The sequence below is a fragment of the Rhinopithecus roxellana genome, chromosome 4, assembly GCF_007565055.1.
Source record: "Rhinopithecus roxellana isolate Shanxi Qingling chromosome 4, ASM756505v1, whole genome shotgun sequence".
Classification (NCBI taxonomy): domain Eukaryota; kingdom Metazoa; phylum Chordata; class Mammalia; order Primates; family Cercopithecidae; genus Rhinopithecus; species Rhinopithecus roxellana.
Window position 1 is genome coordinate 139,383,359 of NC_044552.1, and position 144,179 is coordinate 139,527,537.

At 37.6% G+C, this 144,179-nt stretch overlaps 2 protein-coding genes across 4 annotated transcripts; both read left to right on the forward strand.

Annotated features, from left to right (window-relative positions):
• Positions 1-6,438: 6,438 nt before the first annotated feature.
• RIPPLY2 (ripply transcriptional repressor 2) lies at positions 6,439-10,702 on the forward strand. Its single transcript, XM_010383959.1, has 4 exons — positions 6,439-6,685; positions 6,867-6,945; positions 7,268-7,332; positions 10,433-10,702. Exons 1-4 carry the CDS (start codon positions 6,591-6,593, stop codon positions 10,578-10,580), a joined length of 387 nt encoding a protein of 128 aa, XP_010382261.1. The 5' UTR covers positions 6,439-6,590; the 3' UTR covers positions 10,581-10,702.
• Positions 10,703-12,831: 2,129 nt separating this feature from the next.
• LOC104678634 (cytochrome b5 reductase 4) lies at positions 12,832-120,184 on the forward strand. 3 transcript variants are annotated; one of them, XM_010383960.2, is made up of 16 exons: positions 12,832-13,036; positions 17,270-17,423; positions 53,620-53,720; positions 64,290-64,371; positions 72,796-72,828; positions 76,303-76,363; positions 77,722-77,779; positions 79,393-79,486; positions 80,783-80,815; positions 82,821-82,943; positions 94,082-94,222; positions 95,718-95,870; positions 99,572-99,722; positions 100,026-100,112; positions 115,089-115,253; positions 119,581-120,181. In XM_010383960.2, the coding sequence occupies exons 1-16, from the start codon at positions 12,962-12,964 to the stop codon at positions 119,633-119,635; spliced, it is 1,566 nt and encodes a 521-aa protein (XP_010382262.1). In that variant the 5' UTR covers positions 12,832-12,961; the 3' UTR covers positions 119,636-120,181. The 3 variants fall into 3 exon arrangements, with proteins under 3 accessions (XP_010382262.1, XP_010382263.1, XP_030785055.1); XM_010383961.2 differs by lacking the exon at positions 100,026-100,112 and having other exon boundaries at positions 12,835-13,036; positions 119,581-120,184; XM_030929195.1 differs by lacking the exon at positions 94,082-94,222 and having other exon boundaries at positions 12,835-13,036; positions 119,581-120,184.
• Positions 120,185-144,179: the final 23,995 nt, after the last annotated feature.

Below are 144,179 nucleotides of genomic sequence, written 5' to 3' on the forward strand. Positions count from 1 at the left end.
AATTTTAGAAGATTTCCATCACCCCAAAAAGATCCCCCATATGCATTATGTTTAGGGTTTTCTATTTATTTTTTCCACAGCTTTTCTGTGTGAAAACATAATACCATAATTGAAATAGAATACCACAAATGTTAATAAATTTGACAGCTGGCATTCAGACACAACTGAATAATTTGCCTGGAAAATAGCAAATTTTGTATGTACAACTTTTTAAAAAGGAGTCTAGCTAATTAAGCAGATACTAGTTTTCCTTAAATAATATTCATAAGATCATGAATAAGAGGAGATGTGTATGAACTGAGACTAGCTCTGCTCTTGTTATAAGCAAATCTGATATTACTTAGGAGGCACATGGTGGCAACAGCAGCTGTGAGTCATTATATTCCTCTCATTCCTTCACACTTCTGTTTTTCACCTTACTTTCTAAGTGGAGAATCAGTCATATTCAGGCTGAGGTCATCAAAATGCGTGAGGTCATCAAAATGCGTGGGGCAACACCAGGTTACATTCAAAGTGGGAGCCTAGTTCAAGCTCCAATTTTTCTTTTAATTGATTACTGTTTTCTGGATTATATAGAAGCTCATATGAATTTTTTTTTTTTTTTTTTTTTTTTTTTTTTTTTTTGAGACGGAGTCTCACTCTGTCGCCCGGGCTGGAGTGCAGTGGCCGGTTCTCAGCTCACTGCAAGCTCCGCCTCCAGGGTTTTCGCCATTCTCCTGCCTCAGCCTCCGGAGTAGCTGGGACTACAGGCGCCCGCCACCTCGCCCGGGTAGTTTTTGCATATGAATGTTTTAAATGTGGTCCTGACTTCTTATCTTTTTCCTCCTCAGGGACCATCATTTAGTACCCTTTTGCCAGAGTATACTTCCTTTCTCACATATTATAGTCATGCAAAGAGCCAAATATTAATAAATAATAATAAATAAATAAAAATTAAAAAGCATGTTAGGCCCACAAGCACCATGTATAAGGTAAATTTATAATACTTTCTCTTAGTAAAATATAAAGTTTGGTGGCACAGATGTCTGTTAGAAGGCAGCTCCATAAAAATATAAGAATTTTGTCAGTTTTGTGCATTTAACATATCCCAAGATCCTAAAATCGTGCCTGGCACATAGTAGGTGTTCAATAATACTTGTTAAATAAATGAAGTTTTAAAAATGCTTGTCCTAATGGACTATTAAGTTTGATCCACCTCATTGGTGTGTTATGAAAAGTGTGTTGATACGTTACATAAAATACATTTTAAAAATGTACTAGTGGAACTCAGTATACAATTCTAAAGTAAATTTAAACTGTAAAATGAGTAAGTTATACCTCAGATTATGTTATTTTATGATGCTGTATTTCTTTATATTTATCTTACAGAGCTTTACATCCTCATATTGCACACAGTTTGGATAAGAATTACATATCTACGTTCTAAAATAAATATAATGTCACTGAAAATTGTACTGATTTTCTCTTCTTTAGGTACAGCTTATAGTTAATATCCTCCTTAATGATTTAGCTAAGAAATTCCATCTTTGATGGAAATGATAAACAATGCAAAAAAAAATCTAAAAGAAAAATAGCATATTGATCTCGGCCTCATGAAAATCAGCTTCAAGATCTCTATAAATAGGTAGCATACATTAAATTAACATATAAACGGTAAGTTTAGGATCTTTCTAATAATTCATATTTCTATTTCTCAGTTTACTTAAATTTGATCAAGTAAAACTCTGGCCATATTTTTATTAATTGGCTCTCCTTTTTTCCAGTAATGCATTATTTTTTCACAATTTTAAGAAAACTGATATTCTCTCAGATTCATGTCTCATCATTACAGTAGATCCCTCCTTCTCCACGCCAGAACTAGTCACCTTGATTAAACTTGTTTCCTGGGAGTTCCCAGACCTGGATTATGGTCATCACTGATTCAAACACTCCATTCTTACGAGGATTCTCTTCAGGGCTATTGCTCTCATTTTTTCCTTCCTCTTTGGAGACCATGAACCATCATCCAGCCCCTGTCTCTCCAGAAGCATCTCCTCTCCTGACTGCTCTCCTCATTTTATAAGCATACTTTTGTCTTTGCACCCTAAAAACAAGATCCCTTAATGGACCCAGCATTCTCTAATTTTCCTCTCAAAATAGTTGCTCAACTCACTATTTTGACTTCTTCTTCACCTCTAATCTACAACTCAATTTACTGTAAAAAAAAAAAAAAAAAAAAAAAAAGGTTCTGTCCCTATACAGTCAAACGATACTGTTCTAAAGTCATTTATAACCCCTTATAAGGAGTTATATTGCCAAATCCAATTAACACTTGTCCTTATCTATGTGACCTCTTGGTAGCCCTGACTGCGTTGGACCTCTCCTGCCTTATTGGAGTTCTTTCATCCCATGTTTCCACCACACCTGCTTTAATGAAACACTTTCGCACCTTGCTTTACTGAAACACTCTCTCTTCTCTTCTCTCCTCCTCCTCCTCTTCTTCTTCTCCTTCTCCTTCTTCTTTCCTCTCTTTCTCCTCTCTTTCTCTCCTTTTTCCTTCCTTCCTTCCTTCCTTCCTTCCTTCCTTCCTTCCTTCCTTCCTTCCTTCCTTCCTTCTCTCTCTTGCTCTCTCTCTTTCCTTCCAGAGTCGTGCTTTGTCACCCCACTGCAGCCCCAACTTCCTGTGCTCAAGTGATCCTCTGCCCTCAGCTCCCTGTGTAGCTTGAACTACAGGCATGAACCACCATGCTTGACTGATTTTTTACATTTTGTTTTATAGAGATGGGCTCTCATTATGTTGCCCAGGCTGGTCTTGAACTCCTGAGCTCAAGCAATCCTTCCATCTTGGTCTCCTAAAGTGCCAGGATTACAGGAGTGAGCCACTGTGACTGGCCTACTGAGGCACTTTCTACCAGCTTCACCACTCCTTTTCAATGAGATGGGTTTTTTTGTTTGTTTGTTTGTTTTATTTTGCATATCCTCTCACCTTACAATCAAATGTTGATCTCTAGGCTACTGTCCTTGGTCCTGGACTCAACCTACACAATTTCCCTGGGAAAACAAATCAATTCCTATTGTTTTAATGGCCATTTTTTTGCTGATGACTCTCACATTTAAATCTTTAGCCTTCAATTCTCTACTAAACTCCAGACCTCATGTCTCCAGTTGTCCTCTGAATATCTTCTCCACCTACATGTTACTGAGCCTTCCAAAGTCTTAGATTTATTCTCAGTTCTTCTCCTTGGGATGACTGTATTTTACATGTAGGAAGGAAGATGAACTGAATATTTAGTAGCCAGAAGGGCAGATGATGGCACTCCTATATGTTGTTTATTTCTGTTTCTCCTCTTTCTGAACACATGGAAGAATTGCACTTCCTTGCTTTTTGAAACTGGTGTGTCATGTGACTTGTTTTAGCCAGTGAAATGTGTGTCCCTTCTAGGCAGAAACCTCTGAAACCTTTTACTCAAATAATTGTATTCTTTTCTCCTTGTACATTCCAGAGGAAAGAGGCTCCATCAGCTTACATCCTTAAGTGAAGACGATGTAGAGCCGACCTCACACCAACCAAAAATGGATATAGGGCATGAGTGAAAAATAAGCCTTTGCTATTTCAAGCCTGTGAGATTTTGGAGTTATTTGTTACCAACAAATAGCCCAGCACATCTGACTGATTTAAGATCAAAACCAAACTCATTATTTTTTTCCTGCACATCATGAACAGAATAAAACAACATAAGAGGGCCTCACCTGCTCTTTATCCTATGCTCCCTGTTTTCTGTGTCTGTAGTTGAACCATCACCATTTACTCACTTAACCGGGCTAGAAACCTGGGAATATATCCAGACTCCACCATCAAGTCCACCTACATCTTATGACTCAAGTAATTCTTCAGGTTCTATTTCCTAAGTATCCTTCAAATCCATCCCTTCATCTCCATTCTTAGTGCACATCTTACTATCTCTTGCCCAGACTATTACAGTGACCATTTAAATGGACTCCCTGTCTCTAGCCTTTCCTAAATCCATTTTCCATATGGCTGCCAGAGTGATTTTTATAAAATGCCATTCCACTTTCCTGCTTAAAATCTTTCATCAGTGCTTACAGAATAAAGTCAAAATGACTTAGCATAGCATTTTAGGCTCTTGATAGTCCAAACCCTTTCTATCTCTTCAGCATCTCTGCTCCAGAGATATCCAGTTTCTTTTCCTCCCACTCCTGAACAACCCAGACAATACCATTCTTTGATTAATCCTTCCAAAAATATCAACTTAGATTTGATTTACTCTAAGAAGGCTTTCCTGGTTATCCCAAATAGACTTAATTTCCTCCCATCTATCCGCCTAAAATGTGCTTTTACTATTGAATGTGTCACTTTAATTTTTTTTTTTTTTTTTTTTTTTTTTTTTGCTTATGTGTTTATTGTACTGGCCAGAGTTTGTAATAATTGTAGTCTTCTCAAGGTTAGGAAGAATACCTTACTGTCCTTATCTGGAAAGCACAGTAGTTAGCACATTACAGCCACCTCAAAAAGATTTTTTTTATTTTTTATTTTCATTTTAAGTTCGGTGGTACATGTGCAAGATGTGCAGGTTTGTTACATAGGTAAACATGTGCCATGGTGATTTGCTGCATCTATCAACCCATCACCTAGGTATTAAGTCCAGCATGCATTAGTTATTTTTCCTAATCCTCTCTCTCCTCCCACCCCAACCACTGACAGGCCCACTGTGTGTTTTTCCCCTGCCTGTGTCCAGGTGTTCTCATTACTCAGCTCCCACTTACAAGTGAGAACGTGCAGTAGTTTGGTTTTATGCTCCTGCATTAGTTTGCTGAGGATAACGGCTTCCAGCTTCATCCATGTCCTTGAAAAGGACATGATCTTTTTCCTTTTTATGGCTGCATAGTATTTCGTGTTGTGTATGTACCACATTTTGTTTATCCAGTCTATTACTGATGGGCATTTGGGTTGATTCCCTATCTTTGCTATTGCAAATAGTGCTGCAATGAACATATGCATACAAACATTATGCATGCATCTTCGTAAAATAATGATTGATATTCCTTTGGGTATATACCTAGCAATGGGATTGCTAGGTGAAATGGTATTTCTGGTTCCAGGTCTTTGAGGAATCACCACACCATCTTCCACAAAGATTGAACTAATTTACATTATGGAACGGAAATAATAAGACATTTTATCAGAAAGGTTAACATCTGTTACGGTCTTATATTTTTTACAGAGCGTAAAATCCGTTGAAGTCTTACTATATGTCAGGCACTGCAAAACGCATTCCATAAGCTTTATTGTATTTAGCCTAACAATAACTGTACGGGATGGAGACATGCATTAGGTGTCTATCCTTACTGATTTTCTTATCAGAAGCAACCCAAATCTCACCTTCCTGGCAGATAGATCATTATAGGCTCTTAGCTACTATTATAATTAAATTATTTTCCTATGCAGTAGCTGAATGAAGAGCAGAGACAACTATAGTTTACAATCAAGATTTTTGTCTAAACTTTTAAGAGAAAGTCCAGTTTCATTATTTAAAACATTTTGAAAAAAATTATAACATTTATATATCATCTTTCCCTCGATGCATAACACTTTTTACACAGTTTAGTGGTAGATAAGTGAGGGGTAACTCAAATCAGAGAAACGGGTGCAGACATTTGATTAACTTGTCTCACATCATAACTTTTCAAGATTTCATTATCATTCCACAACACCTGCCTTCAAAAAAGAACTTTGTAATTACCATTGAGTGACAAAATACCAAGTAGTGATAGAGGTGTATAGACGAACTCAAAAGTTATTGTAGGAGGATACTGATAAAATATTGGGAAAAATCACAAAAGACACGAGAAGATAATTTAGAGTTATATGAGCAAATCACATGACTCCAGTCTCTGGCTCTCTTAGCCAGAACACTGAATCTTTTACAATTTACCTCTTGTTGCCAATAATTTTCTATTATCGTCAGATAATAATAGACTGGCATATGAACCTAGTTTATCAACACATTTTTTTAAAAAACTGACATTCCTTTCTTAAGGAGTCCATCCATTCACCCAATTTTTAAAAAATTGTTCCAGGAAGAGGACTTAAGTTCATTCCTTTGAATTCTAGTCTGCATCCCAGCTTTTAGAACAGGGGATGCAGAACCAGTTGATTTGCCACAGGCCAAGCAAGTCCTGAGTTTCCAGCGAATCAAGCAATTAACCAGTTACTTGGCTTTTTGCAGAAATACACAAAACGTGTAGACTCGCTTAATTCCTTCTCCTCTTCACACGGAAATTGGCTCCTCGGGCGAATGTTGTTTTTCACCGCAGCCATGTGTCAAAGGGCGATTAACATTCGCTCGACAAAACCCCATCCCGGGCCATTTGGAAGTTGCACGCGTTCACACCCGGGGCTCAGCCTGGTGCGCCTTCACGCGCAGCCTTTTTGTTTATGCGGTTAGCAAGGGAGAGGGGCGGAGAAGGAGCGAACCTCTCAATGTGCAGCAGGCCGCGAGGGCTATATAAAGCTCGGGTCTCGGACCTACTGGAACTAGCCAAGATTGCCCGCGAGCTGGCAGCGGCCTTACGCCAGTCTCCGCGGCGCCATGGAGACCGCAGGAGGCGCAGAGGGCGCAGAGAGTGGAGCCGCTGCGTGCACGGCCATCGACCGCACTACGCGGCGCGCGGCCGCAGACTCCGGGTAGGCTTCTCCGCGCTGCTCTGTGCCTCCCAGCTTCCCCCGTCCCTCCCGCCTGCGCCTCCCCAGCTCCTCCCCTCCACTCTCCATCCCCCACTCCCCGGTGCCAGCGCTTGGCTTCGGTGGATTCTCCCGGGTCTGGGCTCACGTCTCCTCTGCGCGCCTTGTGCTATCCATCCGGCAGATACGCGGGCTTCTGGAGACCCTGGGTGGACGCTGGAGGCAAGAAAGAAGAGGAGACGCCGAACCACGCCACGGAGGTGGTGAGTGAGCCACGCGTCTCAGGCCGCGCCTCCCACGGGTGCAGAAGATTGACCAGGGCTCTCGGGACGCAGTGCCCGAGAGAGACATGCGAGACACCGCTCCTGCCTCACGCTTAACATCCTGCCTGCCAGTGGCCATAACGGTGCCGACGCGGCGGATGCGTCCTCTGGAGCGATGGGCCACAGGCACCCAGCCGGGAGCGAGGCTGCTGAGAGCCCTGGGGTTACATTCCCAGCGGGCACGAGGAACACTGGGTCGTGCACGTTTCCACTTTCTAGAAGGAGGTGGGTGATAACTGGATTCACTTCCTTTCCTCTTCAGATGCCCGATGGCCCTGGAATGACCGCAGCCCCAGGAAAGCTTTCGCAATTCAGGCACCCAGTCAGGTGAGTGACAGGCCTCCCCAAAGGTCTCCTGCTTCTCCAGCCCCAGGGAGGAGCCAGGGGCATCGCACAGCCCAGCTCCGCAGCTGGTCCTGCAGCCTCTCTCTCTCTGAAAATCTGGCTTCAAGGTTACTTATCTTCTCACTCGCAGAGACCCGTTACTCATCAAATTGAAAAAGGTAGGGGCTCACGGTCTCACGTAAAGGGACCATGATCAATACATACTCAATGAACTTGATGAATATATTACGAAGAGGGAAAGGGGATGCTATGGTAAAAGAGCGCAGTCCTCTTGTGGTGGCAAAACAGTTTTTGTTTTTAAATCCTAAAGGGTTCGAATGAAATTGACTTGGCATCAGGCAGTGTGTATGCTGCTTTTGTCTTGCAATCTGGAAGGAAGAATGGGATTAGCAGTTACAGTCTTACAGCAAATCAAGTTTGCCGTGTAGGAGAAAATAGAAATGTAATGAAAATCCTAAAGATTACTGAGGGTGGTTATAGAAAGGGTCAAAAATTATTTAACGTGAGGAGCTAGTTTACTGTTCCTAGCCACTTCAGGAAGTCAGCCTTTATCTAAGATTCTTTGTCTTTTATTACTATTACTTTTATTCAGGTGAAATGTTAATAATTCTGCAGTTTTCCTGCCTCCCAGAGCTGTTAAATGAAGAGCTGAATGATGTTTGTAAAGTGTCCGTGGTGATAAATAGCACATAGAAGTCATTACATCTAATTTCCTACCATGTACTAGCACTAGTGAAGGATACAGAAAAAAGTAGTCAAAGCACATGGCAAGTGTTGTAATGAAGTTTAGTTTGGTTAGTTTTACAAGTATGGGCATGGCACGAAGTGCCTAAATCTGTGAGTGGTAGGGGGAAGGGTCAGGGAAGTGTATATTATAAGTAGTGATTACCTGGCTGAGTCTTGGAGAAGTTAATCAGATGAATGGGAAGTGGGAGCAAAAGAAATAGCATTGGAAAAGAGAAGCAGGATCATGAAACAGTGTGGCTCCTTGTGGGAACTCCAAGGAGTTTAGGTGTGTGAAGTTGTGGTCATTTCAGCAGGGTAATCAGATGCCAGATCTTGCACACTCTTGTACAGAGTTTTGTCTTGATCCTGTTTGTAGTGTTGGGAACCCGTGGGCTTTATTCCGAAGGTAGTCTTGGGGGTTATACGTTAAATAGGCTTAGGACATCAAAAGTAAAACTGGAAGTTCTGCAATTTTTCAGGTAAGAAATGATGACGAACCATTGTAAGACACGGGAAGTGAGGATGGGACTGGATGAATCTAGGAAATACTTAGATGACAAAATAGATTAGGCTTTATAATGTATTGGATATGGTAGATGAAGAAGAGGTAAAAGACCAGAATGGCTCCTAAGTTTGTGGCTGATGATCAGGTGAATGCTGTACTAAAAGAATGGAAATTAGGGCCGAAAACAGATTTGGGAGGTGAGACCATGAGTCAAGTTTTCCACTTATCATATTTAATGTGCCTATGGGGCATCCGAAGAGTGATATCCAGTAGAGTGCTGCATATGTAAGTTAGGGTCCCAGAGTCAAGATCTTAAGTGGAAATACCGACTTGGGAGTCCATGGTAAATGTAGGGTGGGGAAATCATGACAGTGGGCCAGGTCATCCTAGTTTGTTTAGAGAGAGGGCTGATGTTCTCAATGAAAACCTGAGGGAAGGCCAGCATCTAACCAGTACACAAATAAAAGGAGGTCCGCAAAGGAGACTGAGAAGAATCAGAACAGAAAGAAACTCAGAAAAGTATGTGGGCCCTGGGAGAAAAATGGCCCACAGTGAGAAATTCTGGAGAGAGTATCATAATTACTAAACAGCATTCTTTGGGTTTGCCAGTTCCAGTTACCCATTAGAAAATAAATTGTTTCTTATATAAGAAATTCCCTTCTTTTCTGAAGTATGGATACAATTTAATTGTGCTTCTCTTACATTTTATTTTTATTCATTTATATTTTGACTAATGTGATGTGTTTTTTTATTCAGCTGTCAACTTTTTGAGGGTAGGGACCATGATTTATTCATCTTTAAATTGTGAATTATGTTGGCACAAGGGATCACTGAAATATTTATTGAATGACTGAATAATTGATAGTTACTTGTTTAAGCATCAAAAATATAAACTTTTTATGATTTTTGCTGGAAACATTTATAAACTACATTGTTTTTCTGCCTTTTAAAGTGGAGCATACTGAACATAATGCAATCTTTCATTTATTGGAATGACTCTGTTGTATGAATATATGGGCTGTTTATCCTACACAAAAATGACTGCACTGTACTTGGTGATTCAGCCTTATCTCTCCTCATTCTTTTCCTTGATGAAGACCAGAAGGCAAGATTAGTATTTGTCAGATTTTTGAAATTCTGAGGTAATATACTTACATGCCAGTTATTTGTATAAAACATATATAATCTCTCAATATTTCATATGGTATTCACAAATTTAGTTGAATGAGGAGAAGACAGGCAGACAGAATCAAAGTTGAGGCCAGAAGTAGTCTTTCTATGCCTCAAGTTGTGAGTGTATAGACAAAATTTTTAAAATACTGTTTTTTATACATTTCTAAACTTACATTGTCTACTTCTATAAGAGTTAAATCTGTGAGTTTTAAGTAAGATAATAGGTAATTTCCACCTTTTTGTAAGGTGCATAATATTTCGTCATCTTTATAAAGCTGGCTATCATCAGAGTTTTTAATGTACTGGTAGAACTAAATTCATTTTTTCCAAAGAAATTTAGAAACTGTAAGACAAATCTTCTATGTATTATAAGAATAAATATATCCATAAGACACAAAGTAAGATAAACATTGATCTTATGCTTATCCAGGGTTTAGTGTGAATTTGATCCAATTTACAGCTTGAATAAAGACTTAAAATAATCAAACAGTTATTGATACTTGGGCAAGTAGATTCCATGAAAACTGTGATAGTAGCATATTTTAACTCTATATCTTAAGGCTATATCCAAATGTCTAAGTCAATTGTTAAATATATGGAGCTCTTGAAAATTTGACCATTTCATGAGTTTAAAGATTCTGAATGTGAAAAATAAAACATGTTGTCTGCTTCTTTCAGACTATTTTGGCCAAAATCAAAGTGTTATGATTACTTATATCAAGAAGCAGAAGCTCTTCTGAAAAATTTTCCAATTCAAGCCACAATTTCATTTTACGAAGATTCTGATAGTGGAGATGAAATTGAGGAGCTGACCTGTGAAAATTAATCTGATTAGCTACTTTTGATTATATCCAGAGCTTTTAGGGTTTAAATTTAGTGTACAAATGTATCATAATTATTTTAAGCTAATTTATTTGTATATAAATTATTAATAAAGTGAAATATTTTATAATTAATCTGGTATTTGGCCTTTTTTTATCCCTACACTAGAATTGAATGTTGGAATCTAAAATAGGTGCCATCTACAAATGTCTTGATTGCATTATAAATATTTGCGGCTTACAAAGAATAAATTTTTCTCTTCATTAAATTGCAAATTTATATTTAGTTATAATTTTGCAAAGAATGACAGTATTTAATTCTCAAGACTAAATCTTTTAACATCTGCTATTTCCTACTGATGCCAGTTGGATATTGTAGTTACAGATTAGTATTATCTTATTAGATAATGAAGAAAATAGCCTTATGTTAGAAATCACTCATTTATTAGTAAATATTTCTTAGCAGGTGGAAAAAACACATTAAATCATTATCTGTAATTGAAAAAGGGAATCAATCTTAGGGCTCTTAAATTATAGATATTTTACATAAATGATGAGCAAAGTAACTCTTATGTTAATACTCCTTTTCAGTCCTTAAATCCCGTAGTAAAATAGTATGGATATTTAATACTTAATGTACTACATCGAGGGATCCCTAGAATTAAAACAAAATGTTTAAATTTGAGTGATTGATATGGAGTCTAAAAAAGTGGAGTCTAAAGGCCAGAAGTTGATAGTATCTTCCATTTCTGTAGGGGAGCTAAGAAATTTGGAAAGTATGGAACATTCTTCAACAATATTAACTTATCCTTGTTCTGGTTCTCTGCTTTTGTTATTCTTATGTAAAAGTTTTCTCATGAGAAGTGAAATAAGTCTCAGTGGTTAGTTTTTCTTATGTAGACTCTAGAAGAATATGTCATCATTTAATGAGAGAGAGAGAACACTGCAGCAGTTTGCAAGGTCAAAGTAATACAGTTATTTATAGTCATGAGGTTCTTTTAGCTCAAATTCAGTCTTCTTGTAATAAGCATTTCAATTGCAAATAAAAATGGATAGAAGTGAATGTCATAGGTGGCTACCAAGCTAAGAAATGCCTCTTATTTGAATGGCCACATATAGTCACACACTTTTTCTTCTGATTTAAAAGATTCTACAAACCTAACCTTGATTTTTAGGCACTTTAAGAACTAAGTAGTTAAACAGAGAAAGTTTAAAGCATGACAATATGTTCAGAGTTAGGAAAAGTTAGTAATTAAAGGAGGATGGGGAGGATTATTTAGAACTATGTTTCTTCTGAAAACTTTCTCTCTTGTTGAATTCTACTCTGAAGATCTATGTGCTCCCCAAGGGACACACAAAACAAACATTAACAGTAAAATCAGATTTTGAGCATTAGAGCCTGGTGTTTACCTTGTCCTTTTCCCATTCATATGTTGGAATAGTACGAACAGCCACTGCCACTTATTCAGTACCTAATATTAACGAGGCACCGCAGTATGTAGTTTACATATGACCCTTTAATCTTTAATAAACCCATTATGCAGATGGAGAAAATGAGACTTTGAGATACTAAAGTAACTTGCATAAGACAGCTCAGTCATTAAGTGCAGAGATGGCATCCAAACCAAATCTGACTTTTAAACGTTACTTCATCACCACAGCTGGAGGTGAGCTGCATCAGTACACAATTCCCAGGGAAGACAGGAAGTTACATAAGGACGGAGAATTTGTGAGTGGGTGAATACAGCAGAAGGAGACTTTACTAACGTCTTACCCGCATTCATTAGTCCTCAGCATGCTTAAAGTTGAGGTTTAAGGATGCTTAAAGATGAGGTTTTCTTCTTACCCCACAGTAGTGGCTGTTGACATTTGATATTTTTGCTCTTAAAGGTGTGAGGTGCTTTTTCCAGTACAGTCTAGTGCCTTACAGGAAAGAATTTCAGAGAAACTAAAATGCGTTTTTGTCCATATTTCAAGTAGTGTATTTTATTCCATATTTCAAGTAGTGCGATGGTACTGCTTAACAATGAACACACATTGCTGTTCCGGGTTAGCAGGATTAAGAATTTGTTCCCAGATTCGGTCAGCACCAAGGCTAAGGAACAGCTTCACTCTCTAATCTTTCAACGAAATAGCTGTCACCTTGCTCCGGTGCTGAAGTGCGGGACGCGGAACTAACTGAGCATGCGTACTTCCTCCCTACCGGCCCTCCCTCCGCCCCATTGGCTCCGCCCTCCGCGGACGTGCTGCGTCAGAGCGCGTCTCACCCCTGGCGACCCCGGAAGTGGGTCGGGGGTTGGCCACTGCCCGGCCACAGAGCCGGAGGTGGAGGTACTATCCCGTCCGGCGGCGAACCCCGGGCAGGGCCGGGGGCTGGGGTTTCAAGATGCTGAACGTCCCTTCCCAGTCTTTCCCGGCCCCCAGGTCGCAGCAGCGTGTAGCCTTCGGGGGGCGTAGCAAGGTAAGCGGGTGGCTCCGTGAGTCTCTCCCCTCGCTGCGTTTCGCGCACCGGCAGTCTGTTCTCTTTTTCCGCCCCAGCTCCCAGCTCCTGTACACCTCTCTAAGCTGTCGTTCGCTGCTGTCCTTGCCTGCAACCTCTTTCTGATCCCACTCTGTCTACAGTCCCTAAACTCTGCTTATCTCCCTCCCTTTCCCCTAGTAGCCCCTCTTCTTTCTGGTCCTTTATCCCGCTCTATCTGCTCCCTTCCTTCAAGTCCTTTCCCGCGATTTAAATTTATATGACAGAGCCAGGCACTGTGCTTGCGGTATTATAGGCGCTCGGTATTAGCCTCCTTCCCTCAACCTCATCTCCTCGCTGGTCTTTTGTTCTTCACTGCCTGAAGGAGTTGTACCACATCACTCGATGTGGGTTCCCTTGCAGGAGGGAAAGGCTTGGCAGTGGCGACAGTGACCGTCTGTGCAAGGATGGGGACTTGAGCTGGGGAGCTAAGTCAGGTTTACAGACACTATCCAAGTCATACTGCCTTTCTTTCTTCCCCGGGTACCTGATAGTTTTATCACTGCCTTTTCTACTATTATCACTTGCTAACTTTGAAGTAAATACAATACTCTTGAGTTTTTGTTGAGCACAGTTACTGTTAGCAACAGGTGGAATACTGTGCAGATATATTCTGTATTTGCAAAATTCAATAAAAATTGTGTTCTTTGTTCTTTTGCGAATGTTGTTTGTTCCTGTTTATGTGTTAGTTCCTCATTCTGTAACCATATCTTTATCTTTTGTTTGTGACACTTCCACCTACTTGGGCCACTCGGTTAACTCTTGAGTCTTAGCATCATTTGGAACCCTTATCGATTTTCTTATTTTTCTCCACTTAGACTTGGCGTTCTGATTCTAGTTCAGAATGAATATAGGTTCAGGGATCTGTAGTTTTCATTAGCTTTCCAGAGATTTCTTAAGTACTTATAGGAGGCCATGTATATTTTTAGTGGTTTACATGTATTAACTTTAATCTTCACAATTATCCTGTGAAGTGAAAGCTTTTATTGTCTCTATTTCACAGAAAAGGAAACTGGCTAAGAAATGTTGCCTTAAATTGCTTAGACTTGTGTTGTGGTTCTGCTGTGAAATTTCATTTACTGATTCATATATCAATCATCTAGCCATCCAGTCAAGTATATTTTTCTCACTGGTTTTTGACCTATTTCTTGAAGCTAAATACTTGACTGAATAACATAGTCTTTCCAGAGAGAATCTCTGAATTAGAATATGAGTGGCTGCTGTTCTTCGTTAAAAATACCAACTATGTTCTTAGCATCCATTTAAAGGAGAACACTTAGACGCAAAGACGAAAAGTCACACAGATGGCGATGGCAAAGGTGAGTCTTTGGTCCAAAAAGAAAACACAATAAGATTTTTGTGCAATTCTAAGGAAAACTCAGACTCCACTCTTTTTCCTCTTTTCTTTGTGAAACAAGATGATGCTGAGAGTGTAAAAACTGAGTCAGGTTTGGATGAAATGGGTAGAAGTTGAGAAAATAGAACCTAGTTGGGAAGGTTGTGTATGGTGCAGCAGGTTCTCAAATAATGTTGTTTCATTCAACAGCATTAAGTTATAATATTGATGAGAAAAAAAATTCGTTTCAGCCGGGGCCACTGTCTTTGGCACCCTCTAACTGTGTCTGCGTGGGTTTTCTCTGGGTACTCTAGTTTCCTGCTACAACCCACAGATATGCAAGTTAGGTTAATTGGTGTGTCTAAACGGTCCCAGTCTGCATGAATGTTGGGTGTCTATGAGTGTGCCTTGCCGTAGGATGGCATCCTGTCCAGGGTCGATTCCTGCCTTGCGCCCTGAGCTACTGGGATAGGCTCTGACTACCTGTGACATTGAACTGAAATAGTTGGGCAAATAATTATCTTACTGTTTTTTAATTAATCTTCCTTAAATGTATGTATAGCTAACATTTCTTTCAGTGTTTAATATTAGAAGTATTTTGGTCTTTATTTAGAAGTCTGGTGATGTTTTTGTGACCAGAAATATGCTGCAGGAACTTTTGTTTATGTCAGTTAGCCCACGGTAAAATTAGTTTCATTGTACATAGTTTAGTTTCCAAGCACCTATTGACCAGCTTAAGTGAGGACTTACTGTAATTTTTTAAAGGCACAGATTTTGAAGTGAGAAAGACCTAGATTCTTCCACCATATCTACCAGTTAATCTCTTTGAGTGTGTTTCCTCAGATGTAAATGAGAATAACAGTACCCATATTATAGGATTGTTCATAGGATTCAGTGAGATAATGTTTCTCTTAACACGGCATTGGTAAGCACCCAGTAAATGCTACTTGTCCTGAGGCTTTTATTTAGATCTCACAGACTTGAGTGTAACACAGAATATGCACTCAACATATGATAGTTATTATTTCTATTAATACCAGTGAACAAATACTTATTGAGAACCTACTATATGCTGGAGTTTGTGGTCTTTGATTTCAAGGTGTTTAGTCTCATAGGTTGCACGAAGTAGTAAACATTCAGTTATAATGTCATAAGTACTACAATAGGGTGTTACGACCACGAAGGAGTTGAGGATCAGAGAAGCCTTCCAGAGGAATTAATGGGAGTTGGGGTGAGGTTGATCCCTGCAGAGGAAGCAGCACTGCTATAAGCCAGTATTTGACAGCAATCAAGGAATCAAATAATCAGTTCCCATTTGGCCAAGTATATAATGGAGAAGAGCAAAAGTTAGAACATGGAGCTAGTGCAGTCAACTGTGACCAGATTGTGAAGATCTGGTAAATCCCTAGGGAATTAAGGTAACCTGAGGAGCCACTGAGGGAGGGAGAGCCTATGATTAGATTTGCATTTCAGAAAGCTTGCTTTAACTATCCTGTGGATTATGAATAGAGAGAGGTGAGTGATTTTAGTTTGGGATGGGAAAGGTCATTTTCTCACACTTCATTTATCAAAAGACCTAGAGTTTCAGTGATAGCCAGAATGGAATGAGGTAGATTGATAGGATGGAATGTGAAAGGCACCACAGACCTATTAACTTGGTTAGTTTGGGAGTAAATGGATATCTAAAATAGGTATGATTCAGGTACGTGAAATATGTAAACGTCCTTGAATGTGTCTGCTTTTACATTAAACATTCTTTTGTTACTACATTACAAATTAGTCAGACAAGCTTAGTTCCATAGAGATATCTTGAAAATGTTCTGGTCAAAGTACTAATAATATGTCTCAGCTGAAAACGTTGAAAATGTGTTTTATAAAACAAAATAAAAACCCAAACCTTCCTGTTATTAAGTTCCCTGGGCAAGGGGCCTTATAAGATTTCAGGCTCTTTACCACCACATGTGAAGACAATTCTTTGCTCAAGGGCTGTATAGAAACAGGTGCAGGCCATAGTTTGCCACCCCTTCCCTACAGTGTTACAGTTTTATTTTCCATTATTTGATAAACTTTGTTACTCAATGGATTCTTAGATAAGATTGCTATCTAATGATTTCTAAGTCTGTTTATATTGACAGTTCAGAAAATCAACTATAGTTAATTGTTTCTTTATCTTTTCTTCTGTCAAATCTCTTGATTTTTAAGGTGAAGAAATTTTGGTCCAAACTGGTGACTGTAACATATTAATGTCAGAGCCAGGACCAGAACCTGTTTTCTGGTTTCTGGTTCAATATCATTCTTGTTGTATGATCAGCCCTGTGTAGCCCTGTTTTCCGACTCCAAGGATTGAACCAACTGTGGATCAAAAATATTTGGGGAAAAAAAGTTAAAAAGAGCGATACAACAATTAAAAAAAAGACATAAAATAATATAATACAATGGCCATTTACATAGCATTTACCTTGCTTTAGGTATTATTAGTAATCTAGAGATTATTTAAAGTATATGGGAGGATGTTCATAGTTATATGTCAGTACTTTGACATTTTATATGAGACACTTGAGCATCCTGGATTTTGATATAGGGTAGGGGGAAGTCCTGGGACCAGTCCCCTGTGGATACTGATGGACTACTGTACTGTGACATCAATATGGTGAAAATTTGTGTGATAGAATTTCTAAGCCCTACCTTTTATAATTCAAATACAGCATAAACAATATTGACAGCCTCTTAAAGCTGTAAAAGGATTTATAGAATTGTTAGATTTGAGTTTTATTATCTTTTAAAATGGAATTAAAAGTAATGAAGAAGCTAGATTTAATTCTTTCTTTTTCCATTTTTAGGTACCTTTAAAACAGGGCAGAAGCCTTATGGATTGGATTCGACTGACCAAAAGTGGAAAGGATCTAACAGGATTAAAAGGCAGGTTAATTGAAGTAACTGAAGAAGAACTTAAGAAACACAACAAAAAAGATGATTGTTGGATATGCATAAGAGGTAGGTGGTATTTATTAAGTCCTTCAAAAAATGTTGACTGAACTTTCCAATTATGATGCTATATAACCTCATAGTCATGTCATTTTAAACAACTGACAATTATTTAACAAAAATATGCCCTGTGCTTGACAATAATTTATATAATTCTGACTTTGGAAAGTATTTCTTCCTTAAGTAACCATTATATTCTGATACAGAAAACAGTGAACTTCTGATATGAAAAAGTTTTTCTTGCTTCCTTGTGCTGCATTTATTTCCTTTGAAAGGAAACAAGCATTTGCCAGGCAACATAGTACAAAATCATTTGATAAAATCCAGTTTATGTAGCAATAACTTTCTGTCTCAGAGCCTTATAATAGAATTCTGTTGGAAAAAAAAAATCTCTGAGAATCTAAAGTAAACCTGAAAGTCCTGCATTAAAGTCAAATCTTCAGTTTTCACTTGCAGCAAGTTTTGTTACATGGTATATGTTTCTTAGCAATATTAGTTACTTGATTTTGTTTAGCTCAGAGAGCATTAGAAACTCCAAATTTGATATAAATGTATTGGAGGAGGTGAGCAGACAGACAAGAGGGTAGCTGATAAAAGCTGACTTTGTAGTAGCCAACTACCTGACATCTAGTAGGGGAACAAAAATAAAAATGAAGGGCATCCAACTATACCATGAGGCTCCATACATGGTTAACTGTGTTTACCATCTGTTTAGAGAGGAAGAGAAATATATCATTTTTGTTCTTAATGCAATTGTAATTTTATCACTGTGTAGTTTTGGTTTGTTGTCAGTTATCCTGACTACACTATAACCTGTATGAGGGCAGGGACATTGTCGGTCTTACTGCTCTGTCACTAGTGGCTGGCACATAGAGGCCATTGACTTGTATTTATTCAACGAGAGTAACACTTACTTTTAAGAAGTATGGTTACTTAAAGAGGTGTCTGGTGGTTTTCACAGTGGATTGGTGATATCAACAGATACCAACACCAGTAAATGCTGTATTAATTTTCTATGGATCCTGTAACAAAGGACCACAAACTAGGTCGCTTAAACAACAGAAATTTGTCTCATAGTTGTTGATGGCTAGAAGTCTGTGATCAAGGTGTCAGCAGGGTTGGTTCCTTCTGAGGACTGAGTAACAATTTGTTCCATGCCTCTCACCTAGCTTCTGGTGGTTTGCTGACAATCTTTGGAGTTTCTTGACTTATAGAGCATTACCCTAATATCTGACTTCATCTTCACATGACATATTCCCTATGTGCTTGTCTGTGGTCAGATTTTCTGTTTTTATATGGGCGCTAGTCATACTCGATTAGGGACCTCCCCTACTCCAGTGTGACCTCATATAATTTTGCATCTGCAACAACCCTATATCCAAATAAGGTCATATTCTGAGCTACTGATGGTTAGGACTTCAACCTATGAATTTACGGGGACACAGTTCAACCCATAACAGACACAATTAGAGTGTGAAATTTTCAGTGGCAAAGGGTATGGAAACTTCCAGCAGGTGATGACATAGTTTGTATTGAGACATAATAGGTGTTCAGCTACCCAAAGTTCCTCAGAGACATACAAATGTGAATGGTCCCAACAATCTGGAATGAGGATTCTGGCAGGTGCAAAAAGATCCTTTTGACATTTTATAGGGTTTTTGCCACCCTCTTTATCCTTCCTTCATGCTCCCTACCTGTTTATCAGCTGCAAGTAACTGGTACAAAATGACTTCCCCGTTGTGCCTGAGTGTCTTCCACTAGATAGGGTGAAGTCAAGCTTAGTTTCCCAAGAACACCTTTCAGCTGGCCTAGGCTGCAGGCATGCCTGAGTTCTGTTTCTGCACTAAGAAATGACTTATTCAAAAATTCGATTATGTGAACCTCTCATGTCCTAATGATATTAGATAATTGAGGCATTATTAGAATATAGTTAGACTTTATTATTCATATGATGTATTGATGGGGACAAGGGACTGGATTGCTGTGTTTGAAAAGTAATACAGTTTGAATATCCCTTATCCAAAATGCTTGGGATCAGAAGTATTTTGAATTTGAGATTTTTTCAAATTTTGGAATATTTGCATTATATACTTACTGGTTGAGCATCCCAAATCCAAAGACTGGAAATCTAAAAGGCTCTATTGAGTGTTTCTATTAAATATGTTGGAACTCAAAAAGTTTCAGATTTTGGAACATTTCAGATTTATGAATTTGGGATGCTCAACCTCTACACTGCTCCCAGTTCCATATCCTCTGTAATGATTTGAACGTATAGCACTTCGTCTGATAAGGCTGTTGATTTAATCATGTTTTTTTTTTTTTTTTTTTTTTTTTTTAAGGAGATAGGATCTCGCTTTCTCCCCTAGGCTGGAGTGCAGTGGCTCCATCTTGGCTCACTGCATCCTTGACCTCCTGGGCTCAAGTAATCCTCCTGTCTCACCCTTCTAAGTAGCTAGGATGACAAGTGTGCACCACCATGCCCAGCTATTTATTTTTTATATTTTTCTAGAGATAGGGTCTTGCTCTGTTGCCCAGGCTGGTCTTGAACTCCAGGTCTCAAGCAGTCCTTCTGCCTCAGCCTCACAAAGTGCTGGGATTGCAGGCATGAGCTGCCATACCTGGCCATGAATTTTTTAGAAGTTGCTTCTGGGGAACATGTTCTACTCTATCAACAGTAAGACATTTTCCCCTCTTGGTAGAAAAAAGATGTGTCTTTTTTATCTTTTTGACAGTTTGGTCTTTTATTTTATCAAGAAACACTCAGTTTAGACCTTGCTGATGGAAGAAGGATAAATGACTATTAGCAGGCAGAGTGAAGCTCCTTACGAGGGCTACAAAGTATAAGTGATACCAGACTGTTGAAAGGGAGACACATGAGTTAGGAAAATCAGGGATGCTTTTGTGGTAGAGATAAGCCTTGAAGCAGTAGGCAGGATTTCAACAGGAAATGAGGAAGTGCACTCAGATGGAAGGAAAGGCCTGAACAAAGGAACAAAAACAGGAAAGTTTGAGATGTTCTGGAGCTTAGGTTAATTGTTGGAGAATTATAAGAAAGAAGGCTGGAAAGGTATGTTAGGTCAGATTGTGGACAACCTTGAAAGCCAGACTGGGAAATGTGTTCCTCGTATAGATGGCAGTGTGTACTCTTGAAGGGATTTGAATGTGGGGGCAGTGTTATAAGAGTATGCCTTGGAAAGATTAATCTGGTGGTAGGTGTGGTGAATTGAAATGGGATAAGGAAAGCATTTATCTTCTTACAGAAGTTCAGATGATAACAGGAGGTGAACCAGGATATTGACAAAGGTCATGGAATAACAGGGTGAATGTGAGACAGACAGATTACTGGTAACTTCTAACATGATCCCAAATGAAACTAAAAATACTTGTATAGGGGAAATGGCTCTGCTTTAGTCAGGAGTAGGCCAAAGTGGCCTTTCTGTGCAGCATGACTCAGCGGGTTTGGAGCGCAGGCACACAACCTCGCACATTATGTAACCATGGTGTGTGAGCTTTTGCTCGGCTCTGAGTCACTATTGTCTGTAAAAAGTATAATTACCCTGCTTAATGCTGTACATACAGCTTGCTCGCACCCAGAGAGAGAGTAAAGCCATGTTGAAACTCTGTACGATTCCTTGAGTGTTTTCCAGCTACCTGCCACTTGCCCACCCACTCCCCTCAGACCTCAGAACCTGACAACATGACTAAACAAAATTATCTTTTTCTTCACAGCTGTTCTAATTTAAAATATTACTGATAGCTTCTTAATGGGGGAATGTGAGTGCCAACTTTAGTCTTGAAGGTCAGAGATAGTGTTTGGACCCAAGTTTTAATCAAAACTGTGCCACAAGGAAGCATGGTATGATAGTGCCATTTTTTTTTCCCTTGTTTAAAGTACTAATTCCTTCATTTTGTGACAACTGCCCCATTTTTAGATTAGATCTGAATTCAACTGATCACAATGTGGGAGACACAATCAGTTTCTTCAGGAAGTCTTAGAAAATACACAATTTGGTGTGGGTTTTTATGGCTAATATTTTGGGAACTATTTTCTCTTTTTGAATAAGTAGCAGCATTTCTGCTTCATGTTCAGGTGTGCTGAGCCTGGTCACATACCTTAAAATGATGGTATAAAAACAGCACTTGGCTGACAGTGGGATGTAAAAAATGAGCATCAGTTTGGAATGATCTGTAAGACATATGTATCGAGTTCCTAATTTGTTCATTTAATTTTCACCATTTTCTGTAAAGTGTGTAATTATTGTAAAGCAGTAGTAGTTAATTGGAATGCCGAAGAAATGGGTCGGTAGGAGGATTACTGCTTTTTAAAAAAACTTGTCGAATTTACCATTAATTCATGCTTTTATATTTTTCTCTTTTACTGTTGTTTCTCCCTCCCTTTCTCAAGAACTAAAGATTTACAAACATGTAAAGTGTTGAGCAAGTAGGTAAATCACTCATCTGAGAGTTCTTCTGTCAAGCCTAGATCAGACTGTTTTTACTGTAGTATGATACGTTTTATTGTAGTATAGTCAGTGTTAGTAATGATGCATTAAGTAGTGAAATCATCGTTTGGGCAGCATGGTTCAGCCTTTTATCTTAGTGAGGGTGAGGGAAGTGTGGCTTGATACTCAATAACAGTCTATTTGAATAAATGGTATTTCAAAAAAAGTTGACTACAGCCAAAGGACTAGTGTCTCTGTTGCTAAAAATTTAGCAGATTAGGTTCTCCAAATGGTATTTTATGGATTTCACTTATTTAGAAATGAATGTATTTTGATTTCTCCTTATGCTGATTCGAAATATAACAGGACTAAATACTACTTCTTAGGGCTTGTGAAGTGGATCCTAAGAAGTAGTATTTAGTCCTGTTATATTTCCATTATAGTTATTTAGATTTCTGGGTTCATGTACAACGAACCTTTTAAAATTTACTCATAGGATGGTAGTGTAAATGTTTGTGAATACAGTTGATCCTCATTATTCATGGACTTTATATTTGCAAGTTTACCTGTTTGCTAAACTGTATTCATAACCTCAAACTCAGTACTCAAGTGCCTGTTAGTCATTCAAAGACACACACAGAACAGTGAAAAATATCTTTGTTGCCCAATGTTCACATTCCTAGCTGAAGTTAGACAAGGCAGTGTTCTGACTTCTTGTTTTAGTTCTTACACTGTAAAAAAGTGTCTTTTTGACCGGGTGTGGTGGCTCACTGCCTGTAATCCTAGCACTTTGGGAGGCCGAGGCAGGCGGATCACCTGAGGTCACGAGTTCGAGAACAACCTGCCCGACATGGCAAAACTCCAGCTGTACTAAAAATATAAAAAATTAGCTAGGCATGGTGGCACATGTCTGTAATCCCTGCTACTCTGGAGGCTGAGGCAGGAGAATTGCTTGAACCCGGGAGACAGAGGTTGCAGTGAGCCGAGATTGCACTACTGTACTCCAGCCTGGGCGACAAGGGCATAACTCTGACTCAAAAAAAAAAAAAAAAGGGGGGTGTCTTTTTTTGAGATCTATTTAGTGCCATAATTTTTACATTTTTGTGTTTTTGGTTGGTGATTTCACTGTTTAAAATGGCCCCCAAGAATAGTACTGAAGTGCTGTGGCAAGAAAGCTGTAGTATACTTTATGGAGAAAATATATGTCAGATAGGCTTCATTCAGACATGAGTTGTAGTGAGTTACAGCTGTTGGCTATAGAGTTCAATGTTCATGAATCACCAATATGTATTAAATAAGGTGTCTTTAAACAGCAGCACACATTAAACAAGGTTATGTATTGACTGGTTGACAAACATGTTGTCATTATAGGCTCATAGGAACCCAACCTTGTATTTTTCACTAGTAGCGATGGGTCAGTATTCGCTAATTCAGTGTTTACAGCATATAGGAACCCAATTTTGTATTTTTTCCAAGGAGCAATGGGTCAGTATTTACTAATTCAGTGTTTGCAACAATTTTATGGAAATAACTGCCATGAATAAGGATATTCAACTATATTTCTTTAGATTATCTTTTATTTATACTGCAGTAATGATAAAGAAAGCTTTATACTTTTTAGGTTAAATTCAGACCCACCAAAGATAGAGCTGATTTATCTAACCGTTTTTTTTTTTCCCTAGGTTTCCTTGGCTCCCTGGTTCAATTCTGTTTTCAGAAACTGCAGTATTATTTGTCCATAGCAGGGAAAGGTTTTCAAATTTGGAACTATTGTTTTAATTTGTAATAGAATATATTAACCCAGTAATATACTATCTAAATAATAATGTATCATTATTACAGTTAGTTCAACCATTCTATAGTTTACTTTGTGTGCTGTCATCATTAGTTTCTTGACAGATTTTTGAACAACTCTCTTCAACTCTCTTCTTTCTTGTTAGGTTAGATTAAAACCCACTATATTTGTAACCTCAAACTCAGTACTCTCAGTACTCTTAGACATTCAAAGACACGCACAGAGCAGTGAAAAAATCTTTGTCGCCCAACATGCAGGTTCTTAGCTGAGGACAAAGAAGGCAATATTCTGCCTTGAAAACAAATCAACAATGTTCTGCCTTGAAGAAAATCAAAATTATTTTAGTGGTACATTTCCCTTCATTCGTTGTTTGCTTTTGCTTTTTTTTTTTTTTTTTTTTTTTTTTTGAGACAGAGTTTCACTCTTGTCACCCAGGCTGGAGTGTAGTGGCACCATCTCAGCTCAGCTTACTGCAACCTCCACCTTCTAGGTTCAAGCGATTCTCCTGCCTCAGCCTTTCGAATACCTGGGATGATAGGTGCCTGCCAACATGCCCGGCTAATTTTTTGTATTTTTAGTAGAGATGGGGGTTTCACCATGTTGGCCAGGCTGGTCTGGAACTCCTGACCTCAGGTGATCCACAGCCTTGGCCTCCCAAACTGCTGAGATTACAGGCGTGAGCCACCGCTCCCGGCCCGTTCACTGATTTCTAACCTAACCCACAGATTTTTCATGCTGCCTCTGACATCTAAGATTATTAGCTGTCTCTTACTTTTACCCTGTCTTTATCTCCTAAACTGTCATGCATTCTCTTCCTTCTCCTTTTTTCACTTTTTCTCTCTCTGTACTTCTCTCCCATTCATTAAAAATCTAGTGGAAAGGAAAAACTGCTGATCTCAGGGCCTCGTCTAACCCTCAGGTCTTCTGTTTGGTTGACACAGTGCTTTACAAACTGCAGCCAACATTCTGAAATTTGCTTTGTGGGAAAGTTTTTCTTTTTTATTACAAATTTAATTTTAAAAAGGATACGGGGCTATTTAAATTTTCTCTTTATTGTTGTGTCAGTTTTAGTCAGTTGTGTTTTTCAATGAATTTGTTAATTTCGTCTCAGTTATTGAATATATTGGCATATACTTATTTGTAATATTCCCTTTTTATTTCTTTAATGTCTTAAGTTCTATGATATACCCTATATGTCCTTTTTCATTCCTGGTGTTGCTAATTTTTTCCCTCTTTTTTTCTTGATCGGTCTTCCTAGAAGTTTATCAATTTTATTAACATTTTGAAGAAACTACTTTTGGTTTGTATTTTCTCTGTTGCTTCTTTTCTGTTTCATTGTTTGTTGTTTCGTTACTTGTTGTTTTCTGTTTCATTACTTTTATTAGTGATGTAGCTACTTTAAGATTTTTTTCCTTCAGCATTTGCATTGTTAAATTTATAGAGATAATTTGCAGTAACTCTCATTATATTCCTGGTTATTGCCTGAATTACTTGAAGTGGCAATTTTTACTCCTATTTATGTTTTGGCTGTTGCCGTTATCTTTTTGCACATTCAAATGTATTACCCAGTCACATCATTCTCAAGTTTTAGATTAAAACCTCACATATAAATATTCGTTTTAGTAAGTGCTTTCTGTTTTCAAACACCCTAGCAGGGTTATTGATGTGTCAATTATATGCTATGTGCTAAGTGTTAATTTTCACAACAGACCAGTGAGGTAGGTCCTCCATTTCACAGATTGAGGGGACTGAAGCTTAGAGAATCCGCATTTACCAAATAAGAAAACTGAAGCTGATAGAATATATTAGTGAGGAGTCATAGATGTAACTGATAGAAAACTATCTTGGCTCAAGCTGAAGTACAAATTTACTAAAAAGTTACAGGTGAGGATTGATGCAGGGGCTCAGACCAAGTCCCCAGGACCTGTTTTCACATTATCTTTTGATTTCCCTTCTGAGATCACTCCGTTTTAGGATTAACTCTAACTTCATAGCTGGAAGATGACCACAGAAACTCCAACCCTAGTTATTTTCTAGTTATGTTCTGTTTCTCTAATAGCTGAGATAAAGGTCTTAGATTTGGCTTTGATTGTCACAGTTTTGATCATGTTCCCATTGCTGGTACAGTAATTCTATTTAAGGGAAAGTGGTATGCTTACTCACTTAAACCTAGGTCACAAACTGCATCCTGTAGCCTAGCGTGGAACCAAACTGAAGCTTATATGACAGGGAGTAGTTCCCTGAACAAAAAGTGATACTGTTGCTAGAAGGGATTCGATGCTGGGGGAAAACATTAATATCTACCACAGAGAGTCTGGTAACTTGCCAAAGGCATAGCCGATGAGAATGGAGCCCCTGTTTCAACCTAGGCAGCCTGATTCTAAGCTTTTACACTTAAACTATACACGGTGCTGCCTCCTGTTTTACTATATTCAGCTCTAAAGTTAATCATGGTTTAGCATTTGTGTGTTTCTCACTTTGAGTGACATAACATAAATTAAGAAATTATCACAGGGTGTCTGTTACTTATAGCTCTTTTCATGTTAATTAACATTGCTAGTTAAGAATCATATAGGATATCCTTCTTCTTTTTCTTTTTTTTTTTTGTCTCCAATTAAGTTTTTCTTTTTTTTTCATTATACATTAAGTTCCTAGGGTACATGTGCATAACGTGCAGGTTTGTTACATATGTATACTTGTGCCATGTTGGTGTGCTGCACCCATCAACTCGTCAGCACCCATCAGTTCGTCATTTATATCGGGTATAACTCCCAATGCAATCCCTCCCCCCTCCCCCCCCCCACGATAGGCCCCGGTGTGTGATGTTCCCCTTCCCGAGTCCAAGTGATGTCATTGTTCAATTCCCACCTATGAGTGAGAACATGCGGTGTTTGGTTTTCTGTTCTTGTGATAGTTTGCTAAGAATGATGGTTTCCAGCTGCATCCATGTCCCTACAAAGGACGCAAACTCATCCTTTTTTATGGCTGCATAATATTCCATGGTGTATATGTGCCACATTTTCTTAATCCAGTCTGTCACTGATGGACATTTGGGTTGATTCCAAGTCTTTGCTATTGTGAATAGTGCCGCAATAAACATACGTGTGCATGTGTCTTTATAGCAGCATGATTTATAATCCTTTGGGTATATACCCAGTAGTGGGATGGCTGGGTCATATGGTACATCTAGTTCTAGATCCTTGAGGAATTGCCATACTGTTTTCCATAATGGTTGAACTAGTTTACAATCCCACCAACAGTGTAAAAGTGTTCCTTTTTCTCCACATCCTCTCCAGCACCTGTTGTTTCCTGACTTTTTAATGATTGCCATTCTACTGGTGTAAGATGGTATCTCATTGTGGTTTTGATTTGCATTTCTCTGATGGCCAGTGATGATGAGCATTTTTTCATGTGTCTGTTGGCTGTATGAATGTCTTCTTTTGAGAAATGTCTGTTCATATCCTTTGCCCACTTTTTGATGGGGTTGTTTGTTTTTTTCTTGTATATTTGTTTGAGTTCTTTGTAGATTCTGGATATTAGCCCTTTGTCAGATGAGTAGATTGCAAAAATGTTCTCCCATTCTGTAGGTTGCCTGTTCACTCTGATGGTAGTTTCTTTTGCTGTGCAGAAGCTCTTTAGTTTAATTAGATCCCATTTGTCAATTTTGGCTTTTGCTGCCGTTGCTTTTGGTGTTTTAGACATGAAGTCCTTGCCCATGCCTATGTCCTGAATGGTATTACCTAGGTTTTCTTCTAGGGTTTTTATGGTATTAGGTCTAACATTTAAGTCTCTAATCCATCTTGAATTAATCTTCGTATAAGGAGTAAGGAAAGGATCCAGTTTCAGCTTTCTACTTATGGCTAGCCAATTTTCCCAGCACCATTTATTAAATAGGGAATCCTTTCCGCATTTCTTGTTTCTCTCAGGTTTGTCAAAGATCAGATGGCTGTAGATGTGTGGTATTATTTCTGAGGACTCTGTTCTGTTCCATTGGTCTATATCTCTGTTTTGGTACCAGTACCATGCTGTTTTAGTTACTGTAGCCTTGTAGTATAGTTTGAAGTCAGGTAGCATGACGCCTCCAGCTTTGTCCTTTTGACTTAGGATTGTCTTGGCAATGCATGCTCTTTTTTGGTTCCATATGAACTTTAAAGCAGTTTTTTCCAATTCTGTGAAGAAACTCATTGGTAGCTTGATGGGGATGGCATTGAATCTATAAATATCCTTGGGCAGTATGGCCATTTTCACGATATTGATTCTTCCTATCCATGAGCATGGTATGTTCTTCCATTTGTTTGTGTCCTCTTTTATTTCACTGAGCAGTGGTTTGTAGTTCTCCTTGAAGAGGTCCTTTACATCCCTTGTAAGTTGGATTCCTAGGTATTTTATTCTCTTTGAAGCAATTGTGAATGGAAGTTCATTCATGATTTGGCTCTGTTTGTCTGTTACTGGTGTATAAGAATGCTTGTGATTTTTGCACATTAATTTTGTATCCTGAGACTTTGCTGAAGTTGCTTATCAGCTTAAGGAGATTTTGGGCTGAGACGATGGGGTTTTCTAAATATACAATCATGTCATCTGCAAACAGGGACAGTTTGACTTCTTCTTTTCCTAACTGGATACCCTTTACTTCTTTCTCTTGCCTGATTGCCCTAGCCAGAACTTCCAAGACTATGTTGAATAGGAGTGGTGAGAGAGGGCATCCCTGTCTTGTGCCAGTTTTCAAAAGGAATTTTTCCAGTTTTTGCCCATTCGGTATGATATTAGCTGTGGGTTTGTCATAAATAGCTTATTATTTTGAGGTACGTTCCATCAATACCGAATTTATTGAGCGTTTTTAGCATGAAGGGCTGTTGAATTTTGTCAAAAGCCTTTTCTGCATCTATTGAGATAATCACTGTGGTTCTTGTCTTTGGTTCTGTTTATATGCTGGATTACGTTTATTGATTTGCGAATGTTGAACCAGCCTTGCATCCCAGGGATGAAGCCCACTTGATCATGGTGGATAAGCTTTTTGATGTGCTGCTGAATCCGATTTGCCAGTATTTTATTGAGGATTTTTGCATCGATGTTCATCAGGAATATTGGTCTAAAATTCTCTTTTTTTGTTGTGTCTCTGCCAGGCTTTGGTATCAGGATGATGTTGGCCTCATAAAATGACTTAGGGAGGATTCTCTCTTTTTCTATTGATTGGAATAGTTTCACAAGGAATGGTACCAGCTCCTCCTTGTACCTCTAGTAGAACTCAGCTGTGAATCCATCTGGTCCTGGACTTTTTTTGGTTGGTACGCTATTAATTATTGCCTCAATTTCAGAGCCTGCTATTGGTCTATTCAGGGATTCAACTTCTTCCTGGTTTAGTCTTGGGATAGTGTAAGTGTCCAGGAAATTATCCATTTCTTCTAGATTTTCTAGTTGATTTGCGTAGAGGTGTTTATAGTATTCTCTGATGGTAGTTTGTATTCCTGTGGGGTCGGTGGTGATATCCCCTTTATCATTTTTTATTGCGTCTACTTGATTCCTCTCTCTTTTCTTCTTTATTAGTCTTGCTAGCGGTCTGTCAATTTTGTTGATCTTTTCAAAACACCAACTCCTGGATTCATTGATTTTTTGGAGGGTTTTTTGTGTCTCTGTCTCCTTCAGTTCTGCTCTGATCTTAGTTATTTCTTGCCTTCTGCTAGCTTTTGAATGTGTTTGCTCTTGCCTCTCTAGTTCTTTTAATTGTGATGTTAGAGTGTCCATTTTAGATCTTTCCAGCTTTCTCTTTTAGTGCTATAAATTTCCCTCTACACACTGCTTTAAATGTGTCCCGAGATTCTGGTATGTTGTATCTTTGTTCTCATTGGTTTCAAAGAACATCTTTATTTCTGCCTTCATTTCGTTATGTACCCAGTAGTCATTCAGGAGCAGGTTGTTCAGTTTCCATGTAGTTGAGCGGTTTTGATTGAGTTTCTTAGTCCTGAGTTCTAGTTTGATTGCACTGTGGTCTGAGAGACAGTTTGTTATAATTTCTGTTCTTGTACATTTGCTGAGGAGTGCTTTACTTCCAATTATGTGGTCAATTTTGGAATAAGTGCGATGTGGTGCTGAGAAGAATGTATATTCTGTTGATTTGGGGTGGAGAGTTCTGTAGATGTCTATTAGGTCCGCTTGGTGCAGAGATGAGTTCAGTTCCTGGATATCCTTGTTAACTTTCTGTCTCGTTGATCTGTCTAATGTTGACAGTGGAGTGTTGAAGTCTCCCAATATTATTGTGTGGGAGTCTAAGTCTCTTTGTAAGTCTCTAAGGACTTGCTTTATGAATCTTTGTGCTCCTGTATTAGGTGCATATATATTTAGGAGAGTTAGCTCTTCCTGTTGAATTGATCCCTTTACCATTATGTAATGGCCTTCTTTGTCTCTTTTGATCTTTGATGGTTTAAAGTCTGTTTTATCAGAGACTAGTATTGCAACGCCTGCTTTTTTTTGTTCTCCATTTGCTTGGTAGATGTTCCTCCATCCCTTTATTTTGAGCCTATGTATGTCTCTGCATGTGAGATGGGTCTTGACTCTTTATCCAGTTTGCCAGTCTGTGTCTTTTAATTGGAGCATTTAGTCCATTAACATTTAAGGTTAATATTGTTTTGTGTGAACTTGATCCTGCCATTATGATATTAACTGGTTATTTTGCTCGTTAGTTGATGCAGTTTCTTCCTAGCCTCGATGGTCTTTACATTTTGGCGTGTTTTTGCAATGGCTGGTACCGGTTGTTCCTTTCCATGTTTAGGGCCCCCTTCAAGGTCTCTTGTAAGGCAGACCTGGTAGTGACAAAATCTCTAAGCATTTGCTTATCTGTAAAGGATTTTATTTCTCCTTCACTGCTGAAACTTAGTTTGGCTGGATATGAAATTCTGGGTTGAAAATTCTTTTCTTTAAGAATGTTGAATATTGGCCCCCACTCTCTTCTGGCTTGTAGAGTTTCTGCTAAGAGATCTGCTGTCAGTCTGATGGGCTTCCCTTTGTGGGTAACCCGACCTTTCTCTCTGGCTGCCCTTAAGATTCTTTCCTTCATTTCAACTTTGGTGAATCTGGCAATTATGTGTCTTGGAGTTGCTCTTCTCGAGGAGTATCTTTGTGGCGTTCTCTGTATTTCCTGAATTTGAATGTTGGCCTGCCCTACTAGGTTGGGGAAGTTCTCCTGGATGATATCCTGAAGAGTGTTTTCCAGCTTGGTTCCATTTTCCCCCTCACTTTCAGGCACCCCAATCAGACGTAGATTTGGTCTTCTTACATAATCCCATACTTCTTGCAGGCTTTGTTCATTTCTTTTTCTTCTTTTTTCTTTTGGTTTCTCTTCTCGCTTCATTTCATTCATTTGATCCTCAATCGCTGATACTCTTTCTTCCAGTTGATCGAGTCGGTTACTGAAGCTTGTGCATTTGTCACGTATTTCTCGTGTCACGGTTTTCATCTGTCATTTCGTTTATGACCTTCTCTGCATTAATTAGTCTAGCTGTCAATTCTTCCATTCTTTTTTCAAGATTTTTAGTTTCTTTGCGCTGGGTACTTTCTTTAGCTCTGTGAAGTTTGATGGACTGAAACCTTCTTCTCTCATCTCGTCAAAGTCATTCTCTGACCGGCTTTGATTCGTTGCTGGCAATGGGTTGCGCTCCTTTGCAGGGGGAGATGCGCTCTTATTTTTTGAATTTCCAGCTTTTCTGCCCTGCTTTTTCCCCATCTTTGTGGTTTTATCTGCCTCTGGTCTTTGATGATGGTGACGTACTGATGGGGTTTTGGTATAGGTGTCCTTCCTGTTTGATAGTTTTCCTTCTAACAGTCAGGATCCTCAGCTGTAGGTCTGTTGGAGATTGCTTGAGGTCCACTCCAGACCCTGTTTGCCTGGGTATCAGCAGCAGAGGTTGCAGAAGATAGAATATTGCTGAACAGCGAGTGTACCTGTCTGATTCTTACTTTGGAAGCTTCCTCTCAGGTGTGTACTCCACCCTGTGAGGTGTGGGGTGTCAGACTGCCCCTAGTGGGGGATGTCTCCCAGTTAGGCTACTCAGGAGTCAGGGACCCACTTGAGCAGGCAGTCTGTCCGTTCTCAGATCTCAACCTCGGTGTTGGGAGATCCACTGCTCTCTTCAGAGCTGTCAGACAGAGTCATTTGCGTCTGTAGAGGTTCCTGCTGCTTTTGTTGTTGTTGTTTTTAACTGTGCCCTGTCCCCAGAGGTGGAGTCTACAGAGACAGGCAGGTTTCCTTGAGCTGCTGTGAGCTCCACCCAGTTCGAGCTTCCCAGTGGCTTTGTTTACCTACTTAAGCCTCAGTAATGGCGGGTGCCCCTCCCCCAGCCTCACTGCTGAATTGCGGTTAGATTGCAGACTGCTGTGTTAGCAATGAGGGAGGCTCCGTGGGCGTGGTACCCTCCTGGCCAGGTGTGGGATATATTGTCCTGGTGTGCCCGTTTGCTTAAAGCACAGTATTGGGGTGGGAGTCACCCGATTTTCCAGGTGTTGTGTGTCTCAGTTCCCCTGGCTAGGAAAAGGGATTCGTTTCCCCCTTGCACTTCCCAGGTGAGGCGATGCCTCGCCCTGCTTCACCTCTGGCTGGTCGGGCTGCAGCAGCTGACCAGCATCGATTGTCTGGCACTCACTAGTGAGATGACCCCAGTACCTCAGTTGAAAATGCAGAAATCTCCGGTCTTCTGTGTCGCTCGCGCTGGGAGTTGGAGACTGGAGCTGTTCCTGTTCGGCCATCTTGCTCCGCCCCCTCCTTTTTTTCTTTTTTTTAGATAGGGTCTCACTCTCTCACCCAGCCTGGAGTGCAGTAGCATGATCTCGGCTCACTGCAATCTCCACCTCCTGGGTTCAAGTGATTCTCCTGCCTCAGCCTCCCAAGTAGCTGGGATTACAGGCACCCATCACGACACTTGGCTACTTATTTGTATTTTTAGTAGTGGTGGGGTTTCCCTGGCCAGGCTGGTCTTGAACTCTTGACCTCAAGTGATCCACCTACCTCAGCCTCCCAGAGTGCTGGGATTACAGACGTGAGCCACCTTCTGAGACAGTTTTTATCTTTAGTAATTTGATGAAACTTAGTTTTTGCTTTTTTTGTATGACTTTGTGTGGTTGTCGCTCGTAAAATAGAGAGAAGACAGGTTTTAAGTTTCCTTTGTTGGTTCATTCATTTAATGAATATTTCTCAAGGGTCTGCTATGTGTTATGCATTACACCAGGTTCCGCAGGGTAAATTTAAAATAGAAATGGGCTGTGCTCTCATAGAATTTACAGTCTGCTCGGGGAACAGAAAGTGTTAATCCAGTCTGTTAGGTGTTGTTAAGGAGAGGTGTGCTGTGCTGAGTGAAGATGGCAGAAGATTGAGCTGAGATCTGAAGGATACATGGAAGTTAACTAGGCAAGGAGAGGAATGGGAACATTATTCCAGGCTTAGGAAAAAGCATGCAAAGGATGGGTGGTGTGTTTGTGTGTGGTTTCTTTGTGATAAAAGAAATTATGTACACGTGAAAGTGTTTACAGTGAATATAAGGAACTTGAAGTGATAGCCATATTCTGTCTTCTCTTTATCATCAGAAAGACACTTCTTTTTTCTTTTCTTTTTTTTTTTTTGAGACGGAGTATCGCTCTGTCGTCCAGGCTGGAGTGCAGTGGCGGGATCTCAGCTCACTGCAAGCTCCGCCTCCCAGGTTCATGCCATTCTCCTGCCTCAGCCTCCCGAGTAGCTGGGACTACAGGCGCCTGCCACCTCGCCCGGCTAATTTTTTGTATTGTTTTTAGTAGAGATGGGGTTTCACTGTGTTAGCCAGGACGGTCTCGATCTCCTGACCTTGTGATCCACCCGTCTTGACCTCCCAAAGTGCTGGGATTACAGGCTTGAGCAAGACACTTCTTTCAAAGACTTCCTTCCTGCCTGCCTCCCCTCCCCTCCCCTCCCCTCCCCTCCCCTCCCCTCCCCTCCCCTCCCCTCCTTTCCCCTCCCTCTTACTGTTTTTGAAACAGTGTCTCGTTCTGTCATCCAGACTGAAGCTCAGTGGCATGATCATAGCTCACTCTAGCCTCAACCTCCTGGGCTCAAATAATCCTCCCACCTCAGCCTCCCAAGTAGCTGGGACTACAGGTGCACACCAACACGCCTGGCTACTTTTTAAAAAAAAAAATTATATTTTTTGTAGAGCCGGGCCTCACTGTGTGGCCCAGACTAGTCTTGATCTCTTGGCCTCAAGCAATCCTCCTGCCTTGGCCTCTCAAAGTGCTGGGAATGAGCCACTGTACCAGGCCTCAAAGACCTCATTCTTTCTAAGACCTTTTATTTTTTTCCTAAGGCTAATCCCTTTATGTGTTCTTATCAGTCCTTTCCAGCCTTTTTTATAATGTTGGGCCATTGCTCATCCTTTATTGTCTGACATCTTCAATTTTTGCCTTTCGTTCTTCCAACAGCTTCTTTCCTTCAGTCTCTTCATCTTTGAAAACCTGACTCTGACCCTCCATGACTGCTTCTTCCCCGAGGCTTTCTTCCTCTGTACCTGGTATGTAGGACTTCTGTTAGAACATCTATTTCATTTTTTGGCCACTTTTTATATTTTTGTCTTTACTCTTTTTTTTTTTTTTTTTTTTTTTTTTTTTGAGACGAGATCTCACTCTGTCGCCAGGCTGGAGTGCAATGGCGCGATCTCGACTCACTATAACCTCTGCCTCCTGGGTTCAAGCAATTTTCCTGCCTCAGCCTCCTGAGTAGCTGGGATTACAGGCGTGTGCCACCACGCCCAGCTAATTTTTGTATTTTAGTAGAGATGGGGTTTCACCATGTTAACCAGGCTGGTCTCAAACTCCTGATCTTGTGATCTGCCCGCCTCAGCCTCCCAAAGTGCTGGGATTACAGGCGTGAGCCACTGTGCCCGGCCGTCTTTATTCTTAAGTTTCAGGATACTAATGTATCACTTTTCTCCCTATATCACTTGCATCTGGCAGAGGGCATAGCTAACAGTTAGTGTTCAGTAAATGTTCTTTGAGGCATGTGTAGATTTTGATATGTGCAAGCCTTTTTGTTTTTTAATTCAAATAAAATTTTAATTTTTTTTTAGATATTGAGTCTCACTATGCTACCTAGGCTGGACTCAAACAGTTCTCCTGCATCAGCCACCTGAGTAGCTGGGACTACAGGATGTGCAGGACTTTTAAACCACATTATGGTAGTGTTACAGGACCACCACAACTTACCCAAAGGTAGCCGTTGGGTCAGGATTTCTGCATCTATATTCCCTTCTGTGGTTACAGGAAAGGGGTCCTGATCCAGACCTCAAGAGAGGATCCTTGGATCTTGTGCAAGAAAGAATTCAGGATGAGTCCACAGTGCAAAGTAAAGCAAGTTTATTAAGAAAGTAAAGTAGTGAAAGTACAGCTACTCTATAGGACAGAGTAGGGTGTTCCTGAGAGTGAGAGGAGGAACGCATCCACCCTAGGTACAATGCTTGTACACATGTGGAGATGTGTTCTGCTACAAGGGTTTGTGATAAAGGATTAATTTTCTTAATTACTACATTTTGCAAGAATCAATATCATTATCTTTGAAGCAAAATTAGGAATGCTTTTGTTCTCCAGGTATCAGGATATCTGGACACTCCCAAGTCTGGGTCTGTTTAGTGGGTACTATTAATTTGTTCTCTTAACCACAAACATCTAGAGGCTAGGAATGCCTGACTTTCTGGGAATTCAGCCCAGCAGGTCCCAGCCTTATTTTCCTAGCCCGCTCTCAAAATGGAGTCACTCTGGTTCGAACACCTCTGACAGTAGGGATATTTTAATGGTATCACAAGATAGAACCCAGCTGAGGGACTTTCATTTTTCATGTTTCCATATTATTGGCTCCTGGAATTAGGGAACATACTAGTTCCTTAATAAGAAACTTTGTTATTTCTGGACAGTTCTCTGATATAGATTCATAGTCTATTAATTCAAATGTAAGCAACAGCCTGATAGGTTTCATATGGTTTCTCTCCTTTGTATAGCTTTGTATTTTCTTTTGTAGACTTTGCACACTGTGGGGATTGGGTAAATATTGAAGATTTCTTAAGGGTCATTTTTGTCATTCATTAAATACTTTTTAATTAAGCATTTTATTTTGAAAAAATTTCAGACTTACAAAAAAGTTGCAAGTGTGATGCAGTGAATTCCATAAATTCTTCAACTGCCTGGATTCATCCATTGTTGGCATAGTTATCATTATATTTTAATGAAACCATTTTTTCTCCACTGTTATTTTTTATACTTCTTTACTTTTTTTAGCAGTTGCTCTAAGAGTTTATGATATACATTTCTAATTTATCAGTCTACTTTCAAATAATAGACTGTTTCACATGTAGTATAATAACCTTTTAATAATATACTTCCATTTCCCTTTTCTGTGCTTTATGCTGTTGTTGTTACTCATTTTACTTCTATATAAGCTCTAAATCTCACAGTATGTTACTGTTTTTGCTTTATATAGTTACTTATCTTTCAAAGAGATAAAATTTTAAAAATTATCTTTTATATGTACTCACATTTTACCATTTTCTGTGCTTGTTATTCCTTTTTGTTGATCCAGATTTCTGCTGAAGAACTTCCTTTAACTTTTTTTTTTTTTTTTTTAAGACAGAGTCTCGCTCTGTTGCCAGGCTGGAGTGCAGTGGCACAATCTCGGCTCACTGCAACCATCGCCTCTCGGGCTCAAGCGATTCTCCTGCCTCAGCCTCCTGATAGCTGGGAGTACAGGCGTGTGCCACCACGCCTGGCTAATTTTTTGTATTTTTAGTAGAGGTGGGGTTTCACCATATTAGCCAGGATGATCTCGATCTCCTGACCTTGTGATCCGCCCGCCTTGGCCTCCCAAAGTGCTGGGATTACAGATGTGAGCCACTGTGCCACGCCCTTTCCACATTTTTTTATCGTGCAGATCTGTTGGCAATGAATTTTGTCACTTTTATTTTCTGAAATGTCTTTATTTTGCCTTCATTTTAAAGATATATTGTTATTGGGCATACATTTCTAGATTGATAGTGTTCTTTTTCCCATCAGTTTAAATATGTCACTCTATCTTCTAGTTTGCATAGATGAGAACTCTGCCATCATTCTTTTTTTCCCGTAGTATGTGTCTTAGTTCATTTTATGTTGCTATAAAGGAATGCCTGAGGCTGGGTAATTTATAAAGAAAAAAGGTTTATTTGGCTCATGATTCTTGATGGCTTGAAAGTTTAAAATTGGGCATCTGGGCCGGGCGCAGTGGCTCATGCTTGTAATCCCAGCACTTTGGGAGGCCGAGGTGGGCGGATCACGAGGTCAGGAGATTGAGACCATCCTGGCTAACATGGTGAAACTCCGTCTCTACTAAAAAAAAAAAAATAGAAAAAATTAGCTGGGCATGGTGGCAGGCGCCTGTAGTCCCAGCTACTTGGGAGGCTGAGGCAGGAGAATGGTGTGAACCCGGGAAGCGGAGCTTGTAGTGAGCAGAGACCATGCGCCATTGCACTCCAGCCTAGGCGGCAGAGCGAGACTCCATCTCAAAAACAAATTGGGCATCTGCATCTGGTGAGGGTCTCAAGGTAGAAGGTGAAAGGGAGCCAGTGTGTACAAAGATTACATGGCGAGAGAAGGGGAAGGGCAGGAGTGGGTGGGTGGGGGAGGATGTGCCAGGCTCCTTTTAGCAATCGGCTTTCACAGAACTAACAGAGTGTGAACTCACTTCCCACAAAGGAGGGCATTAATGTGTTCAAGAGAGATCTACCCCCAGGAACCAAACCCCTCCCATTAGGCCTCACCTCCAACACTGGGGATCAAATTTCAACGTGAAGTTTGGAGGGGACAAATATCTAAATCACAGCAGCATGTAAGATTTCTTTTTTCTCTGACTGCCTTTAAGATTTTCTTTTAGTTTTTTAGGAGTTCGACTATGATACGGTTTTCCCAGTATTTTTCCTGCTTGGGGTTCTCCAAATTAAATTTGGGAAATTTTCAGCCATTATCTCTTCAAATATTTCTTCTGTATCTTCCTCTGGGCTTTCAATTATGAACATGTTAACCTGGTATTGTCCCAGGGTTCTTAGATGCATCATTATATTTTCTCATTCTTTCCCCTTTTGTTTATGTTTGAATACATTTGATCGATCTTTCTTTAAATTTTCAGAGTCTTTCCTCTATTTCCAGTCTGCCAGTAAGCCCATTAAAGAAATTCTTCATTCTAATATCATATCTTTCAATTTGGTATTTCCTTTAGATTTTGTTTTATGGTTCCCATCTCTCTGCTGGAAATTTCTCATCTGTTAGATGTCATCCACATTTTCCACTAGATTTAAAAAAATCAATCACAGGTATTTTGACATGCCTGTCTAATAGTTCCAACACATTCTGGTTGTGTTGCTGTTTTCTCTTTTGATAATGAGTTGTTTTATCTTTTAAAAAAGATGTGTTTTGTAATTTTTGATTGAATGTCACATATTACATATAGAGGAATAGTAGTATTTACACTCAGACATGTAGTACATTTTTTTTTTTTTTTTCCTGGCATGTAGTTAGGTTAAGTCAATCTGGTAAGTAGTTGAGCTAGATTTGGAGTGTATTTTGCTGTCGTTACCATCAGTATACCATAGACTTCAAATTCCTGCAGTGGTGGGCCACTACTACCTTGCTTTTAATTCAGGGCCTGCAATGCGAGAGGTTTTTTTCCCCATTGTTCTTGTTCTACTCTTAGCTGACACCTTACCCTATATATCGTTGTAGGATCTTTCTCCATTGCTCTTCCCCCTCTCCAAAAGGCAGATGCTGTTATTTATTACTTGCTGTAAGACTTGCAGTAGGGGCAGTAGGGGTTTTGTAGTTTTCCTGTTTCAGCCTCAGTCTTAGACAGGTTTTATGCATCTGAGCCCCAGGGGCTGAGCTTTCTCATTGCTTCTGTACTTCCCCAAGGGCAGATAACCCCTGCGTCCTACTCAATGCAGCATCTAGAATGCAGACAGGTTTCATACCTCTTCCCTTTGTGGCAGCTGGACTTTGCCTTGTATCAGGCAGGGAGGGCAGGGCAAGGGGTCTAGGATGTGAGCAGTTTCCCTGTCTCTTTTCCAGTGCAGGAGTATCACTGTTTTGTATTCATACCGAATCTGGGTATGAGTACATTTTCTGTTCTTTCCCAGTATTTTGCTAGGATTTGCCTAGTGTCAGTGCAGGATAAGGGAAAGTGTGTGTTTCTACTCTTTCCAGCAGCAGTTAGTCTTTGCCTCCTGTCAGTACAAGACCAGGGGTGGGAGGCTTTATTGCCCCTTCTCATCAATAGATGGCTTTTGCCTCAAGATTGGATCTGTGGTGTGGGTGAAATTTTCCCTTTACACTGTCAGTAGCTCTTTAACACCTTGTACTCCTGTAGGCCTTAAGTGTGGATGGACTTTTCTTTGTACTCTTGCTACTACCCTCCAGTCTTGCTGCAGGTATTACACAGCTGTGCTACCAGTGGGCCTTTCTCAGGTCTGCTTTGCCTGTAGTATTTCTCATGAGCATCTCAAGAGGTGAAAGATTATGAAAAAAGAGTTGGCAAGTAGGGACAGAATCCCCTTGTGTCTGAGGTTCTCAGGGATTCTAAATTGGCTCTAGTGCATATTTGGCCCTTAAAGTTTGTTAAAATTTCAGTTGTTTTATGGTGACGTCTCATTTTTCTGTGGTCTGCTGAAGCTGAAATGGTTTATGTGCTTCATCTCCTCAGAGGGGCGTGTCACCCTTTGGAATTTTGATCATCTGGCTGCCTTATGACCTCACCTCTCTGATGGGCTCAAAATTTTATGATTTTTAATGAATTGTCTGCCTTTTTGTTAAGAGTGAGAGCAGTGTTTTCTTGTGGCTTTCTACTTTTTTCCCACTTTTTAAATTTTAATTTTTTATTGACACATAATTGTACATATTTATGGGCTACCATTATGTCATCTTAGTGCATGTGTACATTGTGTAACGATCAAATCAGGGTATTTAGCTATTGATCACCTCAAATATTTATCATTTTTTGTGATGGGAACATACAATCTACTTCTTAAGTTTATTTTATTTTATTTATTGATTGATTTTTTTGAGATGGAGTCTTGCTCTGTCGCCTAGGCTGGAGTGCAGTGGCACAATCTCGGGTCACTGCAAGCTCCACTTCCCAGGTTCACACCATTCTCCTGCCTCAGCCTCCCGAGTAGCTAGGACTACAGGTGCCTGCCACCACACCCGGCTAATTTTTTTGTATTTTTAGTAGAGACGGAGTTTCACCGTGTTAGCCAGGATGGTCTCGATCTCCTGACCTCGTGATCCGCCGGCCTTGGCCTTCCAAGGTGCTGGGATTATAGGTGTGAGCCACCGTGCCTGGCCAAGTTTATTTTATCTTAATGAATCTTTGCAGCTGGCTTGTTTTGGAAAATAGGAAATAGCCAAGAGCAGAAGGACTCATTGGCTTTAATTTTTTTTCCATCCAAGTGACTAATAGCAAAGGTAGTTAAGTGCTGCTAACTGTCACTGTTAAACCTAAGGCATAGACAGTCAGGAAAATGAACCCATGGAATTGAAAAGACATGGAGGAAGGCAGGGAAACTGATCTGTTTTTTAAGATAATACTTGTGTAATATTGATGTAAGTTGTAAATCTGATATAATTATTGTAAATGTGGCTATTGCTAATGACTTCTAGTCTGCCTGGGAGAAGTTTATAAGTTTTTTTCAGATCATTTGAGTGTAACTGATTGCTTAGATTGCTGATTAATTTTTTATGCTTTTACTGGTCAATTTCCTTTCAGTTAAATGTCAGGGCTCTTTTTCATAGTGCTAATAATGTCACATAAGATGATCTTTGATAATTATGCCTAGTCCTCTGAAGTGCTTAGAGACCTTTATCACATTCTATTTATTAAGGAGGTAGCTATTTAAAAATATTTTTCCTCCTGCATTGGCATCAATGTTGGACTGGTCTACTCTTACTAAGAAGACTCCTACAGTTATCTGCAAATAAGTGTCCTGGGAGCTGTTTAGGAATGGGTGATAGTGGTAGGAGGTGGATCATAATGTTTTGACATGTAGACTTTTTGCTTCTTGTTTTTAGTTTATCCCCTTCCTCACTTCAAGTATGTCTGTTCCCCTGAGTGTAATGTCTCTCTGGTTTATCTTCTCCAGAGAGCACACCTACACTTCTCACAGGGTTGGGTAGGAGGGTTGTTGCTTGGTTATATGGGATATGCCAGAGAGGATTTGGGGATTATACTACCTTTTTTTCTTTCTTGCTTGCTTGCTTTTTTTCTTTAGAAACAGGGTCTTGCTCTGTTACCCAGGCTGGAGTGCAGTGGTACAGTACTAGCTCACTGCAGCCTCAAACTCCTGAGCTCAAGTGGTCTTCCCGCCTCAGCCTCCTGAGTAGCTGGGACTACAGGTGCATGCCACCATGCCTGGCCAATTTTTAAATTTTTTATAGAGATAGTGTCTTGCTTTGTTGCCCAGGATGGTCTCGAATTTGTGTCCTCAAGCAGTCCGCCACTCCTTAGTCTCCCTGAGTGCTGGGATTACCAGGCGTGAGCCATAACACCCAGTCTCATACTGCTTCTTATATTGAATTTGATACCTTCCGACACTATGACTTTCAGAACTACTTGGAATCTCTAATTCCTGTACCTTTTGGGGTTCTGTTAACAAATCGGTTTTTATAGGAGTTCCTCTCCACCTTATACATAAGCTTTATTTTCATCTTTCTTCATTCTTCTAAGTATGTTATTATTCATCCATTTGGTTTTCAGGCTTCTAGAACTTAGTTGCTATCATCTCTTCTGATTTCTGTAGCTCTGTGATTTTACATCTTATTTATCATTTACAGTCATTTTAGAAAGTTTTCAGGCGTGTGGGAAACAAATTAACGCTTTTAATTCAGAAGCCCTAAATTCTCTATTGTCCTAACAGCCTTTAAACCTTTCTAGTTACCATTCTTGAGTATACTGAGACCACATTTACTTTAAATTATTATAAAATCAATTTATCTTTCATTAATTTATTTTCCATTTTGTCTTCATTGAAGTTGGCAAGTTTTATTGCCAAGTGTTCTAAAATAATATGTAGAGTTTCAGTGGTTATAGTTGATTATCTCCTATTAGACCAAGACTCCAGGAAATGCCAACTATAAACTCAGATAAAATATTTTAAAATCCTCTCTAAAGATACTGGTGCATAACCAAAAGCAGATAGAAACTAGAGGGTAACAGTCATCTATATATAGAAGAAGGGATGTCGCTGTGTGAGTTTCCCATTTTTTATGGCATTGAACTTGAGGTTATGTGTGTGTTGGTGCTGTGAAGGTGAAAACTCAGGTGGAGACTCAAAGTCTTACTGGCTTGAATAACTAGATGTCAGAAGTTGGGGCATCTGCAGTAACTGGAAAATGAGGGAGAAAATCCAGAAAAAGATTCAGAGAAGGGTATAAACTGTATAAATCTTGTATATGGGACAGACTCTAAGCTACCTGAAGGCTAAAAACATTGAACAGAGGCTTCATTTTTCACCCCAGCAAAGGGTCAACAGTTTGGAGTTGTGTCCAGTCAAGTTAATTGCCTACTAAAACAGTCAATAATCTTTGCAGGAATATTACAGAATCCGACGTTTCTACAACATATTTATAGGGTCAGAATATAATACAAAGTTACCAGATGTACTCAAGAGAAAAGGCAGTTATTGGAGTCTGACTCTGAGATGATCCACATGTTGAACTTAGTTCGCAAGTATTTTAAAGCACTATTTATAGCTGTACTAAGTAAGTTAAAGGATATATGATATAGGCCCAGCGCGGTGGCTAATGCCTATAATCCCAGCAGTTTGGGAGCCTGAGACGGGCAGATCATGAGGTCAGGAGATAGAGACCATCCTGGCTAACATGGTAAAACCCCGTCTCTACTAAAAATACAAAAAATTAGCAGGGCATGGTGGCCCACACCTGTAGTCCCAGCTACTCAGGAGGCTGCGGCAGGATAATCACTTGAGCCTGGGAGGCGGAAGTTACAGTGAGCCGAGATCGCGCCACTGCACTCCAGGCTGGGCGACAGAGTGATACTCCATCTCAAAAAACAAACAAACAAAATAATATATGGATATAATGAATAAAAAATAGAAACTCTCAGAAGAATAGAAACTAAAAAATAGAAATCTAGAATTGAAAAATATGTGAAGTAACATATTTGTTGAATGATCTTAATAGCAGATTGGAGGTAACATAGAAAAGACTTAATGAACTTGCAGATAGATGAATAGAAATGTCGATCTGAAGGACAGGAAAATTATCAGAAATAAAATGAACAGGGACTAAGGGGCCTATCAGACAAAATAAAAATGTTTAATAAATGTGTCATTGGAATTCTAGAAGGAGAGGAATTTTAAAATGGGGCAGAAAAATATTTGAAGAAATAGTGGCCATATATTTTACAAATTTAGTGAGAGACATAAATTGTAAATTCAGAGGCTTAGCAAATCTAAACATAATCAATACAAAGAAAATAACATCTAGGCACATCCTATTTAAAAGTGCTAAAAGCTAACAAATAAGGAGAAAATCTTGAAAGATGCCAGAGAAAACACAGTAGGAAATAGTAAAAACGACTGCTTAAGAAAAAGTAACAGCATCAACCCTGAATTCTATACCCATACAGAGACAGAATTCTTTAAGGATAAAGATGAAGTAAAGACTTTTTCAGATAAACCAAAACTGGAAATTTATTACCTGTAGACCTACAATATAAGAGATGCTAAAAGAAGTTCATCAGGTTGAAAGGTAGTGATACCAGATAGAAGTTCAGATATTTAGGAGGTGGTAAATATGTGAATAAGAGAAAATACTACTTTTTGTCCTCTTCATTTTATAAAAATACATGTATAAAAATACATGACTATAAAAGTTATAACATTGTACTGTGGAGTTAAAGGATAGGAGTTAGAGAGCAGTAAATGGTTCTTACATTACATGGGAAGGCATATAATATTAACTCTTAAGTAAGCAGGCAGAAGTTGAGGATATATACTACAGTTCCTAGAACAAGCACTTAAAAAGTAATTTAAAGAGGAAGGCCAAAAAGGCAATCGATTAAATGAAATTCTAAAAAAAGTTTGGTTAACCCAAAAGAAGGCAGGGAAAGAGAAACCAAGACATATGACAGAAAACTTGGGGCTGGGAGGGAGATTAGTAAAATCTCCCACATTAATAATTAAGTGTAAATGAATCAAGCACTCCAATTAAAACTATTTTAAATGATAGTTTATAATTAAATATAATGTAATTATAATGATTATTGATAATTATCTTAATTATAGATAAGATAGAGATTATCTCTTTGTGTGCACCCATGTGTAGATGTATTATCAAGACCTGATTACATGATGTCTATAAGAGATATACTTTAAAAACACAAATAGGCTAAAATAAATGTTTGGGAAAAAGTATGCTATCCAGCTAGTAAGTTTTGTTATTGGTTGGACTATATTAATATCTGATAAAAAGGATTATGAGGCAAAGAATCTTACCAGAGATAAAGACATTTTAAAATGATAAAAAGGGTCATTTAATTAGGAAAACTGTTTATGCCTGTGATAGCAAAGATTGAAAAGGAATGAAGCTAACATTGATAGAATTGAGGGGTAGAATTAAAATCCTCAACCACAGTTGCATATTTTAACACCTTTCCTCAGCAGTTGACAGGAAGTAATTGACAGGAAGTAATTATAGTAATGTGCAATTTCTTTACTGAACACAAGATGGCAAAGTAGTCACAGTAGTTGTAACAATCGACCTGTGCATTTGAATACAGTGAAATATGCCATAATTTTATCATGTGAACACATCTTTTCCCCTCATTTATTTTGTAGACAGGAAATGAACAGTGGTGAATAATTGCAAGAATATTACAGTATACTGGCATAATATTTGGTACATACATGATAGACATTAAATGAATTTTTGTTGAATGAATATAATGGGCTTTTGGAGTTAAATATTTGTTTGAATTTCAAAACCCAAAATTATTTTTAAATCTTATTACAGAAATACAACTTTTACTTACAGCAGTGGTTCTCAAACTTTTTGGTCTTAAAATGTCTTTACTCTTTTAAAAATTGTTGAAGACTCCAAAGGGCTATTGTTTATGGCATATCTATTGATATTTATCTTTCAAAAATTAAGAAATGTAAAGAATTTTTAAAAATAATTTTACAAATAGTGAGCCCACTATGTTATAAATAGTACCTATGTTTATGAAAAACAGAAAAGCAGCATTGTTTTACATTTTGGCAAATAATCTTTAATGTGTGGCTTTATAGATGATGACTGTATTCTCATGGCATGTTCGATATTCTATCTTATTTGTCATGTAGTATCTTGAAAATGCTACACTTGTGAAAGAATGAGAATAGAAAAAGACAAATAATATCTTAGTATTACTATGAAGAATTTTTGACCTTGAGCCACCAAAAAGGTCTTAAACTCCCTCAGGAGTCCCTAGATCATATTTTGAGACTCTCTGACTTACAGAAGTAAACAAAGAAGAAATGAAAAAGTTTTTTTTTTTTTTTTTTTTTTTTTTTTTTTGAGACGGAGTCTCGCTCTGTCACCCAAGCTGGAGTGCACTGGCCAGATCTCAGCTCACTGCAAGCTCCGCCTCCTGGGTTCACGCCATTCTCCTGCCTCAGCCTCCTGAGTAGCTGGGACTACAGGCGCCCGCCACCTCGCCCGGCTAGTTTTTTGTATTTTTTAGTAGAGACGGGGTTTCACCGTGTTAGCCAGGATGGTCTCGATCTCCTGACCTTGTGATCCGCCCGCCTCGGCCTCCCAAAGTGCTGGGATTACAGGCTTGAGCCACCGCGCCCGGCCTGAAAAAGTATTAATTAGTGGATGTGTGTGGCCTGAACCATAGTGATACAGTTCACTCCTTATTGGTGAGCTGTTATGGTTCACATGTATGGTTACCTAACCTGAAAATTTGTGGGAACTTCATCTAGAAGATAGATTAGTAGTTATAAAATGTTGCTTTAGTCTTACATTGTGCTGCCTTTAACCAAACCCTATCATGTAGAACTGGGTGTGAGATTAAGTTGGAGCATGCTGTAATCCAGTTCTGAATTCGGTCTTCTGAGCTATTTGTGATGTGGTGATTCAGGTTCTATAGATGGCTTTTCTTCTCTGTGCAGAGTTGGAATAGTGACTAAAAAAGAGCTCTCTGAATTGGAGGCTCTGTCTGTTGCTGGTAAGAATGGGAAACAGTCTGGCAGTGCCTGAAAAGGTTAAATATAGAATACTCTGTGACCCACCAAATTTACTTTTAGTTATATATACTCAAGAGAAACAAAAATATAAGTCCACACAAAAGCTTGTACATGAACATTAATAGCAACATTCTTCATGATCGCCAAAAACTGTGCCTTAGTTCATTTTCTGCTGCTTATAACAGAATACCTGAAACTGGGTGATTTGTAAAGACAAGGAATTTATTTCTTACAGTTACAGAGGCTGAGAAGTCCAGGGTCAACAGGCCACATCTTGTGAGAGCCTTCTTGCTGGTGGGGACTCCCTGCAGAATCCTGATGCAGTATAGGGTATCCTGTGGTAAGGGGGCTGAGCATGCAAGCTCAGGTCTCTCTTCCTCTTTCATAAAGCCACCAGTCCTACTCCCATGAACCCACTAATCCATTAATTCATGAATCTGCCCTCATGACCCAATGACGTAAAGGCCCTGCCATTCAGTACTGCCACATTGGGGATTAAATTTCCACATAAACTTTAGAGGGGACAAATATTTAAACAATAGCAAAGTGGACCCAGCCCAAATGCTCATCCACTGATAAATAGATAAATAAAATGTGGTATATCCATAGAAGAAATACTGTCCATCCAGAAAAAGAAAAAATACTGATGCATGCAACATTATGGTTGAACCTTGAAGGCACTATGCTAATTGAAAGAAGTTAGTCACAAAGGCCACATATTGTATGATCCCATTTATATGAAATTTCCAGAATATACAAATCTATAGAGACAGAAGGTAGACTAGTGGTTACCTAGGGTTAGGGAGGATGAGAGTAATGCCACCTGAGGAATGTTTCTGTGTACTGTTAAATTGTAGTATCTGTTATGTGATTAGTGTTCCCTTTATAAGGACTCATAATTCTTCACAATATCAAGAGTTACTCCCTTTTAAAGAACTAATGACCTAATGAGTCTTCTTTGTCTGTTTTATTTTTAATAATTTTTAAAATTAGATAATGAGACCACTGTTACTAGTGTCTCCGTTGGCCTTGGCTGTTAGGAAGTTCAGGACTATATTAAATGCTCACAGTAACAGTTAGTGAGGTTAGACAATTGGTATCCTTTCTTTTCTAATACACATTTTGTTGTGGGTTTTTAAAGTTTTTACACACACACTTTCACATTTAAGTATTTTATTGTAGGATGCCCACAGTCTTTATCAGAGGCAATTGGAGTTAAATTAAGAACAAATAAATATAAAATGCACAAATGAAAAACTATAGGCAGTGTTTTTCAAGAGAGAAGGAATTCTTTCTGTATAAAAAGGCAGTATTCGTTTCTAGGTATAAAAATGATAGCCTTGAACTGAGCTTTTAAAAAAAGTGGTGAGCTACTAGGCACTGGATCTGTTCAAGCAGATGCTGCATGATGCTCTGTCTGTAAGATACTATAGAGATAAAGACTACTGGATGAGGCTAAAAATTGCCTTAAAGTTCTAGTCTTTAAGACTATCATTCTGTGATTTTGAAGTATACATTTCTGACATTACAAAGTACTAAATGGTAATTTTAAAATGGGTAATTTTTATTCAGATAACTTGTTTGAGAGCTCAGAATTCCAGATATAACACAAAAGAGGTAATTTAGTATGAAAAAAATGTTAAGAACAGGTACTACCAATACATTGCCTAGGGAAACTCAGTGTAATTGTTGTTCTGAATATGTGTTTTAAATTGTGCTGCGTCTCTGCTATGATGAATTAGCTATACAGCGTACCCCTAATATTGCTAGGGGGTTTAAAAATGATTTGTTTAAACATTGGAGTATACCTTCCTAATACAACCATTGTATTTTACTTTTAATAAGTGGCTCTTCTGAACAGTTCTCAGTCAGTCCTTTGTCTGTTCTTGGTTAGAGTTTAAAAAACAAAACACACACAAAAAAAGTTTCAGCATAAAAAAGGGGATGGGTGGGTGGGTGAATGGATAGATGGATGGATGGATGGATGGATGGGTGGATGGATAGATAGGCTGTCTCCCTGAATCCCCCCTTTGCCAGTGAAGATCACCCATGTCAGTGATCTAAAAATACCAGTTGGATTGTGACCAGGAGTCCTTAGTTACAGTCCAGTTTTGCACCGTGGGAGACTGGTGTTTCATGAATCTGTTTAAGCCCATTTTTGCTCTTAATGTTATTATTAGGATAGGTTTTACAGAACTCACTAAGAACCTAGTATCAATTTGAGATTATGTCTGTTGGCCCATAATTATTATTAATTTATATTTAATGAGTAATTGGATGCTCAGATCTGCCACACCAGAGCAATTAGAGATGTGGGAATAAATTAAAATTGTGTCATTGGGAAATTTTAGCTGGTTTCAAAATTAGTTTCTAAAAACCAGGTGGAACTCATAGAAGGCTAGAACCTTGCACATGAGAGATTTGATTTCTAAAAGCCATGTATGGTACAAATAGAGTACAGGCATACCTTCTTTTGTTGTCCTTCACTTTATTGTACCTTGCAGGTAATGGATTTTTTTTACAAATTGAAGATTTGTGGCAACTCTGTGTCTAACAAGTTTTTGGCACCATTTTCCTAAGAGCCTGTGCTCATTTCATGTCTCTGTGTCACACTTTGATAGTTCTTGCAAACTTTTTCATTATTATTGTATCTCTTATCATGGTCTGTGATCAGTGATCTTGATGTTAACTATTGTAATAGTTTTGGAGTGCCACAAACTGAGCCCATATGAGATGGTAAACTGAATGGACAAATGTATATGTTCTCATTACTTCCCCGACTGACAATTTCTGTCTCTCCCTCTCCTTGGGCCACTCCATTCCCTGAGACCCAACAATATTGAAATTAGGACAATTAATATCCCTACGTTGGCCTTTGAGTGTTCAAGTGAAGGAAGTGTTATATATCTCTCACTTCAAATAAAAAACGAGGAATGATTAAGTTTAGTGAGAAAGGCATGTTGAAAGCTGAAAAAGGCTGAAAGCTACGCCACTAAGTGCCACACAGTTAGCTGAGCTGTGAATGCAAAGGAAAAGTTATTGAAGGAAATTAAAAGTGCTATCCCAGTAAGCATATGAATGATACAAGAAAGCAAAACAGCCTTGTTGGTGATATGGAGAAAGCTTTAGTGATGTGGATAGGTTAAACCAGCCACAACTCTCTTAAGCCAAAACCTGATTTAGAGCAGAATGCTAACTGTCTTCAATTCTAGGAAGTCTGAGAGAGGTGAGGAAGCTATGGAAGAAAAGTTAGAAGCTAGCAAAGGTTGGTTCATGAGGTTTAAAGAAATAAGCCACCTTCATAACATAAAAGTGCAATGTGAAGCATCGAGTGCTGATATAGAAGCTGCTGCAAGTTATCCAGAAGATCTAGCTAAGATCAGTGATGTTGGTGGATACACGAAACAACACATGTTCCATGTAGATTAAATAGTCTTCTATTGGCTGAAGATGACACGTAGGAATTTCACAGCTAGAGAGGGGATACCTGGCTTCAAAGCTTCAAAGGACAGTCTGACTCTCTGTTAAGGCCTAATGCAGCTGGTGACTTGAAGTCAGTGTCCATTTACCATTCCAAGAATCCTAGGGCCCTAAAGAATTATGCTAAGTCTACCCTGCCTGTGCTCTATAAATGGGACAACAAAGCTTGGATGACAGTACATCAGTGTTTATAGCATGGTTTACTGAATATTTTAAGCTCAGTGTTGAGACCTACTGCTCATTAAAAAAGATTCTTTTCAAATTATTACTCATTGACAATGCAACTGGTCACCCAAGAGGTCTGATAGCAGTGTACATCATGCCTTCTTTATTAAGTTGTTCCTGCATTGCTGTAAATAAATACCTGAGACTAGGTATATATAAAGAAAAAAAGTTTAATTGGCTCATGGTTCTGCAAGCTGTACAGGAAACAGTGCTGGCATCGGCTTCTTGGAGAAGTCTTAGAGAGCTTTAACTCATGACAGGAGGCAAAGCAGAAGCAGGCACATCACATAGCAAAAGCAGAAGCAAGAAAAAGAAAGAGGAGGGGTGGAGGTGCCACACACTTTTAAATGACCAGATTTGTGAGAACTATCATGAAGACAGCACCAAGCTATGAGATATCTGCCCGCATGATCCAGACACCTTCCACCAGGCCCCACCTCCAGCACTGAGGATTACGATTCACCATGAGACTTAGGCTAGGGACAGATATACAAACTGTATCACCTTCTAACATGGCATCCATCCTGCAGCCCATCAATCAAGGAGTCATCTTGATTTTCAAGTTTTTTTATTTAAGAAACACATTTTATAAGGCTATGACTGCCATAGATAGTGATTCCTCTGATGGATCTGGGAAAAGTAGATTGAAAATCTTCTGGAAAAGATTCACCATTCTGGGCCATTAAGAACATTTGTGATTTATGAGGGGAGGTCGAGGTATCAACATTAATAGGAGTTTGGAGGAAGGTGATTCCAACCTTCATGGGTAACTTTGAAGGGTTCCTCCTTCAGTGGAGGAAGTCACTGTAGATGTGACAGCAGCTAGAGAACTAGAATTAGAAGTGGAGCCCAAAGATGTGACTGAAATTGCTGTGTGATAAAACTTGAATGGTTGAAGAGTAGCTTCTTGGGGATGAGCAAAGATCGTGGTTCTTGAGATGGAATCTACTCCTGGTGGAAGATACTGTGAACATTGTTGAAATGACAACTGAGGATTTAGAATATTACATGCACTTAGTTGGTAAAACAACAGCAGGGTTTGAGAGGATTGACGTCAGTTTTGGAAGCAGTTCTACTGTGAGTAAAATGCTATCAGACAACATTGCATGCTACAGATAAATCTCTCATGAAAGGTCGAGTCAGTTGAATGGCCAGCTTTACTGCTGACTTATTTTAAGAAATTGCCACAACCACCTCAGCCTTAAGTACCCAACATGTTGATCAGTCAGCAGCCATCAACATCAAGGCAAGACCCTTCACCAGCAAACTGTTTAACTCACTTAAGGCTCGGACGATGTTAGCATTTTTATCACAGCATATTTAGTAAAGGTTTGTACATTAGTGTCTTAGACATAATGTTATTACACACTTAATAGACAACAGTATAGCATAAACATCTGTTATTTATTTTAGAGACAGGGCCTCACTGTTTTTCTGGCTGGAGTGTAGTGGCATGATCATGGCTAACTGCAGCCTCACACTTCTGTGTTCAAGCTATCCGCCTACCTCAGCCTCCTGAGTAGCAGGGGTACTACAGGCACATTCCACCATGCCTGGATAATTTTTTTTTTTTTTTTGGTAGAGACAGGATCTCACTAGTTTGCCCAGACTGGTCTTGAACTCCTAGCATCAAGCAATCCTCCTGCCTTGACCTCCCAAACTACTGGGATTACAGGCATAAGCCACCATGCCTGGCCTAAACATAACTTTCATATGCGCTGGGAAACCAAAACATGAGTGTAGCTTGCTTTATTTGCTTTACTGCAGTGCTCTGGAACCAAACCTGCAATATCTCTGAGGTACACCTATATAATAAAGCATGAAGAAAAAGCATAAAGTTTGTTTTTTGTGTGTTTGTGTTTCTCTGCCACGTCCAGGGGTCTAAGTTTTTAGTTGTTCGGAAATACTTCTGAAAAGGAAAAAAGGGAGATAAGAAGGAAGGAGAGAAAGAGCAAAGAAGAGGCTCTGAATCAGAAGAAGTGCACCTGTTCTGTTTGGGGGCTAGGTTTAAGTTTCATAATTAGCAAATTACTAACACAGCCTAGTGCTTTTTGATCTAATGCATCTTGGACTGAGACACTATTTAACAGTGTTAATTCCTTGTAGTAAGGGATAGACATTCCTAGCTTTTTTCATCTGGAAAGGATGGGATGCTCTTCACGTCCACAGAGTGATCCTAGCCCCTATCAGAAAGAAAGACAAGACTGTGACAGTATAAGGGTCAATGTAAAGGGCTAGCAGGTTAGCAGAGAACATGTATGGAATGTTTTAGGCTTTATGTGCTCATCATGGATAGCTGTTTAAGCTGCCGGAAAAGCTGGTTGCTGAAACTCATGAAATTCCATCACAAATGATAATGGGTTGTAGATTTCTTCTTCTTGAGAAACTGTAGCAACTCCAGTCAGGAACTGATCGTAGAGAAAGCTTGGAACTCTTGCTTGGGAGGCATCCTCTGTCTTAAAAAACCTATTGGGAATAATTCAGATCTTAATCATTACCACTCACATTTTTGGTCTCTGGATTTTGGAGCATTAAACAATGGGAAAAAATTCTTCTAAATCTTGTGAGACTCTAGGCATATGGGGAAGGAAAAAAGAGGGAGCTTAACTAGTTTTGTTCAGACTTACTTGGAATGCTGCTGAAAGAAATTCTGTGGATTTACTTCCTTTTGTGCTTACCTTTAAGAGATTTTATAGAGAAATCTGGACTGATTGGTTATTTTCTAAAATATCGCTGGTCAAAAAACTGCAGTACTTTTCTTGGGTCTGAAATCCAATCTCTTCTTTTCTTTCAAGATTGTTATATAGGATGAATATTTAAAGTTATCTGAGGTTATTTAAATTCATGAAAGTCATCATATAAAGAGGAAATAGTCCTGGATATTTTTTAAAAAACCAGTTGTTCTTACTGCACTTTTGTGATGTCTTTAGGGCTAGATTTGTCTAGTATCTATCTAGTTTTCAAGAATGAAAAAGCAACTTCCTTGGGAGAGCTATGCATTGAGATGTTTTGTATTTGTTGTTCCCTATTCCTCTTTCTTAAAACATAAAAATAAATAACAGTTGAATAGATGAAAGAAATACTTGGAGAAGACAAAAAGATTAAAATCTGAATAATAATCTTTGAGAAGAGTTGGGCTTCCTTTTCACAGAGTTTGCCTAAGTGGTCACCATTGCTTAACCTTTGCTGAGATGATCAGAAACGTGGATTAGAACTTGATTCTTTTTTCATCAGATTCTTCTACCAGGGCAATAGTGGAAATGTTATGACTGTGTAGTAGTCACTTTTTCTCTCTCTCTCTCTCTCTCTCTCTCTCTCTCTCTCTCTCTCTCTCTCTGCATGTGTGTGTGTACTTTCAAAGATTGTATACACAGTATTTCATTTCTTTGTGTTGGGAGGCAATTTTCTTTTGCATTTCTGCACATCTTGTGATCAGAGGCACTGTCTTTTTGGACAATCTTTTAAAGGATATTTGCATTGTGAACAGCCTTGAATGTTACTGTCTCCCTCTAGAACAAAGCACAGATTTGCTTACTCTTCTGTATAGTAAATATCTCCCTCAGGAACAAGGGCAGGCATGCTTGTAAAAGATCCAAGTTTCCTGAGCTCAAGAGTTCCTCTCCTGTAATGCTGCACATTGAGTGTGCAGGTATTACCTGGCCCTCTTCACGTAGCACTCTTGGGAATTCGGGTTCAGTGAACTGACACAAATACTTATATTCTGACTACTGCTCTTGATGTGGGTGCTAAACTCTTCTTTGTCTCTGACCTAGGAGTCTCTTGTTATCTGCTAGGACCCATGAAAGTGGCAGATTAAGTTGTTTGCTTGCAAATATGATGAAATCTCAGATCCTTTACAGTTAATTCTTGATACTTTGAAATAACAGTGATTAATTAAATGGAATGTACTTGGAAAGATGCATTGAAACTTTTATTTATAAGTTTTACTATTTTTGAGAAGTTCATTTAGGATATTTTTTCTGCTTGCTTTGATACAGGTTTCGTTTATAATGTCAGCCCTTATATGGAGTATCATCCTGGTGGAGAAGATGAACTAATGAGAGCAGCAGGATCAGATGGTACTGAACTTTTTGATCAGGTAAGGTATGCTGAACGTAACCAAAGTATTCCAGTGGAAGAGTACTCTTAGATTTATCAGTGTGACATTTGTAGAAAGAAAGAAAATAGTTGCACAAAATCCAGATGTATTGGCTTGGATTTTGAAGTGTGGGAAGATGCTCACAAGTAGCGGCTGTTCATTTAATTTGCCCTTTGAGTTGTTAAAATTTTGGAGATACTTCAAATCTGTGTCTAGGGGTCTTAATTGTTTGCTGCCTCCTTTGTTGGTAAGTGTTTATTCAGTCTTGATTAGTTTTGATAATGATTGGCTTATGGGAGGTAGTGACAATTGGAAGAAGGAACATTGGGATTTGCTGCTAACTTGCTGAATCACTTTAAACAAGTAACTTAGCTTCTTTTCTTTTAGTCCTTTGTCACCTAGGGATTGCTGTATATTCAGCCTACTGCTCTATAGTGCATTTGCATGTCATGTAGAAAGTTAGCTGAGGATGATTAATGAATAGAAACTTATTTTTCCTAGCACGATGGCAGATATTCTGAATAGGTTATCTCAAAAGATATTTAAATTAGTCACTTTTCCCCTTATATTTACTAAAAACTAGCATTAGCTCTTAGACTATTTATAAGTTATACAGAATGTTGATGACTATCAGTTTGCTGAACTGTTATTCTGAGACAATAGTCTTTAGAAAGATGGAAATTTGCCTGTCTCATATATGCTTTATTTTATATTTTAATGATGATTAACCATGTTGTAATGTTGGATTTTTATCATTCAAGACAAGATGAATCAGGTTGGGTTATATTACAGCTGTTTTTTTGATAAAATATAATTTAATTTCTGTTCTTCCTATTTTCTCATCCATTTTAGGATTTGGTTTTTGACCATGTTGCCAGAAATAGAATTTGTTTTATATAGTTGACCTTTGAACAATAGAGGGATTAGGGGTGCCAACACCCTCACTCTACCACACAGTAGAAAATTCATGTATAAGTTTTGACTTCCCAAAAATTTAACTACTAACAGCCTACTATTGACCAGAAGCTCTACTTACAACATAGTCAATTAACATATATATGTATTTTATATGCCTTATATACTATATTCTTACAATAAAGTGAGCTAGAGAAAAGAAAATGCTATTAAGAAAATCATAAGGAAGAGAAAATACATTTACTATTCCTTAAGTAGAAGTGGATCATCATAAAGGTCTTCATCCTCATCTTCATCTTGAGTAGGCTGAGGAAGAGGAGGAGAAATAGGGAGGGTTGGTCTTTCTGTCGAAGTGTCAAAGGTAGAAGAAAACCCATATATAAATGGACTCGGTTGCAGTTCAAACCTGTGTTGTTCAAGGGCCCATTGTGTTTGAGAGCACTTAGGTGCATTTGCTTAAATGGCAGAATCTCATTTGCTGTTAACGTTCTTTCTGGGTTGGAGAAGAGTCATGTTTACATATTGGTCATGACAGCATTCTCTTTGGAAGGTTTTTATTGCTGTTTTAAAGCAAGTTCCCATGGTCATTTGGTATTTGCTTTCTGTCTGTCTGCCTGCCTGCTGTCTATCTGTATATCTATGAGACAGAGTCTCGCTCTGTCCCCCCCAGGCTGGAGTGCAGTGGCATGATCTCGGATCGCTGCAACCTGCGCCTCCCAGGTTCAAGCAGTTCTCGTGTCTCAGCCTCCCGAGTAGCTGAGATTACAGGAGTGTGCCACCACGCCTGACTAATTTTTGTATTTTTAGTAGAGATGGGGTTTCGCCATGTTGACCAGGCTGGTCTTGAACTCTTGGCCTCAAGTACTCTGCCTGCCTCAGCTGCCCAAAGTGCTGCGATTATAGGTGTGAGCCACCGTGCCTGGCCTGGTTTTTATTATCTCGCAATGCAAGCCAAATAGAAAGGTTTAGGAACATTTGCCTAAAAACTTATCTGCTATACTTTTCCCTTGAATCCGCCTTGTAACCTCCTAATGTTGAATGTACTGTGCCACAAGAAGAATTTCCAATAAAGTCTAGTCTTATTTCTGTTCCTGAGTGTTATGAGGTTATGTAGACCTTATTTAAGGAAAGCTTGTTTTGGAGAATTCACAGGAAGTACTATATTGTTAAGTTTTCTAGTATTTAAAACAATATTTACTAGATTGCTAGATTCAAAACAATTAGATTGCATTCTTCTTGGCTTTGATAAGACCAGTGATGTTTAATTATTTATGACTTGCTCACCACAGAAGTAAACTAGCAATTGTAGTGACGCTTGCATTTTTCAATACGAGAATTTACTTGTGTCAGTATTTTAGCTGCACAAATAGTAAGTAATTTCCTTATTGTCCTATTTCTGTTTTTATCCCGCTACTGACCTCTTATCTTGCATTTCCAAATACCTAATAGGCAATTTGATGCCCTGTACTTCAACTCCTTATGCCCTCAAATAATATCAAGTCATTTTCTTTCTTCTTTTTCCTTGTGTTTCCTGTTTCTTGTAATAGGGACTTGAAGCCCCTGAGAAATCTTTTTCATCTCTCCTTGTGCCCCAGTATCCGATCACTGGCCAAATCCTATGATCTGTCTTTAAACATTACACCTTTTTCTCCCTTCCCACTGCCTTAGTTCACCCTCTGTAGCCCTATTATTTTAATACTGTCTTGATATCTTTACCTTCAGTACCGATTTAGGTAACATGACAGTTAGATTAGATTTCTTAAAGACAATCGTCTTAGCACCTTGCTCTGCAACTGTCAGTGGCTCACCACTGACAGGGAAGTAAATTTACACTCGTTAGCCTGGCATTTGAGGTCCTAAAAGAATATATCAGGATAAATATTCCCAACATGCGTCTTGTTTTGCACCCTTCCCTGCCTCTGATAATCTATCATTCTATTCTCTACGTCAATGACATCAAATTTTGTAGCTCCTATGAGTGAGAACATGCAGTATTTGTCTTTCTGTGTCTGTGTATTTCACTTAATGTAATGATCTCTAGTTCCTTTCATGTTTCTGCTAGTGACATAATTTCATTATTTTTTATGGCCAAATAGTATTCCATTGTATGCATATGTTATAACATATTTTCTTTATTTATACATTCCTTGTTTGTGGACACTTAGGTGGATTCCATATCTTTGCTATTGTGAATGGTGCTGCAATAAACATGCAAATGCAAGTATCTCTGATGTAATTATTTATTTTACTTTGATAGATACCCAGTAGTGGGATTGCTGGATTACATGATAGTTCTATTAATATTTTAGTTTTTTGAGAAATCTCCATGCTGTTTTCCATAATGGTTGTACTAATTTACATTCCCAACAAGAGTGTGTGAGTTCCCTTTTCTTTACATCCTTACCAGCATCTATTATTTCTTGTGTGTTTTCTTTTTTATTTTTTATTTTTTTTTTTAGTAATAACCATTCTAACTGGGATAGGATGATATCTAATTATGGTTTTGATTTGCACATCCCTGATAATCAGTGATATTGAGCATTTTTTCATATACTCATCAGCTACTTGTCATCTTTTGAGAATTGTCTATTTGTGTTCTTTGCCCACTTTTTAATGGGATTACTTTTTTTTATGGTTGAGTTCCTTATATATTCTGGATATCAGTCCTTATTAGATAAATAGTTTGCAGATATTTTCTCCCATTCAACATGTTGTCTCTTCACTCTCTTGATTGTTTCCTTTGCTGTGTAGAAACTTTTAAGTTTAATATAGTTAACATTTGTCTATTTTTGTGTTAGTCGTCTGTGCTTTTGAGGTCTTAACCATAAAATTTTTGCTCAGACCAATGTCATGAAGTTTTTTTTCAGTGTTTTCTTCTAGTGATTTTATAGTTTCAGGTCTTATATTTAAGTCTTTAATCCATTTTGAGTTGATTTTTTAATATGGTGAGAGATTGGAGTTCATCTTCATTCTTCTGCATATGGATATCCAATTTTCCCAGCACCATTTATTGAAGAGGGTGTCCTTTCCTCTGTGTATATTCTTGACATCATTGTTGAAAATCAGCTGGCTATAAATATGTGGATTTATTTCTGGGTTCTCTGTTCCGTTCTGTTGGTTTGTGTGTCTACTTTCATACCAATACTATGCTGTTTTGGTTACCATAGCCTTGGAATATATTTTGAAATCAGGTAATATGATGTCTCTATTTTTATTCTCTTTGCTCAGGATTGCTTTGGCTATTCTAGTGGGTTTTTGGTTCCTTATGAATTTTAGGATTGTTTTCTCTATTTCTGTGAAAAATAACAGTGGTATTTTGATAACGATTGTATTGATTCTTTATATTGCTTTGGGCTGTATGTTCCTTCTGATTGTTACTAAGTCTTCTGATCCATGAGCATAGTATATCTTTCCATTTGTGTCCTCTACTTTCTTTTGCCTGTGTTCTGTAGTTTTACTTGTAGAGATCTTTCATCTCTTTGGTTAAATTTATCTATAGCTTGCTTTCTTTTTTTGTAGCTATGGCTAATGGGATTGTCTTCTTGATTTCTTTTTCAGCTATTTTATTATTGGCGTATAGAAATACTGCTGAGTTTTGTATGTTGATTTTGTGTCTTACAACTTTACTGAATTTGTTTATCAGCTCTAAGTTATTTGGTGGAGTCTTTTGGTTTTTCTAAATACAAAATAATATTTGTTAAAAGGGACAGTTTGACTTTCTCTTTTCCAATTTGGATGCTTTTTATTTCTTTCTCTTGCATTGCTCTGGCTAGAACTTCCAGTACTATATTAAATAGGGGTAGTGAAAGTGGGCATCCTGTCTTGTTCCAGTTCTTAGTGAAAAGGCTTTTCACTTCTCCCAGTGCAATATGTTGTTAGCTGTGGGTTTGTCATATATGGCCTTTTATTATTTTGAGATATATTCCTTCTATGTCTAGTTTGTTGAGAGTTTTTATCATGTCGGAATGTTGAACTTTATCACATTTTTTTTGTGTTATTGAAATGATCATACAGTTTTTGTTTTTCATTCTGTTGATGTGATGTGTCACATTTACTAGTTTGTGTATGTTAAACCATCCCTGCCTCCTTGGGATAAATTCCACTTCACCATGTTGTATTATATTTTCGATGTGCTGTCGAATTCATTTGGCTAGTGTTTTCTTGACATTTTTCCATTTATGTTTATCAGTGATACTGTAGTTTTTGTGGGGTTTTTTTTTGTTGTTGTTGTTGTTGTTTTTGTACACTTACTTGGTTTTGGTATCAGGGTAGTGCTGGCCTTGTAGAATAAATTAAGGTGAATTCCCTTCTATTCAATTTTTTGGAATAATTTGAGGAGGATTGGGATTTACTCTTCTTTCTACATGGGGTAAAATTTTACAGTGAATCCATCTAGTCCTTTGTTGTTGTTGTTGTTGTTGTTGTTTTTGGGAGATTTTTTATTACTGATTCAGTCTTGCTACTGGTTATTGATCTGTTCATGTTTTCTATTTCTTCCTGATTCAATCTTGATAGGTTGTATGTTTCCAGGAATTTATCCATTTTCTCTAGGTTTTCCAGTTTGTTAATGTATAGTTGCTCATAATAGTCTCTGATGATCCTTTGTATTTCTTTGGTATCAGTTGTGTTGTCTCCTTTTCATTTCTGATTTTGTGTACTTAGGTCTTCTCTTTTTTTGGTTATTCTAGCTAGTGGTGTATCAGTTTTGTTTTGTCTTTTCAAAAATCAACTTTTTGTTTTATTGATCCTTTGTATCTTTTTTTAAAAATCTATTTCATATAGTTCTGCTCTGACAGTTATTATTTCTTTTATTCTGCTAATTTTGCCTTTGGTTTCTTCTTGCTTTTCTAGTTCCTCGAGGTCCATCGTTAGATTGTTTATTTGAAATCTGTCAGCTTTTTTGGAGTAGGCATTTATTGCTACTTCCCCTTAGATACTGCTTTTGCTGTATTTCCCTAGGTTTTGGTATGCTGCATTTCCATTTTCATTTCTTTCAAGAAATTTTTTTTGTTTCCATCTTAATTCCTTCTTTGACTGAATGGTGATTCAGGAGCATGTTGCTTAATTTCCATGTATTTGTATGGTTTTGAAAGTTCCTGTTAGTATTTATTTATTTTACTGGGGTCTGAAAATATACTCGAGAGGATTTCAGTGCTTAAAAATATGTTGAGACTTGTTTTGTAGCCTAACATATATCTGTCATGGACAATGTTACATGTGCCGATGAAAAAAAAATGTGTATTCTGCAATCGCTGGATAAATGTTTTATAAATGTCTGCTAGGTCCATTGGTCTGAAATCCAGTTTAAATCCAATGTTTGTTGATTTTTCTCTCTAGATGATCCGTCTAATGCTGAGAGTGGGATTTTGGACTCCCCCACTATTATTGTATTGGAGTTTATCTCTCTCTTTAGATCAAATAATAATTTGCTTTTGAATGTGTTTTGTATATCATTTGTTTTGTTTTGTTTTGAGACAGAATCTCACCCTGTTGCTCAGGCTGGAGTGCGGTGGTACAGTCTCATCTCGCTGCAACCTTTTTGTCTCCTGGGTTCAAGCGATTCTCCTGCCTCAGCCACCCAAGTAGGTGGGACTACAGGCATGTGTCTCCACGCCTGGCTAATTTTTTGTATTTTTAGTAGAGAGGGGGTTTCACCATGTTGGCCAGGCTGGTCTCGAACACTTGACCTCAGGTGATCCTCTGCCTCTGCCTCCCAAAGTGCTGAGCCACCGCACCTGGCCCTTTTTCAGTTTTTTTAAATTTGCTTTCATATGGGAGAAATTTTTCCTGTAGATATATCTGTGATGTTGGTGGGGTAGGACACTTTGGCTTTGATCCTGGGTGTGTGCAGTAGTGTAGTCTCTATGATTTCTTCAGGTGTAAACAGCGTCAATGATGACTGTGACTTCCTTAGTGTCTTAGGGTACACTTATTGGTGGAGGCGGCGATGAAGTTTTGCTGGTTGCTAGGACACCACAGGTAAGTTACTCTTTGGGTCCCAGTGGTGGGAGCAGTGGGCTAAGCGTGTCTGTCCTTGGGCCCCAGGATGGCATATGCTGGCACCAGGGTTACTGCATCAAGGCAAGCTGATTCTTGGACCTCTTGGTGGCCTAGTTGGATACCAGTAGTGGCAACAGTGGGTGAGTTCTTGGGCCCCTGGGCAGGTGGTGTGGCATGGGTGATGACAGTGGCAGTGGCAGGATGACCTCTGGGTCCCAGGTGGTACATGCTTATGTTGGTGGAGGCTGTTATGGGCTGTGCAGGCCAGTCTCTAACCCTTCAGATGGCATGTGCAAGGAGGTGCTAGCTGTGGCGGTAGCAGCCAGGTTGGTATGTCCAACCTCAGGCCCTGGGAAGAGTGTTCAGGTGCCAGTGTGTTGGACTGGGCTGGGCAACCTCCTGGCCCTCAAACTGTGCTGTGACATAGGCAGAGACGGGTGAGGCCAGCCATGGTAGGCATGGTAGGCAGGAGCAATTCCCAGGCTACCAGTGGAATGCTCAGGTGGAGGGAGACAGCAATTGTGGTGATACCCTGCCCCTGGGCAGAGTGGTGATGCCTTTAGTGGTAGGCAGCCTAGGCCAGTGGATGGGGAGTGAATGTACCACCTGTTCTTCAGCCCTGGTGACTTGCTCTTGCCTCAGCCCATGCTTTATATTCCTCTGGATATATATCCAGTAATGGGATTGCTGGGTCAAATGATAATTCTGTTTTTAGCTCTGCCTGCAGTAGCTGGCAGTTCCTTGAACCTAAACTCCTGGGGCAGCAGCCATGCTTCTTTTGCACTTCAGTTTGGGTGCGGCTGGGTTCTAGTACGGTGTGCAGTTTGTTGGGGCTAGGGCTCTGAAATGACCGTTTACTGTAGCTGCTTAGGTCTCAGGGAGCTTGTGAGACCCAGTGCAAGCTTCCTCCCTGGAGCAGTGCCATCACACAATCTCCTAGCAGCTCTCTCCTTTGGTGTCAGGGCCTGCAAGGGTCAAAGGGTTCTTCTGTGGCTAGGACTGCAGGAGTCCATGGTGGGAATGTGGACTGCTAAAGTTCTCCAATCTGAGTCTCTCTCAGCTCCCAGCTGATCCCAGCCCCGTAGGTTGCCTCACTTCCTTTTCATTTCTTGCTTTAGGTAACTCCTGTCACTTTACTGTTGAATTTCAGTGTTCTCTCTTGGATGATGTATTCAGAATGTGATTATCAATTCATTATCTTGGTTATTCATGGAGGCAAGTATGAAACACCTGTAGTCAACTGTCTTCTTTCTATACTTCACATACTTACTATTTTAGTGTATGCTTATTTACTCTGGAATATACCATAAAGATTCCAGTATCAGTATTTTTTGGCTATTTTAGTGATTATATAGTATTGTATTGAACAGCATTATGTATTGATTTTCCTTTGCCGGTCTTTTACAATTGGGCATTTAGATTGTTTCCAATATTTTGCTAATTTAAGTAGTGCTGTGATGAGTATCCTGGTACCTACATCTTTATATACATGCAAATATTTTCTCAGGTAAATTCCTAAATATCTGAGTGAATTCTGCTCCCACCACTGGGGCCCAAAGACTAACCTACCTGGGGTCCTAGTAACCAGCAAAACTTCATTGCAGCCTCCACCAATAATTGTACCCTAAGACACTACGGAAGTCACAGTCATCCTTGATGCTCTTTACACCTGAAGAAATCATATAGAGACTACACTAATGCACACACCCAGGATCAAAGCCAAAGTGTCCTACCCCACCAACAAAATAGCTGCAGATTTTTAAGTCCTTTTTTTTCAGACAGGGTCTTGCTTTTTTGCCCAGGCTGGAATGGGGTGGCATGATCAGCTTACTGCAACCTCGAACTCCTGGGCTCAAGCGATCCTCTCACCTCAGCATCCCAAAATGCTGGGATTACAGGAGTGAGCCACTCCACCTTAAAATTATTCCTGGCCTATTTTAAGACTTTTAAGGCATATTGAGAAGGTGCCTTGCAGAAAGGTTGTTTACATATAATTTCCGCCAGTGGCATCTGACAACAAATACCATCAGTTGTTTTCCTGGAAGCAGTAGAGTCACTTTGTTTATTTTCAAGAAAATACTTGTTAAATATCTGAGTCTGAATAATCAGTTTGTTTACTAGTACTTATAAATGGCCCTTCATTTTTTGTTCTTTTTTTTTTAACTTTTATTTTCGGTTCAGGGGTACGTGTGCAGGTTTGTTATATATGTAAACTCGTGTCATGGGGATTTGTTGTGCAGATTATTTCATCATCCAGGTACTAAGCCTGGTACCTGATAGTTATTTTTTCTGCTTCTCTCCCTCCTCCCAACCTCCATCCTTAAGTAGTGTCTGTTGTTCATTTCTTTGTGTTCAGGAGTTCTCATCATTCAGCTCCCACTTATAAGTGAGAACATGTAGTATTTGGTTTTCTGTTTCCCTGTTAGTTTACTAAGGGTAATGGCCTCCAGCTCCATCCACATTCCTGCCAAAGATATAATCTTGTTCTTTTTTATAGCTGCATAGTATTACCTGGTGTATATGTACCATGTTTTCTTTATTCAGTCCGTCGTTTATGGGCATTTAGGTTGATTCCATGTCTTTGCTATTGTGAATAGTGCTGTAGTGAACAGTCGTGTGCTTGTGTCTTTATGGTAGAATGCTTCATATTCCTCTGGATATATACCCAGTAATGGGATTGCTGGGTCGAATGGTAATTCTGTTTTTAGCTCTTTGAGGAATCACCGTATCACTTTCCATGATAGTTGAAATAATTTAGTCTCACCAACAGTGTATAAATGTCCCCTTTTCTCTGCAACCTTGCCAGCATCTGTTATTTTTTGACTTTTTATTAATAGCCATTCTAACTGGCATGGGATTGTATCTCATTGTGGTTTTGATTTGCGTTTCTCTAATGATTGGTAATATTGAGCTTTTTTCACTGCTGGCTGACTGCATGTATGTCTTCTTCGTTTTTAAATTTAAGTTCTGAGGTATATGTGCAGGATGTGCAGGTTTGTTATATAGGTAAACATGTGCCAAATGGCCTTTCATGAAAAAAGTCCAGTTCCATTTGCAAATCAAACAATCGTCTAAGTGTTTCTTCACAGGGAAACCATCATACTTTATAACACTAATCTTTTTGAGAATTTCCCACTTTGTCACACAAAATATAATAAAAATATGTACCCAGGGGTCAAAATTTAACTAATAATTTTTCTACTTCATGAAGGATATTCTTAAGTATTCTTAATCATGCTCCCTCCACTGTCCATGGTGGTGAAGAAGATAATAGTTACTAGTACTGTTTGGACCCACTACCTTGATTAATACAAGATACTAGCAGTTTTGCCTACCATTGCTTTTATTGCTCTGATGCTGAAAAAACGTGAGTAACTTTTTATTAGTATTATCATGAAACAAATTGAGACCTCATGGAGACCTGAAAGGGTGTCAGGAACTTCCAAAGGTCCCAACACTTTGAGAATACTGTTCTAAACAATCCCTATCTGTGCAGCCTTTCTTTCACTCCCTGGTTGACTAATTGAATATGCTTCTTAGTTTTCAGGTGTGTGTTGAGAGTGATTTCAGAAAGTTTAGTTTTGCCCATACTAAAATGAGAGCATCCTGTGGAGTTAGTCATGTTTCTTTTCCATCATTTGTTTTCCATACCAGGTTCATCGTTGGGTCAATTATGAATCCATGCTGAAAGAATGCCTCGTTGGCAGAATGGCAATTAAACCTGCTGTTCTGAAAGGTAAGTGGTGCTGGTGCTAAACCAGCATAGAAGTGTGGTACACGTGTTTTTTTTTTTAATTTGGATTTAAACAACTCTGTGCGTGCAAATCACTATGGTTTTGTCATTTTCATTGTCCTCCTGGTCTAGCCACTCCAAAGGTTTTCCTTCATTTCCTCTCTAGAATCATATAGTGACTTTCCTTTAAAAGTTCGACTGTTTGTTAGAGAAAGTTCAGTGTGAGGAGTACAACACTTAGGGTTGATTTTTAGATTAGTTTTTTAGAATTTAATTTTTTGAATAATATAGTAACATGATTCAAAAATTAAAAAATATAAGAAGTTAGACAGTGAAATTTTCCCTTCCAGCTTTTTCTCCCATTTGCCGTGAACCTTCCGACTCTGCCCCCTCACTATAGATAACTCCTGTTCTTACTTCAAACTTCTTCTAAAGTATAACCAATTTCTTACCCCTAGCTCTGAGATGAGACTCTGTAATCTGGGTGATGTTTGAGGTCATCTCTTTACTTAATAAGCCTCTCTCAGAAGATCACCTTTTGAAAATTTTAGACATGGAATTGTAGTAGCAGGAATACTTTAATAACCCTTTTCTGTGAAGGAATGATAGTTGTTACTTTTGAGTAACTCCTTACCTTTTTACTAAAATTAGGAATAAATTTCAGCCAGAGTCTTTCACTACTTCATTTAGCGAGTTTTGTAATTCAAGGCTTTATTGACACAGACTTTGATTGGCAGTATGGAAATATTACAGTCATTAAGAAATATTTATAATAATTAAGGTGAAGTATTATTTTAATAGTATCTTATATACCCTTCATCTGTAGGCAAGGATTGGTCATCAGTCTCTGCTGTCTTAAGACTTAACGATAGAGACCATTAGATGGGGTAACTGTGTAATTGTCCAAACTAAGACAATTTTAGTAATTATGCTGGAACAATAGTGGATAAACTTACGACTCTGGCAAATCGGGGTATGTGTTCACCCTACAATTAGAACTCCTAGATTAAATGGGAACAGAGGATGGATGAAAACAAAGGATGAAGTGGGAATCAACGCTGAAAAGAGACTGTTCCTAACCGGGGGGTTGTTGGGGGAAATGGTGGATATATTGAAGAGCAATTTTACACATGGGGTCTTAAACCCAAAGCTTGAAACAGTTTTTTAAATGAGGTGACCTGCCATCCCCCCCAAAGCAGGGAATCCTGACTTTTTTTGGGCGTCTCACAGTTGGACAGCTCTGGGAAGTTAGTTTTCAGTTCATCTGATGGTTTCTAGTCTGGCAATGGTAAAACGCCTGGGTATCTAGGAAGAAATCAGAAAAGCTAACAGACTCAGAATATAAAATATAATACACTTGTGTTGTTATCAAGCAAATAACGAGTTGTGTTTATCATAATCCTTTGTTTAAAAAGTATTATGGTAGGCTGGGCAAGGTGGCTTACGCCTGTAATTCCAGCACTTTGGGAAGCTGAGGCCGGTGGATCACCTGAGGTCAGGAGTTCGAGACTAGCCTGGCCAACATGGTGAAACCCCATCTGTACTAAAAATACAAAAAAATTAGCTGGGCGTGGTGGCAGGAGCCTGTAATCCCAGCTACTCAGGAGGCTGAGGCACAAGAATCACTTGACCCGGGTGGTGAAGGTTGCAGTGAGCCGAGATGGCGCCACTGCACTCCAGCTTGGGTGACAGAGTGAGACTCTGTCTCAATTTAAAAAATAAAATAAAATAAAAAGTATTATGGTTTGTATTATTATTTAAAAAGATGTATTAATAATGAACGAAAGGAGAAATTTTGCTTGAAAAGGTCAACTTCAATTATTGATAATTTATATATGTGGAACACTTCATTCTCTGGTAAAGATGAAAAATGAGTGTTCACTCTTTGCCCTTATTCTTTGGCTGTTATTGTAGCTATTTGTCACATGTGGCTATTGAGCATTAGAAATATGCCTGTTGCAAATTCAGATATGCTGTAGATAAAGGACACACTGTATTTCAAGACAATATGAAAAAAGAATGTAAAATATCTCATAATTTTTACTTGCTTACATGTTAAAATGATAATCTGGATATAGTGAGTTAAATAAAAATATTTAACCTTTTTTTTTTTTTTTTTTTTTTTACTTTGTTAATCTGGTTATTAGAAAACTTAAAATTGTACTTGGTGGCTTGCATTATAATTTTTTTGAACAGTACTGTTCTAGACCGTAAGTGTACTTTAAAAAATCAATATGCCATATTTTTTAAGTGGTTATATTTTTCAGTGGTATAGTGCAGTCTCAGGAATGTTTCTTCATAATTTCTCATTGCTTTATTGTAGTTTCTAATATTTTGTGTTTTTAGGTTTCATGTCCTCTCTGTCTGGCGGTTAATAACTATAATGCACTTAGAACCATACATTAATAGGAATATTTATGTAAGAGGGATTTAGAGCAGTTTAAAAGTGAAGATACTGAGGCTTGTAGGTATTGTATCTTACTAAGGACTACAGAGTTATTTAATTGAAAAAGCCCACTGAAACCATGGATAAACAAACTTTTTGTAAGGCAGAGAGTTGCCTCATTAAATGTTACCTGATTTTTTTGTAATGTATTTTCTTTTAGTATGTGCCAGTTGTTTTTCACTGGGGTTGATTTTGCTCTTCGAGGGGACATCTGGCAATGTCTGGAGACATTTTGGTTTTTAGAACGAAAGTAAATGCTACTGGCATTCTAAGTGATAGCAGTCAGAGATGCTGCTAGACATCCTATGTTGCACAAGACAGATTACCACAACAAAGGATTTTCTGGCCTAAAATGTTAATAGTGTTGAAGTAGAGAAACCATCTTATATGCATTAGTTTTTTATTATTAAAAATGACGGTATTAGTGGCACATACGTGTTAAGCTGGTATGCACACATCGGACAGCTCTTTGGTTCCTCCTAGGCAAACTCTGGTGCCTGTAGGGCTGAGGATGGAGATAGACACCAGGACTCATAGTGGGCTGAGACACTACTTTCAGAGATTTCTTTTACTGTCACAGCATTGTGAGCAAGGACAAGACAAATATTGAATGGGCTGTCTGCCAGTTGGAAGTTCAGCTTTTGTAAAGTCAGTCAAAGTTCTTTCTTCTAGGAGCCTCAGTTTCCTCATTGGTAAAATGGGGACAATTTAGGTAGACAAAGCACAAGCTCAGAGACTGATAGGGGAGAAGTAAGACAGTTACTGGTGGAGAGAGGGAGGCTGGGAGTCATTCTGAAGTGGGCTTTACTGGACACACATGTTTGCTATCTCAGCCTGGCTGCCTTAATTTGCTCCTTCTGCTATAGAGTCCGTTGTCTGGGTAATTCTTGCCAGAAAGATTTAAGGGAAAGGTAATTAAAAATGAGAGGTAGAGGTAAGAAGTCACTGGTTAGGGTGCAGATACAGACCTAAATAGAAAGTGTGTTTTGCTGTAGTGGTGTGACTGACTGATGTTTTGTTTGTGTTAGCAGTTGTTTTGTTTTCATAGAAAGAGGAATTTTGAACATGTGTATATTCATGTGCAGGTGATTCCAAATAAGAAAGGAATCGTAATCCCTCCGATGATAGGACAGGAATGGAAAATAACTGACAAATTGGAGAATTGATAAAAAAATGACAAGTGAAGCCAACTTGGGGAGAAATATGAACTCCTAAAAATACAGCATATGCTGTGATTAAATAATAACGGAGGAGAAACTGATCCGAGGAAAAATTAATACTCTGGTATTTTTAAAGCTTTTGAATCCTTGGATTTTTCAGAATATGTGGGTTTGAACTATTAAATCTTCATTTTAATTCTGCTAGTGAGCTAGAAGTTAGAGAGATGCACAAAATTGAAAGGTGATTCAGAAGGTGATTACAAAGATGAACAGAAGAAAGTAAGGTAAAGATAGTTTAAAGCTGCAGAAATTATTAAGTTTTATAGGATTTGAGAAATAAGTATGACTTCTGAATCAAAAACAAGAATTAGGCCTGGCCAGGTGCGGTGGCTCATGCCTGTAATCTCAGCACTTTGGGAAGCCAAGGAAGGAGGATTGCTTGAGCCCAAGAGTTTGAGACTAGCTTGGACAGTATAGTGAGACTCTGTCTCTACAAAAATTAAAAAATAATAATGTTTAATTTTTAAAAAAGAATAAGGCCTAAGTTGTGTTACGAAGAGTTCTGTTTAGAGATATGGAGGAATTTCTAGAGGAAAAATGGTTATTAAAATGGTTATTAAACACATTATACAGAACCAAGAAGTCTTCTGGCGAGGCTAAGCAGGTAAGGGAATATAGAACAGTAAATTTAGGACTTTGTGAATAAGATCCCTGGCAACAAGACTGAGCTTGTATCTGATGGTGACATAATACCACCCTTTTGGAATAAGGAAGGGAGATGAGGAATATAGCTACAAGATAATTGTAAAACATTCAATTAATGCTCAGCATTTTTCTTTCCCCTGGAATGCTTTTCTTTAGGGACTCCTGACAAATGCCTACACATTTTCAAAACTTAGCTAAAATACTACTTCTTCTATGGAGTCCTTTCAAATTTCTTCCAGTAGAAACATTCTTCTTCTGTGCTTCTTCAATAACACCTTCTGTATACCTCTTTTACAGCACTTGCCACATGCAATCTTAAAAAGAGCATATCATCCGGGCACGGTGGCTCATGCCTGTAATCCCAGCACTTTGGGATACCAAGGCAGGTGAATCGCTTGAGTTCAGGAGTTCAAGACCAGCCTGGACTACATAGCAAAACCCTGTCTCTACAAAAATAGAAATAAAATAAAATAAAAGCCAGGCCTAGTGGTGCATGCCTGTGGTCCCAGCTGCTCAGAAGGCTGAGGCAGGAGGATTGCTTGAGCCCAGGAGGCAGAGGTTGCAGTGAGCTGAGATAGCACCACTGCATTCCAGCCTGGGTGACAGAGAGAGGCCCTGTCTCAAAAAAAAAAAAAAAAAAACTATCAACTTTATTTTTAATTCCGTTTATTGTGTTTTTTGTATACGTATTGCACTCAGATGATTCAAGAAGAAGCACCCTTATCATAGTTCTACCTCCCACCTACTGTTTTTCTCTCCCATGCACACACCAAAGACATGTTTTTGTTGTTGTTTTGTCTTTCCAAATTATCTTTATGTATTATAAGCAGACTGAATATATTTTCTTATTTTTCTAACTTTTTATCAATATCCCTATTAAGGTGACCAATAGATGTTTATTAAAGAATGAACATACTGGTAAAAGAAAGATCTTCCTGCTAGATTTTTCTTTATTCCAGGGTATCCTCCTGTGCCTCTGCTCAGCAGAGGTAAACTAGACTTGGGTCATAATTAAAGATCCTTACCAAGGAAGAGCTGAGTGCTATTAGATCACAACACCAGCCTTCTAAATGACTCTGACCTCTCCGGAAATAAAGATGCTTATCAGAGTAAAGCAGTTTAACCAGCATTATGAGAAGATACAAATTTGATTGGCCATGGAGCCAACTAAATGATGGAATTAGTTACCAAGAGAAAACATCAGATTTCTTTTCAGAGAGGAAAGTATATCCTGTGACTAAAATGATTCAGATGTAAATATGCTTAAGATTGTAAAATAGTCTCCTCCATTTCTATAACTCACTTTTTGAAAAGAGTTGTAAAAACAGACTAGGAGAATTTTTAAACGTAACCCAGATTCTTTAAGTGGAAGTTATCTTTCTGCTAGTACTTCTTGTATTAAAAAAAGACTCGGGGAAAAAAAAAAACTACTAATTTAGCAGAATCCGGAAAGTTCTGACAAATCCAAATCTGTTCATATCAGGCAAGAAGTAATCATATGAGATAATATTTTCTTCTTAGAAACGAGTTACCTGGGACAATTTTTCAAAATCTGTGAACCTCTTAGATAAAAACTACTTGTTTTACATGACAAATGAGGTTTATTAAACTGTTGACCTTATTGTACACTGAAAATAGATATATGTTCTGTGAATTTCTAAGATAAAACAAATAATCACAACTGCAACAGCAAAGACAGATAAAACTGACTAGATGAAAGTACATGACCAAGCAGTGACATCAGTGATCCTTTGCAAACTGTAATGGCCAGATTTGTATCTAGCAGTTGATAAACAAAACTCATTTTGAAGTATAGTTTAAATGGTTTTTAGGCCTGCTATCTTTTTAGGAAATACTAACTCCTGGATTGCAAAGAAAAATAGGACAGTGTTTCAGGGGAGACAATTCTAATTTTGGCTTTTTTGCTGGAGTGGTGGATTTCATTCAAGTCCTTTGACCCCTGATTTTCAGCCTTTATTAGTAGATCAGGTGATAATTTACTGTATGTTGTTAAAATTCCTTTCAGCTGTAAAATTATTTTGGTAAAATGAGGAAAAGGAAAAGGATGGTCATTTGGCTTCCTTAATGATTGTTATTTTGGGATGGATGAGTGAAGTGGGGTTAATTATGGAATTTCTGGTGATTAAATATTGGAACATAAAAAATTTGAAAGCTTTGATGTTAAATATGTTAGTTTCTTTTTGTATAAAACAAGGTGATGTCAGCTTAAGAAATGATGTCTTTCAATTTGACTATTTGAATATTTTTTGTTACCCTAACCCATTTTTTAAAAAATTTTGACAACTTGCTGAGGTGTTTATTTTGACCATAATGGTATAGCACTTGCAGTTATTAGAATATAACATAGCTGCATCCATGTCCCTACAAAGGACGCAAACTCATCCTTTTTTATGGCTGCATAATATTCCATGGTGTATATGTGCCACATTTTCTTAATCCAGTCTGTCACTGATGGACATTTGGGTTGATTCCAAGTCTTTGCTATTGTGAATAGTGCTGCAATAAACATACGTGTGCATGTGTCTTTATAGCAGCATGATTTATAATCCTTTGGGTATATACCCAGTAGTGGGATGGCTGGGTCATATGGTACATCTAGTTCTAGATCCTTGAGGAATCGCCATACTGTTTTCCATAATGGTTGAACTAGTTTACAATCCCACCAACAGTGTAAAAGTGTTCCTATTTGTCCACATCCTCTCCAATACCTGTTGTTTCCTGACTTTTTAATGATTGCCATTGTAGCTGGTGTGAGATGGTATCTCATTGTGGTTTTGATTTGCATCTCTGTGATGGCCAGTGATGATGAGCATTTTTTCATGTGTCTGTTGGCTGTATGAATGCAGCTGGAAACCATCATTCTTAGCAAACTATCACAAGAACAGAAAACCAAACACCGCATGTTCTCACTTATAGGTGGGAACTGAACAATGACATCACTTGGACTCGGGAAGGGGAACATCACACTTCGGGGTCTATCATGGGGAGGAGAGAGGGGGGAGGGATTGCATTGGGAGTTATACCTGATATAAATGACGAATTGATGGGTGCTGACGAGTTGATGGGTGCAGCACACCAACATGGCACAAGTATACATATGTAACAAACCTGCACGTTATGCACATGTACCTAAAGTATAATAAATAAATAAATAAATAAATAAATAAATAAATAAATAAAATAAAATAAAATAAAAAAGAATATAACATAGCTTTGTGAGTTGGCTGCCATCCTGAGAGAAAATACCTGTTAATTTTTTTTTTTTTTTTTTTTTTTTTGAGACGGAGTCTCGCTCTGTCTCCCAGGCTAGAGTGCAGTGGCGTGATCTCGGCTCACTGCAAGCTCCGCCTCCCGGATTCACGCCATTCTCCTGCCTCAGCCTCCTGAGTAGCTGGGACTACAGGTGCCCGCCACCACACCCGGCTAATTTTTTTTTTGTATTTTTAGTAGAGACGAGGTTTCACCGTGGTCTCGATCTCCTGACCTTGTGATCCACCCGCCTCGGCCTCCCAAAGTGCTGGGATTACAGGCGTGAGCCACCGCGCCCGGCCCTGTTAATTTTTTTTCTGGGTTTGTAACACTAATAATTGCATTGGGTATACATACAAAAATCTGAACATATTTTAAACTTGTAATAACGATCATTTTACGCGTTGAACTCAGTAAAAGGGAAAGATAAGAAGACATCTTTCTTTGAGTTGTTAATGTGCATGTTTCATTTATGACATATAATCTAATAAATTCTGGTTAACTTGTACTGATTTAAAATATGATAACCTGGATGAAACCTGGCATTTACATATGCTCTGTATAGAAATTAACCAAGATGTTAAAAAAAAGTGACCAAAGAATTAGAAAAAATCCAAATGAAATGAGAGCCAAACATCTGGAGAAATATGGTCTGGCAGTCTTCAGAGATGAAACTTACTTATTTAAAACAAAGGTCATTTCTATATTAACCTGTTTCTCTCCTCAGACCTTAGAAGAAAGCCCTTCAAAAAAGGACTGTTATCTTGAAATCAGTAATGTGGACTGATGTTCTCTTTGACATTGAAGTATTCTTATTTTACTTTTTTTTCCTAAATTGCTATACAGACTATCGTGAGGAAGAAAAGAAAGTCTTAAATGGTAAGTCTATAAATTTATAATAAATGAATTGTATTCACATGCTTATTGGTGCACAGAATTGTCTGGGGCATTTAGATTTTTTGTTTTTTGTTTTTTGTTTTTGAGATGGAGTCTTGCTTTGTCACCCAGGCTGGAGTACAATGGCGCCCGATCTCTGCTCACTGCAACCTCTGCCTCCCGGGTTCAAGCAATTCTCCTGCCTCAGTGTTCTGAGTAGCTGGGATTACAGGTGCACACCACACACCCGGCTAATTTTTGTATTTTTAGTAGAGATAGGGTTTCACCATGTTGGTCAGGCTGATCTCGAACTCCTGACCTCATGATCCACCCACCTCGGCCTCCCAGAGTGCTGAAATTACAGGCGTGAGCCACCATGCCCTGTCTAAATTTTTTTTTAAGTGTGAAAGATAGCATTACTGGCCCAAACTTAAGAGTCTTTTGTAGGGTTTTATAGGCTCCTTTTTCCAGCCATTACTCTTACAGTCCTGCCTTCTGTGACATCCCTGAATACATGTTATCTTCCCTCAGCTTGAATACTTGTAGCAATTAGGAGTTTCATCCTCAGAAACAAGACAAAACAAGTCAGTTTTCTTAGGTGTGAGCTCACCTCCAATGTTTGCATACACATGCCAAATAGTTTATTACTCTACAATTTTCTGAACTGAGTGGTGCATCCAGCCATTCTGGATGACTTGCAAATAATGACTGACACTTCCTTTCCCCCACAAAAAAGTTTGGCATTATGGTCACTACTGACATAAAATACACAGTGCTAATTCTGACTGAACTATATTGATGTACATTTAGAAACATTTTTTTCTTTCGTTTGCAAAAGAAAGTTACAGAAATTCAACTAACAAGCTGGATTGCCAGATGAGTTACCTTTTTCTTTGTTAACTGGAGGAAATATTCTATATTGTGGACTAACTTATGCAATGTATAGTACCTGAAGCTGTTCATCGGATAATATAACACTCCATTAAATGAGGGAGTGATCTTTGGTTTCATCTGTTGATTGACTCTTCTGTGACACTACAAAAGCAACCATTGCTTAATGATTGATTACTGATAGACTAGGCATTTCCTTTCCACCACATATGGCTTCCAGAACCTTTACTTTTCTGTTGTCTTCTTTGGATGCACTGCATTTGACTAATTTATCAGTAAAAGGTGGCGTTAAGTATGGAATATAGCACTCCACAAGTGATGTGGTTAGCTCTGTTACCTCTTGTGACCTGGACCCTGTAAGACGGGAACATATCTATCTATCTATATTTATTAGCTGCTTTTCCCATTTGGCTCATTTAAGTCTATGTGATAAGTCTCTGTATTTGCAAATGTGATCTGCCTGCATTCTATGTTACTATTCCAATAGCTGCTTAAAATACTGAATGGGTTGGACTACTTTCCTATTCCACTAGAGACCCGATCCCTTCAGATTGACAGCATTCAATCAACAACACTTATGGAAGGGAGAACATGCATTCAGTCCACCTTGCATTTCTTAATTATTTTATTTCACTACACATTCACCCCGTATTCTTTCAACTTACTCAAAATAATATTATATAAAGTTTGAGGGTTTTTTTTTTTAAATTAAGACACATTCCATGACTTATTATTCTGTTTTAATAAGATATATCTTAATGATACTAAATCGTTTTTTAGAATGTTTGATTATTGTCTCATTTGCTCACCCATGAGATTGCAGGGAGCATTTCATTGCTATTAATAGTTACAATTTGAGGAAGAGGAAACAGTGTCTTGCATAAAATCGCAGTACTGGCGCTGAGCTTAATTATAGATTTTCTGGTCCTAATTAGATCATACAAGATCAGTATTGACTTAAAATTTATGAATTCTGTTTATAATATTTTCTTACAGAAATTGTTAGATTTTGATGCTTTTGATTTTTATTTATATACCTAAGAGACTTCCGAAAGAACAACAACATTAATCTCTTAATGAAATCTTTCAGTGCTTCTTAATTTAGTAAGATTATTTTGTTTTGCTTTTACCATATTAGAAAAAAATACGTTTAATTCTTGTAGTCCTCTTTTGTTTTACCTGTGGTTTTGTAGTAGAGCACTCTTCTTTTAGTGCCCACTGCTAATTATTAGTTGACAACTCTGACCTTGTTGTTACATCTCTGAGGCTTCCTGTTTATCTGAAAATAGTATTCTGCAGAGTTATGTGGGAAGAAATGGAAGCTGAATGAGTGAGGCCTGGACTCAGGGCTCACCATCAGCCGGTTCAGAAAAATATGACTGTTTTACATCTTGCTTGCACTTGAGCTTGTCTTGAAGGTTTGTGTCTAAAAAGAATCTTGAAAATCTCTAAACTGTCTTGTCCCAAAGGTATCTTGCAACTCTTAAATTTATATAAAATACTGTGATTTCTAATTTGTGCACCCAAGATTTAGCAGATACTAACCATTAATTTTTGTTCCTGTATAGTTTGAGAAATAGTAATATAATTGATGCAATGATTTTCAAAAGTCAGGTAGCAGCAGTACTTCTTTTTTCCAAACTAAATCTTACTATATACAAACAATGCACTCCTGTTGTAGGAGGGAAATAATGTTTGCAATATCTTGAGTTCTTCCATGTCTCAGTTTTCTGAAATGACTTAAAAACCATAGCTTTAATGGACTTTTAAACTGCATCATACACCCAAGATGCATTTTGTAGGTGTGCATACCCACAAGGATACATACCCACAAGAGTGAGTAAAAGGGAAAAGATAGAAACCACATGTTGGTGAGATTGTGGAGCAGCTGGTACAACCACTTTGAAAAGCTGCTCAGTAGTATCTTCTAAAGCTAAACATACAAACACCCTTCATAGTAACCAAAAGTGTAGATATGTGTTCTTTAAGAATATACATGTACCTGTAAAAGAATATTTATATCAACACTGTGTATAATAGCTCCAAACTGGAAACAACCTGAATGTTTATCAACAGAAGAATGAATAAATTGTGAATTATTCATATAATGTATTACTACTCAGTTACAATAAGGACCAAGCTACTGATGAATTCAGTAGCATGGATAAAATTTCGGAAAGCCTAGATTTGATTTATTGCTTATTATCAATCATGCTTATTTCACATAAGAACTGTAATGTCTGGAATATTGGACAAAAAGCCAGACTAAAAGAGAACATATCATTCTACTTATATAAAGATCAAACACAGGCAAATACTAACCATGGTGTTAGTAGTCAGAATACATGTTACTCTTGAGGCAGGGGTGGTGACTGAAAAGGGAGCGTGAAGAGAGGGCTGACTGCAAGGGTATGTTTTGCTTTATCTGAGCCTTCTGGCAAAGATCAAGTGAAAATATATTGAGTAGTACATTTGTGATTTGTATCCTTCTATGAATATATGTGATATTTCAATAAGATGTTAACTAAAAAGACAAAATATTAAAAATACTTTGTAGATGAACTATAGCTATCTTTCTTTGTAAAGGCATGCTTCCCAAGAGCCAAGTTCCAGATACACTTGCCAAAGAAGGTCCTAGTTATCCAAGGTATGCATTCTTATTGAAAATTTTCAAAGTTAAATCAATTATATACAAAAATGTACACATTTAAAAAATAAAGTAGCTCTGGGTTTATTGCTTACTGTTAGTCATGCATCTTTGACATGAGAACTGTAATGTTGTTGGAGAATGAGCTGTTTATTAGACGTTGGAGATGTTGTTGGAGAATGAGCTGTTCCATAAATGTGAATTTTAAATATAACTAAAGTTTGATCCATTTTAAACACCAGTACTTTAAAAAACTATTTTAAAATATTTTTCTGATTATAAAAAAATACATTAATGGTAGGAAACTTAGAAAATATAGAGAAATACAAAAGGAAGTGATAAAATCAGTTTAATCTCACCATTCTTAGTTATATGCTATTATTTATATTTTCCAATTAGATTAATATAATACCTACTTCCATATTATTCTATTTTTATAATATTGATATGACAGTATATTCTATGAGCATTTTTCTATGCCATTAAATATTCTGTGAAAGCATTTTTTCTCTTCATTCCATCATATGACCATGCCATAATGTATTTAAATATTCTTTTTTATATATCTAGTTCATTTTTATCAATTTTTAATGGGAATTTTTCAGAATGTATTGCCCAACAGTTGTCTTAAACAGTTAATAGTAACTTAAGCAATACACATATATTTTGTTAATGACACTTAAAATGCCTTCAGGTGTGTTCTCTGTAGTTCCTTCTCTTATGCCTTTTCTCCACACCACCAGTCTGTGTTATTCTAATGTCAACATCCTGCTATATTTGTTAAATTATTTGATATAAAATTTTAAATTAGGGACTAAGGATGCTCCCTGTAGATTCGCCTATATAGGTGATAAGTCCAAAAAGAGGATCAATTTGATCAATAGCTATAACTAAACAGAAGACTTAGTTTTACTTTAAGTGTTACTGTGGACCCATTAAACAACCTTGATGAGTTCATTTCTTCAGTACTAATATATTTGTGACAGGGAGAAATGAAGATAATAAACAGGTACGTTTTTTCATGCTCTTTAACAAAATATGTTGTTTTGATTTTGCTCTGATAAAAGAAGATTTTAGTAAAGAGATGTGTAACCTTTATAAAAAGTGTCTTGTTGAGGATATTTTGTTTTTATTCCAGTGGGAATACATGGACGTATAGATATTTTAAATTTAGAAATAGTTGTCAGCTGTATAATGAAGAATGTAACATGGTGAGACCACTGTTTATTTAGAAAAAAAGCTTAACCTAGAGAAATACAGATATGTCTCACTATAAATTTTAAACATTTAATGATTAATATGTGTTAATGCACATGATTGTCAATATAATTATTCATCCTTTTCTTTATATTTTGCAGCTATGATTGGTTTCAAACAAACTCTTTAGTCACCATTGCCATATATACTAAACAGAAGGTAAATATGTCTTTTAAATCAGAAAAGAAGTAAATAATAAATGTTAATTTTATGTACCAGGTGTTTTTGTAAACACTTTTTTATATTATTTACTTCTCATTACAATTCTTTGAGGTAGATAGTATTGTTATCCCTTTTGTACAGAAGAGGAAACAAATAAAAGATTAAGTAATTCACCCATGTGAGTGGCAAATCTGGCATTTGGAACTCAGGCAGTCTGGTTCCAGAGCATCTGCTCTTAACAGCCATTCCTATAGCCTCTTAAAAATCGGAGTAGGAAGTATTTTATGTGTTTTTCTGTGTGTGAGTGTGTGTGTGTGTGTGTGTAAAGTGTGGATAACAAAAAATGAATCTCAGTTAACTTCACCATAAGAACAAATTTCCTAGACATAAACTGGGATTGGAGAAGGTATTTTGCTGTGGCTGTGGCTTAGTATGTTTAAACCACTAATGGTGTTCGGATCCCCATTTGAAACTGAAGTTAGGGAGGTAATTCATTCACCATTGAAACTAAAGTTAGGGAGATAGTTCATTCGCTAAGTATTTATAACCTGTTTCGTGTAGAACACAGCCTTAGATATCAGGGATCTAATGATAGACCAGATACTTAGAGACCTGACTTTCAAAAAGGCTTCCAGTCCAGCTGGAAAATCAGATAAATATGCAGACAATTTAAAATATCTCCAAGCACATCCTCCAGCAACTGTTGAGGTTCCCACACTTTGAGGGATATGTAGATTTAAAGACAAGTTCTGGCAGCTAGGAATTTTTGAGAATTCATGCTACTTCTATAGTAGCAGAACCATGTCTGAACCAGTGGGTTCTTTTGACTCTTGTAGCATGATTTGGCCATTCTGCAGGATTGACCAGCCTCTGCCTGGAAAGAGCCAAGAGGGCCAGAGGCACTACTTACCCTGTTTTCCACTCTCTCTTGATATTGTCTTTTCATCACACAGTTCAAAACCCAGAGCACAGGCTCTAGGAAGGTCCACTTGCATTGGTAATATCAATGGGACAGAGAGGATGGATGGCTAAGGGAAAAGAAAAGGTTTCCTTGTGGAATAATGTATTCAGTGAATAATATAAATAATACATAGCTTACACCAAGGCTATGTAGAAGTTAGAGACACCTAAAAATATGTTAGTGAATTGATTTTTTTTAATAAGCTAAGGTCAAGAGGTTCTGTAATTTGCCCAGGATCATACTTTATAGAAGAGATAAAGATGAACAAAAATATGTTGGTTTCTGCTCAGATTGTTATTTTCTAGGGGGTGGGGGGATTCCATATTGCTTATTCAAAAAATATTTATTGAGCACCTGCTAGATACCAAACAGTGTTCTAAAGATGGTCCTTTAACCTTAGAGCTTAGAGATGAATGGATAAGGTAGATATTAAACAGAGACAAATAGGTAGTAATTGAAATTTTGATATGTCCATTGAAGGAGAAGAACTGCATTGTAAGGGAGAAAAACAGTAGTCACATTTGTTTAGCTTGGAGGTTCAATAAAGAAGCACCATATGAACTACCACAGAGCATCTTAAAAGTATAGTTGTAGAAGTTTGGGGGAAATTTTTGCTTTCTAATCTTTCTATTTTTTCTTTCTGTTTAAGGATATCAATTTAGACTCAATAATAGTTGATCATCAGGATGATTCCTTTAGAGCAGAAACAATTATTAAGGATTGTTTATATCTTATACATATTGGTGAGTACTTTATTATTATTAATGGAAAGAGCTCTGGTTTTCTTTAAATATGGCTATAATTTGGTCTACAGTCTAGGTAACTGTAATATTTTATCTGCTGTTATCATTTTGGTTAGTCATTTTTGATCAGTTTTTTTCCTGTAATTTCTTTACACTAATAAAAGTACTAGCAGTGGCGGTGTGACCTCACCTTTCCAAGTTTAAGCAATTAGATGCAATCAAAATCAATAATATAAAATATTTGTTGGCCCAGCTTTGTAAAATCTCTCATACTTGACACCTACAAGAAGTCTTCCAAGACTCATTGGTTGCATGTCCTACTGACTGTCCTTTGCTAGATGGCCCGTTCCACTGGCCTGTTCCTTACCAGCTCTGCCACAGGAAGTCAGTGACTGCAGCAAAGCAGCCTGGACTACAAATTTGTATTGTATCTTCTAGCTGTCCATCCCTTCATGGCTAAAGACCAACTTTGTATTTTTTTTATCAGGACAGAGAAAAAAGTGGTAGAAACCAGGGAACCCTACACTAGCACACATATTTTAAAAAACTAAAAATTCCACAGTTAAAAATATGAAACTCTCGGGTGCCAATATTGCATTGAAAGGACTGAAATAATGCAAAATTGTAAATTCTAGATAACCGTATGAACACAGTGAAATGTATAGCAGACATTTGTAAGCATATTTCTTGCATCTCCCCCTTCTGGAATATACGTTCCATAGGGGCAGAAATTTTTCTGTCTTATTAACTGTTGTGTCCATAATACCTAGAAAATACCTGTCACATGTAGATGCTCAGTAAGATTTTTTTCAATAACTGAATGGATAGTCAACTTTGGAGAACAATAAGAAAAGGTAAGCTAGCCCCAGACCTGGCCTGTGTACACACACACACACACACACACACACACACACACACACACACACACACATACACTGGGGCTTGCGTGCTTTAGGTGCTGCCTCTCCCTAGCCTGCTCCTCTCTTGGTTTGTAGGATTCTCAGTCTGGAACCATCCATGCTTGGACTAGTGTGGGTTACCCACTTGTGGGCAATTGAGTATTTGCTCTTTAGTTAAAAGGGAGAAAAATGAAACAATTGAGAATATATATATTTAAATAATTTGAGTCTTCATTTTGATTGTGTACAATTTCTTTGTTTGGGTCTCTCAGAACATGTTTTATTTGTCTTGAGGGATTTGAAATAATTCATAAAAGAGCCATTTAAATGACATATGGTGTTCAAAAACTGTATGAATTGAAGTTCTGTTTTAACTAAATAAATTTGTCTGTCCTAGGGCTAAGCCATGAGGTTCAGGAAGATTTTTCTGGTAAGCTACCAAAAACCAAAAATTATGTATATATGTACATATACACATACCTACAGAGAGAAAGAGAGAGAGAAGAAAAAATTGAAAAATCAGCATGTGTTTCATTTTTCATATGTGTATTTTCATGTTGCAAAACAAAGATATGATGTTTTCTCTTTTTTTTAAAACTTTTAAGTTCTGGGATATATGTGCAGGATGTGCAAGTTTGTTACATAGGTAAATGTGTGTCATGGGGGTTTGTTGTACAGATACAAGTACATTAATTTTTAAATATTCCCCTCCCTCTGGTTTCAGGTTTTTTCCTATTTTTTCTTCCCCCTTATTCCTTTTTTGTGTGCGAGACAGGGTCTCACTTTGTAACCCAGGTTGGACAACAACAGTGCGATCTTGGCTCACTGCAACCTCTGCCTCCCAGGCTCAAGTGATCCTCCCACCTCAGCCTCCTGAGTAGTTGAGATCACAGTGCACACACACCACCACAGCTGCCTAATTTTTTTTTGTAGAGATGGGGTTTCACCATGTTGCCCTGGCTGGCCCCGCTTATTCTTTTTTATCTCTTTAACCTTTCTTTTTTTTCCTCCTTAAAAAAAAACAAAAACAAAACAAAACAAAAAAAACACATTCTGTCTCCTTTTTATTCTTCTTTCCTCATATCTGCCCTACTCCTGACATGCAGCTTGTAGAAATATACTATATGGCCAAGGATCACGAGGTCAGGAGATCGAGACCATCCTGGCTAACACGGTGAAACCCCGTCTCTACTAAAAATACAAAAAATTAGCTGGGCGTGGTGGCAGGCGCCTGTGGCCCCAGCTACTCAGGAGGCTGAGGCAGGAGAATGGTGTGAACCCAGGAGGCAGAGCTTGCAGTAAGCAGAGATTGTGCCACTGCACTCCAGCCTGGGCGAGAGCGAGACTCCATCTCAAAAAAAAAAGAAAAAAGAAATATACTATATTAGCAAAATTTTTCCTTCATCTATATATTTAAATGTTTAATAAAGAGCATACTAAATTATGAATATTGCTACATATAAACATGCAGCGTAGGTTTTACACAGCTATTTAATAATAGAAGACTCATCATAGAATGGTGTTTTCTTGTTTTCAAGTACTGTCATGGTACCTTATGCTGGTCCAATGTTTCCTCTTTTCCATATATCATTATAGGCTCTGTAAGTTATATAAATCAGGCTCTTTAAAGACAAAGACCATGTTTTTATTTTGGTTAAGCTTCAAATCAGTGCTCATCAAATTGAATTCATTTGACCCATCTATCTTTAAAAGTTGTTAAATTGTTACTGGGTTTTGTGTTCACAGTGGGGGAGAGCAGAACATTGTTTCTGAAGAAAAATTAAATATGCTTTAAATCTTTAAAAGCATGTTCAATTCATAAAATTTAAATCAGCATATGAAAGCATGTATTTTATTATTATACCCATATATTATAAACATTTTAATTATTCAATAAATAAAAAGGTAATCTAAAATATTTTTATTAAAGATTCACATGCACTTTATCAATTTACTCAGTATTTACTAGGACCTCATTCTCATGAGGCTCTTCTTGTGTTTATTAGACTCAGTATTAGTCTACTGAATTTACTCATAAGAATCCTTTTGTGGGGGCATTCGATACTAATTTGTACATCTCAGCTTTTTTTTTTTTAATTTTTTAAATTTTTTTATTTTTTTAAGCTTTATGTCAGTTAGTTGCCATGGCTATATTTGAGCTTGTATGAAAACCAGCAACACATAGTAGTTTGACCCTTAATAAATTAGTTTGAAAGAAGTTAATCTGAATCTATTAATAAAGTAAATTAAAGCATATAAAGCATAAACAATTATGATTGTGATTGAATATGTAAACAGAATCTTATTTATCCCATTGATAATCAGTACCATTCATATTAGATCAGGACACTTGTACTATTTGAGAAATACTGATTTTAAAATAAAATCTTATATTTAGTATCGATGAATACAAATGGAATTTATCTTCTTTTCAGTGCGGGTTGTTGAGAGTGTGGGAAAAATAGAGATTGTTCTAAAAAAAAAAGAGAATACTTCTTGGGACTTTCTTGGCCATCCCCTGGAGAATCATAATTCACTTATTCCAAGGAAAGATACAGGTATGCTGTGTTCTTTTGTTATGTTAATTTCACATTCATGAAATTGTTGTACAGGTGTACCAGAGTTTGGAAGGCTGCTTTGAAATGAGCTGAAGGACCCTTGTATCTACCTCTAGGAAGTTGGAAAGGGACATTGTGTCTGTTGTCCTGCTTTTTTTTCCCATAGAAGTAAATTTCAGACTCTACTATCTAATGTGTAGGCGTAGTAAAGTCATTACATAATGATACCTGAATGGAGAAGCCCACTTGTGCTTAGACTGTTGATCAACCATTTACTCTTTCAGGTCCCCTTTTGTAAAAGATACAAAAACAAGTTTAAGTTTATGCTTTGTATGTCTGCTTGAAATTTTTCCTATTGAGGAAGATATGTTTACTATTTTTCTTCTTAATTAAACTAGTTTCTCAGTTTACTTCTTGTATTAGTCTCTTTTCCCATTGCTTTAAAGAAATGCCTGAGACTGGATAATTTATAAAGAAAAGAGGTTAATTGGCTCACAGTTCCACAGGCTGTACAGGAAGCATGGTGCTGGCATTTGCCTGGTTTCTGGGAAGGACTCAGGAAACTTACAATCATAGCAGAAGGTGAAGGGAAAACAGGCACATCTTACATGGCTCTTACAAGGAAGAGGAGAGAGATGGGGGACGTGCTACACACTTTTAAACAACCAGATCTTGTGTGAACTCTGTCATGAGGACACCACTAAGAGGGTGTTCCTAAACCATTCATGAAGGATCTGCCCCCATGCTCCAGTCACCTCCAACTAGGCCCTGCCTCCAACACTGGGGATTACAATTCAACCTAAAATTTGAATGGGGACACAGATCCAAACCATATCTTTTCTAAAAGATGGTACCATTTATTTCTTTTCATTTTTAAAAAGCTTTTTACCTAAGTTTAACGTATATATAGAAAAGGGTGCATATTAGAAGTGCTCTACTTGATGATATTTTGCAAAATGAACATATCCTATATTTTCTCTTTGGAAATTGGTAGTATTTACTCCTTGTTCTAAGTGTTTTGGACTTTCACAATGATGTGCCAGAACATAGATGATTCTTTATCCTTCTTACTGGGCATACATTTTTTGTACTAATCTTTTCAATATGGAAACGTATGACCTTCAGTTCTTGGAAACTATTATTGGTTTTACTTCTCCCCATGGTCTGTTTTACTTTCTACATATTGAACTTCCTTAACTAGTCTTCTAATTATCTTATCTTTTCTCTCTTATTTTCAGTTTTGTCCTTTTGTTCTACTTTCTGGGAGATGTCTTCAGCTGTGTCTTCTAGCTCTTCTATTGAGTTACTCATTTCTACTCATATTTTTAACTTCTGTAACTCCTTTGATTTCTTTTCCTTTGTTTTAGCATCCTATTCTTATTAGCTTATCTTTTACAGAATGACTGGTAATGTTTTCTTCTCACTGTATAACTTCTGTGTCCCTCAGGTTCATTGTTTTTTGTTTGTTATGGTGTCTTTAATATTAAATGCTTTCTTTGAATGTTTCCTAATCTTTTACTATCTGCTCATATTTCAGGGTAGGACTGTAAAACTAATTGGAAACTGTGCATGTGGGTGTGGCTTGTCAACGGTTATATTCACTATATGGCTGGAACATTTCTTTGGGAAAAGTCCAATGCCAAGAGTCCCTAGAGTGAACAATCTCCTACCTTGTACCCAGCATTTCAGAAGCCATGTGGGAAAGAAGGCTGGGCCTAGCTTCTGGTATATCTGTAAGCGTCACTTAATTTTCTTTTTTTTTTTTTCTTAGAACATGGTATTAGTTTGCTAGGACTGCAGTAACAAACTACTACAGACTGAATGTCTTTGGCAGAGTTAGTCTCTTCTGAGACTTCTTCCCTTAGTTTGTAGATGGCCTCCTTTTTTCCTGTTTCTTTAGGTGGTCTTCCTTCCTGTGTGTCTGTGTCCTAATATCCTCTCTTTATAAAAATACCAGTCACAATGAATTAGAACCAACTTAATTACCTTTTAAATGAAGACCCCATTTCCAAATATCGTCACATTCTGAGGTATTGGGGGTTATGATTTCAACATATGTATTTGGCGAGGGGACACAATTCAGTCTATAGCATAGACCCAATCCAGATACCCCTTGTTTACCCTCTAGAGCACAAACTTCTTATATTTTGCTGATGTGGGGAAGGGTCAGTCATGTGACTGTGCTAAGTAGGGAGGACTTCAAGGGGATGGGAAGACCTATCCAAGCTTCTTAAATGAACTTGTATTGAGAAAGTAATTTTAATTCTTGACTCTGATGCCAGAGATACTTAGTCCTGCCAGTTTCTGAGCCTTAAAGGAATTTTGTATTATCAGCGTGTTGGTTCTTGGCTTTCTACACTTCTGGCTTAGCATTCAGCTGTCTTCAGTCTGTTGAGTCATTTACCAGTCTTCTCTCTGCCTTGTCAGCTCCTAAAGTTTGTTGCCTTTGTCTCTGATTTCCATTCTTTCTGTCTGTGTGGGCTTATGCCTTAAAAATCAAACACACATGCAAAAACCCTTTTTGTTGTTATTTTAGGGAATTCAGAAGGAACTAACTGCATGTATTCAGTTTATCTTCTTTAAATATATAAAATTATCGTATATAATTCGTTGCATGAGATAGGAAAAAACAAACTTTTTCCTAGTCTTACTGCTCCACTCAGAATACTACAATGTGAAATTTCTTCTCACCAACAACCAATTCTACAGCAACTCCAACTGTCTGTCCTACAATTTAACTCAAGTCTGATACATCCTGGAGTTTAGGGCAGACCCCACAGGTTAAGGGCTTAGTCCCACAAGACTGCCCCCTACTACACATGCCAGTTGCAAATTCCAGGTTGTGACCTATGCTTTTGACCAGCCACCTATAAATCAGTGTTGTCACAACCTCCTTCTTGGGTTCAAAAATTTGCTAGGATGGCTCACAAAACTCAGGGAAACGTGTAAGTTTATCATTTTACTATAAAGGATATTACAAAGGATACAGGTAAATAACTGGATGGAAGAAATGCATAGGGCAAATATGTGAAAAGGGGCACAGAGCTTCCATGACCTCAGTGATTGCATCATCCTCCAAACATTTTCATGTGTTCAGCTTTCCACAAGCTTTTCAAAACGTATCATTTTGGGTTTTTATGGGGGTTTTATTATGTAGGTGTGATTGACTACATCATTGACCATTGGTGAGCAGCTTAACTTTCAGCCTGCCCTGTCCTCAGAGGTCTAGGAAGGGGGCTGCAGGTTCCAATCCTTTAATCACATGGTTGGTTTCCCAGGCAGACAGGTCCCATCTTGAGGCTATCCGGGAGCCTATCAGAAGTCTCCCCATTAGAACGAAAGATGCTCCTATCACCCAGGAAATTGCAGGGATTTAGGAATTCTGTTAAGACACTTATAGTACTTAGGAAATTACAAAAAGTTTTAGGAGCTCAGTGTCAGGAACCAGGGTTAAAGACCAAATATTAGAACAGAAGATTCTTTTAGTATCTCTGTTTACAGGATTTTAGGAGTTCTGTGTCAGGAACCAGGGACCCAGACCAGTATTTCTTTTTAATTCACACTTATGAAAATATATTTGTAGATAATTTTCAGAAAAGTATGAGGCAGCCTTATTTTGAGTACATCTTGTGTGTGGAAGACTGTTTTAGGCACTGTGGAATGAAACAAAGAGTATGGGAAATTTAGTTTCCCAGGTGGAAGATAGAAAATAAGCAAACATGAAATTGAAGAACACTTTTATAAGGAAATAGGCTGACAAGGACAAGTTATACAGTACAAACTAAACATGTTTTGTGGTAGCCCCAAGTGAATAGACACAGATGAATTTGGCCTTGAATGACTGCCTCAAGGAAGTGAATTTGAAGTCGTATTTTCAAAGTGAGGTCCATGGCTTTCAGAAAAAAACGAAACAAAAACTATTTTGGACTTTCCAGGTAGAGCTACAGGTCATTACTGGTTGCATATTATGCCAGGCATTTTGTTGGATGTAGAGAGAGAAAAATGTAAGTGGCATGTAGGAAAGTTCTAGTGGGTTAATTTTACCAGAGCAAGAGGTCTGAATTTTTTGGTATTAGGTAAGGAGAGAGGACATAGAGAAATGATAGTGTGATATAGCAGATCAGAAAAGAATAGATAAGGGACAATGGAAATGAAAAGGTATTTTTAGGGTGAAATCTCTTTCCCTGAAATTATCTTTCTTATCTAGTGATTGAAAAATCATAGCAAACCAGGTAAAAGCCAAGTCGAAGAAATAAATGATACTGAGAACCTGGGCTGACCTCCATTTGGAAATAACTAGTTAGAACAACCATCATTCGGATATTCTCTGTAATGTCTTGAGGCTTTCCATTAATTCTTTTATTTCTGCTGTAAATTTTTCCTTGAATCCTGAACCACCATAAAAAAAGAAAGGTTTAGCTTTGTTGGTTGAAATTGGAGCTGTAATGTGTTTTTCAGTGAAGGTTTTCCACTTTGGAAAATGACTTGGAGTTTAGGAGATATTTTTGTTTATTTCACTGCATTAACGAAGATAATTTCATCTTTCTCCTTTCTTCTCCTTAAATCATGACAAAAACTGTAGGTTATTTTATTCACTAACAAAGCCAAATGATTACATCAGCAAAGTATCATAATTAACTTGCTTTGAGTAGCCTTAAAGATTTATTTATTTATTTATTTATTTTAAAGAATTTTTTTTTTTTTAATTATACTTTAAGTTCTAGGGTACATGTGCATAACGTGCAGGTTTGTTACATATGTATACTTGTGCCATGTTGGTGTGCTGCACCCATCAACTCGTCAGCACCCATCAATTCGTCATTTATATCAGGTATAACTCCCAATGCAATCCCTCCCCCCCCCCCCTTCCCCATGATAGGCCCCAGTGTGTGATGTTCCCCTTCCCGAGTCCAAGTGATGTCATTGTTCAGTTCCCACCTATGAGTGAGAACATGCGATGTTTGGGTTTCTGTTCTTGTGATAGTTTGCTAAGAATGATGGTTTCCAGCTGCATCCATGTCCCTACAAAGGACGCAAACTCATCCTTTTTTATGGCTGCATAATATTCCATGGTGTATATGTGCCACATTTTCTTAATCCAGTCTGTCACAGATGGACATTTGGGTTGATTCCAAGTCTTTGCTATTGTGAATAGTGCCGCAATAAACATACGTGTGCATGTGTCTTTATAGCAGCATGATTTATAATCCTTTGGGTATATACCCAGTAGTGGGATGGCTGGATCTTATGGTACATCTAGTTCTAGATCCTTGAGGAATCGCCATACTGTTTTCCATAATGGTTGAACTAGTTTACAATCCCACCAACAGTGTAAAAGTGTTCCTATTTCTCCACATCCTCTCCAGACCTGTTGTTTCCTGACTTCTAATGATCACCATTCTAACTGGTGTGAGATGGTATCTCATTGTGGTTTTGATTTGCATTTCTCTGATGGCGAGTGATGATGAGCATTTTTTCATGTGTCTGTTGGCTGTATGAATGTCTTCTTTTGAGAAATGTCGGTTCATATCCTTTGCCCACTTTTTGATGGGGTTGTTTGTTTTTTTCTTGTATATTTCTTTGAGTTTTTTGTAGATTCTGGATATTAGCCCTTTGTCAGATGAGTAGATTGCAAAAATGTTCTCCCATTCTGTAGGTTGCCTGTTCACTCTGATGGTAGTTTCTTTTGCTGTGCAGAAGCTCTTTAGTTTAATGAGATCCCATTTGTCAATTTTGGCTTTTGCTGCCGTTGCTTTTGGTGTTTTAGACATGAAGTCCTTGCCCATGCCTATGTCCTGAATGGTACTACCTAGGTTTTCTTCTAGGGTTTTTATGGTATTAGGTCTAACATTTAAGTCTCTAATCCATCTTGAAATAATTTTCGTATAAGGAGTAAGGAAAGGATCCAGTTTCAGCTTTCTACTTATGGCTAGCCAATTTTCCCAGCACCATTTATTAAATAGGGAACTGGTACCAAAACAGAGATATAGACCAGTGGAACAGAACAGAGTCCTCAGAAATAATACCACACATCTATAGCCATCTGATCTTTGACAAACCTGAGAGAAACTAGAAATGGGGAAAGAATGCCTTAAAGATTTATAGCCAATTATGTGGTTCCTAGATTTTCAATATGTATTGCTGTAATTATTGACTTCATGACAATAGCATGCTGGCTGTGTCTTACTACTTTCTTAGCTAAAAGAATTTGTTTGAAAACAAGCATATAAGTTGAAAAACTTTTAATATAATGTTTTCTCATGTCAAATCTAGAAGATACTTACATGAAGGATTCATATATCAGAAAGAACATCAACCAGAGAAGAGAAACTTTCATTTTTACCTTCAGTCCAAATGTAGTAGGTCAATATTTTAAATTGTATGAATTGAACCAATATAATTTATAAGTGTGATGCTTCCAATTAATTTTTTTCTTCCCGGAAATGAAGATTATGAGTGAGTAGCTGTGGGGGTTATGTGGGAGAAAGAGGCAGGGGGAGAGAAAGCAATAGAGAAAGAAATGGCTGAGGAACTTCTCTAATAAGGGTCAGAAATCGATAGATAATTGAATTGCTATTTCTATACACAAGGTAACATTAGCATTTTATCTTAATTGATAATTGTCTTTAATGTGGAGTCTTGGATCACCAAACAAAGGTAATTTTAAAGATTTGCCAACAAATAACCCAGTCAATTGTCTTAGGAAACAAGATTAAAAAAAAAAAAGGTCTCACAATTTTGATATGTGAACAGCCACTTACAGACATATGTTGGAGATGTTGTGGGTTGGGTTCCAGACAATCGCAATGGAGTATCACAATAAAGCAAGTCACACCATTTTTTTTGGTTTCCCAGTGCATGTAAAAGTTATATTTACATTATACTTTAGTCTGTTAGGTATTTAATAGCATTATGTCTAAACAACAACTTACACATCTTAATTTAAAAAACAATATATTGCTAAAAAATGCTAACAATCATCTGAGTCCTCAGTGAATCATAATCTTTTTGCTGGTGGAGAGTCTTGCCTCGATGCTGATGATTGGTGACTTATCAGGGTGGTGGTTGCTGAAGGTTGGGGTAGCTGTGGCAATTTCTTAAGAAAAAATAAAGTTTGCCCACATCAGTTACCCTTTCTTTCACAAAAGATTCTCTGATAGCATTTTATTCACAGTAGAACTGCCTTCAAAATTGGAGTCAGTCCTCTCAAACTCTATTGCTGTTTTATCAATTAAGTTCATGTATCATTCTAAATTTTCTGTTGTCATTTCAACAACATTTCACAGCATCTTTACCAGGAGTAGATTCCATCTCAATAACCCACATTTTTTGCTCATCCCTAGGAAGCAACTCCTCATGTGTTCCAAGTTTTATCATGAGATTGCAACAATTCAGTCACATCTTCAGGCTCCACTTCTAATTCTAGTTCTCTTGCTGTATTTCCACCACATCTGCAGTTACTTCCTCCACTGAAGTCTTGAACCCATCAGAGCCATCTGTGGGAATTGGAATCACCTTTCAAATTCCTGCTAATGTTGCTATTTTGACTGCCTCCCATAAATCTCAGATGTTCTTAATGGCATCTAGAATGGTGAAACTTCTATATTTGAAGCCCACTGTTGAGACTTACTATGTGGGAAAAAAAAGATTCCTTTCGAATTGTTGTTATTCATTGACAATGCACCTAGTCACCCAAGAACTCTGGTGGAGATATATGTCATGAAGATAGCTTCTCTCTTTAAACCTCATAAACCAACTTCTAGCTTCCGACTTTTCTTCTAGAGTTTCCTTACCTCTCTCAGCCCTCCTAGAATTGAAGAGTTAGGACCTTGCTGTGGATCAGGTGTTTGGCTTAAGGGAGTGTTCTGGCTGGTTTCATCTATACAGACCACTCAAACTTTCTACATATCAGCAATAAGGCTATTTTGCTTTCTTACCATAACATTCGTGTGCTCACTGAAGTAGGACTTTAAATTTCCTTCGAGAGCTTTTTCATTGCATCCACAACTTGTCTATAGTGATTGGCTACTCATAATTACTAATCATGTTCTCAAACTTTTTAAACAAGGCCTACTGAGTTGGGACAAGAAACCCTAATAACTTCTTATTCCATCCCACATCTTTTCTAGATGCCCTGAGATGTTGGACAAGCTTTTTAACTTCTATAAGCTTCTGTTTCCAGCAGGGAAAGTAAGACTAACTAAGTGCTTCAAAAGTGCAAGAAGGAGAAGCCAGTTGAAGGCAGTGTGGACTCCTAGTGCAGTCTTCTCTTTCTCTTCTGTCTCCCATTGAAGACTTTACCTGTGTTTTCTGTTTTGGCCTTGTGAAATGCTGTTTTTTAAAAGGGAAAATACAGTTTCTTTTTAACATTAAGAAAAAAGTATGCTCAAATAGTCTTATTATCCTCAGTATTTCAGCCTTACCCTGAGTATCTCAATATTAATTGTATGTATTTAATTCAAATAAGTTAGGTATTTGGGGCAGTAATGTTTCTGTCTTGGTTTTGTTTTACTGTCTTTATTTTCAGTTTCTCATTTTTTAGTATAATTACCTGTGCTTAGAAAGCCAAAAAGCCGACAGTTAAATAATGGCATTGTGCAGACTGAAGTAGTCAGTGCCATCTGCTTTATGCTTTTTCCTTATATACTGCAGTTCCCATCTGTCTGTGCTATCTTTCTCCTTGATGCAATTGAAAGATGAAAACTTTCTTAAATCCTTCTTAAAATTCTTGGAACCTATAGTTAGGATGTTCTTTTGAAATTATAGTCAGCCTTTTGTGGGTAAAACGTTGAAATTATCTCAGTAGTGTTAAATAACAAGAATGCTGTGTCAACTCTCTAACAAGGAAAGTCAGTAAATCACTGTAATCCAGTATTTCCTTGTGTTTTAAATATCATTGGAGAGTTGCATAGTTACTATAGCAAACTTCTCTAGCAAATACTAGAGTAGAAATTGTCAGTCCAGAAGGTGAGCATTTTCATCTAGCTGTAAAGTTATCAAAATGATATGCACTAGATTTTATTAGAAGAAAACAACACTGTGGTCCTTAGACCTGCGCAAGAAGGGCACCTGCCCTGGGTTCCACACTTGGAGAGCCCCACGTGATTATCTCCAGTCATAGCCACACCCCTCCCACAAGGTAAGGAGTATTGCAAGACCACAAAGTATCCACCTGGAGCTCATCCTCTTTCTTTCAACTTCACCCTCTAGGATCTAGAACCATGGAATTCCCTGCCCAAACGACCCCAAATCTACTTCTATCCAAGGAGTGGCCAGGGCTGTTTATGTGAAAAGCTAGTGCATGAGCTTGAGCCTGTGGGTTAATGTATCCATACCCATTTAAGCCCCTACTCAGAGTCAGACAGCCAAGGATGAGAAGACAATGGGGGCAGGCAGTGGGAGTACAGGTCTCATTCCTCTGCCATCTCACTGATATTCTGAGGAGTTTAAGAATCCCAAATTTGAACCTAGCCTTCTAGGACCTTGTGAAGCTGTATATTTCAAGATACAGCATAGAACATACTTTGACAGTTATTTGTCTGATTTATAACTGTTAAATATTTATATGTATATAGTGTGTGGGTCTCTAGTTATATTCTTACTGTGGGTTCCAGAAAGGGTCTGGAGAAAGAAATAAAGAGATCATTTGCACCTTCATTTCTCTTTGTGCATGGGCCTATGTCCTTTGACCCTTTGGTTAGGCCAGTGCTTGTTAGGCCTTCCAGGATAACTTTAGGGTAGACTCTTAGCCATAATCTGGTCCAAACCTGTGCCCTAGCACTAGAGTGAGGTGACCTCAAGTGATACTCCAGGGTCTTTGCATAAAGTGATGTAGTCTAAGCTTATATACTTACTGCTACCATGATAGCAGGTGGAAAATTGAGTGACTGATCTGTGGGGAGCAAAAGGGAGAAGGGAAGTTGGATTCACTTGTGACTAAAATGATTTCTTAGGATTATATGTGAATTTCAGTTTTCCACTAAGCGTTGATTATTAGCTGTTGGCTCTTCACTTTCTAAGATCTAGAGAAAATATTTCTGTACCTACTTGAATATTTTGGGGTTAAAAAAAGAGAATAACTAGAATAAGAAATATATTAGGGTTTATTCCTTTACATCTCTGTAAATACTATTTTGAGAGAGGAAATAAAAAGTTAATATCTTCACATTATTCTGATATGCTATTTATGTTCAAAGAGAATTTACAAGTGAAAATCTTAATTATTTCAGAACTTCTATAATAAATTCTTCTAATTCAAATGGTATTATTTGCTCTGTATACAAACAATATTTTCTGAGCTTGGGATATTAATTTCAGATTTCTCTAGTATTTATAAAAATATTTGATTCGTTTTATCTATTTGTGTATTAGTACCAAAATCCTAATCCTACCATCTTCAACTTTTCACTTGTATTAATTTTCCAGATACCAAAACCTACACCTTTAAGCATAAAAATTTTTATTTTAATCATTTTGTGACAGTTAAAATGTTCTCTAATCGTATATATAAAATATATTCACACAAACATAGAGACATAAGAATGTATCTCTTCTTGCCTTTGTCAAAGAGATATTCTAAAATTGCTTCATAGTGCTACTGTTGTTAAGCCTTAAAGGCTTGAGCTTCAGGACTTTTCTATTGTGTAAGAAAAGATTTTAGAATGTACAGTGGCTCATGCCTGTAATCTGAACACTTTGGGAAGCCAGGGTGGGTGGATTGCTTGAGTCCAGAAGTTCGACACCAGCCTGGGCAACATAGTGAAACCCCATCTCTTAAAAAAAAATTTTTAAAAAAAGACTTTAGAATGTAAACTTATTCATTATCAAATAAAATTAGGTGTTTTTTTTTTAGAGCATAATGGTTTAACATGCTATAATAACAGATGTGAGGAAATAACACTCATTAAGTTCATCTTTCAAGTTATAGAAGTATTTACAGGTTTTGGTCAACAGATATCTCAGGAAATAAAATGGAAAAATTAACCTTAAAATATTGATTAATTTTTTAAATGTATGGGCATTTTAGTGAAGTTGAAGCTTTCTAGAAAACAGGAGCTGAGTATGTGCTTTCTCTTAGTGGTTTAGTATTACTTCTTATTAATTTATGTATCAATAAGAGAAAATGAATCACTTTTTAGGTTTGTACTACAGAAAGTGCCAGTTAATTTCCAAGGAAAATGTTACTCATGATACGAGGCTTTTCTGTTTGATGCTGCCACCAAGCACTCATCTTCAAGTGCCCATTGGGCAACATGTTTACCTCAAGCTACCTATTACAGGTAAGGTGAACAGAGGCTTTGGGACACATTTTCTTCTTTTATAAGCAGTTCAAAATCAGTACTATTCTCTCTAGAAAACAACCATTTAAGTTATTAATACATGTTTCCAGGCAGCTAGATTTAGTGATAGTCAGAATCTAGGTTTGTGACTGCAACGTGTTCTACATGTTGGAACTATAGCTGTACCATACTGTCATGTGGAACAAAGATATTGCCGGTAGTTTAGACAGGTGATTCCACCAGCATTGTAATTTATTACTAACAAAACCCTAAAGGAAAGAGATGAGAGACTGCACAAATAGTCCTCTGTGAAGACAACTACTAGAAGCTCATACTGGTGTCTCTTAGTAGCTACTTAGGGTTGTATCATTTATGAAGTTGAATCTATACAATTTAAAATGAGTGAATGATTGGAAATGATTTTATTCTATGTGCTACCAGTATCAGAAGCTCTATAAATGTATAAATATGACTTCTTCTTTCTTTCATTTTTATCCTAAATTTACCTCACTTATTTTGAATACCCTTGTTATTGATGTCCAACATTTTCTTCACCTTTTGAAGCTGCGAACAGTAAAATTCTCCTGTCAGCTGTAGTGTTTCCGGCAATTGTCTAAAATGTTACCAGCTAGGTCTTAGTAGATATGATATATTATGATGAGGCACTGTTAAGGTTTTCTGTTTTTCATCACTAATGGCTGGTTTTCTCTTTTTCATCACTAATGCCTGGTTACCTAATTCAAGAGCTGGTATCTTCTCCAGTTATTGCCAGTGCATTTTAATTAATATATGTATTTTGTATACATTAAGGAGCCATGCATAAAATTTTTGGTCTTTCAAACATGTGATGATTCTTCTCTTTGGGATTTGGCTACCTAAAATAAAATGAGTTATTTATTTTACTCTTTAAGAAAATAATGTTTTCTTAGAAGTAGCTGGATTAACATTCTTTTTATTCAGTTACCAAAGTAATATGTAATATGTTAAAATATTAAAACAATTTAAAGTACATAAAGTAAAAAGTGAAAGTTCTTCCTTTTTCTCCCCTAAATGATCCCACTGGTCATCAGTAACCATTTTTTAAAATTTGGTGTATAATTAAAATTATAAGGTAAATACTTTATTTTACATCTCCATGGTAAATTTTTGATGCAGTTTTTGTTGTGGCCCATTACAAAGTTTATTTGCTGATGGAATAGATGGTTGTCTAAACTTATTACTGTATATTTCTATTAAATTAGACTATACATAATAAAAACAGATCGTTTATATTATGGGTACAATATTTGTGAAAATTGTTTCGGCACATATAGGCTTGGGGTATATATACATATATACTATATACATATAGAAAAATCATTAAAATTATATACCCATTAGGTATATAGTTTTAAATATATACTGATGGTATCATAAAATTTGGACGTTTCATCTTCATTAAGAGATTTTTGGATTTTTAGAGTTTAATTTTTTTGCTGTGATTTTTTTTTTCTAGGTACAGAAATAGTAAAGCCATATACACCTGTATCTGGTTCCTTACTGTCAGAGTTCAAGGAACCAGTTCTTCCCAACAATAAATACATCTATTTTTTGATAAAAATCTATCACACTGGACTCTTCACACCAGAGCTTGATCGTCTTCAGATTGGTTAGTATTTTTACATTTTTGTAACCTCATTTGTGCTCTAGATTGGATCAGATTGCCCTCTCATTATCTCCATGTAGGAGTCTGTCAAATATCTTTAACTCAACATGTCTACAACCAAAGTTATCTTCTCTTTGTCCCACCCAGCATGGCCTTCCTCCATATTCCCTGTTTTTATTATTTGCAGCATCACTGTTCATCCTTGATCCAATCTGGAAACTCAAGTCAGCCTTGTTTCTTCACACTTTCTCTCTCCCAGTCCAGTCAGCCACTAAGTTTTGTTGAGTATACATCTCAATGGCTTTTTCAGCTACCTCTTCTGCCACTGTCTTACAGTAAGCCTTCATCACATCTTTGTTGGCTTCTAACTGTTTTCTCACAATTGACCCTAGCTGCTTTGCAGCTTTGAAACCTCTGATGGGTCCCCATTATCTATACTGCATGACCTACAAAGACATTGATAATCTCTCCAGCTTCATCTCTTGCTATACAAAAATACTTGTGCTACTCAGAGTTCCACAGATTTGTCATCCTCATTCACAGGTACATTCAGTTGCCACACCCAAGATGCCCATCAACCTTTTCTTTACCTGTCAAGTACTTTTTTAAAAAGACCCAAATGTGGGCTGGGTGTGGTGGCTCATGCCTGTAATCCCAGCATTTTGGGAGGCTGAGGCAGGCAGATCACTTGAGGTTAGGAGTTTGAGACCAGCCTGGCCAACATGGGGAAACTCCGTTTCTACTAAAAATACAAAAATTAGCCAGGTATGGTGGCGGGCATCTGTAATCCCAACTACTTGGAAGGCTGAGACAGAAGAATCACTTAAACCCGGGAGGCAGAGGTTGCGGTGAGCCAAGATCATGCCACTGTATTCCAGCTTGGGCAACAGAGCGAGACTCTCAAAAAAATAATAATAATAATAAATAAAAAGACCCAAACAGAATATCACTTTATGGAGCCCTCCTCCTCCCCTGAAACCCCCAATAACAACAGTTTATTCATAGCTCTATTATAAGAATAAATACATTCCTCAATTAGAAGACTGAGTTTAAGAGCAGAAATTGTCTTATCTTTGTATTTCCAACACGTGGCATGGCAGTTGGTACATAATAGGCTGTCAGTAAATGTACTTTGTTTTTTTGTTTGTTTGTTTTATTTTTGAGACGGTCTGCCACCCAGGCTGGAGTGCAGTGGCTTGATCTCAGCTCACTGCAACCTCTGCCTTCTGGGTTCAGTGATTCTTCTGCCTTAGCCTTCCAAGTAGCTGGGATTACAGGCACACACCACCATGCTGACTAAGTAGTAGAGATGAGTTTTCACTATGTTGGCCAGGCTGGTCTTGAACTCCTAACCTTAGGTAATTGGCCCACCTTGGCCTCCCAAAGTGCTGGGATCACAGGTGTGAGCCACTGTGCCCAGCCAGTAAAGGTACTTTGAAAGAATAAATAAAGAACTATAATGAGATATATTAAGATTTAAAAACTTCTCTTGCTTCTGCTCCCTTTTGGTGTCTCTTACTCCTTTTTCTATATTTTCTTTTCACTGCTTTTTACCTAATGGCAAAAATGTTCCTCTTTCCAAGGCAGCAGTAGCAATATTTTGGGATATCAGTGAAGTGGATTACTGAAATTTGGAAATAAACAAAATTACATTACTTTCTGAAATGTAGTAGACATGATTCTGCTAATTATATCTACTTCACATGAGAGATATGATTAGTCATCTTTGGTTACATTAACCAAAATATTATATATGAATTTGAACCTGAAGTATTTTGGAGTACCTACAAATCTAATGAAGGTGACTATCACCTTGTGAAAGAAGGACTGACACATAATTATAATACAATAAGTGGAAACTTAAGGAATGGTATTACAGCCTATTTACGGAGATTTTTGCAAACATAGCAGGGTGAAGAGTTGTCCTAGAGCGTGGAAAGGGAAAGCTCAAAGAACAAGATGAAGTATTATTTCAGCTTCATTTAGGGAGGCTCAACATGGCACAAATATTTGTGTCACTTAGAGAGTTGTACATTAAATGAATGAACCCATGCAGTTATCCATCTCTCTTTCAATCCCATGTTCACTAAGCAGCATGATTTTACATGATTAATTTGGCTTTCCGTGTGTTCTGATACTGGAAACAAGATATCCCCAGCGGGACATGTAATGTTCAGGTTACTAGATACATGTAATCCCAGCTGTGCCATTCTGGCATGTGTGCTTTAATCTCTTCTGAATTTGATTAGCATCAGTTATCTTACATGAGTCTAATCAATTTTGTTAGCATTGGAAAGACTGGGCTGTGGGTAAAAGTTACCAAGTTAATACTGTCCTCTGAGGCTTCTTTAGTAAACAACCATCTGGCTTTCCTAAGGACATTCTAATCTTACGGTGTTTTTCAAACTATAACAAGGAGCTTCTGTTGTTTTTTTTTTTTTTTTTTTTTTTTTTTTTGAGACGGAGTTTTGCTCTTGTTGCCCAGGCTGGAGTGCAATGGCGCGATCTCGGCTCACCGCAACCTCCGCTTCCTGGGTTCAAGCGATTCTCCTGCCTCAGCAACCTCCGCCTCCTGGGTTCAAGCAATTCTCCTGCCTCAGCCTCCCGAGTAGATGGGATTACAGGCATGTGCCACAATGCCCAGCTAATTTTTTGTGTTTTTAGTAGAGACAGGGTTTCTCCATGTTGGTCAGGCTGGTCTTGAACTCCCGACCTCAGGTGATCCACCTGCCTTGGCCTCCCAAAGTGCTGGGATTACAGGCGTGAGCCAGCATGCCCAGCCCTGTTCTCAAGTACTTACTTGATCAACTACTGCAAGATTCTTACTATCCTGCAATGGAAAACAAAGGAAAAATTGTGAGCATCCAAGCATTTTAAAATAGAGTATTTTAAATCATTCAAAAATTATACACAGCTTTATTTTTCATTTTTAAGATTACATTTCAAGTTTCTGAATCTAGTCCTAAAGATAATTTTCTTATATGAATGGTACATGGTGATTATATCAACTGAACTGTAGAAAATGGGCACTGATTTCTCAACTGTGTTGATGCTAGATTGGAAAGTGGCATGCTCCAAGTATAGTTGACTGCATTTCTGATCTTGCTTTGTTTTTATGGGAATTAAACTCAGAACAGCCTTTCTTAATTAATAGGTCTTTTCAAAAATTTGGTGGAAGAGGAGTTGGTGTGTTTATCAACATAAGATTTTAGAATACATTTCTATTTCAATTTTCTCTCCTACTCATCCTGTTACTATGGTTAATAATCAGTATGTAAATAGTGAATATCTATTCTTTACTCTGTACCATGTAAGACAGATATATGTGGACTCTGCTTTTGAGGTACTTAAAATTTAGTTTAGCAATCAATCCTTTATTGATAATTTGTGGATAAGTACTTTGCAGTAGTTTGTAAATTTCAGACTTCTGATGGTTTGGGAAAATAGTGGTGGGAAATTATACCATAAAACCTCATTATTAATTTGACTGTAATGATATAATTCAGACATACTTAGGGGTCTAATGAGTATCCTTAAGACTACTTATTTATCTTAAAGACTGATACATAGTCTGCAAGCTAAGTATTTATACTGTTACTCCTCAGTGTTTTAAATTCAGTTACTTTTGGCTTCTTAATTTCCCGGCTGGGTTTTTTGGTTTGTTTGTGTTTTTTTTCTGATTTAGTTTGTATTTCATTGTTTAGGAGATTTTGTTTCTGTAAGCAGTCCTGAGGGCAATTTTAAAATATCCAAGTTCCAAGAATTAGAAGATCTCTTTTTGTTGGCAGCTGGAACAGGCTTCACACCAATGGTTAAAATACTGAATTATGCTTTGACTGATATACCCAGTCTCAGGTATGTAATTTTGTCTCTAATTACTATCCTTTTTGAGGCTGTTATATTAGTATAAGGTATTCTAAGTTGATTACTCACTGGACCTTAATAGACGTGTTACCATTTCCTCATTCATCATTTCTTACTCTGCCTCCTCTAATCCTAGGTATTAAGTAGGTTCTTTTATCTCATTTCAGTTTTTGATGATTTTTAATTACCTACTGGGCACTAAAACATTCATGCTGGTTCACTTTAGACTTGCTATTTGTGCATATTTTACATGTAATTAATTAGTTATTTCTGAGTTTTTGTTTTTCTTTTAAGGAAAGTGAAGCTGATGTTCTTCAATAAAACAGAGGATGATATAATTTGGAGAAGCCAGTTGGAGAAATTAGCATTTAAAGATAAAAGGTATTAAACTGATATTAGCTCTGTGTTTAGGTTTTTATAGCTGTGTAGTAAGTCTAGGCCTTAACTTGTCTGGTTGGAGCTTTGATTGGCCAGGAAGCTCCTTCAAAGAAAAAAAATAAACCGATAATTCTCTAACTGGAAATCATGTTAAATGTTCCTCTTCCCTCAAAGAAACACCGTCTGGCAAGATCTAGGCAACCTTATATATGTGTCACTAAGATGCATGTTGGACTTTATGATCATGTTATGTGGTTTATACTGAGTTGGGTTTCACTGAAAATGTTCCAGTGTAGCCAGTTTGGTAATGCAAGATTTTTCTTGTTATAATGGGGCTGATAAAATAAAAATTTGGTGAGAATAGATTAAGCAAAATTAAACATGGGATGGGATTTCTAAAGCTTTTTATATGTTAGTATCCTTTGTGACTTTCCAAGAGAGGAATTTTTTTATGCATTGTTTAGCAAAATTCCCTTTACTTTTGTTTGTTTGCATTAACACTTCTTCGCTCTACCACTAGTGATCCTTGGTACCCACTTTGGGAAGTGCTGGTATAGACAATAGAAAAAAAAGTTCTAGTCAAGCTGAACTCAGTAGTGGAATGGGACAGAAAGGATAACAAAAGTAAAAACTTATTTTATTGATTGAAGAGCCCAGCCCAGTAAACTAAAATAAGAAGATAATTTAAATGAATATGTGCTCCATTTCCCCTAAAAAGATTTGATAGCAGTAGGAAGTTCAGAACAGTCTTTTTACAAAAAGTGAATTGAATAAGCTATCATACTTCCTAAAGCATTTCTATAATCATTAAAAGCTATTTCTAAGAATTTTAGGGCTTTATAAATTATACAGAAGATCTGAAGTAAATACATATGTGTATGATAGGATGGTATAGATAAAATTCTAGGCTTTTTGAAAGAGTAAAGCCCTTAGAACTTTGTAAGCTGTCCAGGGGCTCGAGGTTCTTCTAAATATTTTCTGCATATCCATAATAAGAAAATGCTGTGGTGTTTTCCCATTTTTCCCTGCCTGCTGTCTCCCATCATCCTCCACTTTGTCTTTTAATAAATGGCTTTCAGTCTTAAGGATGACACCTGAACGTATTTATCCTTGAAGTATTTATTCTCTACATACTAAAAACATAAACCTAAGAATATTTACTGTATTTAAGTAGTTGTGTGGCATTTTAGAGATTATTTAAAGAAGTTCAAGTTCTTAGTTTTTCAAGTATTTTTTTTAACACATTTTCAAAGTAGAAAATTGGAAGCGTTTATCAATAAGCCTAAAGACCTAAATTCCAATTGCCATTCTACTCCTCACCAGCATGAAATTTTATTCACAAATTATTTACCTCTAGGGGCCTCTTTAACTTCAAAAGAAAATAATGACGTCTTTCTACTTCATAAAGCTATTGTGAGCTTTGGAGAAGATAATGTAAATGCTTTGGAACCTGTGAAGCCCTCTCTCAGACATTTGAATTGTGGTTATAGAGGACCCCTATATACATGTTTGTTTTCTGTCTTCGCTGTTACAGCTTCTGTTTTTTTAAGTAAATGTTTAAAAGAATTTAAACTGGTTGATTCCCAGGCAAGATGGCCAAATAGGAACAGCTCTGGTCTGCAGCTTCCAGTGAGACCAACACAGTAGGCGGGTGATTTCTGCATTTCCAACTGAGGTACCTGGTTCATCTCCCTGGGACTGGTTATACAGTGGGTACAGCCCACAGAGGGTGAGCAGAAGCAGGGTGGGGTGTTGCCTCACCCGGGAAGCTCAAGTGGTTGGGGAACTCCCTCCACTAGCCAAAGGAAGCCATGAGGGACTGTGCCATGAGTGACTGTGCTATCCAGCCCAGATACTACGCTTTTCCCATAGGCTTCGCAACCTGCAGACCAGGAGATTCCCTTGGGTGCCTACACCACCAGGGTCCTGGGTTTCAAGCACAAACTTGGGCGGCCATTTGGGCAGACACCAAGCTAGCTGCAGGAGTTTTTTTTGTACCCTAGTGGCACCTGGAACCAGAGAAACAGAACCATTCACTCGCCTGGAAAGGAGGCTGAAGGCAGGGAGCCAAGTGGTCTTGCTCAGTGGATCCCACCCAAACGGACCCCAGCAAGCTAAGATCCACTGGCTTGAAATTCTCACTGCAAGCATAACAGTTTGAAGTCAACAGGGAACACTCGAGCCTGGTGTGGGGAGGGACGTCCACCATTACTGACACTTGAGTAGGTGGTTTTCCACTCACAGTGTAAAAAAAGCCACTGGGAAGTTTGGACTAGGTGGAGCCCACCACAGTCCCAAATAACCTGATAGCCAGACCACCTCTCTAGGTTCCTCCTCTCTGTGCAGGGCATCTCTGAAAGAAAGGCAGCAGTCCCAATCAGAGACAGAGACTTATAGATAAAACTCCCATCTCCCTGGAACAGAGTGCCTGGGGGAAGGGGCGGCTGTGGGCACAGCTTCAGCAGACTTAAAACGTTCCTGCCTGCTGGCTCTTAAAAGAGCAGTGGATCTCCCATCACAGCACTTGAGCTCTGCTAAGTGACAGACTGCCTCCTCAAGTGGGTCCCTTACCCTCGAGCCTCCTGATGGGGAGACACCCCCCAGCAGGGGTCGACAGACACCTCATACAGGAGAGCTCTGGCTGGCATTTGGCGGATGCCCTCTGGGATGAAGCTTCCAGAGGAAGGAACAGGCAGCAATCTTTGCTATTCTTCAGCCTCTGCTGGTGATACCCAGGAAAACAGGGTCTAGAGTGGACCCCCGGCAAACTCCAGCAGACCTGCAGCAGAGTGGCCTGTTATAAGGTAAACTAACAAACAGAAAGCAATAGCATCAACATCAAAAAAAAAAAGGATGACCAAGCCAACACTCCATCCAGAGGTCACCAACAGCAAAGACCAAAGCTGGATAAATCCATGAAGATGAGGAAAAACCTGTGCAAAAAGGCTGAAAATGCCAAAAACCAGAATGCCTCTTCTTCTCCAAAGGATCACAACTCCTTGCCAGCGAGGGAACAAAACTGGACGGATAATGAGTTTGACGAATTGACAGAAGTAGGCTTCAGAAGATGGGTAATAACAAACTCCTCTGAGCTAAAGGAGCATGTTCTAACCCAATGCAAGGAAGCTAAGAACCTTGACAAAAGGTTAGAGGAATATCTAACTACAATAAACAGTTTAGAGAAGAACATAAATGACCTGATGGAACTGAAAAACACAGCATCAGAACATCGTGAAGCATACACAAGTATCATAGCCGAATCGAGCAAGCGGAAGAAAGGATATCAGAGATTGAAGATCAACTCAATGAAATAAAGCAAGAAGACAAGATTAGAGAAAAAATAATGAAAAGGAATGAACAAAGCCTCCAACAAATATGGGACTACGTTTGGTGTACCTGAAAGTGACAGGGAGAATGGAACCAAGTTGGAAAAACACTTCTGGATACTATCCAAGAGAACTTCCCTAACCTAGCAACACAGGCCAACATTCAAATTCAGGAAATAAGAGAACACCACAAAGATACTCCTTGAGAAGGACAGCCCCAAGACACACAATCGTCAGATGCACCAAGGTTGAAATAAAGGAAAAATGTTAAGGGCAGCCACAGAGGAAGGTCGGGTTACCCACAAAGGGAAGTCCATCAGAATAACAGGGATCTCTCTGAAGAAACCCTAGAAGCCAGAAGAGAGTGGGGGCCAATATTCTACATTCTTAAAGAAAAGAGTTTTTAACCCAGAATTTCATATGCAGCCAAATTAAGCTTCATAAGCAAAGGAGAAATAAAATCCTTTAAAGACAAGCAAATGCTGAGGGATTTTGTCACCACCAGGCCTGCCTTACAAGAGCTCCTGAAGGAAGCACTAAATATGGAAAAGAAAAACTGGTACCAGCCACTGCAAAAATGAAGCAGAATGTAAAGACCATCGAAACTATGAAGAAACTGCATCAACTAATGGCAAAATAACCAGCTAGCATCATAATGACAAGATCAGATTCACACATAACTGTATTAACCTTAAATGTAAAGAAGCTAAATGCCCCAATTAAAAGGCACAGTCTGGCAAATTGGATAAAGAGTCAAGACCCATCAGTGTGCTGTGTTCAGGAGACCCATCTTACATGCAAAGACACACATAGGCTCAAAATAAAGGGATGAAGGAAGATTTACCAAGCCAATGGAAAGCAAAAAAAAGAAAAAGAAAAAGAAAACAGCAGGGGTTGCAATCCTAGTCTCTGATAAAACAGTCTTTAAACCAACAAAGACCAAAAAAGACAAGGGCAATTACATAATGCTAAAGGGATTAATGCAACAAGAAGAGCTAACTATCCTAAATGTATATGCACCCAATATAGGAGCACCCAGATTCAAAAAGCAAGTTCTTAAAGACTTACAAAGAGACACTTTCACACAATGTGAAATAGTGGGAGACTTTAACACCCTATGTCAATATTAGACAGATCAATGAGACAGAAAATTAATAGGGATATTCAAGACTTGAACTCAGCTCTGGACCAAGTGGATCTAATAGATGTCTACAGAACTCGTCACCCCAAATCAACAGAATATACATTCTTCTCAGCACCACATAGCACTTATTCTAAAATTGATCACATATTTGGAAATAAAACACTCCTCAGCAAATGCAAAGGAACAGAAATCATAACAAACAGTGTCTCAGACCACAGTGCAATCAAATTAGAACTCAGGATTAAGAAGCTCACTCAAAACCACACAACTACATGGAAACTGAACAACCTGCTCCTGAATGACTACTGCGTAAATAACGAAATTAAGGCAGAAATAAATAAGTTCTTTGAAACCAAAAAAAAACAAAGATACAACATGCCAGAATCTCTGGGACACATTTAAAGCAGTATGTAGAGGGAAATTTATAGCACAAAATGCCCACAGGAGAAAGCGAGAAAGATCTAAAATTGACACCCTAACATTGCAATGAGAAGAACTAGAGAAGCAAGAGCAAACAAATTCAAAAGCTAGCAGAAAACAAGAAATAACTAAGATCAGAGAAAAACGGAAGGAAATAGAGACATGAAAAAACCTTCAAAAAATAAATGCATCCAGGAGCTAGTTTTTTGAAAAGATTAACAGAATGGATAAACTGGTAGCCATACTAATAAAGAAGAAAAGAGAGAAGAATCAAATAGATACAATAAAAAATGATAAAGGGGAGATCACCACTGATCCCACAGAAATACAGACTACCAATCAGAGAATACTATAAACAACTCTATGCAAATAAAGTAGAAAATCTAGAAGAAATGGATAAATTCCTGGACACATACACCCTGCTAAGACTAAACCAGGAAGAAGTTGAATCCTTGAATAGACCAGTAACAACTTCTGAAATTGAGGTAGTAATTAATAGCCTACCAAACAAAAAAGGCTCAGGACCAGACGGATTTATGGCTGAATTCTACCAGAGGTACAAAGAGGAGCTGGTACCATTCCTTCTGAAACTATTCCAAACAATAGAAAAAGAGGGAATCCTCCCTAACTCATTTTATGAGGCCAGCATCATCCTGATACCAAAACCCTGGCAGAGACACAACAAAACAAAGAAAAATTCAGACCAATATCCCTGATGAACATCAGTGCAAAAATCCTCAATAAAATACTGGCAAACTGAATCCAGCAGCACATTAAAAAGCTTTTGCACCATGATCAAGTTGGCTTTATCCCTGGGATGCAAGGCTGGTTCAACATACACAAATCAATAAATGTAATGCATCACAAAAACAGAACCAATGGCAAAAACCACCTGGTGATCTCAATAGATGCAGAAAAGGCCTTCAATAAAATTCAACACCCCTTCATGCTAAAAACACTCAAACTAGGTATTGATGGAACATATCTCAAAATAATAAGAGCCATTTATAACAAACCCACATCTGATATCATGCTGAATGGGCAAAAGCTGGAAACATTCCCTTTGAAAACCAGCACAAGAGAAGGATGCCCCTCTCACCACTCCTATTCAACATAGTATTACAAGTTCTGGCCAGGGCAATCAGGCAAGAGAAAGAAATAAAGGATATTCAAATAGGAAAAGAGGAAGCCAAATTATCTCTGTTTCCAGATGACACGATTGTATATTTAGAAAACCCCATCACCTCAGCCCAAAAACTCTTTAAGCTGATAAACAACTTCAGCAAAGTCTCAGGATACAAAATCAATGTGCAAAAATTACAAGCATTCCTACATACCAATGATAGAGAGCCAAATCATAAGTGAACTCCCATTCACAAATGCTACAAAGAGAATAAAATATCTAGGAATCCAACTTACAAGAGATGTGAAGGACCTCTTCAAGGAGAACTACAAACCACTACTCAAGGAGATAAGCGAGGACACAAACAAATGGAAGAACATTCCATGCTGGTGGATAGGAAGAATCAATATCATGAAAGTGGCCATACTGTCCAAAGTAATTTATAGATTTAATGCTATCCCCATCAAGCTACCATTGACTTTCTTCACAGAATTAGAAAAAAACTATTTTGAATTTCATATGGAACCAAAAAAGAGCTCGTATAGCCAAGACAGTCCTAAGCAAAAAGAACAAAGCTGGAGGCATCATGCTACCTGACTTCAAACTATACTACAAGCCCACAGTAACCAAAACGGCATGGTACTGGTACCAAAACGGATATATAGACTAGTGGAACAGAATAGAGGTCTCAGAAATAATGCCCCACATTTACAACCATCTGATCTTCAACAAACCTGACAAACAATAGGGAAAGGATTCCCTATTTAATAAATGGTATTGGGAAAAGTGACTAGCCATATGCACAAAATTGAAACTGGACCCTTCCTTACACCTTATACAAAAATTAAGATTTAAACATAAGATCTAAAACCATAAAAACCCTAGAAGAAAACTTAGGCAATACCATTCAAGACATAGGCATGGGCAAAGACTTCATGACTAAAACACCAAAAGCAATTGCAACAAAAGCCAAAATTGACAAATGGGATCTAATTAAGAGCTTCTGCATAGCAAAAGAAATTATCATCAGAGTGAACAGGCAGCCTGCAGAATGGGAGAAAAATTTTGCAATCTATCCATCTGACAAAGGGCTAATATCCAGAGTCTACAAGGAGCTTAAACAGATTTACCAGAAAAAAAAAACCCCATCAAAAAGTGTGGGTGAAGGATATGAACAGACACTTTTCACACTTCTGTGGTTAAATTATCATTGAATTGTAAATATTAAAAAACAAATTTTGTAGTTAAGAGAAATACCCTACTCTCTATATAATTAGGTCCCAGTCTTCTACTCCATCCTTTGTGGAACAAGGAGAAGGATAAGGATTATGGATTCTGAGGCTGACATATGATCGAATATTTTCAGCAAGCGTGCTATGCTTGTCCTCAGAGTTTATCTAGATAATATAATTAGCAAATGGAATTCTTCAAAATAAAATTGTATAATGAAAGGTTATTAATCTCTTGGCCTTGGGCACATTACTTTATCTGGCTGAGCTTCAGTTTTTCCATCTATAAAACAAACATTAATACCTACACCACAGAATCATTTGGACATGGGAATCAGTGAGTTAGCCTATGTAGGTGCCTAGCCCAGAATTAGTATGTTTGTAGCAGACATTCATTCATTCATTTGTGAAATATGTGTAACATCTATTATGTGCCTGTACACATGGATCCAGCAGTGATAAGATATTGTGTTTGCTTTTTTTCTCATGCAGCCCAGGGAATGCATCTCTTCATTTTCCCTAATTACTGCCCTCAGAATTGCAAAAATATAGATACTTCATAAATACTTTTTGGAGTATTACTCTTTCTATTTCAATCTCATTTTCATGTCATTAAGTGTGAAATCTGAACAGAAAAAAATGTGTACCCAAATTTTGTCCAAATATGTTATTAAACTTGACTGTTGTAACAATTGGGATTCCATTTACCACCTTCCAAGTCTAGCAAAATCTTATACTTTTTCTCTTATGAAAAATGAGACAAAACATAAGGCAAATATGTGCAGTAGTGGATTTAACTAATTATGTAAACTGAAATCAAACTAAATTCCACTTATCCTTCTCCCAAATATGTGATCAGTGTTCTGAGGCTCAGTTCATTCAGTACACGTTGGCCCACCTGCTCCCATCAGCAGAATGCCCTAGCTCTGTGATATCTCTGCTTTTGCAGAGTGAGTTTTGAGGGGTGGGACAGGTGGGACAGTTTGACGATGAGGTTGACTTGTAGAAAACATTTTGTGGTATATAAATATAACAGGTATTTTCCTTTTTGTTTCAAATGAGTCGTTCTTGGAGACCATTAATCTTTAGTAAAGGTAGTGGTACATTTTTTTATAACAGTATTTGTTGATTTTCCCTTCTCTTTATAAAATTAATACATGTTAATATAGAAAAGGTATAAGAAAAAAATCACCCATAATCCTACCACCCAAAGAACAATTATTAATGTTATGGTCTGTATCTTTCTATTCATATGCATACCTATCTTTTTGTTTTGTATATTTAAAATAATGTAGTCATACTATAATTTTTATAACTACATTTCTACTTATTGTATTATGTGTTTTTTACATAAAGAATATTTTCAACAGGTGGTTTTCAACCTTAAGCAACTCTGCCACCCCAGAAACATTTATGTCTGGAGACATTTTTTATTTTCACAACTGGGGGAAGAGGTGTTACTGACACCTAGTCAATAGAGGCCAGGATTGCTACAAGATATCTTACAATTCACAGGACAGCCTGCCTACAATGAAGAATTATCCAGCCCAAAGTGCCAGTCGTGCCAGTTAATAAATCCTGCAATATACCATGATTTTTAATAACTGCATTGTGTTCAGTCATGGGAGCATACCATAATTTATTTAACCAATTCTGTATTATTTGACATAGTGACTAGAAACTGTTCAACGCCTCTCTAACTATTCAGGATAAAGATGTATCAGAAGAAGTATTAGGTCAAAGTGTTTTAAGGCTCTTGATACCTATTATACTTTAAGTTCTGGGATACATGTGCAGAAGAACATGCAGGTTTGTTACATAGGTATACATGTGCCATGGTGGTTTGCAGCACCCATCAACCCGTCATCTACATTAGGTATTTCTCCTAATTCTATCCCTACCCCCGCACCCCACAACAGTCCTCAGTGTGGAACGTTCTCCTCCCTGTGTCCATGTGTTCTTATTGTTCAACTCCCACTTATGAGTGAGAACATGGGGTGTTTGGTTTTCTGTTCCTGTCTTAGTTTGCTGAAAATGATGGTTTCCAGCTTCATCCATGTCCCTGCAAAGGACATGAACTCATCCTTTTTTATGGCTGCATAGTATTCCATGGTGTGTATGTGCCACATTTTCTTTATCCAGTCTATCATTGATAGGCATTTGGGTTGGTTCCAAGTCTTCGCTATTGTGAATAGTGCTGCAATAAACATACATGTGCATGTGTCTTTATAATAGAATGATTTATAATCCTTTGGGTATATACCCAGTAATGGGATTGCTAGGTCAAATGGTATTTCTGGTTCTAGATCCTTGAGGAATCGCCACACTGTCTTCCACGGTGGTTGAACTAATTTGCACTCCCACCCGCAGTGTAAAAATATTCCTATTTCTCCACATGCTCTCCAGCATCTGTTACATTTTGACTAATAGCCTCTGAAAAATGAAAGCACTTAGCAGAGAATACTATACCCAGCCTACATTGTCATTGATGATGACATTAACAGTGATAGTGTCATTAACAGTGATGTTGTTAGTGTCATTATTTTTACACTAGAGTGGATTGGGAGGTTAGTTGGGGCAAAAGAGAAGGAAAAAAGGGATTCTAAGCAGCACGGAGATGGGTCACAAAGGAAAGGGGACTATTTACCCACTTATGTGCACCGACAGAAGATAGAAGGCCATTTACATCACTTTAAACATTTGTGTGCTCACTATCTGCAAAATGTGCTTGACATTACAAAAAGATAAGAAATCAGTGAGACTACCCTAGTGGTGGTGAAGTTCTAAAGTACATCAGTGACTGTAAAGTCTGTGCCTTGAGAGGAACAAAAAACATACCATAGCTATCTAGTGAAAATTATTTTATTCCATTTTTGTGAGAGTAGTAATATCAGAGCTTCATGGAAGAAGGGGCTTTTGAGCTGGGCTTTGGGAAATGATTAGCATTTCTTTGAGTGGGAAAATAAATTTGGGTAGTGGGATTACATAAGACATGAGGGCCAGTTTATTCTAGTGTTTTAATAACAGTAGAGTCATTTTTTGGAAATAAATACTGTGAATGAAGGAGAATGATGCAGAATAACTAAAAATAAACCCATTAAACCTTATATCAGTTTTAGAAGGAATCTTCATAGTTATCATTTCTGATCCTTTTTGTTTACAGTTGAGGAAACAAGCTAGGCTAAAATCAGGTGGTCAAAGACCTTGAGTATAATCCATATGTGAAGTAATTATTGTATATCAGATAGACACAGGAAGAAGGCACAGTGACACTCTGCGGCTCATCTCCCTGTAGTGCTGACAGGCTCTGTGAAACTATATGTTTTTGTCTTCTCGTGTCAGTATTGGGGCTAGCAATATGGCAGTTCCATTTAAGATAGCAAAAGCTGATGATGCCAGAAGCAGAAGTAAATGAAACAGGATACCTGAAACTGTTTCTTTTTCCCTAACCTCTTATGTACCCAGATAGGCAGCCCACTAATCTGGCACCTTATAGCACTTTTGGTTTCTTCCAGGAGATGTTCCTCAGATGTTGTGTTGCTTGGAATATGTGCTTTGAAATGTTAATGTATTCCCCGGAATGGACTCTATGATAGAATAAATTTGGGAAACAGTATATGCCTTCTTGAAGATTTACTCTGAACTTAGCATATTTAAGGCTTTCTGAAATTGTAAGGAAATATATTTAACTTTTTTGAACCCAGTATGTCACAGATTTATTTGATAGTTAGCCTGCTTTCGTGGAATAACTGCGAACATCTGGAGGCATACTAGTATTTCCTTTCATTAGATTCATTTTAAAAAATGTTTCCATCATTATATATGTTTTATCTAATTTTGATTCCTAGTTTTGTGAGATTTTTTTCCTGTGAGCACATAGCAATTTTTACTACAGTTGCAGACATTTTCTTTAGCTAGAAAAAAAAAAAAAAAAATAGGAAAAGCTGAAATACTAATGTGTGGGCAGTGAGGAATCACTGAAGCTTTTAAGCAAAAAGTTTACAAAGTTGTATCAGGATTTTTAGGGAAACTAATATGGCAATGGTATATCAAATAGATTAAGGGCTAAGGCTGTTAATTTAATATTTTAGAGAAGAGATATAAGAACCTGATCTGGAGTTGTGACATTAAAAATGGGAAGGTAAGGGACTGTGTGAGAAATATGAAGGAGGTAAGTTGCTGAAGCTGATTGGCTAGAGGAGGAAGGAATAAGTCGTTGGATGACTGCTAATGGTTTGGACTAAATGAATACATTTGTATTTCAAGACTTGTCATTTCAAATCACTGTCAGCCTACCTTAAAATAAATTTTTTGACAAGTTTACTTAGACTGACATTTAAGATCTCATAGGCACTCATCAGAAGCAGGTCTGTTCTCTCCCTCTTTCATATTAGTTTGTATTTTATGGGTTAATCTGAATGTATTTTCAGGTAACCTTTTCAAGAGTCCCAACCCCTTTTGGCACTTTTGAAATTATAGAGGAATTTCAGGATGTTTACTGTGTGCCCTCACATGTCTCCAGCATCTCAAAGCTGTAATTACTTTAGACAGTAAGTTGACCTTCATTCAGAAAACCCAGGAGAGAGGATTCCACAGGAATTATCTATATTTTGATATAAAAAATATTTCATTAAAGAATTGTTGAGTCTTGGGAATGCTCCTGTTCCAGATTAAGCTTTTTTCTCAGCCTATGAAAAGGAGATAAGCAGGATAACAGCCTCTTTACAATATCCTTAAATTGCAGCCATGCTTTCTGTTCACCTTTTCCATTGAGTGCATAAATTATAGTCAAGAGACCATTATGTGAATAAATACAAAATACATGAGAAGTTTATACCATTTATGTAAGGATCTGTATTTATCACCATTTAGTAGATACCTGCAGAAAATATATCACTGATTAGGCTTTTTTATAAAGCATCCCAGTGAAGGAAAATTATGACTAGGTACTTATGGCAGACTACAGAAACTTCAGTATTAATTTAGCAGTTTTATTCCAGTTATAGGCTCATTTGAAATAGAGCCACAGGAGAGCATCTTTTATCCTTTAATTTAACAGTACAGTTTCCACATTTTATTCAAATATCTATGTATAATTGGAAATTTAAGACAGTGGTTTTATGGCTGCTTTTGGCCCTTTGATCTGATGAAAGAAAGATTATGATTTTTTTTCCAGAAAAACACACTTATGAATTCATATACATTTTTATATGTAATTTTATGGATGCCAGCACATGGCTTTGTTCTTTTAAGTACAATTTTTATTTTTAGCCAACATGGCCTCTTTGTAAATACCTTTCCTTATTCAAAAGGCATTTTTTGGTGTAATTTATTGAGCAAAGCCTGGATAGAGTATTGAACAAGACAGACAAGGACCTTGCCGTCATGAAGCAGTAAGCAAATATCACATCCTGAGGTTATTTAAAACTATCTTAGTTTTAAATGCTTGGAAGGTAAAAATAGAGAATATCTTTGGGGAGGCTATTTTGTGGATCAGCCTTTGGGGAGGCTATAGAGTGGATTAGCGTTGCTGCTGATACTAAATGGGAAGCTTGAAGATAAGAAATAAAACATAGTTCTGTAGATGTTTTTAATATAAAATCAAAGAATATTAGAAATGTAAGAGATGACTCATTTCCCAACCTCATTCCACAGATGGACAAGACCTAGAGGCTGGAGTCTGTGTGGAGAGCTGAGGCTGGTTCTCTCGCCCCCTGCTGCTGTTCTTATTTGGTCTCTTATTTGGTCTGTGCTGCATGTGCCAGGCTCCTTAGTTCTTGGGAAATTAATCCAGCTAAGGCACAGCGATGTGAGGGCAGCTGTACCAGCCATACCTTGTTTCTGTTTTCATATTTACTTCCTTTGTCCCCTCACAAGAGAAACTGTTCACTTCAGCTTTTTCATGTGGTTTAAATTAATGTATCATGAATTCCTGCTACTCAGTTACTCACTGGAACATGTAGAACTGCTTTCGATTTGATGCTGTTGAAATGGTAAGAATTAGTTTTGTTTGCTAAAACAGAGTAGACAGAGCAGGTACAACATAGAATTTTGAATTTACTGTGGCTTTTCACCAGCAATTTGTATAATAGATTACTAAGCCCATGGGAAGAAACGGTCTGTTGTTACATTGTGAGACTTTATTTTAATCCTGTACTCTTTTGCTTTCATCTGTTTCATTCCGTAGTATGTGGGTACCTCCTGTGTGTTAGGGATACAGTGATAGCCAAAGCAGACATGGTCCCTGTTCTCATGGAGTTTAGAGTCTATTGGAGAAGGTAGACAATAGGTAATCAGCTTAGTGACAACATATTTAAAATCTGAAGTAAATGGCTATGAAGAAAAGGAAAAAGAAAACATTGCTACAACACATGAAACAAAGGACCTCAGCCTTGTGGAGGTGCCATACTTCCCTGTGGATTCCCTGATGCTTGAGCTGAAAACTGAAGAATGGGAGTGGTAATCTCATTACAGAAAGAAGAAAGAGAACAGGCAGTGTTATATGGCAGTGAAGGCTAAGAGGTAAACAGAGTTAGAGCCAGGACTTGGTGATGAATTGGATATGGAGGGTGAGATAGAGGTTCCCAGGATAAATCCCAGGTTTCTGGCTTGTAAAACCAAGCAGACTGTGGTGCCAGTTACAGAGATGATGAGGTTGAGGTTGAGGTTGAGGGCCTTTGAGACAGTGACAGTAAAAAGTCAAATAGGCTTCGTAATCAAACTGGTTGTAAGGGTCTGGAAATCATTGGAGAAGTTTGAGCCAGAGATTAAAATACATATGTCACTGGTAATTGCTATTTACTGTGATTTATACCAGCATATTATTATTGTTTATTTTGGGTTCGGGGGTAAATGTGCAGATTTGTTTCAAGGATATATTGTGTGATGCTGAAATTTGGATTTCTGTTGATCCTGTCACCTAGACAGTGAACATAGTACACACTAGGAGGTTTTTCAGCCCTTGCCCCTTTCCCTACACCTCCCTCCTTTTGGAGTCCCCAGTGTCTATTCTTATCTTTATGTTCTTGTATACACAGGGTTTAGCTCCACTTATAAGTGAGAACATGCAGTATTTGTTCTTTTTTTTCCAATACCAGTAAATTATTAATAGAAATGTGGAGTTCTCTGAGATCCCTTGGAATCTCTATTTCATTTATATATTTATTTTTAATTAATTTCTTTTTTAAGAGACAGGTTCTTGCTCTGTCGCCCAAGCTGATGCAATCATAGCTCACTGGATCAAACGATCCTCCTGCCTCAGCTTCCCAAATAGGTAGGACCATAGGCACATACCACCACACCTGGCTAAGTTTAAACAGTTTTTTTATTTTGTTTTTTTGGGGCGGTTTCTGTTTTTTTGTTTGTTTTTTGTAGAAACTAGGTCTCACTGTGTTGCCCAGGCTGATCTCAAACTCTTGTTCTCAAACAATCCTCCCGCTGTGGCCTCCCAACATACTAGGATTACAGGTGTGAGCTACCATGCTTGGTTAATTAGTTCAACTTAAAAAAAATGCCAAATTAACATTCCTTAATGTATAGGAAAAGCTAATCCTTAGTAAATATAGATTTACGTATATGTTTTTGTTAAATCTTATAATTTTTTTCAGTGTTTTTCTAGCAAGTGTATCAATATATATTAAATTATTCTTTAGGGGAGAAATATAGTATTGAACTTGAAACATGTTAATAATATGTTTAAAACAATAAACTTTAAAAAACTGTTTTTCTTTTCCCTAGACTGGATGTTGAATTTGTTCTCTCAGCACCTATTTCTGAATGGAATGGCAAACAGGGACATATTTCACCAGCTCTTCTTTCTGAATTTTTGAAAAGAAATTTGGACAAATCCAAAGTTCTCGTCTGCATTTGTGGACCAGTGCCATTTACAGAACAAGGAGTAAGGTGAGTAGCAGTGTAGTAGGAAACAGACTGCCCAATACTGAAATGAAGATCTTTCATGACAAGCATCTCTCAGTTCTTCCTATTTATATGAACCTGCACTTTAATAATCTTACAGTTTTAGAAAATAACAAAGACTTTAAATCTTCGTATAGTTTGAGTTGGAGGCTAGGATTATGCATATTGTCAGATAAAACACAAAAGTAAGTTACAGCTAGCAATCAGTGTTCTCTGCTAATGGCTGCCAGTATGGATACACTCACAAGATTGGTGCCATAATCTTATTTGGGACATTAGGCCCAACCTCTTCTTCCATCAAAGCTTTATAATATATAGTAATTAATAAGGAATGTTCATCTCATTGTAGCTTTTGATCTTCATTCTCTGTAACTGAGTGAAAGTTAGTAAATAATATATGTGGTCAAAAGCCAAGCAGCAAGACAAAAAGGGGAGACTAGAACACAAATAAGGCAAGACTAATAGTTGAAGCCTGGATCATGAAAAAGCAGTGGTAGTGGCGATCCTGTTGAAATTCACTTTGATGTGATTTAGGTTTAAAATGGCACTTTAAAATATTTGGTTAAAGATAGCCCCTGTTGGATTTCTAGATGATTTTAAAATATAGCTGTTTTAAGTGCCCTATTCTTATTTAGTAGGTGACTAAGCCTAACATTTCTAGATGTTGGCGAAAAGAGTCAAACTCTCTAAAATCTCTGAAGAGATTTATTCTGAGCCAAATATGAGTGACCATGACCTGTGAGCTCTCAGGAGGTCCTGAGAACATGTGCCCAAGATCAGGGCACAGCTTGGTTTGATACATTTTAGGGAGGCATGATACATCAATCAAATACATTTAAGAAATACATTGATTGGTCCAGAAAGGCAGAACAACTCAAATCTGGGTTGCCAGGGAGCACGAGTTTCCACGCTATAGGTAAATTTAAACATTTTCTGGTTGACAATTGGCTGAGTTTGTCTAAAGACCTGAGATCCATAGAAAGGGAATGTTCAGGTTAAGATAAAAGATTGTGGAGACCAAAGTTCTTTGAAAGTCTTACGGTGGCTGCCCTTAGAGATAATAGATGACAGTGTTTCCTATTCAGACCTTTAAAAGGTACTAGACTCTAGTTAACCTCTTCAGGATTGGACTGGCCTGGAAGAAAAAGATCTAGCTATTTTGATAGGATTCTTTACAGATGCAGATTTTCCCCCATAAAGAACAGATTTGCAGGGCCATTTCAAGATATGGCAAATAAACTTGTTTTGGGGTAAAATGTTTTTATTTTCTTCCTTGTCTCGTAATGTTACGCCAGAGTCAGGTTGGAAAGTAAGTCATGATATACAGGGTTAAATAAAACACATCTGATGAGAATTTATAGTTTGTAGGGCATGACTTCCTAGACCCCTTAGATAGGAATTTGGGCAAGATAAAAAAATCAGAGTTTAGTCCTCATAGATAATCTTATATCTTGCTTTTTTATTTAAAATTTTAATTATAGAAAAGATTGACCCCCCAATCAATAAATAAAGGCATTAAAAACTTTTTTTCTTCCATGTTGAATTTAAAATGTATTTTATTTTTAATTAAATATATTTCTGTATTTTAATGCTTTAAGAAAAATGTTCTTTTAGTTAAACTCCCAACTTAAAAAGATTTTTCGAGTTTCTATGTAAACTTTTGCTCTTTTAAAGCTCTAGGGAAACTATTAAAATTACAATGAAGACTAACATTATAGTTTGAATATAAAATTTTTTTTTAGGAAAAAAGTTTAAGAGCTGTACTGTCTTCTACTGTATTGCTTCTGCTATTTTAGAAATAGTGAGTACTTTATAGATTGCAGTATAATAATACTTTTAAATAATTAGAATCATTTTTGCATTTTTAAAATTGACCATTAACTTGGGGAGGCCAAGGCAGTTGGATCACCTGAGGTCAGGAGTTCGAGACCAGCCTGGCCAACATGGTGAAACCCTGTCTCTACTAAAAATACAAAAATTAGCCGGGCATGGTGGTGGGCGCCTGTAATCCCAGCTACTTGGGAGGCTGAGGCAGGAGGATCGCTTGAACCTAGGAGGCGGAGGTTGCAGTGAGCCGAGATCATGCCATTGCACTCCAGCCTGGGTACCAAGAGCGAAACTCCATCTCAAAAAAAAAAAAAAATTGACCAGAACCTATATAGTTTTCTTTTCTCAGTTTTACCTCTGAGCCAGTCTTTCAGTGCTGTGCTAACTGGCTTACCCAGAGTTGCTCAGGAGTATTTATTAATTACATATGGATTCCTGCTATTACTCACTCCTGAACATACTACATAGAGTTGCATTTTGAGATGTAACTTGATTCAAATCAGTACTTAAAATTCATAGTAGCTACTCTTGTAACTTTCAGTCAGGACTCGTTTCTTTGGTTTCCTTATCCTCATCATCTTAATGGATGTGGTATATTTTTCTTGATGGGCAATTATATGGGTTTCTTATTATAGATTTTGCTGTTTTGAAAAATGAGCCTTTCTTGTAATGTCCACTCCTAGAGTTCTCCAAAGTTAATCTCATGTCTGCTACATAGATTATAGTATAAATATAGCCATCCCAGACATATTCTCCATATTTGGTGAACATTTGTCAATTTGTATGGTATGATAACAGAGAAAGACTCAGAAACCTATTTTTTAAAAAATAGAGATAAGCAGCTTATCATTACTTGGCCAATAATGGTTCTTTATCCACTAAATATGTACTTTATTACAGAGATTAGTAAAACAATCTCTCCTTTCAAGGACCACACTATCTAGTGGTAGAAACAAATGCACATACTGATAACTAAAGTATGACTCAGAACACCATAAATATCTTACTAGAGATAAAATCAAGATGTTATGGGAATTCTGGGAGAGATGGGTTACTTTTACGTAGCGATGTGTGTGTTAGAGAGACAGGAGCTGCAATGGTCAAAAAAGTCATGTGCACTGCATGTGGACTAAAATCTAGCAGTCAAGAGAGATGGAGAAGGGGATAGTACAGGCAGAGAGAACTAGCAGATGCGTTAGGGGTCCAGATTTATACAAAAGCCTAGACTGGTTTGGCTCGAGTGAAGCTGCTTGCCTGGCAGAACAGGATAGAATGGTAGCATGGGCCCAGACACTGAGAGACTTTACTGCTGCACTGTGTTGGCCTCAACTCCTGTGCCCTACTGGCCCTTTGTGTGAGTATGTGTATCCCCTCTGGGAGCTGCCAGCTGGAGTTTAAATTCCAGGTCTACCACTTACAGGCATCTTACAATCATTTGCTGGGTGTCCTAGGGCAGTTCTTAACCTTTCCAAGTTTTAGTGCACTTGTCTGTAAAAATGAATAAATAATAATACATAAGTATGTGAAGTGCCTAGCAAAGTGACTACATGTAATAGAGTAATTGGTAAAAAAGTAGTTATTGTACTGTTTTCCTAGTTGAATAATATGCAGTATTTCTACTTTTCCTGTTCAGTAGGGGGAGAATGAAGATAGAATAGTAGGGGAATCAATTCCTTTCTTTGAAAACTGGTGAATAAAGGGGAAAAAAATCAAACATTTATGCTCCCTTTGCTATATGAGCCATACTACTGAATAACCACATAATAAATCAGCAGACATTTTTCTTTATAGGATTCCTCAGCTGATTAATGAATAAAGAATGATAGAAGTAGAATATCACCAGTTGCAGTGCTTAATTGACTAATGGATCTATACATAGATCATAATGGTACCTAGCATCCAAAAAGAGAGGCAACCATTTATTACATGCCTCCAGATAGAGGAACATTACCTATGAAATAGTCTTGTCAAAAAGATTTGAACCTGTGTCTGATCAAGCCTCTAGATCCATTTATTAAGTTATGGAAAATATGAGGATGTAGATACATGTTATTAAGCAATACCACAGGGATGTAGAAAAATGAAGGTTTTAGGAGACTCAACAAATAAAAATCTGATTTTTGTCAACAAATAAATTGCAGGATGGAGTGGGGATCTGGGGGATCTTATAGATCAAAAGATGCCTGAAAGACTTATCAGCCAATCATAATGAGTAAATTTTAATTGGGTCTTGATTGAAACTATTTTTTAAAATTATGGCATTTATGATATAGTTGAAAATTTGAGCACCGCTTAGATATTTCATGATATTTAGGAGTTACTAATCACTAATTTTTTAAGAAGTGATAGTGTTTTTTTATTAAACAAAACTGCATAGTAAATGGGGAGAATGAAAAAGTATCATGATTATGGTGGTAAGCCGCTCTTATTCCTTCATTTTAAAACATTTTCCCTTAGAAACATGTGCTTTTTGTTTGTTTTTCAGGTTGCTGCAGGATCTCAACTTTTCCAAAAATGAGATCCATAGTTTTACAGCATAATGAAGAGCTGTCATTGTCCTTTATTCAACTAGTTTATCTAAATTTGTGATTGCTTAGGGTTTTTTAAGAGAACATTTTTGTACATAATAAAAGGTTAACTAGAATCCAGGCTTCAGTTTCTTAAATGAAATCAAATGTTCCTTCTGTATAGGTAACTTCTTGGCTTTCTTTTGTACCATAACTTATTTTACTACTGATAGTTGACCTGGACAGTTAATCATGGCAACAAATACATACAGGATTCTTTGTTATGAATCACAAATTTCCTTGCCATTTAAATTATATCACTGTTCTACAATAAGCACTTGTGTTTTATGATATGGTAAAGTAAATGATGACTTCGATCATATTTCTATGCTGTAAAATGTCTTATAAGCAATACAGATTAAATTTTACATTGCACTGTTAACTCAGGAAATGATCATTTATGTCCTTGTTATTAATATTAACACATAGAATGTTATAACTTATTAACTTATCCAAACATTTTTGTGTGTGTGTATGGCACTGATGCAGAATAGAATAAAATTATACTTAAGTTCTTTTTAATCCTTGTGATAGAAATGTGGTTGAATGCAACAATATTGGGCCAGCGTCTTAAGGGGAATTTTAAAAGACAGCAATAAAATATATTAGAGACATGACACACATGCCCCTTTGGACTAGGTGTGTTAACAGAGCTTGAGAGAGGGAACCTTGACAGCTGTTTTTATTCTTAGCCAAAAACAAAGACGTTAGGAAAGAGAGTGAAAGTATAGCATCTAGTTCCACAGCCTAAAATTTTATTTGGTGCTTTGGAATGGGTTGAATTTTAATTCTTTTTTAGTCCATCTAAATCAGCTGGAAAAATGAGGAACATTCTGTTCTGAATGGTTCTTCCCCTGGTTGGCTGCTTTCTCCACAACTGGTGGTTCAGCCGGGAGCCCTCTTAGGTTTTTGTGTGTGGGCAACTTATTTTCTCTCTCTGCTGCTTTGTGCAACTGTCAAATACTTTCACAGATTCAGATCAGCAAAGGGTATCAAGAATAGTCATTGTGAGCTTCTCATGAGGAAACTGTTCAGTGCATAGGTAGCTCCTGTATAAGCTAACTAGGATTTTTCAGTCTTAGTACAACTGCAATGTTTTCACAGAAATAGGGGATTGAAAGAATCTCCAATTTCTCTGTAAATGATTTTGTAAATAGCTAAATTTTTACTGAATGAATAATATACCCAAGAGGAACACAATATTAATATTCCCCAAATTACAGACACCAGCTTGTGAAGCTTCCTATGTGCACATGGCTGGTTTGAACACTATCACTTTTCCCTGTGCCTCTGTCTTCTGTAGCCAATTCCACCATCATCATTATTCACAAAGACAGGAATCTAGCTGTCCTGGACTGGCAGTGTTCCCTGGTAGCTAACAAGAACTTTTTCTAGCTTCATGCCTTCCCACTACTTATTTTTTTTCCATCTAAGGGTGAGGTGATTTGGCTCTGTGTCCTAACCCAAATCTCATCTCAAATTGTAATTCCCACATGTCGAGGGAGGGTCCTGGTGGGAGGTGATTGGATCATGGGAGTGATTGCCCCCATGCTGTTCTCGTGATGGTGAGTTCTTATGAGATCTGATGGTTTAAAAGTGTGGCACTTCCTCCCCACCTCCTGCTGTCTTATGAAGAAGGTCCTTGCTTCTTTGCTTTCTACCATAATTGTACGTTTCCTGAGGCCTCTCCCGCCATGTAGAACTGTGAGTCAGTTAAACCTCTTTTCTACCCAGTCTCAGGTAGTTCTTTATAGCAGTGTGAAAATGGACTAATACAAAAAGTGACCAGTATGCCACTTTTTTAAGTTCATTTGCGATGTATCAAATCTAACTTAGCCAACATCTTTCTCATCTTTTCTAAGCCTCTTCATTTTTCTCTCTCCAGTCCCAAGCAACAGAATCTCCTCTCTATTAATCGCTATATGTAATACTTCCTCATTCCTCCTTTTATGTTTTATATTTTAAAACAAATCCATAAGTATCTCCTGGGTAATCTCCACTGACATGATTTTATCAGCTTACATGTTAATTCCCAAATGGGAGTGACTAATTTGAGAATCAGCAGAGCTTCAGTTTTCAATATCCATTTACCTCCTCCTTACCACCCCACCATCCACCTAGTAAGCCATTCTTGAACTACTATTAGGAATCAACATAAATGTCCCCCTCTCCAGTCTGACTCTTCCATACCAGCTAACCCTGTCCTATCATCCCTCAGCTGAATGAATACAGTAGCTTGATAATTCATCTTCATGCTGCAGTCCTGATCTCCTAAAATTCATTCTCCATTCTAGGGTATTCTAGAAGGACTTGGAGGAAAAAATCCCCTAAGTAGAGCCTCAATCTTTCAATTAATGCAACCAAATACTGAGGAGCACAGATAGAAGTATAGTTTATCACTGTTATTCCCAAGCAAATAACACAAAGACTCCTACATCACATATTTGCAATGAAGAAAAAGAATTATGCTCAAAGTCACATTTGCTTGCAAATTCTGCTTTTAAAAAAAAAAAAAAAGGTTTACATATTAATTTTCTATTACTGCTAGATCAAATTACTACAAACTTAGTAGCTTAAAACAACACCCATTTATTATCTCACAGTTCCATGGCACAGAAATCTAGGCACAATATGGTTCAACTGGGTCCCCTGCTTAAAGCCTCACAAGGCTGAAATCAGATTGTCAACTGAGCTGGGCTCTTAGCTAGAGGCTGTAAGGGGAGTCCCTAGATAAGAGTTCTTTCAACTTCATTTAGGTTGATGGTAGATTTCAGTTCAGTTCCTTGCAGTTGTAGGACTGAGTTCCCCATTTCCTTGCTGGCTGTTAGCTGTGGGCTAGTCTTTGTTTCTAGAATCTGCCCACATTCCTTCTCATACTTTCTGTGTTGCCCTCTTCAGCACTAGTAGATGAATCTCATGCTTTCAATCTCTCTGAATTCCCCTGTGGGCCTCTTCAGCATTGGTAGATGAATCTCATGCTTTCAGTCTCTCTGAATTCCCCTTCTGCCATATCTTTCTTGCCCTAGCGAGAGTTCACTGCTTTTAAGATCTCATGTGGTTAGATTGGACCTGTACTAAAAATACAAAATTATCCAGGCGTGGTGGCATATGCCTGTAATCCCTGCTACTTGGGAGGCTGAGGCAAGATAATTGCCTGAACCTAGGAGGCGGAGGTTGCAGTGAGCCGAGATTGCACCATTGCACTCCCGCCTGGGCAACAGGAGCAAAACTACATCTTAAAAAATAAAACAAATAAAAAGGATTCTAGACGAAGTGGTAAATAGTGAAGATAGGTTAAGAATATCCAACATATGAATAATAGTAGTGCTTGAAGACAAAAATCAAAGGAAAAGAATACTAAAAACTCGACTTAATGAAAAATCCTGAAATTAACAAAAAAAAATTGAAATTAATGTTGAAAGAGCACCAGAGAGTATTCATCCAAAAAGACCAACATTAATATAAATTTTAATAAAATTCCTGAACCATAAAAAGCAAATGCCTTTAGTTATCTAAACAAAAACTACTCAAAAAGGGAAAGAAAATTAGATAATCACCAGACTTTTCAACAGCATTGCCTTATGCCTTAAGAAAGTGTTATACCACATTTGATATCCTGATGGAAAAAAATGTGAGCCAAGGATTTTACACCCAACAAAGCTTAATTGTGAATATAAAGGCATAAACCAGTATAGAATGCGAAAACTTGGGAAATAATTGTTTTCCAAAGCCTTTCCTAAGGAGTCTGCAAAAGAACAAGCTTTAAACAACCAGAAAGACTAGAGAGTCATCAATAAAAGGATTGGTGGAGAACACTAAGCTTGTAGAACTAAAACAAAATGAGAGTTAAAAAAGAAAGAGTATAGATATATGCTAAACTATTTCAGTAGTTTTAGCAGTGGTTGTATTAGTATTGTTATTCTGAAGATGTGAAATAATGCAAACACATAATAAAAAATGTCATCTAGTCTTCAGTCTCTCTGTATTTTCCATTTAAATATTTCTAGGGTGAAGTGGATTAAAATTAGCTCTGCTGATCAAACTATTATTAAGCTTTGAGAAGAATTTTCACTAAGTTAAACTCCCAGAGAACAGGGCTGTGAGATGGAATCAAAGGTTCACAATACTACCTCCCTCATGGTTTAGTCAGACCACACAAGATCTTTCCTATTTTTTTTTTTTTTTTTTCTTAGAGTTTCACCCTTTCTGCCCAGGCTGGAGTGCAATGGCATAATCTCAGTTCACTGCAACCTCCGCCTCCTGGGTTCAAGTGATTCTCCTGCCTCAGTCTCCTGAGTAGCTGGGATTACAGGCACGCGCCATGATGGCCAGCTAATTTTATATTTTAGTAGAGACAGGATTTCACCATGTTGGCCAGGCTGATCTCGAACTCCTGACCTCAGGTGATCCGTCCACCTCAGCTTCCCAAAGTGCTGAGATTATGGGCATGAGCCACCATGCCAGGCCACAAGATCTTTCCAAAGGAGAAAATGGCGATTTCACTCTTCTTTGTAAGACTAATTTTTAAGGCAATCACAGTTTCTGTCCTATCCACTAGTACTTCACTCTACACCTAAAGATTGTTAACTCCCCAAAATAATTGTATATAAACCAGGTGGAAGACTATCAGAAGCAACATGAGTCCTGGAAGGTGTAGTTTCCTTAAGTAAAGTTCTATGAGGGGAAACAGGAACAAGAGGGTTATTAGCAGTTTATGCTAAGGGTTTATAACATTCATGCTTTCAGGGTTTTTTTAGAATGTGAGAAAACCAGGCTTGAGAAAATCATATCTTAGATAATCCATGCTAGGAAAAAAACAAGTAAACACTGGGAATTTAATTACGAGTTGTACACATGACCCATCTAGGTATACATCTGAAAAGGAATTAGAACAGCACCCAAACAGGCAAAGAATAGGGCCAAAGACAATTTATATACCTGTCTGTTGAGAAGATCAGGGTGAGGTTACTCCTCATTCAAAACTGAGCAAATTTTAAAAATCCAAAATAGGATTTATTCTAGCATAATACAAACATATAAGGAAAGGAGGAATATCATTCCAAGGATCCTAGAGGAAGAGTAAAGCTGTTCTCATTGGTTTTAATTTGCACTTGTCTGATATCTAACCAAGTTGAACATGTTAACACATGCTCATTGGCTATTGGTATATTGTCTTCTGTAGGATATCTGTTTAATATTTTGCCCATTTTTAATTGGGTTGTTTTTATATTGAGTTGTAAGCTTTATGTATTCTGGATACAAGACCTTGGTCAGATATGTTTTGTGAACATTTTATTTGAATTTGTGATAAATCTTACATGCATTTTTGCAGTTGTTACTGCTTAGTTCAAGAATAAGCTTAGAGAAATGTGTCAATTTAAGTTTGACCAAAATAAAAATGTAAAATAAGTAATAGTACATGCAGCAACTCTGAAGCTGATGTGTGAATAACTGAAACAAGGAAGAACTCCAATGGCAGAGTGGGGAGAACTTTTGGAGCAGATAGACCTGAAAGGTAAGCAATTAATGACAAACAGGGCCATGATGAGACACCAAGTTTGGTCAAATAATATACACATTAAATCATGCAAGTCATAATTCTAGCCATGAAGGCAAAGAACATACAGACATTGCATAAGCTTGGCTAGGTTAGGAGAAACAAACCACTTACGTGTTGTAGTACATTTTGTTCATTGCTTTATAAACCAAAAAGTATCTGAGACAGGTCTCAATCAATTTATAAGTTTATTTTGCCAAGGTTAAGGACATGCCCAGAAGAAAAAAAACACAAAGTCACAGAAACAGTCTGTGGTCTGTGCCTGTCTCCAAAGATGAATTTAAAAGCTTAAATATTTACAGGGGGAAAGTGGGCTGCAGGGGAAAAAGGGAAGGGATAGTAATCCCTGTGTTGCAAGAGAAAAGGAACAGGTAGGGGAATAGTCAATTGTGTATTCATCTTATGCTCAGAATCAGCACTTTACCTAAGATAAGGTGAACACAGAGTAGCTATTTGGAGATATTTATCCTTTTATATGTAGCTATTTGCTTAGGAACAAAAGGAAAGGTAGCATCTTGCATGACACAGCTTTCAGCTTAATTTTTTCCTTTTGGCATAGTGAATTGGGGTCCAAGTTTTTCTTTTCCTTTCACATTTAACCCCCTTTTCATTTTAAAATCTTTCAGAGAAAGCATGTTAAAAGAACTGATTCTCTGGTCTTGGCTTCTGCCTGATCTTTTATGACTATGACAGTTTATTCCTAGATGGATAGGTCCCATGTTGTTAGGCAAGCTCATTTTTAGTAGGTTGTGAAATCCCACATCACATGAAGTAGAATTAGGGGGAGTAAGGGAGAAAGAGAACAGAGAAAAAAGGAGGAAATGAGAAACAAAAAAGGGAGAACAATCCTAGAAAACTGATATTGGCATATTACCCTGAAGTCCATATATCAGTAGGCAGGTATGAAAATGGTTTATGTATATAAATATGTTGCTGTTATTTTCCATTGAAGTTTAAGTTGTCTAGCTTCAGTTCACTGGGCTTTAAGAAAAGTGCAGCTTAATTTTTTTTATCTGTGCCCACAGATACCTGAATGAATTGGGTTATTTCCTCCCTTTTTGAGGTCCCAAGAAAACTTGGGGTTCCTGGACCTGTCAGAAAGTGACATTCCTTACTTACCAGAAGTTAGAACCCTATAAAGGACAAGGTATGAGGCCAGCTTTTCCAAGGGGCTTTTATCAGTTCCATAAGTCAGCCTCATTTTCTCAAGGCCATCTGAAACTATGTCATTCCAGTCAAAATCTCCATAAAATAACCATGTGTCCCATTGTGTCTGGTTATGAAATAAATTTTTATTGAACTTATGCAAATAACTATATTGCCATAAGTTAAGAATACTCACAAATAGTTTCCAAATGTTTGAGGAATTAGGTAGAAAGAAATTATGTTTTAAATCTTGCTTATTAGAGTATACTTTACTCAATTTTTAAAAGCTATAAATAGCTTAAAAGAAGAGAAAGTTTTCTTGACTCTGACAAAACAAAAAGAATCAGCAAATGTTTTAAACAAGTTATAAAATAGTATTTCAGTATTCTATTCAGTTCTGTTCTGCTTGATATTGGATCAGTAAACTTCTTGAATACATTCAGCTCTCCATAGAAGTTCTGGAAGTTTTTCACTCTATTCCAATGGCACAATTTCTTTTTTAATCTTTTTTTTTTAAGACAGAATTTCACTTTTGTTGCCCAGATAGGAGTGCAATGGCGTGATCTCAGCTCACTGCAACCTCTGCCTCCTGGGTTCAAGTGATTCTCCTGCCTCAGCCTCCTTAGTAGCTGGGATTACAGGGGCCCACCACCATACATGGCTAATTTTTTGTATGTTTAGTAGAGACAAGGTTTCACCATGTTGGCCAGGCTGGTCTTGAACTCCTAACCTCAGGTGATCCACCCACCTTGGCCTCCCAAAGTGCTGGGATTACAGGCATGACCCACCATTCCTGGCCCAATGGCACAATTTCTAAATATATCAGAAACCTACATTTAAGAATACTCCTTAAATACACCATTTCATATCTGGCAATACTTCCTGTATGATTTTATTATACCAAGTAAGCCAAATATGTCTCTTTTGGACTTCAGGGGACCTAATATCAAAAAAGTAATGAGGTGAAAAAGATGGAATTTAGAATTTGATTTTGGAATATTTTTCAAAAAACAAAAGTTTAAAACACTTGATATCACAAAATAGGATCACAGGTCATTGTAAAATAAGTCATTCATTTAGCCAAAGTGATAATTGAAAGATTTGGAAAAAAAAAAAAAAAAAAAAAAAAAAAGAAGCAAAAACTTGGAAGAGACTTACTTTCCCAAATTATAAGCCATAAGAAAGACAGCATGAGGCCAATTAAATCTGTCAAATCTTATAAAAAAATCTATGAAACTTTAATCATCTTGACCATAATATATAATTTCTATAAACATTTTTATAACCTTCGTTTTTTATTAAAAAGTCAGTTGTCAGTTAATGCTCCAAGAAAACCCTGTTAATCTGACACAGGAGCCCAGATGCTGATCTTTCATCAGTGTGCCTTTGATATTAATGTTTAATTCATAGAGAAACTCTGAACTAACGTTATCTCTCAAAATTGGCCCTTACAATCTCACACACCCACCACTTCTGTGATAGTCCCTGGGCCTAGAGGGGTTGAATAGTTTTCATTTATGGCGCTGTGTCTCACGAATGTACTTTATTTGATTGCCATCTTCTCTCAAGTCTGAAGATGATAATTTAACGGCTGTCACTGTTTAAGATTTAGCAGGACTTGGTGTCCTTTTTAGATCTGGGAGTCAAAGCCCTATAACTTAACAGCATGAGGACTTTAAAAGCAATACAGAAAGTTATATGGATGTAATAAACTTATTTTTTAATCTCAATTTTCTAGGCAATAAAAAATTTACTAACAATGACATAGGAATTATTTCAATAAAACATAAAATCTGCTAGGTTGGTTACCAAAAGGGAAAAAAAAAAAAAAAAAAAAAAGAACTTCTGCAGTGTGATTGCTTTTCATTATGGGGAGTCCATTTGGATAATCTGCAAGTCAAAATGAATGAAGATGGTACTTGAATTAGTTAGACATAGGAAGAGTGTATCCTGGGTCATAAGTGAAAGTTTTTGATTTCATAAAGTCTAGAGCCCAGAATGTTATGTTAGAAGAAAACATTTCCTGTAGAACTTTAAGATAAAATGTTTTTAGCATCAGGCCACAACATCAGTTAGAACCTAAGGAAAAAAGGTTACAGGAGCTGATGAAAGAGTTGAAGAAGAAAGTTATTATCTCAGGCCTTCTCAAAGGGTAAACAAAGCTAAACACAGTGAGATGCAATAAAAGTTTAACTTTTGGGTTTAAAAAATTAAAATCTCTTGTAATTTGATTAAAAATAAATCAGTACCTTTTAATATCTTTTATTAAGAGTAAATCAATTTCCTTTTAATTATAGCCAACTTGATCACATAGGTTTTTTTCATAAATTCTGTTTTTACAAACCCTATTACAATTTACACAAACCATTTATGACATGCTTGGACTTCCTATATTATCCTAAGCATTCTTTTTTCTTAAATAACCAGTCATTTTATTTTAGGGCAAAAAATTTATAATATGAAATTGTTTCTCATATAAAATTATATTCCTTTTAATATTCCTTACCAAAAATACCTCTTTATATTTGCAACTTTCTTGACATCTCTCTTAATGATTCCTTTTACGTTGTTTTATAAATAATCTTTAAATAACCTTTGAAGTAGACAAAAATTATTTTTTAATAAGAACATTGTTTTTTAGAAAAATGTTTTCCTATAATTTTTAAAAAATATTGGAAATGACCCACTTAATTAATATTTATTGTTAATTTAACTTCAGATTCTAAATTATATGTTTTTTGTAAGCATTTATTCCATTATACTTACCTAATCAATTAATTTCTTAATAGTTTACCTAGGTTCATTATGAAAACTATGATAATCATCATTTAAAGTTATTTCCCTTATCCATTTTTGTAGCCCATGGATTTCAGGTGTTTACCTAAGTAAGAACCTTAAGGTTAAATAAATGGGTGGTGGAGGAGTTGCCAATAATTCAAGATTTAACTGTTTTAGTTAAACCAATTGAAACCAGCCTTGTTGTCTGGGGTGTCACCCAAAGTTTCTTGGTCTCATGTCTGAGGAACTCAAAGACCCAGACACTCCAAAGGTGAAGTTGGAGCAGAATTTTAGTAAGCAAAAGGAAGAAAGCTCTCTGGTATCAAGAGGGGTCCTAGAAAAATGGGTTGCAATTTTACGGTGAAATGCAAAGGTTTTTATAGACAAACTGGTGGGGAGGTGTGTTTCATTTATGTAGTGCACAAAAAATAGAAAGTCAGGACTAGGTGTATCATTTGCATAAGGCACAAATTTCTGACAGTCTTCACCCCAACCTTTCTAGTGCACATGTGGGCTCCTTAGCCTGAGTTACTCCATGTTGTTTATCTCTTCCTACTGTGTATGTTTGAAAAAAAAAAAAAAAAAGAGAGAGGGTCATAACCCTCCATGGTGGATGTGCCTGGTCCAGGGTTGCTCTTCTAATCAGTGCTGCTGCAGGCACCCCCGCTGTGCAAGCCTCCTTGTCTAGAGTATTTCAAAGAAGGGAGAGGAATGTGCTCTACTGGGGCTCAATATATATCAGCAAAACTTGGAGATCACACACGAGGTCCCATTCTGTGTTAGAACTTGCCTGCCTTATCTGCAGCCTGATCTTTCAGGCTGCTCTTTGCTAAAAGAGAAATGACTTATTGGGCTGCTTTTTGTTAGAAGAGAAGCTGCTTTTTGTTAGAAGGGAACTCTACTGAGGACTCTCGTCCTAACTATCTGCCTAGTTGATTTCTTTCTCTCTTCTCTCACAGTAATATTAAATTTCTTATTTATCATAAAATTACACAGGATAAAATTCTCTTTTGGGCTGCATTTACAGCTTTGTAACTCGTGCCAAATCTTGACACCTCATAATATTTAGCAGAGATAAATAGAACACTTCCTAGCCAATAAATCTAAATAATAATGTAGGCTGACAATTCTGAAGACATTTCTAATTTGATTTTACCAATAACTTTAAAGCCAGCTTCTTTATTAGCAATTTACTTATGTCATGTGAACTTGCAAAGCATTTTGGCTCATTTACTTAATTCCTGAGTAGTCCTTTATTTCTAATCCAATTTGCTACCTTGTGGCCACAACACATAACAAAACACATATATGTACACCTTAACTCACCTAAACATGCATACACATATGTACAGATAAACACATCTAAGCACATATACATACTCATACAAATAAAGATCCTATAGCTTTTACTTCAGAACTCTACCCATGAGATATTAATACAGACTTACCAGTTTACCACAAAATGGCTGGATGCAAATAGTGGTTTTTGTCTCAACACCAGTAGAAAGGTCCTTTAAATTGGAAAAAAAAAGTACCTTTTCTTAAGCAAAAATCACATCCTCATTTTTTTTTTTTACAAACTTCACCAAAACCACATCTTATTCTCCTACTGTTCTAACTCTCAGTAACCCTAATTCCCAGGGAAAACATAGGATTACTTAATTTAACATAACATGACCTTAAGATTTTAAATTGCTGGAGAAAATTTTGAGACTAAATTAACCAAATTAATCTTACCAAAGATTACTAAAGTCATGTGAACTGAAGCGCCTCTGAGCTAGCTTCTATTAGTCTGACAAATGTTTACTTTTCTTTAAGCCAACTAATTAAATGTCTTTCATATAACTGGTACTGAAATATTATTTTCATATGACACATATGAGCATATAGACATAACAGACTCAGGCAGATCTTATAGGTTTAAAATTTTTCATTTGCCTGTATTCAAAAATTTTCTCTTCCCTACTTTAGACTATTAACTTCTTCATTATCTGTTCCATGTCCTAAATAATTGTTTACTAGGTACTCTAAATTTGCATCTCCAAAGATGTGAATTAGGTGAAACAAGGTAGAAGATGCACATCTCAAAGGCGCAGAATTAGATGTAAACAAAGACCAGTTTCGTTATGTAAATTTTAAGCTATTGTCTTACCCCTAGTTAAAGTTCCTAATGGCTTAGGTGCAGAGACAGAGATGCCCTTACAAAATGGAAATTTCCTTTAAAGATATAAATTTCCATTACAAAGAATTTTATTAAAGTGATTTGGTTTGATAGGTGGTATTTCCAATTTAGCTACTTAATTAGATTACTGGCCTTTAAGAAATGGGTGAAGAAAATATGCAGGATTTTCTTATCTAAACATTAAAAACAGAAAGAGTAGTCGTCCCCTATAGTAATGACCATTTCCTGTAAACTACTCTCAGCCACCCCTAACATTGTAGCTCTCATACGGCATTATATACACCAAAGGCAAATACTTTCACAGTACAAGGTGATCTCTGGTACTCCCAAAAGACAAAAAAATCAGGTTATGCAATACAAGAAAGAAGAGCTTAAGACCTGAGAAGAATCAGCACATGACTCTTGAAACTCCACAGTGAAAGCAAAACAGCTCAAAAAGGGGTGATTGGCACCTTAATTCTGAGTTCCTCAAGGGGTCTGAGTCATTAGAAATCTTCTCTATTTTTTTTCACTTGGTACTGAAGATGGCAAAAGGAGGAGATGTTAGATATGAGTTCTAAATTTCTTTTCAAATAATATGTCAGTATGTTCAATTATTTGCCTTCAACTTTTAAACTTAACTTCCTCCTAAAGTAATCTTTTTCGATTACCTGCTCCACCTGACTCATTTCAATCACCTGCTGCATCCTGACTCATTACGTTTACCTGCTCCACCCTGACTCATTCTGATTACCTGCTACCTGTTCCACCCTGACTCTCTACCCTGCAGAACCATTTTTCCCACCAAACCACTAACCCCTGTCACTCTCTTTAAATTAGTCGATTGGAATTAGTTTATCCTGTGCAGTCTAACCCTAGCCAATAGGGGAACGACACAGCAGCAGGGGCCACATGCATCAGGGATAAGAACCCCTTCCCCTCCCCTGTCCAAGTGTGCCTCACCATTGCTCCATCTGTAAGGGCACACTCTTCTATAGGAGCACCTTGTCTTGCTGAGAATTAAAAAGAAAATGTTATATTCGAGTGCTCTTTTGTGGCACCAAAACTTTATTTATAACAACAAATAGAGTAGAAGATAAGTAAATGAGAGGACAAGTTTTAAAGAAAGGAAGTGAACAGAAACTGCGTGCCTTTTTTTTTTTTTTTTTTTTTTTTTTTTTTTTTTTGCAGCTGCATGGAATTTTAGTGAATCCAGAGGCCTTGTTCCCCATAATTTGGAATTCTCATTCAAATATGACCAACTCAGGTAGAGTTAATCAAATCTGATGGAAGAAGACCAAAATAACAAAACAAATATGATTACTGAGGACTTTTAATGGTAAGGAGAAATTAAGACCAGTTACTTGTTAATCTTAACTTTCAGTCACTAAAGAGAATTTTCAAGACAAAAGTCCAATTGAGCTACTTACCTAGGAATAAGCGCAGGTTGAACACGGCTCTCTATCATCTATGAAGCAGGAAAAAAATTCAAACTCGCTTTCTCTGTTGGAAGGGAGCAGAAACTCCAGAAAGGAGTTGCTGGCCCTCCATCATCATGGAAACAGGAAAACTAACCTTCCTTATTGGAAGTGAGTAAAACTCCAGGAAAGGAATTATAAAGCAAAATGAACCTTAGACCTCAGCCAAATTTGGGGAGAGGAATGATTCTCTGAAGGGACCTCCCAGACCTCAACAAATTGTATTATGGTTTGAGCAATAAAGATAGGCCAAGCTGGTACCAAGCAAGGATAGATTTGTCAAAGATCAGGCCACCTCGTCTGTTCCACTGGCCACCAGTTTATAAACCAAAGAATATCCGAGACAGGTCTCAATCAATTCAGAAGTTTATTTTGCCAAGGTTAAAGACATGCCTGGAAGAAAATAACATGGACCCACAGGAACAGTCTGTGGTCTAAGTCTTTCTCCAAAGATAACTTTGAGGGCTTCAATATTTAAGGGAAAATGTAGGCTGGAAGGGAGAGAGGTAGGGTATAGTAATCCCCAAGTTGTAAGAGAAAAGGAGCAGGTACAGGAATAGCCAATTATGTATTCATCTCATGCTCAATAAATTGGCACTTTACGTAAGATAAGCAACCTCTGGGGATATTTAACTTTTTATCTCCAGCTATCTGCTTAGGACCAAAAGGAAAGGCAGCTTCTTGCATGACTCAGCTTTCAGCTTCATTTGTTCCTTTTGGCATAATGAATTGGGGTCCCAAGTTATTTTTCTTTCACAGCTTTATATCAACTGGGAACTTGGAAGTAAAGCTAAAAATGTGTTGGCAACTTTCTTTTTCAAATTCAGAGTTTATGTTCTGACACAGGATTTTCTGATTAGCCCTCTTTGGCCATGGTGCTTGGAACAGCAAGGGTACTGTTTTTATTGTAGCGTCACATCTACACAGTCAGCCTGTGTAGATGTCCTTAAAATAAGCAAGAAAAGTAGACGGAGATGAAATTGGAGAGAGAGAGAGAGAGAGAGAGAGAGAGAGAGAGAATACTGCATTACAATTCTATTTCCTCATTTAAAACATGCTGAGAAAAGCAGTTATTTGTGCTCTGCAGTTGCTCTTTAAACATGTGTGAAGGAAAAGCCTGAAATTTTTAGTAAAATACATCCAAGTGTTTGTTATGCTGAGGGTTTCCACATTCTGAGCAAGTTATTTATTTATACAAGAATTGTCACAGGCAATTCTCAGAATAGCCACCTACTTGAGGAAAAAACTCACAGAAAATCATTACACAACATCTAGGTTTTGTTACATTTCATATATTTTGTGGTATTTTTAAATATATATACTTGTCATATTTTAAAATATTGAATTTATTATTCTAAACTGAGGTGGAAATTCTGCACAATAAACCGTTAGGAGAAAGTACGCTCTCCCTCAACTAGTTAGGAAATGGCAAAGGAAACCAAAGACAGGGTTTCCTGCACTCAAGGTAGTTTCAGGAAGAGTACAGATTCAAAAGTACTATGAGAAAGTGCCACCTGTGCACTCAGTAATGAAACCCTGGAGCTCTGTCCTATTGTGCCAGAATGACTCTCTCAGATAACTACCAGTTCCCTCAAGCCCCAACATACAAGCTTGGGCTGCAGAGGAAGGCCTTACATTTGTGCAAGAGGTGTTCTGTGAGATGTAGAGCAACATTCTTGGAGGTGTGTTCACACCTAAATATTCTATTTTTTGTTCTCTTGGCCAATAATAATGGCTCATGTTTCTATAGTGCTTTTCTTTTTTTAATTTTTAATTTTTATGGGTACATAGTAGGTATATATATTTTTGGGATATATGGAATATTTTGATACAGGCATACAATATGTAATCATCCCCTCAGGGTAAATGGAATATTTGTCACTTCCAACATTTATCCTTTGTGTTACAAACAATTTAATTACACTCTTATTTTTAAATGTACAATTATTATTGACTGTAGTAACCCTGTTGTGCTTTAAAACACTAGGTCTTATTCATTTTTTTCTACTTTTTTGTATCCATTAATCATCCTCACTTCCTTGCAATCTTCTCACTACCCTTCCCAACCTATGGTAACCATCCTTGTCTCTATCTCCAGGAGTCAATTGTTTTAATTTTTAGCTCTCACAAATAAGTGAGAACGTGCAAAGTTTGTCTTTCTGTGTCTAGCTTATTTCACTTAACATAATAACCTCCAGTTCCATCTATGTTGTTGCAAATGACAGGGTCTTCTTTTCTTATGGCTGAATAGTACTCCATCATGTACATGTACTACATTTTCTATTCCATTTGTCTGCTGATGGACACTTAAGTTGGTTCCAAATCTTAGCTATTGAAAATAGTGCTTTAATAAACATGGGAGTGCAGATATATCTTTAATATCCTGATTTCATTTCTTTAGGGTATTACCCAACAGTGGGATTGTTGGATCATATGGTAGCTCCATCTTTAGTTGTGTGAGGAACCTCTAAACTATTTTCTAGTGGTTGTAGTTATTTACATTCCCACCAATTACCAATGTAGTAATTTACATTCCCAATGTGCAAGGGTTCCCTTTTGTCCATGTCTTCAACAGCATTCGTTATCATCTATCTTTTGGATAAAAGCCATTTTAACTGAGGTGAGATGATATCTCACTGCAGCTTTGATTTGCATTTCTCTGATGACCCGTGATGTTGAGCACCATTTCATATAACTGTTTGCTATTAGCATGTTGTCTTTTGAAAAACGTCTATTCAAGTATTTTGCCCATTATTAGATTCTTTTTCTATTGAGTTGTTTGTGCTTGTTATATATTCTGGTTTCTACTTCCTTGTCAAATGGGCAATTTGCAAATATTTTCTCCCATTGTGTGGGTTGTCTCTTTATTGTTTCCATCACTGTGCAGAAGCTTTTTAACTTGATGTGATTCCATTTATCCATTTTTGCTTTTGTTGTCTGTGCTTGTGGGCATTACCTAAGAAAATTTTTCCCCAGATCAATGTCCTGGAGATTTTCTCCAGTGTTTTCTTGTAGGAGTTTCTTTGTATAAGGTTTTATATTTAAATCTTTAATCCATTTTATTTTTGTATATGGCAAGAGATAAGTGTTTACTTTCATTCTTCCACATATGGATATCTAGTTTCCCCAGCACCATTTATTAAGACTGTCCTTTCCCCAATGTATGTTTTTGGAGCCTTTGTCAAAAATGAGTTCACTGAAGATGTATAGATTTGTTTTAGCATTATCTATTCTGTTTCATTGGTTTATGTGTCTGTTTTTATACCAGTACCATGCTGTTTTGGTTACTATAGCTCTGTAGTATAATTTGAAGCAGTAATGTGATTCCTATAGTTTTGTTCTTTTTGCTCAGAATAGCTTTGGCTATCCTGGATCTTTTGTGGTTCCTTAAAAATGTTCAGATTGTTTATTTTCTTTTGTGAAGAATGTCATTGGTATTTTGATAAGGATTGCATTGAATCTCTAGATTGGCTTGGGTAGTATGGACATTTAAATATAATTGGTTCTTCCAATCTATTAACATGGAATCTCTCCATTTTTGTGTGTGTCCTCTTCAATTTCTTTCACCTGTGTTTTATAATTTTTATTGTGGAAATATTTCACTTGTTTGGTTAAATTAGTTCCTAGGCATTTAATTTTCTTTGTAGCTATTGTAAAAAAATAAAATAAAGTAAAATAAAAAACTGATTAAGATTGGATAGATTTGTCTGTAAAGTTTTATTGAAGATTGGGGTTGACATTAATAGTACACTAATGCAAGGGTGAAATTTGGCTTTCTCTCTTGAACAAGATTTTCATCTAATATTAAAGGATAATGAAAGATTTTTGCCTGCCTTTTAAATAAACTACAGGAAAAAGAAGGGAAAGACAAGAGACAGATTGGAAAGCTAAATGTTATTCTATCAATAAATAAAGGTTATTGCCTTTTTGAAATTTTTGAGTCATTATTTTGGCAAAATAAATGACTTATGGTGACCTGGAATTCTATTTTATACTATCAAGTGTTTGAAATCTTTAACATATTTGATAGGTTTCCCAAAATCAAATTTCAGCTTCAAAATTGTCTTTCTTTTCCAACCTCTAACTTTGGGATGCTTTAGAGAGCCCCTGAAGCATCCAAAAGAGAGGTAAACGGGATTATTTGACATGTTAAGTTACGTGGGAAGTATTGTCAAAATAAAAATTAATGCTTAATTTTCTTCAGGTTATATTTTAGTGAATGTTAATATATGTTCCAAAATTGTATGAGATTCCTAAAATTCTAATGTGACTATATATATACTATCAATCATAATTACAGTTATCGTATTAGTCCATTTTCATGCTGCTGATAAAGACATACCTGAGACTGAGCAATTTACAAAAGAAAGAGGTTTCATTGGACTTACAGCTCCACATGGCTTGGGGACACCTCACAATCATGGTGGAAGGCAAGAAGGAGCAAGTCCTGTCTTACATGGATGGCAGCAGGCAAACAGAGAATGAGGAAGATGCAAAAGCGGAAACCCCGGATAAAACCATCAGATCTTGTGAGATTTATTCACTACCATGACAATAGTATAGGGGAAACCACCCCCATTACTCAGTTATCTCCCACTGGTACCCTCCCACAACACATGGGAATTATCAGAGTACAATTCAAGATGAGATTGCGGTGGGGACACAGAGCCAAACCATATCAGGTATTATGTCAGTTATTGTAGATCACAGAAATAACCAAATTCCCATGTCAATTGTGTCTTTATGACTGTTTAAAGCCATTTCCACAGTTAATTGCTTAATTCTGATGCAGCTTCTGAAAACTTCGCAAGCACTCAAAATCCTAGAATATAATATCTTTTAGGAAGTTTATGAAAGGATGGAAAGGACCCTGAAAAGCACTCTTGAATACAGGTAAGAATTCCTAGAACTTTAATGAAAAGACTGACTGGTTTATAAAACTACTAACCCAAGTAGAACAAAAATTAATTGAATACCAAGAAAATACTTTGCCAGATTTTCATGCTCAATCAACCAATACTGAAATTGTTTAGATATACAATTTGAATGAACTCCATGGTCTAAGTCAAGTTACCTATGATAACCCATTAGTTCTCAGTGCTATGCACCTAAATTGGATAAACAACTGGTATTCAAGAGAACATAAGTCCAACATTAAGCATGGACTCATGGAGAACCAGGAGGGCTGCCTTGTCCTTTCTGAGTCCTCAAAACTTTTATTACTAAAAGTTCTGCATTTTGTGACTCATCATGGAAAAGACAAAATGATCCAAATTAAATATATATTGGTGTGGTGATTTCTAAATTGCTAAAATAGTTTATGACCAATGTTTGGTTTGTTAAACCCATATTCCTTGGAAGACAAAGCTTTAGGTACATTTGGCAACTTGATGAGCCATTCAGACATTTATAGAGGGATTTTATTCAGTTGTCATTTTCAATGCATGTTTTCTGGTTGTATAACAGCTTTCCCATGCAAGAGGGATGACATTATAACAGTAGATTATTATACCACCATGTATTTTCACCAGGTAAAGAAAGCATTTCATGGTTCACTTACTGAGGACCATCAACCCCTTCATAATTTAGAACCTGAAGATAAGATCTTCCGAGAACATCAGAGAAAGACTGCCCTTGGCATCCACACTGCAGCAAAACTTCAGGACCTTGAATCTTGGGCTCATAATTTCACAACTGAGAAGGGTTCATCCACACTCTTGGAACTATATCCATTGGAACCCTTAAGGTAAAGCTAACCAGGGAAGTTTCTCCCCAGAAGAAGATTGCATCCTTGATATGAACAGCTTTTTCCCAAGATCATGGATCAAGACTTCTCTACTATCATGAGACTCTTATCTTTGAATATTTTTCCCTTGCTTAGGACTCTGTGAACAAGAGAAGTGAAAAGGGGGTTTGTTGTGTGCACTCATTGTGTATGCTTTATTTGTGAAGGCTTTTGAAGCCAGCTTTTATACATGGATGAGCTTATACCTTGATAGATGGAAGATGAGGCCCAATGAAGGTGAGAAATGTTAAAGACACATATGTGGCCTCATAATCAGTCAGAAACAACATATTGGTTCACTCTTCTTAACCCACTTCATGGGTTAAAGAGAACATTGCCAGGAGGCCTTCACCCTTCTAGAAGGGCATTATTTATCTAGTCCTTTTCCCCTATTGTTTGGAGCAAAAGAGACAATGATTAGAAATGTATCCCTCATGATAAGCTCTATGGCAGATTCTACTGTAAAGGCTATGGTTGCAAAGCAGACTTTAAATTATCTTGTGAGAGTTATGCTAAATAATAGAATTGCTCTAGAGTACTTACTGGCTAAACAGAGAAGTATCTGTGCAGCTGCTGGCACTTGGGGCTATGGAGAAATACATCACACCAGCTATTAAAGAGATGCAGTTGTAGGGGATTAACGAAGAGACAGCTTAGTTAAGCAGGCAGAATATTTATCTAGCTTATTATTTTATCATTTAATTTTAGGTGGTTTGGTTTATGGGGATCTTGGGAAACTCTTTGTGTTATGCTCCTAATATTCATAATAGTAAACCCAAAATGATGGTAACTAAGAGTGACACAAAGGCCTTAATTTTTGGTCACACTCTCACCTAAGTGAGAACCTGATGAAAAAGGGGGAATTTTTTAACAAAATTATGGGAGGCTATTGTTTTCGACTGAACTCATGCACAAGGCCCCAACAGAGTCGACTAAACCAAAATGGAGTCACTCATACTACCTGTGACATAAGCAAACTAAGACTTTAAGGAAACACACGGATCTTAGAACAGACCAGGTTTTGGGTTTTTTTCTCCTGTTTCTCCTTTTTTTGTTTGTTTGTTTGTTTGTTTGTTTGTTTGTTTGTTTTTTAACAGAGGAAAAAAAACTCAAACCTGGTCTCTTCTAGGATCTAGGTGTTCCACCATAGGGTACAAGGTCCCTCCTTGTCCTAGAGAAGATCTAGAACACATTTCTAGGAGCCAGCCTTATACATGGATAAACTTATACTTTGATAGATGGAAGATGAGGTCCAATGAAGGTGAGAAACACATATCTATGACATTCCAGCATAAGAATCTAAGGTATAATTCCTACATGACAGGAATCTGCTCCATTAACAGTTGGCAGATCTCACTTGTAAAATTGTTTCAAACTCTTCCCCGAACCCATGGGCAGAGTTTTAAAAATTCCTTATAGATTATCTTTAATATTTTTAAGTCTATTTTGTTCTGTGATTTTTTTCTTTGAATCATTTTTGCTAGCATGTTGCCTAGAAAATGGTTTATTTTATCTAATTTTCTAATTTACTGGCAAAAAATTTGTTCAAATTATTTTCTTATTTTTGATATTCTTTCTATATCTGCAGTTAAAGCCATTTTTTATTTCTACTGTTTACCTGCTCTCTCTCTCTCTCTCTCTCTCCTCTCATTCATCAGTGTTTTCAAAGTTTTAGTTATTAGCATTTTTTAAATAATGAGTCTCTGGTTTTGTCAATTCTCTCTAATGTACTTTTGTCTTCAGTATCATTACTTTTGCTCTTACCTTTATTATCTATGAAATGCAGCTGCTTTGCTGTGACTCCTTTTATTCCTGGGATTAGGGAGCAGAGCTTCAGAGGAGGAAGAACAGAGTGTACTATTTTTGAAATGAAGTTGAGCCAAGAAAAATTGAGGCTGGCATTTCCTCTGAGAAGTGCTAGACTCAAGTTATTCTTTAAAGGAAACATTTAGAAACCCTTCTTTGGAGCTTTTGGAGAGCCCTAGAAGGTATGTTCCAAGTGAATATTTTCAGAGAACATTAATGTTGTTTTTATTTCATAACAAATTTCTATGTAACCTTAGAGTAAAGAGGAAAAGGATCTTCTATTTTCTTAAAAATACTGTGATTCACTGCAGAGCTCATAAATGCTAAATCACAGCATGGCAGGCAAGTGAAAAGAAAATAAGAAAGCAATGACTATCTACATAATTTATTTCCAAGTCATAGTCCATGGGCTGACTTCTTTTAGCATTTGACACTTTGCCAAGCTGATGAACCTCTACCCACATGTAGTCAAAACCCACAGATAATATGGATTTCCCTTTCTCCAGCATTGGCAAGCACCTAAGTGATATGGAAGTATTTGGAAGAGCTTGTTTATATAGATCTGTATTGTCACCCATCAATTTGATCTCTTTGGTGTCTTAGAATTTCTGATGTCTTCTGAGTCTACTCTGGGGTGATAGTTCCATCCTTCAGTGTAATTTAATTTTTTACGTTAATGAAAAAGTTATTAGTTTAATTAGGCATGCAAATAAATACACATTTATTATTTATTATGTATTTTAATGCAGCAATTATGGTGCATCATAATAAATGCTACATCAGAAATATGCAAAAAGTGAGGTAGAGACAGAATCCCTCACTCCATATTAAGGAATCATAACAGGATTCCTGGAGGAGGCACTGAAGCTTAAGTTATAAAGGTTAGCTTTACCTTCAGGCAAGGTTATCTGAAAGCTCTTTCAGACTGCTAAATGGGTGTATTAATCTGTTCTCATGCTGCTATAAGGGCATACCTGAGACTGGGTAATTTATAAGGGAAAGAGATTTAATTGACTCACAATTCCACATGGCTGGGAGGCCTCAGGAAACTTACAACCATGGCAGAAGGCATGTCCTCACAGGGTGCCAGGAGAGAGAATGAGTGTCGAGCAAAGGGGAAGGCCCCTTATAAAACCATCGTATCTTGTGAGAACTCACTATCACAAGAATAGCACAGGAAGAACTTCCACCATGATTCAATTATCTCCACCTGGTCCTGCCTTTGACAATGGGGATTATTACAATTCAAGGTGAAATTTAGGTGGAGACACAGAGCCAAACCATATCAAAGGGTAAGAGGAGTTAAGGCCGTAGGAGTGAAGGGACTGGTGGAGCTCTATAAAGGCAGTAAGGCCAGGTACATGGAGGACCCAGTGTTCCCATCTGCTAAAATGCTCCAGTCATGAGAAAGGAGGCAGGAGAGGAAAGGAAGGGTAAGTAGCACAGCATAACTTTTCTGAATTGGAATAGCTGGTCGTGCCTTCTGGCACAGAAGACGCATATCAAACTCTCAGATCTCACCTAGAGAAAACAGTTCTGCCTCACTCAACCAGAGTCACTCTATGTATGAGCCATCTGCTCTCATCTCACCTGACTGGCTTCCCCTGTCTCAAATGACTGATGTCAAGGTAAGAACTCTTCCCATCTATAAAAACTCTCTTCCCATCTAAACTGTGCCATTTGCTGATCTTTTCTCCTACCTCATCATTTCTAGAACTAGTGAGTCAGACCAGGGTGGTCAGGGATGGAGGCTTCAGCTGATCTAGTCAGGATAAAGCCAGGCGTCAGGTCATGAAAGCCAGAGGAAGGCCATGCTGGCTCACCACTAGGCTGATCCCACAATGTGCTCGGGGCAGCAAAGCTGGGGCCATGAGCATCCTATTGAAAGAACGTTCTATTTCAAAAATAGCTTCAAAGCTATTTTCCTAGGAAATACAAGAATGTTGTGTTATCATTCCTTACACTTACATTAGTTTATATAAAGATCTTAATCTGGCCCTAGTTGAAAGGTTAGTGTATTGGGACCAGGCCCCTCATTTAAAGTGCTTCTGGGGCAGAAGGGCTGGAGTGAGAAGTCCATGGGGGACCTGATCTCAAGAATAACTGAGATCTGTAGCAATGCTGTAAAGTGCTTTCACAAGCTGCATCTCATATCTTCCTCACTAAACCTTACGAGCTGCATTGTATTAATAATTCTTACTTTGCAGATGGGGAAATAGATGCTAGGGGAAGTTGCATAATTAACCAAGTTCCTCAGCTGGTGGGAGTAACATGTAGCACTCACATCCAGATCTTTTGACTCCTGAGCCCACAGCTTCATTCCCTACCCAAGGCCGTGGTCTTGTGAAACTCTCATAAGCTCATAATTGTTTCACCTTGGCTATGAGGGCATGAGCTGAAGAGCAGAAAATCTAGCCCTTCAAGGTCTGAACTTACGAGTCCAAGGCAAGAACAAAGTTAGCTGAACTCAGGCTGAGCTAATACATTGATTTTTGCACCCCTTATATTCATTCAGCTAAGGCCAGAATCAGGGCAGCCTGGATATACAGGTGGGGATGAGGTGACCCCAGATGGCAGAGTGCAGGAGTAGGTGGGGGGTGGATAATTACAACAAGACTTTGCCTTATCTCTAAGTATTCTTGTCCTGCGGGGTGACCTTGAGAAATTGTTCTACTTCCTTATTTCTCTAGCTCTGCAATGAATTGAATACGTTAGTGCCTGTGCTGTGAAGATGTAGGGACGGTCCCAGTCCTCAGGATGCTTACATCCAGAAGAATGCATTTTAAAAGGTCTATGTATAAGGGAGAATGTTTTTCGTTTTTGTTTTTTAGAATCATTAAGAAACCTATTCTTCTGGGAAACACAAAGGAATAACATGTTATTTTAGATTTCAAAATTTGTAGAAGATTTTGAACGGATTTGGTATTTGAACTGCTTTGTCAGGAAGTAGGATTTTGATGGTCAGGGCTGAGGACAGACTGGGGAGCAAATACAAGAATGTGAAAAAGCCAGGTGTGCAGTCTCTCTCACTCTCTCCTCTTCTCTCCACCCCCCTAGTAGTTCTGTTTCTCTGAAGAATCCTAATGTGTACCCCAACTGTTTCCAAAAGGATTTTGAGATTGCTAAGCAGCCACATTCAGTTCAATCTGGCTTTACATTTTGTAGGTTTAAGCAATTTTGGGGGCAATGAATGTACCTTCAATAGACTTTTGAGTGTCAACCTTTATTTTCTCCCAATCTATTGCCTACAGTCTCCAGGCTACTGCTGCTCCATCTAATGATCCTTACAGTAAATACACTAAAAGAATAGACAATGAATTCAACAGAGACTGATCCCTGTAGTCTGCACATAAGATTTAGTCTGCGGTTGATACTAATATGCGTGAACACAGCGTACATTGCTGTTCCTTCTGCCTTAAGGTTTAGATAGCATATGTGAGAATGAAGTGGCCCCTCTGAAGGAAGCAGGAAAGTTATATAGTAAAATGTAATGAAACAAGGATAAGCAGCTATCTTGGAAACTGTGACAAGAGGCTCACAGAAAATTTTGGAGATGTCGATAAGGGAGACATGGAGAGTAAGGGGTGGGTCACTGTTTCTCCAGGGCTGATAAATCATGGCTCCAATGTGGACTTGGTGCCAGGTCTCCCAAATGACGCTGCTCCTCAACACACACACACACACACACACACACACACACAGTGTTTTAAATTTCCTTGTGACCTAGAAGACATACTTTTTCCTGGGGCCCAGTTTTCTCATCTGTAATATGACAGGAGTAAGCCAGATGATCTCTAAGTTCCTCT

Bases quoted from the DNA above. Each gene is read 5' to 3' on its own strand.
- RIPPLY2 (XM_010383959.1), top strand. From the start codon at position 6,591: ATGGAGACCGCAGGAGGCGCAGAGGGCGCAGAGAGTGGAGCCGCTGCG. The intron at 6,686-6,866 runs GTAGGCTTCTCC...TCCATCCGGCAG, and splicing joins CGCGCGGCCGCAGACTCCGG to ATACGCGGGCTTCTGGAGAC. The intron at 6,946-7,267 runs GTGAGTGAGCCA...TTTCCTCTTCAG, and splicing joins CGAACCACGCCACGGAGGTG to ATGCCCGATGGCCCTGGAAT.
- LOC104678634 (XM_010383960.2), top strand. From the start codon at position 12,962: ATGCTGAACGTCCCTTCCCAGTCTTTCCCGGCCCCCAGGTCGCAGCAG. The intron at 64,372-72,795 runs GTAAGTGGTGCT...ATTGCTATACAG, and splicing joins TAAACCTGCTGTTCTGAAAG to ACTATCGTGAGGAAGAAAAG. The intron at 80,816-82,820 runs GTAAGCTACCAA...TCTTCTTTTCAG, and splicing joins GGTTCAGGAAGATTTTTCTG to TGCGGGTTGTTGAGAGTGTG.